Raw genomic sequence first — 121896 nt, 5'->3', positions numbered from 1 at the left:
TATGGTTGTGTGTGGTTGAGTTGCTAGGCCAACAAGCAGCATTTCCTCCCCACTCACTCTCAAAACCGGCCACCGTGATTGAATTATGCCCTCTCCAGCATTTAAACACATAATTCCCAGTGCACAGTTTATGATAAATGACTGTAAACATTTTATCTGTATTAGCAAAATGGTCCATATTAACCCTTTAAAATCTCTAGAACACCCAGGCTCCATGGTGTGCATTATAGTTTATGGCAAGTTTGAACAAATTTCAGGAATAGCGGTTCTTCAAAATGGGTGAAAAGGACAAAGAACAAATAACAATACATTACAAGATAAAAAATGAATCAAATAATTAGATGAAGGTTGGGGATCTTAAGTAAAGTAAGTATTTTAATTATGTTTTAATTAAATCATTTGTTAATTTAGAAAATGTATGATGATGACTCATGTGGGGATGAAAATGCGCTTTTATACAGGGATAGTGTCTGATTTCTTTCTAGTTGTTGATTGTGCTCCTTCCAAACTACATGGCTGTAAGGGGACACTAGTGAAAAACATCGGCCCCCAGAAGCCCATCAGGAGGCTGAGGAGCTTTAATGCTCTGTTTCATAGGTTCAGCTGTCTGCCCAGATGTCTTCTGCTGAACTCTCTCTCTCTCCTCCTTCCCTACTCTGTGTAGGCAGTCATGTTCAGGCTAGAGATTTTGCAAGCTCAGTCCCCCTTCAGCCAGTAGTAAAGTTAATTGATGGCAATGCAGGAAATGGAGTTTGATTTTGGATATAAATAGATATGATGAAGCATGAGGAGAGGCTGGCTAGCTCTGCTCCGCAGTCATTTCCCCACAATGTGGCGTGGAACCAGCGTGACAGCATCTCCCGCCAGCCTTGTGATTGTGTCGTCCTTGTGTTGTACGTGTGAGAGACAGAGAATATGCTTCCCTGTGTGTCTGTGTGTGTGTGTGTGTGTGTGTGTACATCTCTGTTTGCGTTGCGTGTCTGAAAAAATGAGTCTTTGGAAAATGTTTACATCTGTCTGTTTCAGAAGGATCCACAGCTGTGGCGTGGAGGCAAAGTGGAAAGAAATAGAGAAAGCAACAGCTGATCAACATAGAGTTCAGCTAAACTTGGCTTGGTCTGTTTGTGCGTGTACACACACATACACACTCTAGCATTTTCACACTGGAGCGAATATTCGCCCCCAAACTTTAACAACATGTCAGAAATGCTGTCTTATTGTTTTTTGCTGCACCCACTAACACGAGTATATTCATGTAAATTGATGTATATGTGGGTGCATCTGCACACGTGCTGGTGCAAAGTAAAGAGAAGACTCTCTGCACCACGGATGTATTGAAGATTAGAGATGACCCTGACATCATCTGTATAGCAGTACTTATGTAACGTCGGTTGGCGGTGCTGGCACAATCGGAACGCCAGGCTCCAGAGAACCAGAGCGCCTCCCACGGCCCGCCTTCCGACACACGCAGCGATCGAGAGAGAGAGAGAGAGAGAGAGAGAGAGAGAGAGATCCCCACACCATCAGGTGGCAACCATGCCACACACACCTTCACACCAACCGTGAGCAGCCTCTTGTGGCCTGAAAAGTTCTGGCGCGTCACACCACGTCGCGATTTGCCACTTTAAACGTGCCATTTCTCTAGGCCATCTTTTCATGTTTCCAATAGCGCGGGCATGCGCAAATATCCACGCTCTCTCTCTCTCTCTCTCTCTCTCCCTCATTCACTTCAGTGTGACCCACGCAGTGCTCGCACTCCACCAGAGGGGGCTGCTGGATAAATGCTTTTGTGACCAACCCCGAGGCTTCAAACACTGAGCGGACAGATCAGCGGCCAAGGACGAGCCCGAGAGCGCCGGACACCCCGAAACCCGCCCGGTCCCCCCTTTTCTCATCGGTGACAATTATTCTCGGCCGGGCTGGTGTGCAGCATTCGACAGATCGGCGGAGGGGACACGTCAGCAGCCGTTGGGATTTACGGAGAAGACGTCTGAGGACAATTGGTGAAATCCAGTCTTCCTAAAGTGTGGATTTTTAACCAAAACGGACGCTTGGAATTTCTTTAAAGTGGCTCTTCGTGTATTAGAAATTTTAAAAACGTTGAAAACGATGACGGTACTTCAGCTGAGTGTCGCCTGTTGAAAGAACTTGTTTTTACTCACCGGTCTCTGGACCAGCGTGGACGGACCTCGCAAATCTCCCCAGGTATATCTCGCCTTGTTACACGCGGGCTGCGTGGAAATGAGCAGGAACGTGGGGTGAAGGCTGCCTGGAAAAGGTCAAGCTCGGAGTGATGGTCAAAGTCGAGTATACCAAAATATGAATTACTTCTACTTACTCCTTCATATCAGTGATAGGAAATGAGATGAGTTTGGAGGAACTTGCAGAAACAGGGAAGTCCGTGGGCGCTGTCCGTGGTGCTGGGATCCCCGGACTGAGCGCAGTCTGAGGAGCCGCTTTTAGCCGCGGGTCCGTACACTGTCCCACGTTGCGTGTTTATTTCCAGCAGGGACATAAAACCCCACGCGAGCTGTCGGAGGGTCTGACCCAGGGTTATTCTGAAAGGATCCCGATGATCCGTCGATGCCTTCATATTCCCCACACCTGCATTTTATCCTTCACCTTCTTTCACCTTCAGGTTCTCCACATTTTGCCAGTTTCAGTCAGTAATGTGACGTTCTATTGTAAGCTGTTTTTTATAGTTTTTTTTCTCTTCAGAATATTACGATCAGTATATCAGTGGATCAGTATTTGGACAAACTTTACAATGAGAATCCCATCAGAACTGATCTCCAGAACGGGATTATTCCACAGAGAAACAACGCACTGCGCACCCGAGAGTTCGGACAGAGTCCATTCTGGAGCGTTTAACAGTGGGCAAAGATAAGAAGAGAGAGAAACGCCTCTTATATCGTTTTACTGAAGCCCCGACGTTGTCGATATTCCTTTAGAATAATAAAAATGATGATAAGAATAATAATAATAAAGCGACGCGCCTGTCGAATTGAATAGCTGCCTGGGTGGAGGGGGTGTCAAGAGTTCCGAAACGAGTTGAAGTGGGTGGATCCGTGTTTAGACGACAGGGGGCATGTGGGAATACATTTCCGGTGGGGAGGTGGCGGAGGGGGATGCGACACGTTGCGCAACTTGTAGGAACGACCCGCGAAGTGTTAAGTGCATGATGCAGTACAGGTCTTTCTGAGCATATTCATAATTCATTAACATTAGTCACTGTTGACAGGAGCTTTATTAATTAATGCACACATTAAACACAACCACACACATGAACACCCGGTTAGACAGACACACTGGCCATTGATTTACCTTACAAATGCATCGAAAAATGTCTTATTATTTTTTATTTTTTTCTCTTTAAGAGAGTGGCCGTCTTGCAAAAATGACCAAATGTGAATAAGTAAATTCTGTGAATTAGTAAATTACTCAGGATGCATAAGCCCATATGAAAAGGTAGAACTCAGGAAATGTCAGTGGCCATGGGCAGAAGGCCTGCCTTATAATTACAGATTCTGTATTCCTTCTCTCTCTCTTTCTCTCGGTGGGAGAGAAGGCGTATTGGACATAAAAATGGACTGTGAAGTATTCTGACAATGCAGTTTTGAGTCTGGGTTAGTGATGGGATCTGGCACAGAAGGCTTTTGGAACCTGGCCATGCATGTATTCATCCTCCTTTGTTTAGTTCTTCAACATCCTCTCTGAACAGGCTCTAATTCGACATACACACTGAATTTCTGTGAAACTGTTGTTTCATGAGTTAAAGATGCATATGTTGCTAATTTTCCTAGAACAAAGTTTGCATTGTTCAAGTTGTCATCAATGGAGTTTAATATATTTTATTAAAAAAATTGTGGTCTGTTTTGTGCAGTGTGCAGGTTATGGGAGACAAATTATTTATTGGTATTCAGTATTCAATTAATTTTACATTTCCCATGTTGATGCAAAATAGGAACATAATGATACAATATTTTCAATATGTGAAGGTTAATTGGGACCTTTGCAAAAGTAAAAAAAAAGACAGTCATTGATGTATGTGTTTGTGTGTATGTGTGTGTGAATAGCCACTGCATGAGGATTCAGCTGATGACTCAGTTGAACTCCCTGAGCCTCAAACTCTGTTTCACAGCAGGATAACCCATACAAGTGTGCAAGTGTGACTGTGTCTGTGTGTGTGAAGTACATACTCAGAAGGTGTGTTCTCCCTCTAACACCTGCCTGAACAGCTTTTCTTTGCCTTTTCTATTTTTGCAGAGAGCAGTGAGGATCTGTGGGGTGCATGCAGTATCATGTGACAGGAGTTTTCTTACACCTGCTTTAACAACCATCTGCACTGGTGGCTTTATATATTATGCTATTATAAGTAGGCCTTAGGGTTGTTTCCCAAATCTGAATATATTTTTGGAAAAACACAAATAGTGGTAATTTATAGATTTGTTTATCAAATTATCTTACTCAGTCACTCACTTAGTACCCATAATTTTGGTTTGGGTTGCAGCTTCCACACTCCATGCAGGGACATTGGGAATCACAAAATAACCAGAGGCAATGTTTTTAAGCACCTTTTGTTTTTCTTTTGCCATATTTTTTTTTACTATATTCATTAACTTGCTGGCCCTGTGATGTGTGATGTGCAATGAATTTGACCAATTAGATAATTCCCTGATCATTGATCCTTTGAAATAAATAGCAAAAGAGAGCACAGATTATATATTCTGAAACAGCAGTGATGTGCCACTATTCATTTAGACAAACCATGCAGGAATGATTTATGGAATCCATGTAGTAGATTTGCTGTATAGTATATACTGCAAATTGGATGTTGTATATTTTATATAATGTATTGTTGTTCATATTGTATAATTAAAATAAATACAGATAAACACTGTTGGACCTTATGGTTTAGATTACAATGATCATTAGCAAAAAAGGTGGGAACATGTAAATTATATATAAATATGTAAATATTATACATACACACTCACTCTAAAAAGTAATATAAATAATTATAAATAACTATATTTAATTGTTTATCGTTTTAAATAATTTTAGCAGCAATTACTCAAAAAAATGCCACTCTTTAACCAGGAATATTTAGTTACATTTAGTTGTATTAGTATTTTTTAAGTAGTTTTTTTTCTTCTCAAGTTGAACTTTTTTCACACTTGGAAGCAGTCATGCCAGTAAGACTAAACCTTGTTTTTTGTATGAATTAGATGAATTTGGTATTCTGTTCTGCCTCATAATCCATCATTGTTGACCTTTTCAGACTTAGTACTTTTGGGTGCGTGCTTATCATAAAAAAGTGCTTGTATTATTTACTGTAATATCATTAATATATTTTTTATTGTATACTATAGTATCCCTTATACACCTCATTACTGAATATGCATGCAGGCTATGCCACCCAAAACCCTAGGGAATCTGTTAATATCCATAAACTTCTGATGTGTTCAACCATGCAGTATTTTTGTACTAGACAGGATGTCGCCGAATTTATTGATGGACTTACAGCCGACTGGAATTGAAAGACATCCCTATGGGGACATCCCCTGGAATGTCCCTGTAGTCAAGAGGACAAACACAGATGTTAAATTAATATGACTGGTCTGGACCTAGAAGCAGGGAGAGATGGTCCATGATCTGCCAAGAAAAGTGCATCTCAGTCAATTTTAAAAAGGACCACTTCTCCACTATTCTTTGGTCCATCAGGCTTTCATTCTTTCTTTCTCTGTATGGACCTGTAAAGTAAAAGGCTACCTTTTACATACTTATTTGAAATATTTATCAATCACTATATTAGTGCATTTTTTGAACAACTGAATTGATTTAAAATAGGTAATATGATTTTTTTTCAGTGTAATAAGTAATCATGTGTTGTGCTGAATATATGTAACTGCAGTTTCACTTTAAATCAAGGACCTTGAACGTCTTCAGCCTTAAATCATATAGTAATGAAAAAATGAGAGATTAGCACATTGTCGACATTTTAAAACTCCACTCCCCCCTCAGAAGATCATTTACACCTCCCTCTTCCCTTTGACAAATCTGTTGGAGTCAATTTCTGGACATATTCTGCATTTTGCTTTCATTTGTTACAATTAGTATAAATGTTCCTTGACAGCTGGACATTTTTCAAAAGATTACATTTAATTCAAGTTTAATGGAAATTAAATTCAAATTACTGCAAATTTACATGTAAGACCTGATTTAGACGATGTACCTAAAAATGCTATGAACTGCGTCACACGATACTGTCATTCCTGGTTTTCACTCCATGTGCGTCCAGGGCCATGCAGATCGTGAACAGACCACAAGCATGTTGCTCCAGAGTCTGATGCAGTAGCTATAGCTCTCTTGGAACATAAAGTAAATGCAAACACAAAAGATGCATCATTTGAATTGCCGCTGAAACTCTCGCTGCTGAAATCTCTATCTAGTGATCGTCGCTGGCTAATTTGCATCAATGTTAGAATAAATTAACATTTATAAATTAATCATAATGATTAATTGTTACTGCCTTTATTATTTATTTGGTGTACATACTGGAATACTAATTAAAACAGTCATAAGACTGGGGAAAGTCCAAGACATAAGAAGAAGTGTAGAGCACAGTGTGTGGGGAGTGCTTGCTGTTACTTGTTTTTTTTTTTCAGGATTATGCAGAAATAATCAACAGAAATAAGAAAGCACACCTTGCTTGTCCTGCTGCCTCATTCTTGTACACGGGGGCATCAGAGGTGTCATCTTTGCTTTAGACATCACAGGTTTATGCTCCTAATCTAGATCGATACCATACACTGAAAAATCCTTACTCAAACAAATGAGTCTTTAACACACAGATTAAAACCACATGCAGGGGTGGGATCTGTAGAGAAAAATGTCTTATTGATTACTGGTATGTATTGCACAGCAGCCGTTTAAAAGAACTAAACAAAAGAGTGATTCGTAATACATATTTTCATGACATGAACAAGAAAGAAACCAGCTTATGCATAGAAAAACAAGAATAACAATAATCAACCTAAACATGAAAAAGTCTTATTTCACAGTGAGATCAGAGAGACGTGTGTCGATCGTCATCCATGGGATCACATAATGCCTCTTAAAGGTGTTTTCTTGATCAAATGGTCATAATGTTTAAATAACCATACCTTTATCTCACTGGTAACAGAATCTCTTGTATCTCTTGTAACAGAAACAGAGCTGTTTTCATCTTAACAGTTCCTCTATATTTCTCAGCTTCAGTACTATCCAGCAATGTTTTAAATTGCAATGGAACAGCTTCAATGAATGTGTGCTTGGAACATTAACATGTTGATATAGATATTAGTAGATTTGTTTTTAATTGTATTGCATTTTTTTACAGCATTTATCAGACTCCCTTATCCAGAGCAACTTACAATCAGTAGTTACAGGGACAGTCCCCCCCTGGAGCAATTTAGGGTTAAGTGTCTTGCTCAGGGACACAATGGTAGTAAGTGGGATTTGAACCTGGGTCTTCTGGTTCATTATTTGCCCGAATTGCTCAACATTTTAATTGAAAGACAAGGTAGCCTGAGCAATTATCGAGGAAATACCCTCTTTAAAATGACAGTCAGACGAAGACCATATGCAAAATGGAATGGGATGGATTGATGCTGCTATCAAAGGTAATGAAAGAGTTACAAGACAAGGTAAATCAAAGACGTTACACACAACTCATGCATTGCAGACTCATCGCCCAAACACACATTCATCAGGACTAAGGATTGTGTTCTCTGATAGAGCTGATAGTCTCTGTTAAACAGCATTTTAAGTCTAACTATACAGGTATGAAGATCAGATATGGACAAGAGCACTAAATGCCATAAATGTAAATGTGGCTTTCTTCCTTCCTAACTCTTTTACAGTTAATAGGTCACAAGGGAGAAAGTAAGGAAGATTTCCATTCACTGTGTTTCATTATATCTGTTTCCGATGGAACAGGAATGACAGTGGGAATAAATATATGAAAAAAATGGCTAAAATTGATTTGAATTGATTAGGATCCGTTATGTCTGTCTACTCATCAGACAGACACAACACTGCAACCACTGAGTGCACAAGCTGTCATAAAGCAAATCAAATGTTTAATTACATTTAACAAGCATTTATTCTGTCAGTTTAGGTTATATTGTGTTTGCAAAATTTAATCAAAGGGACGTGTAACTGGGAGTGGGTGAATATTTGTCTTTCATTCTCTCTGCACTCCCCAGCTAGAACAAGGATCCCTTTGATCTTGTTGAGCACACAGATAATCCTCAGTATCTGAGATCTGATCCCCTCTCTTCCTATGGGAAAAAGTCTCGAAGGAACCATCTGCATGCCCTTGTCTACTGTGGAGCAGGATGCAGATCAGACACACTCCTCTATCCATCTGTGTGCCTGCTGGGTCTGGATTAATAAAAACCTGACCTGGCTTCTCCTCCCCTGACATAATGGTTCATTCTTTGTGGTTAAAATGCCCCAGAATGATGAGATTGTTTACTCGTAAGATCACAGCTGTGATCTTTATCCTGGAAGATCAAAGCCCAGTGTAACAAGTCGTTTATGCAGCTCCCTCCCTCTGGCTTTTCTAATGTTACTAGATGTCTTAATTGCCAAGGACACTTTCCATTCATCACATCTATAGCTGCAGCACTCAATTCTGATTTACAACTGAAATGAACATAAACATTAATGAAAAATTAAAATAACCCATTGTTTATGTATTAGTGCTGTTAGTGGTAACACATTAGTAATTAATCTGAGAGCTTTGACACGTTATTTTCTTTTTGCAATTCCTGAAAAGGTGATGCAAATTAATAAAAGAGGAGTTTCCCTTGTGTACTTAACTTCCATTAGCGCTGTTATACATTTTGATTATGTAATTAATAGTGTGATTAAAAAGAGAAACATAATTTTCTATATTTAGATTATACACCCTTATGTGCAATTACGCATTTTCCTCCAGGATCAATAAAGTTTTCTCATTCTGAATCTGAGCTAATTTGAATTTGATGCTAATGGTTTAAAAAACAAAAAAGGATAATATCTAGTAACTAATATATGTTAATTGATATCAGGTCACAGAAGGTACAATGACCAAAGGCTCTCCAATTTGTGAAAGAGTGTATAAAAAGATTGTGAAACACTCATTAAAATGTTCATCAATATCTAAAATCCATTTTTGTTTGCAGGAATTCAGGTTTGTTGTCAATTTAGCTTTAATATATACTTTCACAAGATTAATATGTATTAGGATAATCTTCAAATATGGCAGTAGTCTACATTAAAAATGAAGATGTCCAACTGCTTGTGATCAGCTCATTCCATTTAGGAGATTTATTAAAAAGCAAAGCAAATACCTTTAGTATGTATTATGTCTGACCGAGACACAATTTTTGTTCCTCAGAGGGACTAAGAATGTTAAAGCCTCACATTCATGGTTTAGATGTCTGTGCCAGTTAGGGCTTTATCAGTCTATAATTTCAATGTTTAAAAAAATAAAATACAGAAAAATGCATTTTAATATATATTGAATGAAATAAGTATTTGATCTTAATTATTTGCTGTAGTAATGTGTGGCAATTTTTTTTGGCATCACAGAGGTCGTGTTTCAGGGTAGTTGGCCACAAGGTTTGCATGTATCTCAGTAAGGTTTTTTTCTCCCATTCCTATGTGTTCTTGGAGTCATAGTCAGCATTCCTCTTCTTCCAAACATGGCATCTTGATTTGATGCCAAAGAGTTTGATTTGGGTCTCATCTGACCACAACACTTTTAACCATTCCTCTTCTGAACCATTTGAGCCTGTACATGTGCTTTCTTGAGCAAGGGGACCTCACAGGCACACTTCACAGCATTGGTGTTGGTGCCTTGAGATTATTGAGTTCCTCCCAAGTAGTTCTGGGCTGGTTCCGCACTGTTCTCCTTATCATTGAAACCCAAAGAGGTGAGATCTTGCATGGAGCTCCACATCAAGGGAGATTGGTATTTGCAAATAATTTAATCACACTGTTGCTTGGCGATGGTCTTGTAGCTCATTCCAGCCAGATTGTAGATCCACAATCTTGTCCCTGACATACTTTGAAAGCACTTTGGTCTTAGCCATGGTGCAGAGTTTGGAATCTGGATAGACTGATTGCTTCTATGAACAGGTGTCTTTTAAAGGTAGGGAGCTGATAAGCTCCCAATGTCATCTCCTTACCTGTATAAAATACAACTTTATGTTAATCTGTTCCTGTCTGCACTAATATTTGTAATTTTTGAATTAATAATATTGGATTTGGATCCAATCTCAATTCTGCTCTTTAAATTTGAATAGATTGAACTCTAAAAGACTTTCAAATCACATGAGAAAATAGTTCTCAAAATTGTATTTTCCTTTGGCACCTCAGTGGCACCCTGGTGGTTCAGGATTTGAACTTGTAACATTACTATTACGGGTCTGTTTCTTTACGCTAGGCCAACCACTGTCCCATATGGTTTTTGGTTTGCATTAAGAAGGGAAAATAAGGTTACTTCCACAAAATATTAATATCTTTATTGAATTGATATTTTGAGGCTAAGTCAACACTACTTTTACATTTACATTTGTAGCATTTAGTTGATTCCCTTTGACCAGGACAGTCTTAAAGTCAGTAATGAAAGAGACAGTAACTCTGAGACACCCAGGATTATGTTTCTTGCTCAGGGACACAATTGTGGTAAGGGGGGTTTGAACCTGTGAATTTTGTGGTCTTCTGGTTCATAGGCAGGTGTGTTACACACTAGGCCTCTACCACCTTTTTTAGAGTTTGTGCGACTTATTATCTTGCTGGTACTTTATGTAACTATTAACCACTGTTCAGGTATGCCAACAGGCATGCTACTGGGAAGTGTTCTAGAGTGCAAAGACAAGATGTACATGTGATACAGGTCCTTGACTGTGTAGTTCTCTCCTGACCAAAATTCCAACATTCCTGTGTTGTGGAGATTATTTTCTTACACAGTCTAAGGAGTCAGAGATAGACACTTGTGGGCTGTAAAGTGTCAAGAAAATTCCCTTGCAGCATTGGGAGTGTATGTTTAAAGCAGTGATAGGGAGCTAATTGTTGAATAGTTTATGCTGAGTAATTGTGCCCCCTAGGGGTGTCATGTTTTATTCAACTCAGCTATGAACGAACGAGCATTTAGACCCCTAGGCTCTCTGTTAAAGTAGAGAGAAATGAGGAGAAAAAAAGATTTATTTTACTTTAAGTTAATTGTGCATGTCCCCCCATTCACATGCAGAATGGATGTGTAGGAGTCTCAAAGGATAGCAAACATAGAGCCTGTAAATCTCACAATATACTTGAGATTTGGAGGCAAAACTGCACTCATCTACATGAATTTAAAATATGTATTTCTAAAATTAGTCACTAAACAAGTGCTTTGTTGAAGCCAGGGCAGTGACAGCTTTGTAGGTAGTCTCTCACATAACACCAATCTTTGGAGCAAGCAAAATGTAAGACTGGATTATGAGAACATAACATGTTCATAATGAGAACATTAATTAACCTCCAGGCTTAAGTGATCACCTTTAACTTGGTAAATGAACTAACCTAAACAAACAAATAGATAGATAGATAGATTATTCGTTAATAATGTTTTTATTTCTGTTTTTTTATAATTCATGTCATATTGAATTATTTAGTGCTGTTTTCACTTCCAATTTAAATAATTCATGACCTATTTAATTTTTTAATTATTAATGTATTTATCTATGTAGTTTTTGCACTCCTAGCACTTTGTACACTGTTCCACCTAATTATAATTGTGAACAATTTCTGTATGTCATTAAGGCAAATGAATTGCTGGTTAATGGCAAGAATATGAGCAACGTACTAACACAAACTTGGTGGAAAAAATGCACCCTAGAAATAGAAGCCAAAAAATGTCTTATGGTGTATATTTCCTGATTTAATTCATGCCCTGGATATGAAACCTATTGGAAATTGTCTCTATACTATACATTTAATTTAAAGATAAATTCATAGCTATGTTACATGGGGGGGGTGGAAATCAAAACATGTTGAACAAGAACTAAAACAAAATAATATATAGTACTTTACTTTTTTTTGTTTTATTCATGTTCTTACTCCTTATTGATTGTTACTATTTGATACTGGAACCTTTCATTGGAATGCATTCCATAGCATTCCATTCCCTTCCATTGTTTCTTTCTTTATTTCCTTCCTAGTTGGGTTTACATTGTAAATCTGCCTGTGACATTTTAATAGAAGTCACTGCACCGAAGGAAAGCAAATGTTATTAAACTTCGACAGGATTATAAACTGTCACTCACAATCCATTATAGGCCAAACTGGCCTGTGATGTTGTATGTGTGTGTGTGTGTGTGTGTGTGGAGATAGAGGCAGCAGTGAAAAGAGGAAAGACAGGACTCTGTCTGGACTTGTCAGTCGAAGTGTCTTTCTGAAAACGGCTAGTTGTAAATATTTCAGCCGTCATTGCGGAGTGTAGCCAGCTGTTCCCATCAGCATGTAAATGAAGGCAGAAAAAAAGTGTGTGTGCTCAAAGACTCCCTTCAGTCTAAACACACAGACTCCCCCAAAGAAACCATTGTGTGTCCATTGGTTGCTTCAACCACACACACATACACACAAACTTGACATTGCAGTGAACTGCAGAATTCAGAGGTAGCAATGGCGGTGTTTCTTAAACTTAAAGTTTAAACTGAACAAAGAGAAGATAACAAAGCCCCATTCTACTCATAAAAATAGAGAGAGGGGTCAAATTAAGAACAGTTGCCTTGTTACCAAATACACTCATGTGCCATGATCAAGTCCAAATGATCGGGGCAGTGGTGGCCTAGCAGGTAAGGAAGCGGACCCGCAGCGGTTGTCGCCAAAGCTCCGTCCCCACACACTGCTCCTTGGATGCCCCCCACTCACTAAGGGTGATGGGTTAAGTGACAATCACTTCACTTTTTATTATAGAGAAATACATTTCTGCATTAGCATGAAATTCAAAGAGTTTAAAGTAAAGGAAGGTAAATGGAACAAAGATGAAGACAAGGGCAACCGATTATTATGTCTAATTATCTGCTACATTTAAAGGCTGATAATCTGTGACAAACCATTTCATTAACCAGAGCTCAACGGGAAAGCTAATTGAAATGGCTTCCACAATGCAAGAAATGTTTTTTTTAATGTATAGACAACCATACAAGGAGACTGTGTACTGACACATGCACAGACTATATAAAAAGAACTGAAGGGAAATTGAATGTCTATTTTCTAACTGTTTTAGCAATTTACAGATTTGGATACAAGTAACTCTATGGCTCAAATGATGCAAACCTCTAACAAACCCAATAAATGTTTCTGTGCTCTTTAACTGGGCAGCTAGTTAACATGCATGTAGAGTTCTCATGCTAACTTTAGTCCCACATTAGTTTTTGGTTTTTCACACTGTCTCAGAACAAGTCTCATGAGGAGGCCCTGTCTTTTTCCAGCCAGGACAGACAGCACATTAGAATCTGTTAAAGTTCTACATGCTGACAAGATTTTTGGAGATATATTTGGCAAGCCAATATATCAATAGGTGTTTAGTTTAATGATAATTATTTGCATCACGAGCCATTGGGTAACACTTTTGACATTTCGAAGCAGGCATGGGTAGAACAATTTCACCATAAGATAAAGGTCAGTATGACTTTTGGATTGATCTGTACTGACACTGTACTTTATTATATTGATCTGTGAGGACACATGGCTTTCATTTCTCAGTCATTTTCAATTTCTTCCTGGCTTCTTTTCTTCCCAACTCTGACCAGATGCCCGCGTCTGTCAGTCCTTGCTGGCACACTGCAGCAGTGAAGGATTGTGGATGGAACTCAGTCTGGTGATGATGCTAGTAAGGGCGTAGCCCTGAGAAAGCTCAGAGAATATTATACAACATCATTGGGTTTGGAGTCTGTTTCTCAGAATGCAAAATCTCACATTCTATTCCTAGAAAAAAAAATTACACATATTGTAAATGCATGTGTTAACATGACTAACATCTAAACAAGTCTACAGAGAACATCTGTAGAAAAATTAAATGAACTTGTTCAAAAGTGACTAGCTCTGCTTCTCTGTTTTGTGCCATCAACACTGGCTGATTGGTTTATTTGATTCTGTAAATGATAGAGCTCAATTGGATTTAGCTTCCAGTGCCATTTGCCTGTCTCCTTTTTGTGCATGTAACCAATTATGGTGGCACAAAGCTCTCATTATCTGCTGAATTATTCCTGATGATGGAAAGAGGCCATCGTTGCTCCATTTGCATGCCTCACAGTGCATGATGGGAAAATTATGACCGATTAGCCATTTCATCTCCAGTCTCTATATGCTCAATTTTCAGATGTGATGCACACAAACACATGCACACACAGACATTTACACTTATTCAGACAGCCTATTTTCTGTATTTTTTCCTTGCCTTAAATCAGTCCACTTTTCAAAGAGATGTTTTTTGTGTCATTATTATTATTATTGCTGCCGTTGTTGTTATTCTTGTTATGGTAAAAAACTACATTTAATGAATCTGGAGGTATTCAAGGCTTTTTTTAATAATAACATATACACACATAATTTGCTCTGTCACCCAGAGATCTGGAAGGAGAGACAGAGTAGAATGAAAAGGGAGATGGAGAGGGGGCACTACTAACTGTCAAACAGAGCAATACATCTCTTTGTCAGTAATAGACCATGAAAGTGTTTGTAAAGCCATTTCCATAGTTTGCTCATACAACCCAACAATAATCAGAGCCACAAATTCCAGGCTATAAATTCCAGGCCAGCGTGAAACCAATTAGGTTACATTCCAATGTCTGTCTCCCCCTCTAAACCACTGGTCGTGGCCGCAGTTTGAGAGATAATTGTGCTTCTGCATGTAGGAGAGCAAGAGCGACACGAGTGGGTGTGAGGAGGAGCCTTTGACTCCTTCAGTAGATAAGAGCAGACGCAAGAAAACAATATTAACTTCTTGAGCTGTTTTTTTCACACATGTAATCATTCAGTTCCCTTAATAAATTGAATTAGCTGTGTGTTTAATGCTGTTTCAGAAAACAGCCATGTTATCTATCAAATAATCTAAATAAATAATCAAATATAGCCTTGAAATATTAGTGCTCTAGAATGTCAACCATTACAATTACAACTGCAATGAAAACGTATAGTGACAAAACTTACAAACGTGGGAATACTGAATGTAATGAAATTACCAAAGAAGAACCTGTTAGCTTTACCATGAGCAAGAATTATGATCAATGTCCTTAAGATTTTCCACTGAGCAAGACCAGTATCAGGATACACCAGTATTTGTGTTCTTGCTTAACTTTTCTTTTTACATCGTACAGCCTTGCTGTACGAGGTTTTTTCCACCTCTCTCCTCCCTTCTCACACTGGATAAATCTAATCAAACATGGAGATTAATTGATTGACAGAATATTGTGAATGAAACAGCATGACACACAATGCTGAGTTTTAAAATCATTTTATTCTTAGCACACTGTGTCTAGTTGTACACTACACTACATATGTATCACTGCCTGTAAATGTGTACAATCTGCTCTGGTGCATCATTTACATTTACATTTATGGCATTTGGCAGTTCTGGTTCACTAGGACTCAAACCATGAATACAATCATTTTATTCACTCTGTTGTTTTTCTTTGCATAAGTCAGTCTATTAGAAAGTTACAAATTAGTCTCGCCATTTAAAAATACTCAGTGACTGTGCTGTTCTGACCTCAAGGGGAAATTCATTCCACCACCAAGGAGCCAAGACAGAGAAGATTTTAGATTAGTGTCTTCTGCGGTGGAGGGACCAGGCGAGCAGTACTGGAGGGTTGGAGAGTGCAAGGTGCAGTGCGAGGTATAATAAGATCTGTGAGGTAGGATGGTAAAACCCCATGTTTGGCTTTGTAGGCCAGTATCGGTATTTTGAATCTAATGCGAGCAGCTACTGGGAGCCAGTGGAGGGAACGTAGCAGAGGGGTGGTGTGGGAGAATTTGGGAAAGTTAAAAACCAGTAATGCTGCTACATTGTGTATTAGTTGTAGAGGCCGGATGGCAGTCAGAGGTAGACCTGCTAGAAGGGAGTTACACTGTTGACTGGTGATGTGAGTCGAGAAGTAGAGTTGGTTGTCTAGTTGGTTACTCCCAGGTTGTGTGCAGTTGTAGTAGGAGAGATCTGAGAGTTGTTCAGGTAGATAGAAATATCCTGATGTGGTGAAGAATCTGCTGGAATGAATATTAATTTGGTTTTGGTGGGATTGAGTTTTAGATGATGGGCTGCCATTCAAGATGAAATGTCAGTTATACATATTAGATGATGAACAGGACAGGGAAAACATCATGTAACAAGGACCAGACAGACAAACGAGACAAACAGGGCAGCTTTATACAATCATATACAGGTGAGAATAATCAGGAAACTTGACAACACAGGACAAATATGAACCTCCAGTTCAAACTCCTGGCATGCCACCCAAAGCAGTCCACGAAGGCAGGAAAGATGTCCATAAACAGAATCTTTCTGAACATGAATTGAAAATGAAACAAGGCGAGTAGAGACGAGATGAAGATGATAGAAGATGAACAGCTGAGACTAATGAAAAATGACTAATGATATGGCATTCAAGATGGACAAGTGGCGGTAGACCTGCACTGATGACTCCAGGCCTGTGAGGAACCGACACTCTGTCCGCTGTCCACAGGCACCCGCTGCTCCAGTCAGTCTCCGGCACACCCTGCAGAATGGTCGCTTCTCCTCACCTTGAATGCCACCCGACATGGGACCATGATGCAGGCATCCTCGACCATCGGGAAAAACGATTGGGCTTGTCAGGACCCTGCGGAACATGAAGCCAACACTGGCCAGGGACAAGGGGGCTGGCGGCCTCCTCACAGGGAACTACGGCTCCTTGGATCTCAGCAAGGTGGCGTCGGCTGCAAATCTGGTCGGGACATTCTGTCATGACAACAAGTCGGAACAGTGAATGAGTGGGTGTAGGTAGAGATGAAAAACCCCAGTACAGAGAGGCACAAGGAAGTTGGCAAATCTCCACCGCTTTGATCTACGAACATGAACTGGCGAGAGCCGCAACATCCATGAATGTTGACGTTCGTGTGAAAACAACAAGACAAAAACAGGGCAGGACAAGAATGCAGGGAACAAGTAGGTGAGAAATAACTGGAACAGCCTTACTTTGTAGACCAGGATCGGACGAGTTTGTTTGCAGGAAACAGCAATTATGACTGAGCAATGCATGACGACCATCTTGGCTATTTATAGGAGTCATGTCGCCACGTTTCCGTGTTGCTCCCGGTCATGCAGATGTACAGAGAGGAAAGGAGAGGACCAAGTACTGAGCCCTGAGGGACACCAGTTGAGTGTGCATGAAGTAGATATGGATCCTTTCCAAGTCACTTGGTAAGGCTGCTCATCAAGGTAGGAAGCAAACCATTTCAATGCTTACCCCCGAATTACAAGTCTCTTCAAGATGGACAGGAGAGTCTTGTTGTTGTTGTTAACTGTATCAAATGCTGTTGGAGGAGAATAAGAACCGATGAGAGTTTTGCTGATCTGGCCGCATATATGTAGCTTCTCAGAAGTGTAAGTTAAAATGAAAGTGAAGTGATTGTCATTGTGATACACATCACAGCACACGGTGCACACAATGAAATGGGTCCTCTGCATTTAACCCATCACCCTTGGTGAGCAGTGGACAGCCATGTGGGGATTATGCTTTGCTCAGGCACCTTGACAGTTTGATATTTGAACCGGCATCCTTCTGATTATGGGTCCATTTTCTGACCCGCTAGGCCACCACTCCCACTGCAAGGCAGACCACTGAGCCAGAAAAGCCAGAAGGGCTTTCTCTGTAGAATGACCCGCTCTGAAGCCAGACTGGTTGGAATCTAGGAGGTTGTTCTGAGACAGACGAAGTGATAGCTAATTGTAGACACAGCACTCAGACACTGGTCATTACCTGAATCCACCAGGTAATGTAAAAACAAATGGCCTGGTGGATGAAATGTAGAGGACCGATTTATAATTTTTTATAATTTTTTAGAGTTTTTTTGGAAGTCATTCATCATGAGTATTGGATTAATAGTTCAGAGAGAATTCAACTAATCACATTTAAATTTGTGTTTTGGGGGTCCATCTATTAATGTGAAGACTGAACTGACCAGTTAATTCTAGTTAATTTGCTATAGAAAACATGCAAATTTCATATTTTACATATTGACACTTGTCAAGTTGTTGTTTTTTTTTTTGACATGTCTGTCTACATGAGCTGCATGTGAGGTCAGTATATTTTATAGAATTATTCACTTATTCAGCCACTTCGACAAGGATCACATGAAGTGCAGAGAACATTAACTATGCAAAATCCCTCACAATGAAAGCTCATTCCGCTATCTTCAGGATAACACTCCGTCCGGAATTTATTGGCTGCAGCTTTGCTCCTGCATAATGGCTCACGATAATATGCGTGCAGGAGCTATCTCTTCTCTGCTGCGGTGATAAGATTGGAGTGACACAAAAAATCTGAACAATTGTTGAGGTCAGCTCACTGAACTGTCTCACAGTGAGTGAGTGAGTGTGTGTGTCTCTGTATATGTGTGTGTGCACTCTTACCTAATTTTTCTTCTGTTTCATGCTCTTCATAGCTGTTGTGTGTGAATATCTGCTTTAAGGGAATAGTGTATCCCTGTTGATGGAACAAAGGATGGCATTTAGCACAGTAAACACATTCATCATCACAGACAGATAATTATCTCTTTAATTCGAGGGCCTTGTGAGGCCTCCGCTGCATATTGTCATCAGGGAGGGGGAGATGATGGAAGTGAACGCAGATTATCTTGGAGGAGGCAGAGCATTTCACTCACATAACCTTGTTCGCTCCAGGCATCATTGTGGCTTATTAATAAAAAAAAAGAAGAAAACAAGTCATGTAATGGGAGGAAAATAGTCAAGAAAACATATAATCTTAAACAGTTTGTGGGCTCTCTCTCTCTTAAATTGTGAAATCTCTGATACCAAAGGTCAAGGGTAAACATTGAAATGGCTATTTGCAACATGAGATGAAGAAGAACACTGTGGTTAAAGAGAAGAAGGTTAAAAGAATGTAGTGGAAGCAGTGTAGTTGAACAGAGGCATAATTGTATAAATGTGTGATTGTTTTTTCCCACAAGGTGGAATAAAATGCAATTATTCTCTCTTTTTGGTGGGGGTGTAGTGAGCGAAAGAGACAGGTCTCCCCGAGGCCACTCTAATGAGGGTTTAAAGCCAAGTCTGCAACACCTGTCTCTGGTTAGGTCCTGTTCGTGTGAATCGGTGTTTGTGAAGTGATGCACCCATTGTGCATAACGTTTAATATACAAGCCTGTGAAGGCAGTGTTATAATCTGTGTTTGCTTCAGTTCAAAGTCTAAGTTCTGCTACATAATGAATAATAACATTTCAGCTGACTACCTCAATATACTTAATAATCACACTTATCCATCAGTGGATGTTTTCTGGACAGCATGAACTGCCTGAGAACCTTTGAAATATGATAGAGAATAATTTACTTTCCCACCATCATCACAAATTTAAAAACAAAAATCTAGATTATACTGCATTAAGTGTTACTGTAATACAGTGGTCATGTGCTGCCAGACTGAATTATGAGACTGTCACTTTGCATTGCTTACCACACCAAGTTTTAAAATATTTAAGAAGCCCCAGCAAAACAAATCTATTTTCAATCCGAACCCTCTGACCAATCAGTCTCAAACGGCAGCCAATTAAGTAAAGTGGGATCATGAGGGGTGTGCAGTTATGAAATTAACTACTTTTTTTTCACTGAATGCAGCAAGCACTTTGCTGTGCTCTGAAACTCGCTGTATCTTCAGCATGTGCTCAGGTGAGCTTCTCTGTCTGAGGCTACAAGGTGTTTATATATATATATATATATATATATTTTAGTGGTGGGCCATTATCGGCGTTAACGTGCTGCGTTAACGCGAGACATTTATCGGGCGATAAAAAAATATCACCGTTAATCTATTCACAAAGTTGGGTTGGGAGCTGGGTCTACACTACGCAAGATATTGTGCCGGAGTTAAATGGTTACACTAGATTTATAAGTATATTTCCTCTTTCTTGTGTCTTTTAGTTTCTTATTTCCTAAAGACTTTTATTTTTTTGTTTTTTTGAGACCCGGTTCAGGTCTCTTGGACACATGGCGTGAGCTGTGAGAGGTGCGTGAGGTTTGTGTGCAAAAGTTATTTCTTTCATTTTAATTTATGTACACATTAGGAATATTTTGCATGTGTGTTATTTTGTGAATATTTTTTATGTTCTTTTAATACTGTATGTTTAAGAGAAAGGTGCAGAAAGACGTGATGTGTGATGCGATGTTCTGACGCGACCTGGCTTTTTGTACAGAATACACTTTGCACAGAAAATCTCTTGGGTGTCAGCTCATCATTTGTGGTTCAAGAAACGAAATCAAAAAGTTACACAACGCAGAAGAAGAACCGCTACACTATGATGACTTTCACCTTGATATTTTAGCGCGGATGTATACCTAGCCGAATTGCACTGTAGGGGGGAGAACGAGTCGTCGAACTGTGAAATGACCACATCAAACGTGACGTGGTAACATGGATGCAGCTATTTAACTGAATAAACAGTTGGTAAACACAAATACATCTTATTGAACATAATTTATTTTTATCACCAATTATCATAGTAGAACAGCTTTCTCAAGCAGTTTGTGATGCATTTTGGAAACAGGAGATGAGCCCCTGGTCTAATGCGCCACCTGTCTTGAGAAACCCGTTCTCAAAGACTTACTTCTAGTCATTATTTGGGTAGCACACATATTCTGAATGCTTTCGGCAGAATTCAAATGAGCCATTTTAATCTAAATTAATCTAGATTAATGTAGATTCATCTAAAATATAGATTAATCTAGATTAATTTAGATTACAGTGAGATTAATCTAGATTAATTCCACGATTACAGTGAGATTAATCTAGATTAAGACAATTAATCTATGACCACCTCTAATATATATATATATATATATATATATAATAACTAGCTCCGTTCACTATATATATCATGTGATACCTATAGACATACTTTTTGAGCTGAACTTTGAGCAATTTGATTTCACCGCAGTTACTGAGTGCGTTCCTCCTGGTCCTGATTTGTAACTGTCTTTAGGTTCTGACTGCAGTGAATGAGCAGGTTGCTAATTGATGTGTAGTCTTTGTTTCTTCATGATAATGACTTTGATGTCAATCATTAACACAGCATTAAACATTAGTTCTGCATGCCACATGTCACTTGTGCCCTGTCCGTCATCACCAGTGAGGCGCACCATCACATTTTAAGAATCACTGCTTTAATCACAGGTGGTCAAGTCCAATATAAAAATAGACTTTGAAATCTGAGCTTACATTATGACAATGTATAATAAAATTGGAAAATGGTTTTTATTGGTCTAGCATGTTTTTTTCTCCTGTGTTTCTTGTTTTTATGACAAAGAAAAATGAATGCAGTCAAGGAAATGAATGAATCATTTGAGAGTTGCTTAGGTTGAATCTTCTGTGGTTTCTCACACGTCAGACATTTGCAGTGATTAGGGCTATTGATCATTCTGGCATGCAGCAAATGCTCTGGAATAATGAATCACTCCAGGTGTTCATATTTTGATAATTAATTGCTTTATAATTGGACAAATTAGCCGTCCAACTGATGGAGTAAAGAGCTCAAACCTGACATTTACAGAGAGGGATTTGTATCAGTACGCTATTTGACTCAACCCTTATGACACTGGCATTAAAAGACAATTGTGGTCATGTCTTTTCATGATTATTAATGTCAAGAGGTTTGTGTTATGGCAAATGACTGTATGTGCCCTTGCAAAATAACATGGTACAGTGACTAGCAACAATACCTCCAAATCCAATTACATGGTTATGATAGATATAATGGCACAGTAAAGGTCAACTCATTTAAAATGCCAATATTTAGCAAGAAGACTTTAGCATGATTTGTCTATACACTTCAGTTTATGTTGACAGTCAGATGCTTGCTCCAGTAGAAAGGGTACTGAATAATGTGCCATGAAGAGGTGAACTACCCTATGATGTGCTGATGGTTGTGTTCTGAATATGTTGAGCTAAATCAGTTGATAATCCAGCCATGCACGTGACCGTGTATTTCCTGGTCCAGCGTTGCCAGAAGTCCAATAATTATCGTATTTGTACAATCATTTTATAGCCAATAAATGCATGTTGTGGCTTAAAGTGGGGATTTGCTTTGTAAGAGTTTTGGTGGTTAAAACCTGTAGCAAACACTGACAGTAAAACTTTTCTTGAAACATGCTAATTATATTCTGGGCTGTTTAGTGTAGGGACTCATCTGGCACTCCACTCAGAATTTCTCAGAAAACTGCAATACTTCAACATTTAGGATCTGACAACACTGTGTCCCGGTCCCAAGTCAACAATGGTGGCATCAGGAAAGGTTTATGGTGAAAAGCTGTTTGCCATGACAATTTTTAGTTTTCAGCAACAAAATTTATGAAACCTTTATGACATGATGGAAAAGAGACAAGACGCAACTAAAATTATTTAGTTGAATGAAACTTGACTAGACTAAAATGAGTAGGGATATGACAAGACTAATGAGAACTAGAATGACAGCTTGACTCAAAAACTAGACCAAAATTAAAATTAGGACAGACTGCCAAAACAGCTATAGTGGATTGTGCAACTAGATCGTCTGATATGCTGTGGCAACCCCTAATGGGAGTAGCTGAAGAAATCTACTTGAAATATTGTATTTACTATTCCATTCTTCGTGGAATGGATTATTTCAGGTGCAACCATGTGAATTTTATTTTAGGTGAATGTTGTTTTATTTTTGTCATATTTTAAATGGAATATTGATGTCCATGTAAGCCAGTGAAAATGTAACTATTTTACTGGTGGTATTAAGATTGTGTATTAATTTTTCTTTAACTTTATTTGCTTCATGTAACAAGTACGTTCACACCATTTTATCATTGTTTTGCCGACTCAGAGGAAGAATCAGAGGAATATAAGCAACCGATTAATATTAACAGATGTTTTTTTACAGGACACAAGAGGGAATTAGCACCACAGTTGTCAGAACAACAGCAGAACAGTTGTCACCTGTTCTGTCACTTTTTGTCTCAAATAACCTATATATTAACACCCGTACTCTTCATATGGGACCTTGTTAGGGGTTGCCACAGCAGATCAACCAGTCAACAAAACTACAGGATTTATATGGATACACCTTAATAAAATGGGAATGGTTGGTGATATTAACGTCCTGTTTGTGGCACATTAGTATATGTGAGGGGGCAAACTTTTCAAGATGGGTGGTGACCATTGGATCGGCCATTGGATCCAACTTTTTTTTTTTTTCAAAAGGAAGAGGGTCATGTGACACATCAAATTTATTGGTAATTTCACAAGAACAATGGTATGCTTGGTTTTAACGTAACTTTATTCTTTCATTTACAAGTTTCTGACCACTTATAAAATGTGTTCAATGTCACCAACCATTCCCATTTTATTAAGGTTTATCCATATAAATGGCCCACCCTGTACTTTGTATTTCAAATCATAAAGGTAACAAGGAGCCATTGCTTGAAAAAATACTGGAAGAAACTGGTTCATAGGCGAGTGTTTTACCCACTACAACCAGTCTTTATAATGGAAGACAGAATGCCACATAATCAAATGGTTTTGTCAGTGCCATTTTCTACACATTGTTTTCAAACCAAACTCACAGATGAGAAAACCAACGTTTGGCATTACATTTTTGACTTCACTTGCTGTTTACATTTACATTTACGGAATTTATCCGGAATGCTGAGTGCATTGTGTATGTCTGTTACTGTCTTACTGTGTTTTTAGCTTTATGTCAGCACTTGCAGCTGATGTGTTTTTGATGTTTTGGTCACACACCTTTATTAATTTGGCAACTTCCCTCTGATTTAATTTAACAGATTCAGCTGAGGAGTGGAAGAGCATCTGATATTGGCATGGCCTGCTGTCATACTCAATGAACCTGATTGTCTTCTAATCAGACAATCTACAAGACTTCTGTCAACACCCCCCCACCATTCTCCTGAGAAGTTACCATTTTACTGTTACCTCCTCCATGTTCAACATGATGTTCAGAACCCAATGCCTGGTTCTGATGGTTCTCCTCGTTGTTGTACCAGGTCAGTCTGCTCCTTCAGGTCCAGAGTCAGAAATTTGCTCCACGCTGGTGCAGAGTCGCTTCCTTGGGTTCTTCTTGTCATCCTCAGTGTTTCCTAGCATGCCTTGCTCATGGACGCTACAGAACCCAGATCCACGACGCTACACCATTTTTGTCAAAGTGACCAAGCCAGTGGAGAACTGTGTACCAGGACAGGTCCGGACCATGCAGTTTGATTCTTTCCTGGAGAGCACTCGCACCTACCTGGGCACAGTGAGCTTTGATGAGGTGTTGCGACTTTGTGACTCTACATCCAAAATAGCCTTCCTGGAGGCTGGGAAACAATTCCTGCAGATAAGAAAGGTCCTTAACAAAGAAGTGGCCCATCCTGGAGATGGGGAAGGGGATTTTAAGGTGGAATACCTGGTGGCGGGTAAGAGAAACCCAAGCATGGCAGTGTGTCTCATACTGTGCCAGTGGTTGGAGGATTGCTTGGCCTTCAGCACCTCCAAACAGCCCTGTGGAATCATGCAGATGCCATGCCAGTGCTACGACTCCACACCATCAGTCAAGGACATGAATGGATGCTACCATGGGGATGTGTATCTGGAGAATTGCATACCCAGTGAGAAGGATGAACCACACAAACTATACAAAAATGGTGAGTTGATGGTCACATAATCTTCTGAGTCATGTAACAAGCTCATTAGATAATTTGGCTAATTGTTGAAAAGCCGTTGGACTGGGCTGTCATGAAGGTTAACAATCAGATTATAAACTCAGCTCAGCATGTCACAGATTTTCCATTTGTCACAGATTCTCCATTATTCGTTCTCTACTGGAGGGATTGACTTTATTAATTATTATTCTCACATGTTGGTAATGGTGATGCTGTTTAAAAAGGACTACCCCACAAATTACCCTTTCATTTAAAAAATCCTGCTTTTAAAAGATGTTGTATATGATTAAATATCTATGTGCGTGTGTGATAAAGTGTGGTTGAAACATCATCAAAATGGCTGAAACAAAAACTTGGCAAATATATGAAAAAGGGTGGTGTTTTAAATTTCAGCTGATCTTTACAGCCTTTCTGACCTTGACAATGTGGCGCCATGTGAATCGGCCCTCTGTGGGTTGCAAAGATCAGAGGAGGATATGTGAGCTGCTTTCTGAAAGCTTTTTCATTCGGTGACAGAGGATATCATAGCAGCCATTACGACATGGAGAGCTAGGTGCTGTTGGTTTCTGCCCTACAGTTCGTCTCTCTGAGGAGGGATGTGGGTTTGTAACTCAAGCCGTCTCACGTTTTGGGGGGAGGGGATGCTGTTTTTTGTCAAATTAAATAAAATATCTAATTTTGTATATCTCCCGACCTTGTATAAATTACAAATATAAATTACACACGTTTTGAGGTGGCAATATTATTTTATTAAAAACAATAGAACATGTTATACTCAAAGCAGTCTGAGGCCACAATGACAGTATACAGTTCATACTAAACTTAGAGCTCATAAAACTATCCAATGAGCTATGCATAATCGTCGTTATTTAACATGCTTTAATATGAAATGGGTTTCTTAACCTCTTATCAACAAACAAATGTTCTCAAAACACAATACATTTGGCTACCAGAGGTGGAAAGAGTACTGAAAAAAAGTATTTTTATTTATTTTGCTTAAATTCTACTCAAGTAAAAGTAGCCATATAAAAATTACAGAATTTAAAATTTATTTTAAGTAAAAGTTACTTAGTTACTTTCAATTACTTGATGTAAAAAAGGACTAGTTGTGGTGGTAGTAGCCTAGTGGGTAACATATTCGCCTATGAACCCGAAGACATAGGTTACTACCACTGTGTCCCTGAGCAGGACACTTAACCCTAAGTTGCTCCAGGGCAACTGTCCATGTAAGTTGCTCCAGATAAGGGTGTTTGATAAATTATGTAAATGTAAAAGAACTAGTCATAAATCCAATATAGTACTAGTTGTTTGTATTCCACATTTAGGCGGTATAATGTGCAAACTATGTTCAGACCACCCCATAAAACATTTTTAAGCACAGCTGGTCATCAAATTCTGAATTTTATGGTTCAACTCAAATAAATAAATAAATAAAGCAAAACCAACGTATCCAGAACTGTGAAAATGTTCAAGAATTCCCTATTAAAAAACTGTACTTTTTGTTCTTTCTGTAACAAACATAAATTTATCAGTTGTCTTTACTGACAAATGAGCACACTGACTGCTTACATTCTGCCCCACAGAATACTACAGTATTAGACTGTAAAACTCTTGTTCAATTTGCGAGTGGTGGCCTAGTGGTTAAGGAAGCTTTCCCGTAATCTGAAGGTTGCTGGTTCGAATCCCGAGCCACCAAGGTGCCACTGAGCAAAATCACTGTCCCCACATACTGCTCCCCGGGGGTCTGTCATGGCTGCCCACTGCTCACTAAGGGTGATGGGTTAAAAACACAGGACACATTTTGTTGTGTGCAGCATGTGCTGTGCTGCAGTGTTTCACTGCATGACAATCACTTCACTTTCACTTAAAAGCACATACAGTGCATCATGTTTTCTATAGTTTGTTATGTTGCAACCTTATTCCAAAATGGATTAAATTCATTTTTCCTTTAGCATTCTACACAAAACACCCTGAAATGACAAAGTGAAAAAAAGTTTCAGGTTCTGACAAATTTATTAAAAATAAAAAACTGAGAGAGCACATGTACATAACTATTCACAGCCTTTGCCATGAAACTCAACATTTAGCGTAGTTGCATCCTGATTCCCCTGATCATCCTTGAGTTGTTTCTGCCGCTTAGTTGGAGTTGGACAACTATGGACAACTATGTCTGCAGAAATCCTCCAATCAGTCCTGTATGAGATTGGCCAGACGGAAGCCACTCCTCAGTAAAGGGCACGTGGGAGCCTGCCTGGAGTTTCCTGGGGTCTCAGACCATTAGAAACAAAACTCTGTACTTTGGTATGAATGCCAGGTGTCACATTTAGAGGAAACCAGGCAATGCTCATCACCAGGCCAATACCATCCCTACAGTGAAGCATGATTGTGGCAGCATCATGCTGTGGGGATAGATTTCAGCTGCTGGAACTTGAAGACTAGCCAGGGAAAGATGACTGCAGCATTGTACAGAGACATCCTAGATGAAAACCTGCAAAGAGGAATGGGCCAATCTGGCCAAGCATAGGTGTGTGTCATGGCCAACGTACCACCTCCAGCCCACCAGAGGTAGCAAGATCAGCCAGGGAGACAGCAACCCGGAAGCGGACGTGAGAGCGGACAGCGCCCAATGTAAAAGTCAGGTGGCCAGAGACTCTAGCCTTGTTTTTAAATGCCTGATTGATCCTGCCTTTTGACCACGACCTTAGCCTTAGTCCACCTGTACCACCTAAGACGCCCTCCCATCCAACCCACTCTCCCGGACCGTCTTCAAGCCAGCCGTCTTCCTGTTCTCCTTGGCCCTGGTCCACCCCAGCCTCCTCCCCTCGCCTCCTTCCCCGCTACTTCCTACGGAGCCAGAGCTCCCCTACCGCCACGTTGCAGCACGTCCTCTGCTGCACTCCCACTCCCACTCACCTACTGCCTCCCTCTCACAGACCAAGCGCCTCTGGTCATCTTCCCCAGCTCCTCCAGAGTCCACTCCCCGTGACTACTTGTACAGCGCAAAGTATGTCTGCAAGTGCGTCCCTGAATTCGCACGTTGACAGTGTGACAAGCTTGTGGCGGTTTTAAAAGACTTGAGGCTGTAATTGCTGCCAAATGCTGTGAATATATGCGCTTTGTCAGTTTATTTATTTATTTTTTAATACATTTGCCAAAACCTTAGGTAAACTTTTTTTTTTCATGTTATCATTTGTGTGTTGGGTGTTGTGAAGTGAAGTGATTGTCACATGTGATACAGAGCAGCACAGCACACAGTGCACATAGTGAAATTTTTCCTCTGCATTTAACCCATCACCCTGAGTGCGCAGTGGGCAGCCATGACAGGCGCCCGGGGAGCAGTGTGTGGGGACGGTGCTTTGCTCAGTGGCACCTCAGTGGCTCCTTGGTGGATCAGGATTCGAACTGGCAACCTTCTGATTATGGGGCCGCTTCCTTAACCGCTAGGCCACCACTGCCTCAAAACACAAGAGCATCGCCTCCCCATCGGGGAATCGAACCCCGGTCCCCCGCGTGACAGGCGGGGATACTCACCACTATACTAACAAGGAGCTGGCTGTTGTGTGTAGAGTCTGAAGAAAAAAATGCATTTAATCAATTTTTGAATAAAGCTGTAATATAACAAATGTGGAAAACTGATGCACTGGGAATACTTTCCAGATGCACTGTACTACCACATGCGATCAGGCTGCAGTTTAGGCTACAGGTACTCAGCATTAAACATCTAATAATTAACATTCTCTGTGTTGCCTATTGTGTCAAACAAATTGTGAATTTGTTATAACAAATTAAAACAAAAGTGAAATGTGAAAGAAAAGTGAAAGATGACATACTCTGCGCTTGAAGTGATGCATGGAGCTTATTGTTGGGGTCAACAGCGTTTTTGGAAGATTTCATGACAAGTTGCTTATCAGAATAACATGAAGAATTCCCGGATTTTGCATTTTGTCCAGAGACAATACTGCTTTTTTCTGATTGGCTATTGTGTAGTCCTTTTTTTGATTGGCTGTTATTTGACCGGCTGTTTGACCTGTGATTGGCTGGTTATTGACCCTCTGTTTGACCAGTGAGTAAATGTAATTCATTACTTTACACCTCTGCTGGCTACACAAAAGCACAAAATTCTGTCACTTTGTTGTTTTTTACTCTGATTAGAGAAACAATCATTTTTATTGTGCTTTTAGTCTTCACAGTTTTTCACTTGTTTAAAACCATATGTATTTTGTAATCCATTTTTCTGTACCTCAAGACCTGAAGTGCCAAATGCCACTGACAAGTCGGTGGCTGCAGCATGAGAGACAGAGAGAAGGCATGGCAGAGGATTAATGGATCCTGTGGGCCATTGTAGAGGAGACAGGTATAACTTGTAAATCAAAATCTGGACAGTTTGTTGAATGTAAGGTTTTATTACACATTCAAGACACAAAAAAAAATTTATAGTTTGTGTAGTTGGAACATCCAATGCGGCAAAAAAGTCCTACTTAAAAAGATGAAAGAGGTCTGTAATTTTAAAAATAGGTACACTTCAACTGAGAGAGACAGAATGTAAAGAAAATTGTTTGATTTTTAAAAAAGATTTTTTATATGGTGTGGAAAATTAAGCACCTACAAAGAAGCAAGTCCTTCATAGGCTTGTTACTTCTTCTTTAAGAAGCTCTTCTATCCTTCACTTGTTACCTGTATTAATGACACCTGTTTGAACTCATTATTTGTATAAAAGACACCTGCCAACACCAGAGAGCTGTCTAAGGGACCAGGGACTATATTGTACACCTACACAAGCCTGGGACAAGACTTTAGCCAATCTAAAATAGGCAAGCAGCTTGGTGAGAAGAGATCAATGGTTGGAGCATTTATCAGGAAATGGAATAAATATTAAATCACTGACCTGGAGCTCAATGCAAGTTCTCACCTTGTGGGGTACAAATGATTCCTCACTGTTCTCAAGGAGGGAACCATTCTCAAGGAAACTATCCCCCTACATGAAGGGAACTGAAGAGAGCTGTGACCACTTTTTCACCACAAATACTGGCGTCCACAGGGTTGCATCCTCAGCCCCATACTCTACACCCTGGTCATCCACGACTGTTTTGCCTTCCAGGAAGACATCATCATCCTAAACTGCGCAGATGACACTGAAGTGATCGGTTGAATTTCTGGAGAGCACACTGACTACCTCATATCCTGCATATAGGCATGCTTTCATATTCATATTTCCCTAGAAGTGTGTGTGCATATTTGCATATACAGAGTAGTTAATTTGTGTATGCACATGACTGTGTGTCTGAGTGTGTATTAAAATGCTGAAGGGGTGTGTGTTTTGAAAAGCTGACCCACAGCTCTGAGGCAAACTGCATGCAGGAGGAGCGGAGTCATCCCACAGAAGAGAAAAAGAGACTCTGATAGATTAAACACAACATTTCCGAGACAGAGTGAGTGAGAGAGGCAGGGAAAGAGATTAAGGATTGGACCAAGGAAAGAAACTTAAAGAAAGAAGGAGATTAATGAGAACGGAGAATAGGGGGATATGCACATATACATTATATACAACTTTTTCCATTCTCTGGTGTCTCTCATACATCTTGTACTTGCTTTCTTAATTGTGCCTTGTGTGTAGCAATAATGAATGGTGGAATTGAACTGAATGGAGTTGAGTTTGCCTATTCTTCTGGGAGGTTTCTGTGGTGAACTCTGGTTAAGTGAGATAAATGCATCTGCCATCGCTTTGCTTTTGAGGTAGTAAGATTGGAGGCTAGGATGTGACGAGTGCCAAAAGCTCTGAGTATTTCTTACTCTTTCTCTCTTTCAGACAAATACTGATAAGATTAGATTATGTGTGTTGTGTGCTGTGTACATAACAATCTGTACAACATAACTCTATAACTTAAATACTAATAGTTTTTGAAGGGAGTGTATCCTGTATACAGATTTTTATCTAAAATGGATAAAATCAAGTCTGAAAGAGTCAGCCCTTCTGCATGTCCTCGGTCTGTCTCCCTTATTTTCTGGCTCTCTCCCTCCCTCAGTCTCAGCAGCAGGCGTAGGCTGCACTATCTCATGCTCCTGTTTAGGGGCCTGAGGGCAGATTAAAAATTCATGTTTTAATTAAGCAATTTTACCGCCACTACTTTACATGCGATAATAAAAGACAGCCCTGGGTCTACTGAGTGCAAGTGTGTGTGTGTGTGTGTGTGTGTGTGTGTGTGTGTGTGTGTGTGTGTGTCTGCGTAAAAGCATTTAGTGTCCACTTTACAGAACTGTACATTTTTGGATGTGTGGATACTTGATACTTACTAAGAAACATACACAAAAATATACAGACATGTTTAATTACATACAGGGCTGATTGTCATTCACTCAGGTACGTTTATTTTTAATATAGAGTATATTCGTTAAACAAATATTTGTTGAAGAGTACAGAGAGTTAGCTAGTAATGAATTACCTCAGTAATTCTGGCACAGTTCTGTGAATGCAGACAAATGCTCCATTGAAAAAGTATAATATTCTCATAATCATACAATGAATTTGTGAGCAGTTGAAATTTAAGCAATCTTCCTTGTTTGCTGTCAATGCAAATGTATTGAAGAATTCACAGTTACAGTTGCTGAGTCGTTCACATGAGGTCAAAGTAAAAACAATAACCTATTAACCTTTAATAGGCCTGTTATTTTTGAAAAAGCTAAAGTAGCTCAAAGTGATTTAGTCTATATTCTGGACTACTAGGTTACTGTGAATATTTATCATGATGGCAAATTGCTCCCATGGTTCTTTCTTTCTGTCTCGCTCTCTCTCTCTCACTGCTGCTACTTTGATGTGCCTTTCCCACCTTCTGCCAAGGTGTTGGTGTCCCACAGAGACAGGAACATTTGAGAAAGGGCAACAAAAGGTGGCCTGGGATCAGAATCGGAATCTGATGGCCATGCTTATTGACAGTCACAGGTGACAAACTGGGAAACTGTTGTACTTCATTTAAAATTAGATGCCTGCTAAAGGTTCGTAAAAAGTTGCCTCAGGGGCAACCAAATGGCTGTAAAAGCAAGAAAGTTTTAAAAAAATTCAGCTGGGAGAACATCTATCAACTGATTAAGTTAATTGATATCAGGTCTGTAACATGATTAGTTATTAAAGGGATGTCTTAGAGGTGCTGAGTTTCAGAGGTTGCAGAGGTGTTCTTCAAAGTCAAATTGCAAAGGCTTTGCAGATCTCCTCATCTACAGTGCATAACATCAAAAGATTCAGAGAATCTTTTGTAAGATGCCCATGTTCAACACTGCATCTGACATTATTAAATAGGCCCAGGAATACTTCCAGAACACAATCCACCATGCCATCTGTCGATGCCATCTAAAGCTCTATCATGCAGAAAGGAAACCATATTCGAACAAGGTCCAGAAGTGTCACCGTGTCCTGTGAGCCAAGACTCATTTGAAGTGTGAGAAAGTGTTCTATGGTCAGACGAGTCCAAATTTGATATTCCTGTGTACACTATGGTAAACATGTCCCTGTCCCAATTATTTTGACACCTGTAGCAAGCATCAAATATGAAATGAGCTCATTTGTGGCGTTATCTGTGTTCTGTTGCAAATAAAATACTGGCTCTTGCAATTCCAAAGTCTATTAGTGTTAATTTTTATTTAGATTTAAAGAATGTCCTAACTTTTATGGGATTCTGGTTGTAATGAGTAAAACATTTTCCATGCCATTTACTGTCATTGTTCTATCCTTTGTCATCCCATTTGGGGTCATGAGTTTATGTCCTGGTTTTACCTGTTTTAGCATGGACCATGTTTATTTTATAAAACCTGTGATATGATTTATGCATATGCATCCTTCCTTTCCCACCACATCTTCCTGACAGGAATTTCTAACATTCACTATGTGGGACTGAAAGCCAACAACAAAAAAAAAAAATCTGATAGAGGTGACTTTGTGATGATGGCGGTGACCAACTTACTATTACTATTGTTTTCTATTGTTTTCCAGATTTGAATGTGCTGCACAATTCTTAACACAATTGTAATATCCTTAGTATCCAGACAAGTTAAATGAAGCAAGAGGCTGTCTATGTGCAGATTAACACAAGAAAGAGGAGAGCAGAGCAAATATTTGTTTTTGATTCATCTCTTTCTGTGCGAATAACAGAAGACGCATCTAAACCTCTCTGTAAAGGGGCCTTTTGATTCTCACCTTGATTTTAAACCCATCACCCTTAGTGAGAGAAGCATCCATCATCAGAATTGAAATGCCACCTCAGCTGACCCATGCATACTGCAGAAAAACACCCTCTCCTATGCCTGTTGTCTCTCTGCACTCTGGTCAAAACTAGATCTGTGTCTAAGTGTGGCTGTCAGCACGCTATAGTCTTACTTATCTGTAATCTTCTTATAGACACGTATACAGTAACACTAAACCACAGCTGATGTAAATAACAATGATTTTCTAGTTTCTGTGTAAATGTAGATGTCACGCAAAAAGTCTGCTCTTGAAGTTGATGTTTGTAAAGTAGATAGGAAGAATGGACCAGTGTAAATATCTGAACCAGTTTTTGATTGACTGGAAGGTCTTGTGGGGTGTAAATATAAGTACAGAAGTACCCAGTTTATGGCCCCCAATCACATGTCCTTCCTGCATACACACATTAAAATATTAAAATTATCAATTACAAACTTTTATTTTCAAAATCAGCAGTTGTAGGCTTAAAAGGTTAAGCCCGGCCTGAGCCCGACCCGGTTTGCAGAATAATACAAAATAGGCGGTGGTGCATATTTCTACACTTTAGAAAGGAGGGTTATTCTTATTAAATACATTGTTCTTTACATGGTTGAATGTGCTGACAACAAAATCAAATCTTATTGATTTGTAGCACCCCTAGCCCAGCCAGGGATACGCTCCCTGGGTTCCCTCTGAACCTCAGTATTAAGTTAAACTATTGTTAAATTTTGGATATGCTAAATTTCTCCCACCACTTACCAATAAGGAAAACCACTAAATACACAAATTAACACACCACAAGTATTCTAACACACACAAATAATTTACTAAATATATTTACATATTACATTAATGATTAGAACATGAACAATTAGATAAAATAATATTTCACTCAACACATATATAACAACTCAAAAGTAAAAGTCCTCGAACACTCAATAACTCAAAAAGTCAATAGTTAAAATAACCCGGGTACCCCACACTACTCGTTGCAGTCGCTGCTCGGGTGCGTGGTAGCCGAAACAGAAAATGGCTGCTTCACTCGCGTAGAGCAATAAACCAAAAAAATACCAGGTACCTCCTTACTCCGTCATCCGCTGAACGGCATGAAGGAGCCTTCTCAGGATCGGTCCTGGTGTCCAGCAGAGCTCGCTCGGTCCTGGCCTCCGCGTTGGCGACCTGACGTCCGCGTCTTCCCTTCTGTGACCCGCGTACCGCGTCGGATTCACCGCTCGGTTTCGCGATCGTAATCTGTCTATAATATCCGCTATCGTAATGGGTCACTATCCGTCTCCCACTAGCGCAATATGTTCCGGAGGGTATAAATACATGTGCTATGTATCTATTTCCACCGGACTCGCAGGTAACTTTACTGCACCTCGCGTCCGTCCTCCATCCTTCTCCTCTCCCTTCTCTTCCGGTCTCTCCAACCAATCACCCCCCCGCTCACACACAGTAGGCAGGTAGTACACACATTACCGAAAGGAAATACTTTACATATACAAAAAGTTAATTAAATGCAAATACAACAATTGTTCCTCCATACAATAAATAAACAATAAATAAATACCTTATCCAGGCATTTATCAGTTCTATAAAATAAATAAAATAAACAGAATAAAATATCAGCAGGGCTACACTCTCCCCCCTCAAAATGTCAAGATGTCCTCATCAGACATACCATAACCTTACTAGCGTGGCATGAGGTGTGTATAACCTGAGCTGTATCTTACTGACTTGATCCTATATGAATCACTACACCCCGGTGTACTATTGTCAGCGGCTGATCAATACTTTGTCCGGGTTTGTCATAGGTCAATCTAACAACTGGTTTAGTTTTTCGCCTTTCTCTGATTAATGGAGGTATATTCTGAGCTTCGTCCTCAGATTCTCCTGATTTTTCAGATTCCTCTTCTATTGGAATGTCCAGTATTTCAGACACTTCGTCTTCCAGACCAGATGAATCCATTTCAGGTCCATTTTGCATTTCTTGATCCAGAACTTCATGTGATTCTTCACCACCCTGAATCTGTTCTGTTTCTGTTGTTCCTTGAGGCAAAGAATGCAACTCAAATGGTATTGATCTAAGTTCAATGTAAGACTGTCCACCCTCAGATTCTTCGGACGATTCTTCTCCACTTTCCTGATTCTGGATTTCAGTATCTGGACATTGTTTTTTCTGTCGACGTTGTCGATGGGCGGAGTTCTGAGATGCTTCAGTCAACTCTACTGTGGATGGAAGTCTCACTGCCTCTCCAATAGGTAGTAGATGATCACGGTGTAGAACTTTCATCTTACCAGTTCCTGTTTCCGGTTGAACCTGATACACAGGTAAGTTCGGCAATTTCCTCTTCACACGGTATGGCACAGAACCCCAACGGGATTGAAGTTTGTGTTTCCCATGCAATCCAAGATTTTTCACTAGCACTCGGTCTCCAGGATCTAAAGACTGAGGGACCACTCTTTTGTCATATGACCTCTTGTTACGTTGGTTTTATTCGCCACAGCTGTAGCAAGCTGGAATGCTTCTTGCAAACTCATCCTTAACTTGTTCACGTATTGTGAATGAGTAACCATGTCATGGTTGTCCGGTGAAGTACCGAAACAAATGTCCACAGGAAGTCTTGCTTCCCTCCCAAACATCAAACGATAAGGGGAAAATCCTGTTGCGTCATTTCTGGTGCTATTATAAGCATGCACCACATGCCCAAGGTGTTGACTCCACTTTTGCTTCTTGTCAGCACTCAAGGTCCCTAACATGGACAGCAGTGTCCGGTTGAACCTCTCAGGCTGTGGATCACCTTGAGGATGATATGGTGTAGTTCTTGATTTCTTTATACCCATCATGCTTGTCAACTCTCGGATTAGGTGACTCTCAAAGTCTCGTCCTTGATCGGAGTGAATACGAGCAGGAAGCCCGTAATGTACAAAGTACTTGTCCACTAGCACTCTGGCCACCGTGCCCGCTTTCTGATTACGGGTGGCAAAAGCCTGTGCGTAGCGAGTAAAATGATCTGTGATCACTAAAATATTACCCAGACCCTTAGAGTCAGCTTCCAAGGTCAAAAAATCAATACATACTAAATCCATGGGTCCACTGCTCACGATTTGATTCAAGGGAGCAGCCCTTTCACATGGACTTTTCCGTGTCACACAGTATCCACACGACTTAATGTACTGTTCAACATCCTTGGACATTTTCGGCCAGTAAAACCGGTCTCTCAGCTGATCAACCACTCTGTCAGTTCCAAGATGTCCAGCCTCATCGTGTAATGCTTTCAACACGGTGCCTCTAAACCGACGTGGTAGTACCAATTGTACTTTTTCCACTCCTCCTCGATTCACTTTACGAAAGAGCAGTTCATCTTTCAGAATCAACTTGTCAGCTTCTTGCTTGAATAATGCAATCTCTGGGTCAATTCCAGTACCAACTGGCCATGTCCCTTGTAGTTTAGCCTTCAAGACTAACCCCACTACAGGATCTTGTTTCTGTTCTTTGATCAACTCGGCTTGAGTCATCAACTCCAATGAATTCAGGTCCAGTCGGGTAGGAAAAGCATACAGTTCCGGAACGCATTCTGGAGTTGCTCCTAGTTGCTGTACCAGTGGAACCTCGCATCCATGTTCATGACGTACAAGAGACTTATTGCAAATGACTTTGACACCAGTCCTTGATATGTCTTGCCACTCTTGCATCTCTTCTCTCCCTTCATGTTTCCTCGAGAGGAGATCAGCGTCGATGTTCTCTCTTCCAGGTCTGTAACGCACGTCAAAATCGTACGTAGCCAATGCCGCTAGCCATCTATGCCCAGTAGCGTTAAGCTTCGCAGACTTCAGAACATACGTGAGTGGGTTATTGTCTGTTTCCACAGTAAATCGAGCCCCATAAAGGTAATCGTGGAACTTATCCACCACGCTCCACTTTAGTGCCAGAAATTCCAACTGATGAATGTGATATCTCTGTTCAGCACTATTCAATCTTCGACTGGCGAATGCAACAGGTCTCAAACCTTCTGGGTGGTCTTGATTTAAGACTGCGCCCAACCCCTGCAGGCTGGCATCCACATGTAGTACATATGGTTTGCTTGGGTCAGCAAAGGCCAGTACTGGTGCATGGGTAAGTGCATACTTGATCTGATTGAACGAATGAGTACATTCCACAGTCCATCGGTCCCCAAACGGTTCAGACTGCTTGAAGTACTCCCCAGCGGTTTCTTTGCGAGATGTCTTTCCTTTTTGCATTGGAGGGTATCCTTTTGTGAGTTCTGTAAGTGGCTTGGTGATCGCGGAGTAGTTTTGGATAAATCTGCGGTAATAACCACAGAAACTTAAGAAAGATCGGAGTGTCTTCAAATCAATGGGTTGCGGCCAATTAGCAACTGCTGCTACCTTGTCTGGGTCTGTAGCAATGCCATCCTTCGAGACAATGTGTCCCACATATTTGACTTCCGTCTGACAGAACACACACTTGTCTAAGGACACTTTTAACCCAGCACTCTCCAATCGGTCTAGTACCTTGAGTAGGCGTTCTTCATGTTGTTCCAAAGAATCTCCAAAGACAATTAAGTCATCTAGGTAAACTAAAACCTGTAGAAGATTCATATCTCCTACTGTTTTTTCCATAAGTCATTGGAATGTCGCCGGTGCTCCTGAGATACCTTGCGGCATTCTTTCAAACTGGTAGAATCCCAATGGACAGATGAAAGCAGTTTTTTCTTTGTCCTCCTCAGCCATCGCAATTTGATAATAGCCACTTCTCAAGTCAAGAACAGTGAACCATTTGCTCCCTGCCAGACAGTCGAGGGCATCATCAATGCGCGGTGTGGTGTATTGGTCTGGTGTGGTGCGTGTATTTAACGTACGATAATCTACACACATCCTTACACTTCCATTTTTCTTCCTTGCTATCACTATGGGTGACGCATATGGACTATGCGACTCCTTGATAACTCCTGCAGCAAGCAGTTGTCTGAGGTGTTCCCTCACATCCTCTATATCAGCAGGCGCGATACGACGTGAACGTTCCCTGAATGGTTTTGGGTCAGACAATCGGATGGTATGTTCTACCCCTTTAGCTAGACCCACGTCCCACTCCAGGACAGAAAAGACGTTCGATCTCTTTGCGAGTTGTTGACTTAATCTTTGCTTCCACTCAGATGGTATGGGTGAATCTCCAAATTTGAATAAAGCGGGATCCAGTTCGTCTTCTGTCTCCGAGGAGACTAACCCAGGCAAGACAGAATCCACTGGATATAACTGCGCCAGCACCGTTCCTTCTTGAATCACAGTCTCTTTCAAAGACTCATTGTGAACCACTACTGAGAAGCTATCCACGTCAATTTCACTCCTCCTGGTGACCGATGACTGAACTAGTACACCAGCAGGAATGTTTAACTCTGTGGACACATCCAGTAGTAAATCCCCTTCGAGCACACTTGTCAGGAAGTCGACTTTACAGTGGGCATGACTGCTGCCTCCCGGTGGTAAAACCAGTGTTCCAGGACCTGACCAGCTCACACTACCGATGGCCTCGGCCTCGTCGTCCTTCCATTGTCTTTTCAAGTGGTTTTGTCTACTATGGCCTTCCATAGTTATTGGAGCATTAATTCCAAGGCTCCGTATCACTTCAACACCTGCGGTGTCTTCGCACAACTTAGCAAGCCGTTGGAACAGGCTAGCATTTGTCCCAATGATCACTGGAGTTTGATCAGGTCCCCTGGGACCAGGACATACTAACGCTAAAACAGCCAGAGTCTCTGGTTCTCCCAGTAGCGCTTGGGGGAATTCCGGGGGAATTCCATGGTAACCACTATATAACCCTTGTAGGGGTAGCTCGACTCACTTAAGCCCCAAACAGCAAGTCCAATCACTGGGAGAATAGGAACATCTGAGAGATGTTCCCGATGCCAGGACTCAAAGATTATAGTGACCTGTGACCCGCTGTCAAGCAAGGCGTCACAAGCATGACCATTGACCTTCAGTGGTACAATGGTAGAAGGTCCTACAAGTCCATCAGGAATACAAAGGCCATTATTCTGATGAACGGCACTTCGCTTCACTGAACAGTTAAGGTTACCGTTATCACCGTGGACAGTAGATTTTAGCTTGTTCTTTGTGCCTTTTATGGATCTGATCAACTTCTGAATGACCAAACGCTGGTTTTCCTCATTGTGACATTTGTTAGCAATGTGTCCTGCACCCCCACATCTGTAACAAAAATATCCATCACTTTGCTGATGGTCCTTTGGCACAAATCTTGTGGACTGGGGTGACTTTATGCCTGTAGCAAAAGTTGTGACCTCAGTGATCTCTCCACCACTATGGTGTACTTTGTTTTGTAGTCGCTTCAACTGCTTCTTCAGAGCAGTGATTTCCTCGTTCGGACAACTATCAACAACTGTGTCTGGTGGAGAATGAGCCTTTAAGTCAGTGACCCCAACAGTACTGTCGTTCTTCACTATGGAGCTTAATTGTGTCTTAAGATCCTGAAGCTGCCGTTTTAGTTCTTGAATGTCTGTCTGTATAGCTGGCTGTACATTAACACGCTTGTTATGCACCGATGTGCTCAGCTTTGCCCGAGAATCTTCATATTCTTCCTCCGCGCGTATTTCACTAAGCAATTGTAGAAAATTTGGCGGATTGCTTAAATGCTCTCTTAGTCTTAGTTGCAGAAGCTTCAAATCAGCACGTGGATCAGCACCTCGTAGCAGTTGTTCCACTCTGACTCTGTCCTTATCTGCGAGTGAAATTCCTCCTTTCTGTAGTACTTTGCTTAAAGGTTTTTCAAGCCTCCTTACAAAATCGGAGAGTTTCTCACGGGGCAACTGTTGCATGAGTCTAAAAGTGAAATATAGATCTTCACCAGATTCAGCACTTCCAAATGCACGTTCCAGAGCCTTCACATAGTCTCTAGAACTGAGGTCGGGTGTATCATCCCAAGCCGCTTTAATTACTTCCAAAGCAGGTCCTCGAATGCTTTCCATTATGCGACGTTTCTTTTCCTTGTCTGAAAAGTCACACTCGGATATCATCAGATAGGCCTGTTCATTCCAAAGATCAAAAGATTCCTCACCCACAGGTGTAGGAAAAGTCCCAGAAAAAAAAAACGTCGAAAACTTCCACCATCTGAAGATGTCTTCCCTATTCTATCCAGCAGATCTCCCACAGCACGGAGAAGAGAAGTAGGAGCAGGACTCTCAGAGTCAGTGGAGAACATAGCTTGGACATCAGACATAGTCTTACCTTCAGACTGGAGTAATAGTTTCAGTTTGGTAGAGAACTCATCTGCGTCTGGAGCATCATCACATGCTGTAACTACCAGCCAAGGGACAGCATCTGGATGTGGCCAGATCTGAGGTGGCACGAGCTTAGCATCAATAGATTCTTTGCATTCACATAGTACAAAAAAACGCTGGAGGTTACTTTTAAAAGTCTTACCTCGTACTCTTACTCTTCCAAGACATTTAATGGTGTGCAAAGTCTCCTCTATTTCAATTACTTTTACGTCATCAGAGAGTACTAACATCAAGGCATGTGTTTCCGGGAGTTCTTCACCTATGCACCAGTCACTAAATTCCTCTCTGAACTGACTTGTGTGTGCCATCTTAAATGTTCTCTGTGTAAATGTGTTCTAAGAATGTGTGACAGTGTGTATCACAAAAAAACTGTAAAAGAAAGTAAATTAGTAATAATCCTCAAATAAAATATATATTACAACAATTAGCAATCCAATCCCAGCGGTGCCTCCATTTTTATGTAGCGCCCCTAGCCCAGCCAGGGATACGCTCCCTGGGTTCCCTCTGAACCTCAGTATTTAACTAGTTAAACTATTGTTAAATTTTGGATATGCTAAATTTCTCCCACCACTTACCAATAAGGAAAACCACTAAATACACAAATTAACACACCACAAGTATTCTAACACACACAAATAATTTACTAAATATATTTACATATTACATTAATGATTAGAACATGAACAATTAGATAAAATAATATTTCACTCAACACATATATAACAACTCAAAAGTAAAAGTCCTCGAACACTCAATAACTCAAAAAGTCAATAGTTAAAATAACCCGGGTACCCCACACTACTCGTTGCAGTCGCTGCTCGGGTGCGTGGTAGCCGAAACAGAAAATGGCTGCTTCACTCGCGTAGAGCAATAAACCAAAAATATACCAGGTACCTCCTTACTCCGTCATCCGCTGAACGGCATGAAGGAGCCTTCTCAGGATCGGTCCTGGTGTCCAGCAGAGCTCGCTCGGTCCTGGCCTCCGCGTTGGCGACCTGACGTCCGCGTCTTCCCTTCTGTGACCCGCGTACCGCGTCGGATTCACCGCTCGGTTTCGCGATCGTAATCTGTCTATAATATCCGCTATCGTAATGGGTCACTATCCGTCTCCCACTAGCGCAATATGTTCCGGAGGGTATAAATACATGTGCTATGTATCTATTTCCACCGGACTCGCAGGTAACTTTACTGCACCTCGCGTCCGTCCTCCATCCTTCTCCTCTCCCTTCTCTTCCGGTCTCTCCAACCAATCACCCCCCCGCTCACACACAGTAGGCAGGTAGTACACACATTACCGAAAGGAAATACTTTACATATACAAAAAGTTAATTAAATGCAAATACAACAATTGTTCCTCCATACAATAAATAAACAATAAATAAATACCTTATCCAGGCATTTATCAGTTCTATAAAATAAATAAAATAAACAGAATAAAATATCAGCAGGGCTACAGATTGAAATCAAATTTATCAACCCATGGAGGTCTGGATTTGGATTCACACTCAAAATGTTAAAACACATACAGTCTGGTCCAACTTTGATGTAATGTCCTTAAAACAAATACAAATTAGTCTCAGTAGTGTGTGTGGCCTCCATGTGCCTGTATGACCTCCCTACAACACCTGGGCATGCTGCTGATGTGGCGGATGGTCTCCAGAGATATCTCCTCCCTCCTCCTCCCATGGACTCAAGCACCCGCCAACTCCTGGACAGTCTGTATTGCAACATGGTGTTGGTGGATGTTGAGATATGATGTCCTAGATGTGCTCAATTGGATTTAAGTCTGGGGAATGGGTAGGCCAGTCCATATCATCAATGCCTTTGTCTTCCAGGAAATGCTGACACAGTCCACACAGGTCTAGCATTGTCTTGCTGATCAACCCAGGGCCAACCGCACAAACATATGGTATCATGAGGGAACTGAGGCTCTCATCTCGGTAGCTAATGGTAGTCAGACTACAACTGGCAAGCACACTGTGGGCCCCCAAAAGAAATGCCACCCTACACCATTACTGAGCCACTGCCAAACTGGTCATGCTAGAGGATGTTGCAGTAAGCAGAACGTTCTCCACGGTGTCTCCAGACTCTGTCACATGTTCTCAGTGTGCTCAACCTGCTTTTATCTCTGAAGAGCACAGGGAGCCTGTGGCAAATTTGCCAATCTAGGTGTTCTCTAGAAAATGCTAAACGTGCTGCACAGTGTTTGGCTGTAAGCAGAACCCCCATCTGTGGATTACCATCATGGAGTCTGTTTCTGACCATTTGAGCAGACTGGCAGTGCTCCCCCTGTTCCTTCTCACATAAAAGCAGCGGTAGTGGTCCTGTTGCTGGGTCGTTGCCCTCCTATAGCCTCTTCCATGTCGCCTTATGTACTGGCTTGTCTCCTGGTAGTGTCTCCACACTCTGGACACTACGCTGACAGACACAGGGTGGGTGGTAGTAGCCTAGTGGGTAACACACTCGCCTATGAACCAGAAGACCCGGGTTCAAATCCCACTTACTACCATTGTGTCCCTGAGCAAGACACTTAACCCTAAGTTGCTCCAGGGAGACTGTCCCTGTAACTACTGATTGTAAGTCGCTCTGGATAAAGGCGTCTGATAAATGCTGTAAATGTAAATATGTAAATGAATCACACAGCAAACCTTCTTGCCTCAGCTCATATTGAAGTGCCATCCTGGATGAGCTGCATTACCTGAGCCACTTTTGTAGGTTTTATACTCCGTCTCATACTACCACTTGAGTAAAAACACCCCCAGCATTCAAAAGTGACCAAAACATCAGCCAGAAACCACAGAAACTGATAAGTAGTCTGTGGTCACCACCTGCAGAACCACGCCTTTGGTTGGAGATGTCTTGCTGATTGCCTATAATTTCCACCTGATGTCTATTCCATTTGCATAACAGCATGTGAAATTGATTGTCAGTCAGTGTTGCTTCCTAAGTGGATCAAAAGTTCACTGACAACTGGCTGACCACTGAAAGAGCTCAGATAATTGTACAACCACTGCAGAAATGGTGAGGAGGAAAGCTAGAAAGATTCTTGGTGTGAAGTCTGGGCAGAGGAAAGAGGAGAAGGAAACCTGGTGGTTGAATTAGAAAGTACAGAAAAGTATTTAGAAAATAAGGTTGGCGAAGAAGTGGGATTGTCAGAAAAATGGTGAAGGATCTGCACCATTTGGCTGGATGAGGTAAAGATTGTGAACCAGGAGGTATAGAAAATTTGCTCAGAGTCGTTTGGTGATCGACAGGTTGACAGACAGACCGGACTGATGGACTGATGTCTCTGAGATGTAGTGGGAGTAGGGTGCTGATAGAAGAGAACCTGGAAACCTGAATGCATGGTATAGAGAGGAGAGGAATAAAGGTCAGTGGGTCTAAAACAGAATACATGTGTGTGAATAAGAGGAAGGACAGAGGGATAATCAGGTTACAGGGAGTCAGCGTCATGTATATCCTTTTTCTGTTTAGAGGTTAGAGGTTGGGGGTTGCAGCTGAGCGGGTGGGGGGGTGTGTGTGTGGGGAGGTGGAGCAGTTTTCAAAGATCGCACGTGTGCATTGGAGGGCTTTGAATGTGAAAAGCTGCCAGAAAACCTGTTTTATTAAGTAAAAGTGAAGTGATTTGTCATTGTGAAACACTGCAGCACAACACACGGTGGACACAATGAAATGTGTGGAAATGTGTGTCCTCTGCTTTTAACTCATCACCCTTAGTGAGCAGTGGTCAGAAGTGACAGGCGCCCGGGGAGCAGTGTCTGGGGACGGCACTTTGCTCAGTAGAACCTCAGTGGCACCTTGGCGGCTTGGGATTTGAACAGGCAACCTTCTGATTACGGTGCTGCTTGGCCACTGCCCCAGTTAAAGCTTACAGCACCTGGTATTCCCAGACAGTCTCCCATCCAAGTACTAACCAGGCTCAACCCTCCTTAGCTTCCGAGATAAGACGAGATTGGGCGTTCTTCAGCTGGTATGGCCGTAAGCCATAATAGATTGAATATGCACGTAGAAGCCAATGATGTGAATTTTTAATCACCTAGACACGTCCAAAAAACCTGACTGCACATGTTCGGGGAAAAAAAGAGCTCTAGACACTCTAACTTAGCAGCGCTATGCTAATCAACTTAAAGTTAACATATGCCAACCATTAAACACAAAATTTTACAAACACAACACTAATTTAACTAAATGAGAGGTGAAGAAGAGGGTGAAGACAGGGTGGAATGGGTGGAGAAGAGTGGAAGGAGTGACTTGTAACAGGCAGAGGGTAAAAAGGAACAGTAGTAAACAGTAGACTGTAATTAGATTAGCAATGTTATGTGGGTTGGGTACAGTGGCATTGATGAAAAAGGAGGCATAGCTGGAGGTGGTAGAGATGAGATCTTGAGAATTGCTTTGAAGGATGGACAGGGGTGGACAGAAGAAAGGTTGAAGAAGGGACAGTTGTTCTGTCTCTGAGCAATTGAAAGTATTTATTTATTCAGAAAATAACAGAGGGTGGCAATTCTTATATCCGAAAAACATTAGCATTTGGTCACTAAAAGCATGAGCCCAATACAAAAATATCTCATAATAACTATCACATACACCTAACAGAGAATAACCAGAAGACACAAGTACAAGGTGAATTTATTTAGAGACCAGCAGAGATGTTCTGTTTTTCAATATTTACTTGTGACACACATAGGACAATGTGTCTGAGGTCAAAATGGTATTATTGCAACTCATAGATTAACAAATACGTGTGGGAATACTTTAAATTCAGAATGGTTAAAACACACGGGGATAATAGCTCAGTTTGGGTCCCTAGGGAGATCCAAGCTGTGCTTCCTGTCCCCAGAGTTAGATTAATCGATAGGATGCGATAGCACAAGGGCAGCTGTTCAAATATTTATCCTGAATGTGATACTGGCTGCACAACAAGACAGACAGGGAAAGAAGAGCGATAAAGACAAAGAGAGAGAAGGTGAGGGGAGTGGATTAGACCTGAGCACTACCCAGCGTGGAACACAAATTTGGGTGCAATGAGGTAGTCCTTTGTCACTGAACTGTTTGTTTTTCAGATTGTCATGCTATCTTTGTGCAATTAGAGTTGAAACTGACTGTAATTGTATGGGACTGAATAGGACACGTTTGAGGTGTGATTCAGCCAAGAGGAAGCTTACCCATAATGCAACATTCTCCTCTTGATTGTTTTCTTTGTGCCTCTCTCTAGCCAAATTTCTGCCAGTCTAATCTCTCACTTTTTAATTTCTGTTATCTCTATCTATGTAGTTGACTGGTTCTGTCCTCTGGGTGTCAGCACTCACCGTATGATACAGCATCTTTGCATATATGATTCTCTCCTGTTAACCTGATTTACAGTATAGGCCAAAATCTGTCTGCATGTGCAAATGTTATATATTGTTAATATGTTGTTATGTATTATTGGTATTTAAAAAGGCATGTTAGGCAAAAAGTATTTAAAGGCATGTTGCAATGATTAAAGGACACACATATACACCACAGTATGAACACATACTTCATACTGCCTGTCATTTGCTGGTATTTCATACTCACACAGAGGTGACAGGCATCAGATTGCAAGCGTATGTAACTGATCTCTGAGTGGCGACTGTGGTTTGTGGCTATGATGGACTCGTATTGATGAGGTTAGAGACCTCTAATAGGAGATCAGTAACCAGAGATCCACTCTCACCATCACTGCTGGGAAATGATGACTTTCAGTGACCTCTCTCCTACTAGATGAGAACGTTTTTCAAAGTGAATGTGTCCCTAGAATGAGCACAAAACACAGCCAGAGTGAGGCAGAAGGACAATCCACCAACCAGCGGGTAAAGGAAGGGGGTCCACTAAGGAAGATGTGAAATGAAAATAAGGATAAAGTAGTAGAAAAAATCTATAATGAGAGGAGAAAGGCTGAGGACAGCGGAGGATTTTAGTGGATGATAAAGGTCCCTATTCCAACAGCCAGAATATACAGGGGCTCACACAGAACAAAAGAAGCACACTGAATTATTGAGAGCATAATAAAATGTCCTTGGGGTGAAGAGGGAAAACAGTACATTATTCTTCTGCATTTTCACCCGGCTGTGATTATTGCACTGAAAAAGTTCGTACATTTCTGCCGTATTTCACCAGAGAGACAATCTTATCAGCAAATTGAGTTTTTTTTTTTTCCTTTTCTCTCTCCTTTTTACTCTCGAGTGTTGACAGACGTTCTCTGTCACCATCATCTCTCTCTCTCTCTCTCTCTCTCATGCACTCTCTATCTCTCTCGCACACTCTCTTCCAATGCACACTCTTTTCCAACACATGCAAAATTCCAGAAGTTTTCAGGTTACTGCTCCTAAAATTAACAATTTTTTTTCAACATCAGATTCCGGCTGATTGGTTTAGATAGAAACTGTGTATTGCAGGTATTGTTTGCTAGTGTTTCTAGTAGATCAGAGATCAGAGAAGCAAAGACTTCTTCTCATTTATATAAAAAAACTATATTGGGTTAATTATGGGTTAATTTTTAAAGCTGATAAACAAGCTGGACAGAAACTGGACCAATAAAATACCTACATATTAGTGTACATATTGCCTACAGATTCACATTGCTTAAAAAAATCTGTCTAGCACCAAAATATGTTGTTAAATGAAAATTAAACATTTAAATTAAAATGACAATATGTTTACTAATATGCAGGTATTTTATTGGTCCAGTTTAACCCAATATAGTTAGGTAGCGTTGTATAAATTAAATGATGTGTGTGCGCAGATGTGTGGGCTACTTGGATAAAGTCAAAGTTAGAAACATTATAGTGTGTGAAGAGGCAGATTTTAAATGGCTTTACATAGTTGTTCTTCAAATGATAACATAGATGTTCTTTAAATAATAAATAGGTTTACATAACCCAGTAGCCCACCAAACCCACACTTTCTTTTTTCCTGTCACCATGAAACATTGAGGACCATACCTGTCCCCTCACTCTTTGCCACCCGACAGCCCGCCTGCCTGCCACCTCCACAATTGATTTGTGAGTAATTAAAAAGGCCAGCATCTGGACCCCAGCCAAGTTCATGTTCTATTCATGCAGATTAATACATACAGTATTTGTCTGAGCCAATGGAGGCAGACAGGCAAGAGTCTCCTCTATTAAACATTCATGAGTGCTGAGGGCACTGAGGCTCATATTCTGCCTGTATTTATGGGCCCATTTGTCCAGCCCTCGGCCTGGTAATGGATGGCAAAATAGACCTTCATCACTGGAAAGGGATTTTCTAATTATTATGTGGTCGATGTCATGTAATTGTGTTAAGATGTGTTTTTTTTTTACTAATAATTCATTTGTTTTGGGGTGTTCTTTGGTTGGTTTGTGTTTAGGGGGCTGGAGCACTTGGGGCCAATGGACAGAGTGCAGTAGTGAGTGTGGTGGCGGAGTCCAGACTCGAACCCGTACCTGTCTATCATCCAACAAGGAAGCACAGCAGTGTGAAGGTGTGGTGGACGAGGGCCGGCTCTGCAATGCACAACCCTGTACAGGTGAGGGACCTCACACATAAGATCACGCTGAGACATTACAGGTTACATCAATGAAACATATATCTACTCCTCACAGGAAAGGTGAGACACAACTCCCGTAGCCAATCACTGCGTTCCGTGGACAATCGTAAACGAGATGAATCAGAGAAGACTCGTAGTGGCCAGTCCCCTCAAACTGGTAAGTACCAGTACTGACTTCAGTCAAGCGTGGAGATTTGGTGACCACTTCTCTGGACTAATCTAGAATGGCAAGAGAAATCCTGCTGTGTGTGATTCTGTTACACCATTTTGGAGACAAATAAGAACATGATAGATATTATGGGCACTATTTAAAAAAAAAAAAGCACACAAACACATCACTTAGATAGCTGCTTGGCAGTTATATGCTTGATATTTAACCATGTGGTATTTATCTTTACTCAGATAAATACCACATGGTTATACCACATTATCTGATTGTGAGGGACTAAATAGGCAAGCATGATGACATGTGAGGTTTAGGAAAAGGAGTGGGTTTTATTTACCCAAAGATTAATAAGTGTCAAAGTCCATAAAAAGCCCACTTAAACCAAAAACTGACCTCACAGTCAAACACACAGGGGAACATATATAATGTCTTATCAGACCATTACAAGACGACACATTTTACCAACAAACTCGAACACGTACGAATCACACTCAGTTTATCCGTAGTAAATACAGCAACAAATTTAATGAAGCAATATTTTCCCAAATCAAAATTCTAAATAAATAAACCAAAAAATAACAACCATGAGAGATACCCCCCCCCCCCCCCCCCTTTGAGTCGGCCATCTATGGTGCCGTCCATTTCCTGGTTTCCTGGCTCAAAAATGGTTCAACAGGTTCTTCTTTTGGACTAGGGATGTGCGATACCACTGATTTCCTTTTTGATCCGATATCAAGTAAAAAAATTCTGATACTGATACTTTATACTAGTGATGGCCACATGAAGCCTCAAAGCGCATATCAAGTATAACGGAGGTGTGGCAGATGAAGACCTGCTTTGAGGCGTGTATCGTTTAAGTAGAAAACCATGTGACCTATAACAAACAAAGCCTCGGATTGTTACGTTAAATGTCACTTCCTGTATAAATGGGGGGTAAATCCTGCCACTGCTTCTTGAATTGTTTTGTTGGAGAGTGTATGAGTGAGTATCGGACAATCAGACAAGACTCTGGCTGCTACAATTACATGGCCTCAGCAAATCATCATGAAACCTACTGACTGACATATCTGTGGATATGGCATCAGTTTCTCAAGCCTCAAAGCAAGTGCAGACCTGAACCCCACTTCTCCCTTCAATTTGGCAGACACAGCTGTTCCTGCATGCTAATTAGTTTTGGCCCTTTTCCCTCCTCTAATTGTCCCTTCCTCCCTCCCTTCTTGTGCCCCTAACTGTGCTTCCCTCAGTCGACTCATCATCAGGGGAGGAATGGTCGCCTTGGAGTGTATGTTCAGCCACATGTGGTGAAGGCTGGCAGAGTCGCACACGTTTCTGTGTCTCATCCTCCTACAGCACGCAGTGCAGCGGGCCACTACGGGAGCAAAGGCCCTGCAACAACTCTGCTGTGTGCCCAGGTAAGCCCAGGCCATCTCTGAACCTGCTCCACCCCATCCCTACCCTGCCCAGCACCTTCACCACCCTGAACTGCCACCAAACCTGCACCCTTCACTTCCTCTGTCCCTTACCCACTCATGGCTTGCAGTCCCCCCCACTTGAGGTCTCCCTTCTCTGGGCTTGGGGCACTTGACCAGGTTCTGGTGGAAGCCCAATGGAAGAGAGCAGTGCAGCCTTGCTGGGAAAGGGCTTAGCTGTGGCACGCACTGTGGCTGAAACTCACTAGTGCCAAACAGAGAGGAATCTGAGCATCTGCATTCACAGTCAAACACAGAAGCATATCAAAATGTCCTGTAGCAAAAATTTGGCAAATAGATAATCTGCTGAGAAAAACTATAAAATGTGGATAAACTGTAAATGTGTATAAAATAATAATACAAAAATCTGATCATTCCAGTTTGTATTAAGAACAACCATAAACAACTCATTTTGCTGATGGGAAAAGAATGTGAACCCTTAGTATTGAACCTGCCCCCATTGGCAAGAACAACCTCAGCCAGGCACATCCTGTAGCTGTGGATTAGTGTATTCTTCCTGGCTGAACAGCTTTAGCTATGTCATATTTTTTTGATATGTCATGCATGGATCTCTTCAAATCATTCCTTAGCATCTCTATTGGGTTGAAGTCTGCACTCTCGGCCACTGAATTCCTTCTGTTGTGGACTTGCTTTGATGTTTTGGTTCATTGTCCTGTTGCATCACCCAACTTCTACAGCGTTTCAGCTGAGGTACAGACATGCTCACATTCCCAGCACAATTTTTTGATACACTTGGGAATTAATTTCCTCAATGATTGCAAGCTGGCCAAGCTCTGATGCAGCAAGACAGGCCCAAATCATGATGTTTCCTCTACCATACTTCACGAATGGGATGATGTTTTCATGATGATGCAGCGTTCTTTTTATGCTAGATATAGTGCTGAGTTTCCCCAAATCGGTCAGTTTTCATCTAATCAGCCCACAAAACATTTGGCCAGTACCACTGTGGAGCAATGTTCCTTTTAGTAACCTGCCATAGACAGCCTGCTTCTTCAATGTTTCTTGTATTATGGACTCATGAACACAGATGTTAGTCAATGCCAATGATGCCTTTAAATCTTTGGATGCCACTTGAGGAATTAAATATCACATTTTTTAAGCCAAATTATGTGTTATATTCTGATAAAGATCAATTCACATTCCTTTTTTTTCTTGCCACATGAGCAAATGAAATGAGGCTCATAATGTGATGTAGCTATATGAGTCTTAATAAGATCAGGTTGGAGACAATGGAGGGGCAGTGGTGGCCTAGCAGGTAAGGAAGCGGACACATAACAGAAGGTCCGAGCCCTAACCCTAACCCTAGGTGTCACTGAGGTGCCAAAAAGCAAAGTACCGTACCCACAGACTTCTCCCCAGCCACCTGTCATGGCTGCCCACATCTCACTAAGGGTGATGGGTTAAAAGCAGAGGAGACATTTCAATGTTTGCATTGTGTGCTGTGCTGCAGTGTACTGCATCACAATGGCTATTACTTCACGTTCTTTTTCATGTGACGTGGTCCAGTATTCATGAAACATTTAACAATGTGTTAGAAAAAGGGAAATGTAATTATTAAATGTTACAATAACGCAAGTCAATATGTCAATAAAAATGGGGTAAATGGGAAGAATCTGGATGTGTGAGTATACATGGTTTTCATACATTTGTTTGTTGTGTTGGCACTCTGTCTATTACTCTCTATAAATCATTCCCTAGCCGCTCTGATTGCAGTGCATGGCGTGTGGGAGGAGTGGTCACCATGGAGCCTGTGCTCCTCTACGTGTGGACGGGGGGAGCGGGAGCGCACCAGGACCTGCAAGCCACCACAGTTTGGAGGGGAGCCGTGCACCGGACCAGAGAAGCAGCGCAAGTTCTGCAACATCGCCGTTTGCCCAGGTGACCTGCCTTATTACTGCTGAGAGCAGACTCAGGGATGGAGAGGCTGTCATTGCCAAATTAAACAGTCTGTAATGGAGGGTGCTTTTGTCAAGTGGCATGGGGAGTGCTGTGGTGCAGATTCCATGGAACACAACCTTGACAGAATTGCATACATTCGGATCACTGACACAAACACAAACTAATTTAAGCCCCCTGTTTTAATTAATGACCATAAAAAAGGCAATACATTTTTCTGCATTTCCAAAAGAAACAAATATTTAGTTCCATGTTTTTTTTCCAGGATCAATTCATTTACATTTACATTTAGAGCATTTATCAGATGCCCTTATCCAGAGAGACTTACTACCAGGAGTTACAGGGATAGTCCCCCACTGGAGGACACAATGGTAGTAAGTGGGATTTGAACCTGGGTCTTCTGGTTCATAGGCGAGTGTGTTAACCACTAGGCTAGTACCACCCAGATAATGCGCTCTTAGTTGTGATCTACGAAACCACACATTTGTATAGTGATGTTGTGTAAGCTGTAGTAAACTGAATCAGAAAAACAGCCATTTGTTCTCAGCACCAAGGAAACATCAAGGGAGGATTTTCCTTGGCAGGTAGTCCTCTTCATCCCTGTAAATTTACTCCCCTGCCAGACCTCAGGCTAGATCTGCCAAAGTCACTCTGGTGATGTAGTCTCTGAAATGCTGTGACCCTGGAGGAGGAAATGACACAATAGTGCATTATTATGTGATTTTATCCCCGTTTTGCTTTCCCTGGCAGGGCATTTTTCACGCTTGCCAAAGATCCACTTACAAATTTGATGATCAAATTCTTAGATTGCCTCTAGGGTACAGCTTAACCTCTGAAGTGTTTCATGACTTCAGAGAAGGAGAAATGAAAATGATTTGTAAAGTCTGAAAACCCCCATAGTTGAATGTTACAAATCATCAAGATGTCAACAACAGCATTAGCTGTGTGGTCACAGTAAAGACAGCAGTGAAATGTTGAGGTTTTCTGCAAACTCCCCTACGTCCTGACATCATGTTTCATGTGTGTCGTTCACAATGATTCTTCTCATGTGCACATAAATTTCTGTCATTTTGATCAGGTAAGAGGTGTGGTCCGATTGTGCCACCTGACACGGTTGTCTAATGAAGCCAGATTTAGCTATATCACAGCCTAACAAAGTAATTTAATTTCCCCATAATGACTCAGTGAGAAAAGCAAAACATGTACATGAGTATTCAAATCCTTTGCCATGAACCTCAAAAGTCCTCTTAGGTGCATCCACTCATTATCCTTCAGAAATTTCAACAACTTGATTGAGAAAAATATAAAGTAACAAGTTATTAAATTTACCAATATAAATGTTTGCTTTTCACATTCTGAGAAAAGACTATGAGTTCTGTTGCATACTGTTCATCATACTATTAGAGAAAATAAAAGTGAAATCAGTCACGTTTGCCATCTTCCTTTTTTGTGCACCCAGCACTACGCAGAGCCCCATCTTTTTGGGTGAAGCCAAAAGATGCCTTTAACATGCTTCCACCTTAGATGGCAAACCACATTGTGCATTGCAAAGCTAAAATAGTGCTAAGAAATTGCAAACTACAATAATTTAATCTTTCTCATCTCCCTAGTGGATGGGGTATGGAATGAGTGGTCAAGCTGGAGTTCCTGTTCAGCCTCCTGTTCTAACGGGACCATGCAGCGGATCCGGGAATGCAATGGCCCCTCATACGGTGGCTCAGAGTGTCGTGGGGAATGGCTAGAAACCCGTGAATGCAACTTGGGGGAGTGTCCTGTGGATGGCCGCTGGCAGCTCTGGAGCTCATGGTCCAGCTGCACCAAAACATGTGGAGGAGGGAGCCAGCAGAGGCAGAGGGTCTGCTATGGGCCCTTCTTTGGAGGGAAGCAGTGCCCTGGGGACCGCGAGGAGGTGCGAAAGTGCAATGAGAAAAGGTGCCCAGGTGAGTTGAGACCAAGTAGCAAAATGACAACATTTAAACCTTAAGAACCCAATGTTGTTCTGTAAGGGGTGTGGAATATTGAGAGGCCATCTCTATGTTTTTTTTCTGTACTACTGCACAATCGGTAGTGACAGGGACAGTCAGCCTGGAAACACTCAGGGCTATGTGTCTTGGTAGAAAGTGGGGTTTGAACCTGGGTCTTCTTGGTTCATAGGCGAGTGTGTTACCCACTAGGCTACTGCCACCCTGGTAGTCATATCATTGTCATATTACATAGATCAGGGCTTATAGACATAACTTTCTATGATTAAAAAATATTACTGCTTTTGATTCATAATACAAAAAATTACATGACCAGATACATTTTTACTTTTGTAATACTCACTACCTGGACTACCTGATTATAAATATCCTAACAACTGATAGTTTTAACTTCTCAATTTATTCTATGTTTATGTTTTGTCTGAAATGGCCCAATTTCCATGGCACATTAATAAATGTGTATCTTCAGGATTTAGAAATAAATTGATAGTTCCATCTCTCCAAGAAATGATGTTTTAATAATGAAGTTCAATGAATGACCATCACTTCATTACACAGATGAGCCTCGCTCAGTTTTCTATGCTCCTCGTACATATTGTTCATTGGCATCACAAGCATTAAATATACTGTAGTCATTGACAGAAACAAATAACATGCAAATAAATTATCACTTTATCTGATTGACATCTCAGAAATGTCCCTTGCTTAAATGTAATGCATAACATGAACTTATGGATGCTAAAGTATATGATTATTGCAATGAACTGTATGTAGAGTTGCAATTTTGAACATCTTTTATGCAAAAATGCAGATTTTTATGGTACCATTTGACAGAGGAAAACAGTGCCGAAAGAAATTTGGGTTGAACATGGTATTTAATGTGACATTCACAGCATGCATCACAAATGGAGACTTTTCCCATGTGGTATTTTCACTTCCCCATAGGTAGCCTGCTTCCCCAGATTGACAGTGGGGCCAGTCATGTTTTTACTCTACAGAAAGTATTGAACTTTAACACTGAATGCTGAGGCTTATGGCTCATGGCAGGCATGCCACTGGCAAAATGCCAGCATGAAAAGCCATTACCTTTTTCAGGATAATTGCAAGATTTAATTGAGTTGTTGAATGAGAAATTGTCTTCTATGCTTCACTGTGTATTGAGATGTTCATGAAGCAATGGCAGATTCTGTGCTCTGCTGGCTCAGTTGGACGGTCAGGTTAATAGTGATGTGAGTCTTTGTCTTGGTTTTAACAGAACCTCATGAGATTTGTGCAGAAGATCATTTCTCCAATGTTAAGTGGAAAAGAACCCCAGCCGGAGACACTGCAGCCGTTAGCTGCCCCCTCAAAGCTGTCGGTAAGACCTACAATTACATATTAAACATATGGTGCAAAACACCCAGTGTGAAAAGGGCTTGTTAAAAACTGTACAATGTTTAACAGAAACAAATAAAAACAAACCCCTCATCAAGAAATAAAGATTTTTCAACAAAAACTCTTAAAAGTTTATTGTAGCCTGAGGAACATGGCATTCAAAAAGTATTAAAGGTTATAAAACTACCACTCTGTAATAATAATCTGTCCATAAAACATTTTTTGATTGTTTGATAGAGTTTCATTAAATATGTATTTTTATTTGTTGATTGCCTTTCAAATTTTATCTGCACACACAATCACCAAACAGGCTTCATGTTATTTGCAGGCCATTGAAAGCAACAGTATTCCTTCATGTACAATTGGCTAAGATTAATGACAGTGTTGAGAAAAAATGGCCGAACAGATTTGCTTATATACATTCATGTATAATTAAGTGCACATTACATACATAAATACAGTGCGTATGGAAAGTATTCAAACCCCCTTACATTTTTCACTTTTTGTTATATTGCAGCCATTTGCTAAAATCATTTTGAGTTCATTTTTTTCCGCATTTACGTACACACTCCATATTGACAAAAAAAACACAGAATTGTTGACATTTTTGCAGATTTATTAACAAAGAAATCTGAAATATCACACGGTCCTAAGTATTTAGACCCTCAGTATTTAGTAGAAGCGCCCTTTTAATCTAATACAGCCATGAGTCTTTTTGGGGAAAGATGCAACAAGATGGATTTGGGGACCCTCTGCCATTCCTCCTTGCAGATCCTGAAAGTGAAAGTGAAGTTATTGTCATTGTGAAACACAGCACACAGTGCACACAATGAAATGTGTCCTCTGCTTTCAATCATCACCCTTAGTGAACAGTGGGCAGCTTGTGAACCTTCTGATTACGGGTCCTCTTCCTTACTGGCTAGGTCACCACTGCCCCTTTCTAGATCCTCTCCAGTTCTGGCAGGTTGGATGGTTGGATGGCCAGCTCTAGGAAGGGTTCTGGTCATCACAAATGTCTTCCATTTAAAGATTATGGAGACCACTGTGCTCTTTGGAACCTTAAGTGCAGCAGAATTTGTTGTGCCTTGCCACAATTCTGTCTCTGAGCAGTTCAGGCAGTTCCTTTGACCTCATGATTCTCATTTGCTCTGACATGCATTGTGTGGCTTTCCGAATCAAGTTCAATCAGTAAAATCAAGCACAGCTAGACTCAAATGAAGGTGTAGGAAAATGGACAGATATATATGAGGGTCAGAACAAAGAGTCTGAATACTTAGGACCATGTGATATTTCTTTGTTAATAAATCTGCAAAAATGTCAACAATTCTGTGTTTTTCTTTCAATATGTGGTTCTGTGTACATTAATGAGGAACAATTTAACTTAAATGATTTTAGCAAATGGCTGCAATATAACAAAGAGTGAAAAAATTCTCTAAATATTTAGAATGAGCAGAGGACTCATCATATAACTGTAATGATCAGAATCCTCTTCCTTTTTAAACCAAATGTGGCTCCTAATTATCCAGCGGGTTCATCATTCTGACAGATTAAGTGAAGTCTGTCATGTGATTCAGGGCTGATCCTGCGGCGCTGTTCACTGGATGAGGAGGGCAATGCTTTATGGGAGAGTCCCACCTACATGAAGTGCATCTCCAGTGACTACTACAACATCCAGAAACTGGTGAGTACTCACTCAGACTATAAAGGGTATCAAGGGCAGAGATGGCATGAATTTGGTTAATATGACAGTGGTCATTCACCGTAAACCTATAAAGTTGAAACTGAGAAAATTTTAACTTACTTATTTTGTAACTTTATAATAGCAATATAAATTTATATTGTGTGTATATAATTTAGATAACACAATTATATTGTGTTAGTCATAGCTGTAACTGAACATGTGGGGTACATTCATCCTACAACTGGAGAGAGTTATTGTTTTATTGTAGGTTTTTCAAGGCTTTATGAATTTCAGTATTTTGATTATATATATGTTGTGAATAGATTTTAGATATTTAGTTTTATTCTTTGAGTTTAATCTAATTTAATAACATTGATATCAATATGTGAAAGCCAGTAGGGAGTCCTCTCAGCCTTATGTCCTCAGGTCTCAGTTAACGGGGCCCATCAATAGTGTTAAAAGTCAAGGATTTTCCCACCATTTAAACATCTTTCAGCATTTGTCCTGGTGTTAAACTGGCTGTACCAAATGAGTGTCAGAGAGGTCAGCAGACTGTTGAATCAGTAGCTGTGTTTGCTGGGGATAGCTTGGTTCATAACACATATTGACAGGGAAGTCCACTCGCACTACTCCGCTGAGGAGAAATGTGGACGGTGGTCCATAAATGTTTGTCTTTCTCTGACATTTGATTCCACAGACACGTGAGCATTTGTCCAAGGCACAAAGGGGGCTTGTGGGGGATGGCGTATCGGGGATCATGTCCTTGCTAAGGGACACATCCAGTAAGGGCACCACCTACAGTGGAGACCTTCTGGCCATTGTTGATGTGCTGAAGAACATGACTGAGATTTTCAGAAGGTCCTACTATAGTCCTAGCAATGCAGACATTGGGGTATGTTCAATTCAAATAAAGAATGAATAGAAGAAAGAATGCATTCAACCAAATTGTGTTCTTCATTCTCTTCAGAGTTTTGTTCAGTCCATCAGCAACCTTTTGATGGAAGAGAACAGAGACAGATGGGAAGAGGCACAGCTGGTAAGTTTTTGTCATTTTTCAGTGTTCACTGTGTAATTAAGTTTGAGTATGAATGTGTTAGGGTGTTAGTTGTAGAAGATTACATCTGTTGAAGTTTAGTCATTCTGTATGTTAGTGTTTGGTTTGAGATCAGTGAGAAGCAGCACACTCAGGCCAGATCCTTTTCTGTCTCTGGCTGTCACATGAGAACGAAGCAAGGAAGGACTGTGAGAATATTGTGCAAAACTGTCAGATCCTCCTGACTCAAGTCTACAATCAGGGTGAGGGGGCACTGCCAGTATCTACTGTTTTTTCGTCAGTTGGAACTTGTAGTACCCATCATTTTGCATAGTATTTCACATGTTTTAAATTAATTTTATTAAATACAAATTTTTAATGAAATGTTCATTTGATTTGCAATTCTCGGCCACCAGTGTGAGGTGATGCATAATTGTAAGGGAGATGCAAAAATAGATGCTGAGGAGGTGAAACAGAGTGCTGCTGATGGTGATCTCTATTACTCTTGCTCTCTCCCTCTATATGGCAAGCTTGAGTGCCTTGAGGGCGCCAGCATTTTTGCTTACCTCCCAACTGGCGTTGTATTTGTCACATAGCTGTGATGAATTCCACCCGGTCTCAGATTGTCACAAAACTGAAGCATCTTGCTGTGATGAATTAAGGCATTTATCCACTGAAATACCTCTTCAGTCTTTGTTTACCTTTGGGAGATGCTTGTGGTGTCCATGTTTCTATCACTGAAGCAGAGTTGAATCTTGAGCTTCTAACAACAATGTAATGACCAGCAGCATTCAGTCTGAAAAGAAATTCTGTTTCAAACCATAATTCTTCAATCCAGTATGCATTTCTGCCACACACATTCATAATTACTTCAAATTCCCTTATACAGCACAAAAAAATGAATTACAGCCTATATCAAATGTAGATACAGGATGACAGACCAAGACTGGGATCAAAGGGAAGCTGTTATTTGACACAGCTGTTATATTACTGAAAGACAACCGGACATGGAAAAGCAATGTTGAACATTGACCGGTTGAGCTAAGCATTTGAATTGCTTAGAATGTTGTCAAACATTAAAAGGATTTGTAGCATTCAGCAGAGAAGTTAGTCATTTGTTGGTAGATTGGGTGCCAATAGAGTTGTGTATCAATAATAATCGGTTCACATAGTGATTTAAGATTGTTGATTCTGTTATTGCCTGTAATTGGCTAATATACCTATTAGCCAATATTCAAAATATTGGCTAATATACCTATGTAAATATACCTATCATATACCTAAATATACCTATCAACTGGAGAATTAAGACGTAAAACTGAGACATGCAGCATATATAAACAGCATAGAGTGTTTGAGAGTGCTGCAGAAGACCTGGCAGCAACTCTAAAACAGGAAAGTGGGCGAGTGAGAAAGACAGAAGGCAAGTGAAAAATAGAAGTGTGTGTGTGAGTGAAGAAGTGCAGCATTGTGGGCGCTATGCAGAGGGTCACTGTAAACAGAAGTGATAAAATGTTTGTGAGAGACAGCCACAATCCAATCTGCTTACATACAGTGTAGTGAAATAATATACACTGTACATACACTAATATACATATAAACTGTAGGGTAAATTGAGCTCAAATGTGTGGTTATGAATCAATTTGTGATTTTATTCCTAAAAATTGTGATTTTTAGAAAATTATTAAAAATTGCGCTTTTTGCACTTGTCTGCCTGTTACGAGCTGGACTAGGGGCTCCAGAAGAAATACATTCGAAACGAATTACAACAAATAACGGTAAAAAAACAGGAAAACGGAGAAAAACAAACAAACACTGAAGCAGGCCCCTCCTAGGGGAAGTGCAGGGGAAACCGGAAGTGATGTCAAAGGGAAATGGTAGTGAGGCGGGCGGGGTGGATGGCACGGCAAGCGCAGTCACAAAAAAGGAGACTGAGGCTCCTTTTATTCTGCCTGTCCACAGCAGGAACAGGTGGGCTCAATTTACAATCCCCAGGCACCTACAAACACAACACAAAACACACAACAGAAGCAGGACATAACACTGCCAAGGAAATCTCGTGAAAATTTCAATAATAATGTTTTTATAACAAGACATGGACATCCTCAAAGGTCATCCACAATTATTATAAATTAGAAAAAAATAGAGCAAGTCTGATTTATCAGTGTATCCAAGATTTTAATGCAGATATTCAATGTACTCAGGAGAAATGCCTTTTGAGAATTGTATACAAATTCTAAAAACTATTACAAATGTTTCATTTACACTCTATCATATAGCTACCTTGATAAACGTTAAAGTGTCAGATTTTACCTTAATCAGATTAACAGGTACAAATTTAAGGAACAGGCTATGACATTAATAATACAGTTAGGCTTCACGAGTACCACGGAGGCAGACATACTAGTCAATGCTAATATACACGACATGTTCTACGACGTGTTCTCTGTCTGACAGATGATTTGAATGTAAGGCAAAGAAGGCTCCTACTTAATCAGTGATAAGACTGGCTCTTGTTGATCAGTTGTGCTGCTGGTCTCTCGTGTCGACCCATGATGGCAGGGTGTCATTGTAGCTGATGTTTGAAGAAGTTGCAGGAAGATATACCCTTGGTTCTGGTTTTGCTGCTTGGTTATTCTTCTCCCGTTTCTAATAGCTGCTCTCTTGTATCAAATCCTTTTTTGTTGTCAACGGAATGCCAATTTTATCTGCAGTAGGACCACACCCCAGATTGAGGTTTTAGCCAATGGTGTGGTAGGGTGTGATTGCTTCTCCCCATGACCTGACCGAAGATGAGTTCAATTTGATGATCATTATAAGAAAGTGATATAAGTGTTATACACTCTCACATTAAAAATAGTTGGTAACAGAGACATCATACAGTACATGCCTATTCATTTGCATCATGGAGAACCACATTCCTGTCGATAACTAGAAAACCTGAAGTTAACTAGGTATGTCCTTTTGATATGGTAAATGGGAAATGAAAGTCTATTGTCGCACCAAGTGATATTAGTTTCAGATTATCCAGGAGAATTAAAGAAGTTTTAAGATCAATTAAGAAAGTTTTCCTTTGTTCTCCTGGGCTTTTGGAGGGAAGGCTTAATGACCTCCGCTCCATTCTCCTGGTTAAAGGAGCAGATGATTGTCCTTATCTTAGGTCAACAGAGAGGGCTCTCTAAGTTTTTCCTTTTCCTTTGACCTGAAAGGGGCTTGGCATTATTAGAGTGGTCATTTTACCCGGGTCTGGTGTGCCGTTGGAAGGATGTTAATGAAATGTGGTACCATTTCTGTTTGTCCTACAAAACTGCTCATATACAACTTCTGTTTTCTCTCTCAGCTGGGACCAAATATAAAAGAACTCTTCCGTCTGGTGGAAGACTTTGTGGATGTCATCAGCCTCCGAAGGAAGGACTTCCAGGATACCTATGAGGTCACTGAAAACCTAGGTCAGCTTCTGCTTTTATCTAAGTACATACTACAGTCCCTGACAAAAGTGTTGTCCCTTGTGTACAAATTGACCTCAAGTGCTGCTGAAATATATTTCTAAAGATTGTTTTACAAGAAATGACTAATTTTATTCCCAACAGCTTTTGTAATAATGTCTCAATGCAAAACGAAACTCAAAAAGTATTCTAATATTCAAAGCTTGGTAAAGCCCATTGAGTCAATTTTTGCAAAGACATAAGTGTTGTCGCCTTGTCATAAGAGCTTTACCTGTGACTAATAATGGATCAATTAGGTCTCAGGTGTGTAGAAAAAGAACCCCAGACCTCTGCGAACATGCCTAAGATTCACCCCAAGACTAAAGTGAAGTGAAGTGATTGTCACATGTGATACACAGCAGCACTGAAATTTGTCCTCTGCATTTAACCCATCACCCTGAGTGAGTAGTGGGCAGCCATGACAGGCACCCGGGGAGCAGTGTGGGGGTACGGTGCTTTGCTCAGTGGCACCTCAGTGGCACCTTGGCAGATCGGGATTCGAACCGGCAACCTTCTGATTACGGGGCTGCTTCCTTAACCTGCTAGGCCACCACTGCCCCTATAAGCCTCTTGATTATCAAGAGGCTTAGAAGAACAGATCCACTGCTGATGTGGCAGACACCTTCAATGTGTCTCAGCATCAAGTACACAGGATAAAAAAAAGATCTGAAGAGACTGGAGACATTTTTGACAAGCCCGGGTCTGGCAGACCCCGCAAGACAACTGCTTGAGAGGACCGTTTGTTGGCTTGAAAATCCAATGCCAGACCATTTTCCACTGCAGCAGAGCTCCACGAGACCTGGTCACCTGAAGTCCCTGTGTAACCAGAGTAGTTTGTCGTATTCTGTTTTGAAATGGCCTCCATGGTCGAGTCAGTGCCCAGAAGCCAGCACTAAACAAAAGACAATTGAAAAACTTTGTGGCATTTGCCAAGGCCCACAGCCTGCTAAAAGGATGGAAGCTGGAAAAGTGGCAGAAGGTGGATTTTTCAGATGAATCTTCTGTTGAATTACACAACAGTCATCACAAATATGGCAGGAGACCTACTGGAGCCCGCATGGATCCGAGATTCACACAGAAAACAGTTAGGTTTGGTGCCTTTCTGTTTTGATTAAATATATTTTTTTCAGTGAAAGTAATTAATTTCAATGCATTAAACATCATTTGGTAGGGTTTTAGCTTTGCGTGTGAGCTATTTCTAACACCAATTGATTAATTAAAAGTCAGGATAATAGCAGGTGTTTCTACAAAATAGATAAGCGACAAGACTTTTGTCAGGGACTCTATGTAACCTATTATATGCCTGTCATTTATTGTGATTGTACAACAGTTTACATGTTATTTCTGGCTTTCACAGAAGATAATTAAACTTTAGATAGAAGATTTATATTAAGGTTCAGTGATTAAAGATCCACTTGGACATTATTTATTTGTTTTGGGATTCAGTCTAGGGATTGGTTTTATATAGGAACACAAGTAGAGAGCTTGCGAGGAGCAGAGGTGGACCTCTTCCATTTCATCTGATCAGATCAGTCCTATCGGAAGCTGTCCACTGCCATGCTGAGACATTAATTCCAAGACTCCTATGGATGGTCAGTAGAGTCTTGTAATTAACTGTGTCAAATGCTGATGAGAGGTCCAGGAAGATTAGGACTAGTGACAATTTTGCTGCTCTATCAGCATGGAGTTTTTTATTTTAAAAGCCAGAAGAGCAGTCTCTGTGGAAAAATCAGTTTTGAAACCAGACAGGTTTGGATCTTGAAGGTTGTGAATAGAATTTATTAAAAAAGAACACATTTAATGTTTAGCATTTCTGAAGAATTCATTGTTTTGGTGTTGTTGAATGTGGAATTGAATCGTGTTTGCCAAAATGAGGAACATTGATATTCATCAATCGTCATACTCTGATTGACGTATTGCAGGTCAGTTGAATTAAGAGATAATTGAATTTTTTTAACTCCTTTCTCATCCTCCATCTCACTATGTCATGCGAAAGAAGGAAAAGAAGAAAATGCACACACATAATCACAAACATACACAGAGGGTGGGCATCAGGCTAACCTGTGGAGGCGTACAGAGTAAGGAATGGGACATGTTTACTGCTGTCTGGTGGAAAACATCCTTATTTAACTGCTGACCTCCCTGTCTCATATATTATTACAGACGCATGCATACACATACACACTTGTGACCTCTCTCACTCATACACAGAGAAGCAGAAACAGTAGTTTAAAAATGCTAAAAGGTTGCTTTAAATATAAGGAAACCTTCTAGTTAAATGGTAGAAACCTCAGCTTTAAGGTAAAAAAAACTTGAAACCTTTAATCTTTTAGTCCATATTTCCTAAAGATCCACAGAACTCCAGAGACACTGCCCCTGTAACCCCTCATTGTAACCCCTTAAAATAGACTATTCATGATTGAGGAGCTATGTTTAATGTTGGCTGCTAAAAATGTGAGACCCCAGGGCAATATGAAAGAATGGACTCAAGTATATTGAGTCTGTTGAGTCGGATACTCAACATATGTGACTGCAGGCCAATGCAACAGAATATTGGATTATAGTGCAGCACTTACTGCAACAAATGCCAGAAAATGACTGCATTTCATATTGTGTAATATGTGTGAAAAAAAATGTTGGTACATTCTGTATTTGGAAGACTGTAAGAAAATACAACTGTTTGTGCCATATCTGCTTTAATGGAGGTTCTCTGTTTACTACACTGTCCAATTTTGGGATTTTAAATTATTTGGGGAAATGGTTTGCATTTTAACCAATAGGATAAAACATACCAGGTGACAAGGAAAGGATCACAGTCTGCCTAGTCATGATTATCTACTGAAGTTCCACAAAGCTCTGTCCTTGGATGACTACTCTTCTCCTCATGAACTAGATCACTCTGATATCACATTCTACTATCATTGTTAAACAGATGATACTCAGTTCATCTTCTAATTTGCCCTTGACCAACAAGTTTCTACTGTGTATCTCAAACTGCCTGGTTAATGTTTCCTCTTGGGTGACGTCCCACCACGCTGTACATGAAAGGGAATCCATCACCAGGGCAGGGCTTCAACATTCCATTTGAGACCTCTGTTGTTGGCCCTTGTCATTATCCTCTTACCTGGTCATGCAGATACTGCCTTTACAACATCAGACAAATCAAACCATTTATTACCAATGCTACAGTACTCCGTGGTCATTTGTTGAACTTTGTCCGCTGTGCACCGTGACCTATTTTCGCACAACCAATAGAATCAATGCGGGCGAGTGTTCTTTCTGCCACTTCGAAACACACGCACAAAGCAGGAACGGAGTGTCCAGAGACACACAACAAATCCTGCGTCACTCGCAACACGTTCGGTGTCAAGTTTTCTCCAGTGAGCAGAAAAACGGTCTGTGTTCAGTCCACGCTCACCTGATGCTATAGATGTCTGAATCAGGCATTTTTCGATTAAATTAGATTTGTGCAAAAAATGTTATATCAAACTCAAAAACAACGTTGAAATGTAAAATAAGAGTCTGGAATTTTGACAACTTAGCTTATATCTCGCTCTTTTTCATCTTCGATTGTGAGACTTTCAGTTACGGTGCTGGTTTTCAGTTTCACTGCTATTTTTTCTGTTGCTCCGCCTTCTTTTACCCAACTGTGGACCCACCATCTGAAGGAAGAACATGAAGGGTCTGGAGTATTGTGGATAAGGTGCCAGACCAAGGCAGGAGCTTTGGCGGTCTGATCCCCGGACAAGGAAACTGGCTATTGGGACATGGAACGTCACCTCTGGCGGGGAAGGAGCTTTTCAGAGGACCTGCTCTTGTGGCATCCATAACCTCATCTTTTAGCCTTCCTTATGCCTTAATATGAATGATTTGTGTGTGGATAAATCATATTTGCCAAGTAAGGATAAAATATGAGTCACTCTGAAAAGAGCCAAACTTCCCATCACAACTCTGAAACCAATCACTTCAAGTGCACAGCAGTAACAATTTGCATTCATATATGGAATGAGATTTATGCATACGATCAACAGCATGATTAACCAATTGTAAGTACTGATGTGATCCATATGTGATCGCTAATAGCTGTTTCTGCTCTGCGTGTCCTTGAAGCCCATGTATCTCGCAGTGATAAGAGTTTCAAGGAACAGAGCTGTCACTCAAATACCTGCTGGCCAATGAGTCGAAGCCCCGGCTACACGAGAGAATTGTGGCGAAAGTCCAACCGTATTCTCAGGCACGTAAACGTAAAACGCGCTGAGCAACTGAAAAGCAAAATTAAATTGTAAAAACGTGCAGTGAAAATAAAAAGATCTAGATGTAAGCAAAAACATAGTCTGTTCAAATTCCAGCCTCTTATTTTACATTTCAACATCGAATTTTTGTTTGATTTTTCATTTTGTTTGATTTTAGTTTTGTTTAAAAATTTTGACACAAATCTGATTCCATATTTTTGTGGCGTCAGGGGAGTGCGGACTGAACACAGAATCAAGGGTCCACAGAGGTGTACGAGACCTTAAGTTTTGTATTTCAAAACACCATTTGACTAAGTAAACAATTAATGGGCTGCATGATGATGCATCGATATCAAGGCACTGATAATCGTAATCGAACTGAATTGTGATACCAGTGAAGGCTCACACCTCTAGCGCACACTGTACGGTCCTATGGAACCTGATTTCACACACTAAACTAGCAACATGAACATATCATAAGCAGAACATAAAGAACCCACATCAGTAGTGATGCTAAACAAAGCAAAATGTGCTGCTTTCACCATTTGGTGTTTGCTGACCGATCACAAGCTTGACCCGTCCCGTCCCATCCTGACCTGACCCGACCCAAGCCCAACTAAAATGATAAAGGTCAAGCACAAACCAAACCAGGCTTTGGTCAAGAATTACAGCTCTAATAACCTGCATTTATAGAATACCGAATTATATTTCAATAGCTGTGGCGCATAGATTAAAAGTGTAGATTAAGTTAAGAGAACAAATTGTCATTGTGAAGCACAGCAAGCCCAGCACACAACGAAATATGTCTTCTGCATTTAACCATCACCCTTGGTGAGCAGTGGGCAGCCATGAAAGGCGCCCGAGGAGCAGTGTGTGGGGACGATGCTCAGGGGCATCTTGGTGGTTTGGGATTTGAACTGGCAACCTTCCAATTACGGGTCCACTTCCTTGCCCACTTGGCCACTCACGTATTGCTCACCCTCATCATACGCGGTAACATTTTTTCTGCCCCAAATGGTCATGGTTTGTGTAAATATGCGTACATTTTGCTGTCAAGTTTATTTCTATTGATGCATAGGAACAGCTGTATGTATCTTTAAGGTCCCGTGTTGTGCATATGCAACATTATAAAGGAGACCACAGACATTGACTACAAAACAGTGATGATGAAGCACGTCAGGCTGGAAAAATGTAATTTTAATTTATACGTTGGTTCCTTCACAGTATTGAGCATCCACAAACGTCCAATGTCTGGCAGCACCGACATTAGATTTCCAATGGATGGCTGGAGGGGGATGGTTGAATGGGCGCGCACCTCAGTGGACCGGATCAACATTTCAAAATACATCATGTCTACTGGGACACCAGGTAAGAGAGTTCAACTGAAGATATGGCTATCCCCAAAGGACTTGTCTGTGTTAACAGCCCATCGGGATTAATATCTAAACAGATGACTGCCTTCCTTTTGGTGTTCACTTTAGAAAATGTCTTTTGTCATAAAATTATAGAGGTAGTCTAGTGTCTTGGATTTCAAACTATGACACCAGACTGTCTCTAGTGGTCATAACCAGGAGTCTCTGAGATATATTCACAGATATGTGGTTGTTTAACTGCATTGTAGTTACTCTGAGAATATTTGCGCATGCATTAATTAATTGCGGTGTTTGACTGGCCACAAGGAAGCTGTCATTGAACACTTTTATGCTTTGGGGATCAACACAGCAGACAACAATGTGCATTACAAAAAGATTCAGCAGCACCAGCATTATGTTTTTTCTGCAGTTTCTGCTACGCTAGCCTTTCAATTGGATCAAAGGCCAGCCTGAAATGGCCAGTCTGAATCAGAGAGTCTTTTTGGCCTGCCCACAACCCTGTAGCCAGTGCAATGATTTTCCTGCCTTGGACAACTTTCGAAAAGTCCTGACCCAAATGAGCTACAGTTTTGCTATGCCCCATGCTATGACCCAGCCGTCTTTCCATTACAAGTTGATCCATATTCTTTTTTCGGCATCCAACTTTGAATGAATTAAAAGAATACACACATGAACACACCCCAAATACACTAACAACAAGTTACAAAGTTTTGTATGGAAATGTAAAATTACAAAACACATAAGCAACTGATAGAGAAGAAAGTCATGCAGGGGAGGAGCTACATGATGAAAGAATGGACGTCTCTGGCCTCCCCATTAAAAAATCATGCTCAACACCTGGAAGGACATACATTTAAAAGAATCTTTAAAAGATACTTTCTTTCTCTGTCTCTCTCTCTCACACACTCGCACACACACACACATCTGTGCTGTAATGTTCCCATTTGAAGTCCCCTGAGGTCACCCTTCTTTTCCATCTCAGTGGCTTGGTCCATATGTATCGACAGGCTAGCATGCTTCAGAGAGAGTTGACACACAATGAGCCTAAGGAAACACACACACAGTTCCCCCTTGCTGCATACTCAGCTGAAGCCCTGGAGCTGCATATGTGTTCACACTCATGCTATCAGAGTATAGGCCTGGCGTGTGTGTCATGAGCGTGTCTGTAATTGTACAAGCAGATGGGACTGTATCAGTGAGTGTGTAAGTGCGTGAAATTGTTTCTGTGCACTGCCCCTGGCCCTGAATCCTGTCCTCTTCTGTCAGTTCTACGCTTCTCATTTTCAAATTTCGTTTCGCGTCCCCCCAGTTTCTGCAACCTCACATGATGTTCTCTGACCCCTGAGAACTGTACAAGCATGTATGTTTGAGTAGATAAATGTGCATCTACTTTTTTGTCTACTGAGTTTGTACAGCTAGTCAGCTGATTTCTCCTGTACATCTATTCTACATGGCTAGCATTTAAAATATATATAACTTTGTGTGTGTGTCTGTAGATGCAGATGACACTTCGGCATTCGTCACTGGAATTGTTCTTTACAGAAACCTCGGAAGCATCCTGTCTCTGCAGAGGTGTGAGAATTTCAGGTTTCCTTTTCTCTGTTTTCTCTCTCATCATTCACTTCCTGACTTTAATCTGTCCCATCATCCCTCCATCTCCTCACACATCACCAGCTCTTCAGATGCACCACCTCTGGTATTTGGTTTATTTGTCCCTGATGTGTGCTTCAAATTTCTGATTTGATTCTGCACAGTTGTAATGGAAACATGTTATGCCATTTGTCTATTTTCACCATAGTTATGTACATCTTGAATTTTCTGAAAGCAGACAGCAGTGATTTATTGTAAAGCTGGTAGTCACTTATATCGTAGCACACACATATATAACATATGTCGGAGTAGGGGATTGTGCAGCCGGAGTTCATTCCAGCTCTCCCACATAAAACCTGCCTTATGGTTGGCATCGATTATTTTCTTTTTCTTTTTTTATGTTTAAGAAATGAGATGCATTTGAAGAAGTGATTTCCTATGACACATACTTAGTTAGATGGAGAGGGTGTCTGTGGTGGGAGAGAGGGCAGTCTGGTCGCTGATGGCTGTGAAATGGGATCTCGTCCCAGTGCATTGTGGGTGTGTGCTATCCAGTTGTTCTATGTTTGCTTTCAGGAACAGCACAGTCCTCAACTCCAAGGTGATTTCTGTAACAATCAAGCCCACACCAAGTGCAATAATGGGACCGGTGGAGGTAGAGTTCTCCCACCTGTACAATGTGAGTATACTCTACCACTGTCTAACCCCACCCTTAATGCTTATGTAGTGTTTTCTGTTTCTCACTCTGTCTCAGATGAACAATATTCTACAGAACTAAAACTAATTTAACTAATTACTCTACTCTGGGATAGTTTATTAAACCCTGTCTTGCTTCACTTTTGCTTTGTCCTGTCAATGTTAATGGTTAAATGGTGGACAATATTGCAACATACCAACATGTTGTGTAGAGATTTCAGTTGCATCGTTACTGCATGATTTATCACTGTTCCAATACATGTCCTTCTCTGTCTGTCAACGAGCTTTTAAAGAATATCATATACGGTACCCACCACACTGTACGCCTCAATTCAAACCCATCTTCTGTCCTCAGGGCACCACGAATCAAACCTGCATTGCCTGGGATGAAAGTGACAGGTAAGTGGTCACTTTTATCAGTGTCTTTTCCAATTTGTCATGTGTGACAAGTGGTCAGTGGCTCCCAGAGGCCAGAGGAGGGGCAGCTTCAGTAATAGGTTCTCTGACCATGATGAAGCCAGTGTACAAGACAGTGCTGTGTGTGAAAGATAGTAACTTCAGTGGCACTGAGGCTGAAGAGAAACTGTAGTAGAGGGACAGAAGCTGTGTTCAGCACCCATTAATTCCATTAAGTCAATGAATTAAACAGATAATAAAACATTTAACACATAAGTGTTAAATGTTCATATATTAATATTATATTTTACAAAAGGTATCATAGAGGACACTTTGTTAAATTAATTAAACAACATTAGTGTGTAATAAAAAATATTTTTAACATGCCCAGAGTACCCAGTCCATGTCTTTGTTCAATGTTGTAGATGCTGAGTTATAAGGATCTGATGATAATTTTTGTTACTGTGTTACCTCCTATCAAGACCAATGTTTTTTGTGTGTGTTTTAATTTGCTGAATATTAAAAGTAATTTGTTCACCACCTGGCTAATGACTCAGCAGAAGCTTTATACACTGAATCATCTGTCTCTGTAATTCCATAGTCCGGCTCACAATAGCAGCGTTGTAGATGTGACTTTGTGAAATCATCAGTATAAAGGATAGAAGGACACAGTTTGGCACAGAAAACAAAGACTTGACCCCTGAGCCAAGCAGAGAGATTACCTTTGTGGAAACTGATGTCTGCTAATAGATGTTTTTGCATATTTGAGTCAGACCTAGACACAGGCGCACATCAGTCAGTGAGCTGAATCAATCGGTTCCAGATTAATAGTATATGAGGTAGAAAGATGAAAGGGATGTGTCCTCTGCATTTAACCTCTTGTGCTCCTATCTGTTGTCCCCATGAACATGAACATATACTGATTCCTCATGTACCACAATCTGCTTGAACGTGGCTAAGAAGATGTACTTGTCAGATTGTTTCAGCTCACATTTCCCCAGATTCGTCTTGCCTTGTTTGCAGACCTTTCATTTTAATTCCTTCTGTCTGGGTGCATGCTATTTGGGTTACTGGTCTGTGTGTGTGTCTTAGTGTTAGCTTCATGAGCATTCTCACCTCCATTTCCTGGAAGATTATGAAGTCCCAATAATTGATCTGTTAAGAAGATCAACAGTGTGGTTCTGATTGGCCAGAACTTACAAACAAATGTTTGTAAAAGAGTGAGTCACTTCAATAACACTTCCCTTCTCTACTCTTTAATCATAGCCCAACTGACCTTTATCTGACAGACATGTCCAATAGCTCAACTCAGGGACCAAATGTGCACCAAGGCTGATTCACAAGTAGAATCTTCTTCGTTTTTTTATAGCTTGCTACCTTGCTTTTCTAACCTAAATGTATGGTCTAAGAATTTAGACTTTCAATTTCATAACCGATGAAATATTACATAAATACATTCAGAAATTAAATAAAAGTTGTTGTTTGATAGTACTTCTTGAAAGGCATCTGGTCTTGTCATAGTTAAAAAAAGAGAAATGGGTGAGAATGGATGGAGGATAGGAGGACAAAAGACCATTTCTGGAGCTCATTGCAGTATGGGGTTGATATTTGCATTTAGATGGATAAGTACACTTGTGTTAGTGTGAGGGGAAAATACCGACCACATGGGCTGTACCAGATATAGAGGGGAAAAGAAACTGAGAAGACACTCAGAGAGGAGGTGACACAGGACGGCGGAGAGACAATGATTGGAGGAATACAGGAGGGGCAAGTGGAAAGTCAAAAGACACTGGGTGGGGGAAGAAGATAGAGGGAGGACATAAATATAATCTAGACAGAATGGGAGGGGGTGGAAACATGTTGAAGGAAAATTAAAATCTATTTTGGACAGCAGATGTGATTAATGAGTTAATATTTGGGAGAGAAATTGGAATCCAAGGAGGCATCAAAGACGGTTTTGTTGATAACAACTGAGGGATGTGTCTGTGTTTCAAAGTGTGATCTCTTTATACGTTAGTGTGCGTTTTGATGTTGTTTTCCTGCTTATGTGATTCATTTGCTCCCTTTCTGAGAATTCCCTTGGCTCCCTTTCCTGTCCCTAGCGTTCTCGTTTCACTGCTACCCAAATGATCCAATTACACAGCAGTGTGCCTGTCTCTATGATTGTGTGGTGGACAATGCCCTAATCTTATCATCTGCACAGACTACGCTGACTTACAATATATATTGGATTTTGTTCAGGAACATGCAAATGTTAGTGCTGTCAAATTATGAAGGCCTTTGCCCCTGAAGGCATGTGCGTCTCTACCACCTTCCATTTATTTGTTAAGCCCCTTGGTATGCTAGAGCCTAGTGCACTCTGGGTAACCCTGCTGATGATGTTGCAGTATAGAGCCGGTGCACTATGGGTAACTTCAAGTGTTTGTCTTGTGTTGATAGGATGAAAAACATGGACAGAAACGCACCGGTTTCGCAAATTTGCTTCCCTTTCTATTTATTCATTTTATTGTCACATGTGATACACAGCAGCATAGCACACGATGCACACAGTGAAATTTGTCCTCTGCATTTAACCATCACCCTGAGTGAGCAGTGGGCAGCCATGACAGGCGCCCGGGGAGCAGTGTGTGGGGACGGTGCTTTGCTCAGTGGCACCTCAGTGGCACCTTGGCGGATCGGGATTCGAACCGGCAACCTTCTGATTACGGGGCTGCTTCCTTAACCGCTAGGCCACCACTGCCCCTAGTTTTTTATGTATATGTTGTTCTGAGATTTAAAGCATCTTGTTTTATTCTATTTCTGTTGTAAAGTTAGTTATTTACTGGGTGATGTTGTGAAAGTCACCATGAAGTTGCATGTGCACACCAGACTGAAATATTCCATCTCACAGAGCCTATTGTTGATGTTGACCTTTAAGGGAAAATCCATCCCTAATTGTTGGAAAGAGAAACAGTCACACAGTTAATGATTATTGAATTGTGAAGGATGTTCTGTCCTGGTGTACATAAAACACAATAATGAAGCAGTAATGGGGCAGCTAGCATTGCCACGGTTTTAACTGGAGAGTGTGGTGGTGAAAAAGAACACTCACCTCATGCTTTATATGGAGATGCACGTCTGTTAACCTGTAAAACTAAAAGCCAAGTGGCACTTAAACCAGGCAACTCTGGGCAACAATACAGCTAGTACTACGACTGCTACAACTTCTTTAATAATACAAATCATTATAATAATAATATTAATGGACGAATTAATGAATGTCATCGGTCTATGCATACAGAAATTGTTAATAAATCAATCAATAATACGATGTATATGCATACAATGTGTGTATGTATGTATGTATATATATATATATATATATCTCGCCGTCCGCTCGAGCTCCACCATCATCCCCATTTCGTCGGGAGAGAAACGCGGAGCGGAGTGTCGGTGTAACGTCGCATCCTCCTCTCTCTCCCCGCAGCTCCTCGCTGCTGGGCTCCTGGTCTCCGCGCGGATGCAGAGCCGTGCCCCTCGACGCCTTCCGGACCAGATGCCTGTGTGAGCGGCTCTCCACCTTCGCCATCTTAGCGCGGCTCAACACCGACACGGTAAGTGCACGGTTCGCGATCGGAGACGTGGAGGGACGTTTGCGGGTTTTGGGGGGATATGGGGGCATGATTGTCAACAGGCGCGCGCGTCCCCCTCTCTCTCCTCTTCCTCCTCACGCGACATGCCAGCGGGATGCGCGCACGCACACACACACACACGCACACACACGCACACATACGCACACATGTAGTAAATTACAACTAAAGCATTTCAGTTCTCTCTGAGGCTCCTCTTTTGTTTCTTCCGATTTGCATGCACGATGTGTCTTGCACCAGAGGGTTGAATTTAGGAGGAATCTGAGACCCCGGCAGCGCCCAGACTGGCCAGAATCAAAACAATACTCCTTGTAGAATAAAGGGTCGAATTTTCATTCACTTCCATTAATTACTATTAGCCTGGAAACTGCCCCAGAAGCCATTTATTCACCAGTTGCCCTGGTAACTGCATGGACAGTGGAGGCGCTTCTTAAAGTCCTGTAACACCGACTTCGTGCTGCTTGGTGCACATACAAAACAGCAGCCCTCCATACATAGACACACACACACACACACACACACACACACACCAGTCTCCGAGCTGAAATAATGTGATGTGTGTGCATGTTGCAGGTTTCTGGCCTGCATTAGCATGCACCAACACATGTGAGAGTGTGTATTTGTGTGAGAGCCAAGGCCTGGAAGCGCCGCTTCCCTCGCGTCCTGCCCTACCTGGACAGATGGCAGACGATTTGCTGAGTGTCGCAGTGTGTGTCCTATATGCCTTGCGGGAAACATATTGTGGCAATTGGAGGCATTGCACTCACTGCCAGGGAGAGGAGAGGGGACAATGGCGTCTCAGTCTCCTGTTGTCGCAGGGCGAATCGGCAGTGCGTCTGACCCACTGTCTGCATCTACCCTCCTACAGCCACGGAATGACAAAGAGGCCGTGAAAAATTGAGCCCCCTCCCCCCACGCTGACTTCACGCTTTGCTCTCTTTCCATGTCTTCTTCTGTTCTGCTTCTATACATTTCCTGCCTGGGATCAACCTACTACAGTTGCAGCTCAGCACAGAAGCCTAGTTTAGCTGCAGTGAAAAGACGGACGAGGGAGATCTTGCTGCAGTCTTCTCCACCAGACAGTATTAGTCCCCCATTTTTTGCAGCTGAGGTGGAAATTGAATCAGTCTAACAGGATAGGAACACCGAATCCCTGCAGGGACATCGGCAGCATGGTTTTATCCACAGAGGGAATGTTGTGTAACCATAGGTTATAGTGGAACTGCACCTAATTTCACAGGGGTGAAAAAGACCACCATCAGTGTTGCCAGATCCTAAATGTTGAAGTATAGTACCAGCATCTTAAAATGATCGTATTTTGAGAAAAATTATCATACACATGCAATTTCCATTCTGACGTTGCTCAGAAAATCTGCTTCAATAACACATATTATCATAGACTGTGTGTATTATAGTGTATAATGCAACATTTGCCTCTGGGCAGAACAGTGCAGAATGGGTCCCTACTCTGAAGAGCCCAGATTATCATTTACACATTATAAAAAGCGAGAGAAACTCCACCATGCAAATCCCTGCTTAACCACTTTGTTTTTGTGCGTCCCCACGTGTTACATTGTGCATTGAATGGCTGTAACAAGCCAAGGATGTCTTCGCAGCCAGATGAAAACAGAGATCTGTAAAAACAGAAATGAACAAAACTGTCTGATTTATAGTTTATTGAGCTATAATTTGCTCTAGGTAGTGTATTTTCCCATTAGATGAGCTCATCAGTTTTAACATAATTTCATTCTTTATTTCATCATTCTTCAACCAGTTATTATACAAGAGACTTTGGAATGGACGCATGGTACCAGAACCTGGTACCAGTATTCCAGAGAATTTTATCATTTTATGATTGTGTGATTTTTTTTTTTTTTTTTGAAAATGCACCTCACTCTCCACCTCAGCAGCAAGACAGCCCAATCCAAATATAAAATAATTGTCATTTGTTTTGTGGCATCATGCAGGCTTGTGGACTAATATGAAAGTGAAAAAGCAGATGACTATGTTGCATTTATCCTGACATGAATTGTTAATCGGATCAATAAAACACAAGCATCAATGCATACTGTACTGTCATTGGTGTGCTGTGATCTGGTGGTGGAAAGCTCTTGTGCTGATATCTACTAAGACAGCACTTGGAATCAGTTATTTTGACGAAACCACATTGTACCTGTCTGTTATTAACAAAGTGTAATGATAAGCATCCATCTAGAACATCCATCTAGAGATTTCTGCTTGGTTCCTCATTAAGTACAACACATGTGTTGAGGAATAGTGTTTGATAATATGTGATTTGATGAATATGTAATTATGCCACTACTTGTAACCATTTTATGTTGGTACTTGGCTGCTTTTCACTCACAGGGAAAGGTTTTTGAACCTTTGTACCACAGCATGCATTTGCTCCAGTTCAGAGAGCAGTACCACTGCAATCAAGGATTTATCATCAAGGAGTGCAGTGCACAATGCTTGCATAACAGTAGTAACCCCACATCAGATCATAATGAAGTCACCCCCATGTCATGCTGGTTTGGTTTCCAGCTGGGAGACAGTATATTTTTGGTTTAAAATGCTGTCAGTGCAACGTTGCTCTACTTCTGCAGGTGACTCCAGCCGACATTATGAATGTGATTTCAAGGCTTTGGCATACTCACAGCCTGTGATTGGCTTTAGGGCAATAAGAGTTTGCTGTGCTGGTGACCAGCAGCCCTCATTCTGTCTGCTTGTAATCTCAGGACTTGCTGCAGTGCTGATTATTCCCAGCCATTTAATTAACTTTTGCTGGAGCAGACATCCAACCACAAGACAAAGCAGGCTATAAAATCAGCCAATTATCCAGCTGTGTGTGTGTGTCTGTGTCCCCATGAGTGTTATTTTCATGGTATAACCATTGTATGTAAGCAAGCAAGGTGTTAGCATGTGTTAATAGCTGTAAGTCCAGCATATTAATTGCTGCAGAGAATTTTTAATGCACCTTGGCTAAAATATGGACTGTGTTCATTGAAGGTGTGAATAGTCACTGTTTCCTCTCACAATTCGATTCCATTCTGATTATCAATGCACGATTGTTGATGCATCATGATACATCCCATCAAATTTTCTTGTTTACATGGATGTCTAAACCAGGCATTGTTTTGCCGTTTGTGGTGTCAGGTAGGCCTGTAATGATCACAAATTTTGCTGGATGATAAATTGTCCCAGAAATTATTGTGATAAACAATAATATTGTCGTTGAGAGGCCATTTTCAAATGATGTAATGATAACGGCATATTAATTAATACATATTAAGTCATACTAATATTACACCCTTTCAATGATCAAAAAACATAAATTTCTAATTAAGCATTTAACACTGGGACAAGAAGACATTTTTAATATCCAAAGAAAATAAACAAAACCCCATGAACAATTAATAAAATTGACTCTCAGTCTCTGTTAACAAATGCACCTAACAAACATTAAATAAAATGGATGAAGTCTCTGTAAACAAAATCACCCGTAAAATATTAAATATACGGCTCAGACAGGAAAAACAAGCAAAACTGGCAGTTAGGACCTGTGTAGACAAAAAGTTCAAAATACAGGTGCAGCCGATGAATTGTGAAAATGCTAAATAATAATATAATAATAAATAATGAGGCCGCCACAGTCACTACCGGCACTACTTCTTAACGCGTATTTTTTTATGCCACCGGCAGAAAATCACCAAAAAAACGTCATTGTATTATAACTGATTATGTTCTACACTGCATCAATGCAGAACTGTCCACGTCTGCATCACTATGCAGTGGTTATTTCATCCCCAGTGTTTTTATTCTTTTGCACCACAATTTTCTTGGGTCAACCCATTTCAGTTATAGTAAACCAACTGCTTTTATCAGTACTGCTCCATGCATTACAAATGAAGGAGTGGTGAAATGCTGGGATGCATCAGTGCAGTGTTGAGTCAGTAGAAGCCACCAGGCCCCTCCTGCTATGTTGGGGTCGCTGCTTGCATGCTGTCGTGCACCAGTGGTAGGCAGTGTTTTATCTGGGGGATTCATGACAGTCGTCTTGCTGCACACAATTCACTGCTGCAGCATATTAGAAACCTAGGGCTGGTAGTAACCTAGTGGGTAACACACTCGGCTATGAACCAGAAGACCCAGGTTCAAACCCCACTTGCTAACATTCTGTCCCTGAGCAAGACACTTAACCCTGAGTGTCTCCAGGGGGACTGTCTCTGTAGCTACTGATTGTAAGGCGCTCTGGATAATGGCGCCTGATAGATAAAGTAAATGTAAATACAATTGCCTTGTAATTTGTACAAGCATAGTTGTAGACATCATTTAGCACTAGCAGGTACAGTCATGCAATTGGCAAAGCAGTGCCCATCGTCATGCTGTCACCATGGTAACCAAGATAATGGCTCTGCTAAAGAAGAGGCTTAGAATTGGTTTTCTAGGTTTGGGAGCTGTGTGTGAGTGTATGTGCATGTGCATTTCACCTTCAAATAACTTGGTCCTGATGGACAGCAGCTGCAGACACTAAAAATCCCGCATGCATATCTACCTGTAAATTTGCTGACGATAGTTGCATTTGCGTGTGATTTGGTTGTATGGATGTGCTGCTTTACTGGTATGCATGTGTGTGTCATGTGTGTGCTCTTTCAGAACATGGACAAAGCGCAGTTGCCATCAGTTACACTGATTGTGGGCTGTGGGGTCTCCTCCCTCACTCTTCTGCTGCTCATCATCATCTATGTGTCTGTATGGAGGTGAGAAAAACACACACACACACTCCCATTGTCACACTCACATGTTAGTCACACACTGAAGCATTTGTTAGCTTTTGCTCCTGATTCCAGTGTTTGCGCTCTGCTGCTCTGCAGGTACATTCGCTCAGAACGTTCTGTTATCCTCATCAACTTTTGCCTCTCAATCATTTCCTCCAACGCCCTGATACTCATTGGACAGACTCAGACGAGGAACAAGGTAAGTGTCACCCATCACAACATCCCTTACCTCTCAGCTAAAGCTCCCCTCCGGCTATAAAAACCTGGGTCTTGCGGCGGTTAGCCTGCCTCTCAGTTCTTCTGAGTCTTAGGGGAGTCTAGACTGCCAGTCTGTATAGCTCTGCACTGATACTTCACACAACCAATACACCGCAACATCACAGTGTACACGTTGCCTTTTTATTTCTCTTTTCTGTCCGTTTTATGTCTTTCTATTCTCCTCTTCCTCTCTTTCTCTCTCTCAGGTTGTGTGTACTCTGGTTGCAGCCTTCCTACACTTCTTCTTCCTGTCCTCTTTTTGCTGGGTGCTGACTGAGGCTTGGCAGTCTTACATGGCTGTGACTGGGCGGCTCAGGAACCGCATCATCCGTAAACGCTTCCTCTGTCTGGGCTGGGGTGAGGCCTGCCCATATGGCTTTCTGCTCCTCCTTTCTGTCAGTAGTGTAATAATGGATTTAAGTGACCGTAGCTGTTGTCAAATACACTCTCTACCCAACATACACAACACCCACCACGTTTCGGTCACCACTGTCATCCGTTTTACTAAGCAGTGTTGCTTTGTTCTCTGTTGTCTAGGTTTGCCGGCACTGGTTGTGGCCATTTCAGTGGGTTTTACCAAGGCCAAAGGATACGGCACAGTTAACTAGTGAGTGGTTTTCCTGCCTTCCTGGTCACATGACTTGTGTTTTATTTATTTATAATACAATAAGGATTCTGTTAAACTCTACGGGTTTTTGGTTTTAACTGATGCTGATGGTTTTATTGCTTAACTTGAGGCTAGGTGAAGATGACCAATAAATCAAACTTGCCCCATGTTTACGTCAGAACTGGCTGTGGCTGCTCTGCCTGTTTTCAGTTGGTTTTGTAGCAATGTCAATTTTTAAAGATATCTGTATTACCTGATTGTTTCATCTGGCTTCAATTATTCATAATTTCCTAATAATGTCTGTTGATCTCATTCACTGAGCCAGAGGAATATTGATAATTTAGTCAAACACCACAGCACCACCGAGGTCACAAGTGGTTTTAAAGGTCCCATGACATGAAAATTTCACTTTGTGAGATGATTTAACATGAATTCCCCAGCCTGTCTATTGTCCTGCAGTGGCTAGAAAGGCGATAGGTGTGGAGCGTCCTATGGCCATTTTGCTTCGCCATTCAGAGTGTGGCAGCTCAGATGGTCGGATCTAGAATTTGGCCCCTTATGTCGACATAAGTGGAAACCTCCCCTTTCTGATGCTTTTTCCACCCAGACAGGAGAGGACATCATTTTTCACCCCCTCCTTAAAAAACATTGCCTTATTATTTTTATTAATCGATAAATCAGATTAAAAAAGAAAAGCATTCATTTCCAACCCTTTTTTCAAAAACAGAACTAAAATCTTTAGCAAACAGCTCAAGGAGAACATGTTGCTCCTTGAGGGGTTATAATAATAATAATAAAATAAAAATGGACTAACACAAAAAAACACACTTGTATGCTTTGCATCTGCCAAATATATAGACTTTTAAAATAAAGTGCCACCTGAGATGGTCAGAACTTGAACTCTACACTACACTGCAGATGCACACACTCACAGATGAACACACTCACAAACTCTCACACTGAGACACACACACACTCACTACTTTTGCACGGATACATTTCATTGCAAAGCAAAAATGTGAGCTAACATGTGAAATGATTGTCATTGTGAAACACTGCAGCACACGAAATGTGTCCTCTGCTTTTAACCTCACCCCTGGTGAAATACAGTGTGAAAAGGGAGCTCTGACCAGGTGTCACGCGTGGCGTAACAGTCGTATATTTGTGTAGCGCTCCTTTAAATGCACTAGACGGATCTGGCCCGGTTGTGATGCAGCTTTTCTTTTTCATCTCCTGTACATACAAATAGTGTACTGTCCCCCTGTCAAGTAAGAGCGGTTTCAGCCATTTACCCGGGTGTGGCGGACTTGAGGTGCTGTGAGCGTAATAAAGAGAGTGTTATGGAGACCCCAGCGGTGGTGTGAACTCACTCTTCCAGGTGGATCTTCTTTCTCTGTAAGGTTCACTAGAGTTCCCTCCACGACACAGACCAAACACATTACAGTGTGTAAATGCACACGTGATGTAGGGACGTGTTGAGCACGTTCACGGACCAGTTGGCATCAAAGTGAAGTGATTGTCAGGCACCCGGTGTTAGAAATGCCGTTGAAAGCTTTTTTCATAAAAACGTGTGTGTTTAGCCTAAAACCACGCGTTAAATTGCAGCCAAATTATGGCCCATGTGACCTTGTATCTTTCCTCTACCTCCACTCTTTTTTTTTTTAACTCCGCCCTGTCTATGAGCCACAAAACTCTGCAGGCATCAGTGCGTGAGAGAGAAGGAGTGCTCCGCGCTCAACAAAAGTTTTTTTAATAATCAAATGTTTCCATGTCACAAGACACAACAAATCAATTATGACATTTGTTGCCAACTCTTTTAGTAATTGATTTTAATCGCTTTAATCGATGCGTTGTTGCAGCCTTAATTATCTTTACCGACTGTCATGGCTTCCAAATGTGTGAAGCATTGCAGTTGCTCGGTGGTTGGATGTAAAAATGATCACCAATGTTTTTTTTTTTTAGTGCTGTCACGCAAGACTTTTTGAAGAACCAGAGGGTTCGTAGACAAACGTAGACACAACATCCTGTCTGCGCCAAACATTGTGGATTGTGTATGGTGGGACTGGATCAAAGTGGCTGTAATTCTGCACCATGGTTGAATTTCGGAAAGAGACTTATTTAGTATAAGTATATAGTATTAGATATAATTAGGGGATCACTAAGGCCAATATAAAAGCAAAAAAAAATGTCATGGGACTTTTAAAACAAATGAGAATGGAGAGCCAAAAGACTAAGGTGATGTAATAAACACAATCTACAAAATCAGGATATTACAGTTGAATGAGAGAGAAACAAGAGAGCTGTACAGTGAGCTGAATGAGCAGTCTTCTCTCCCTGTGTTCCCAGTTGCTGGCTGTCTCTGGAAGGAGGTCTACTCTATGCCTTTGTTGGTCCTGCTGCTGCCGTGGTCCTGGTACTTTTCTTTGCTCTACCTCTCTGAAAGTGACACCACAACTGCCTGTATCCGCATCTCAACCCACTGGCACTGTAGCCAGGCTGTAGTGTCAGATACCATTCAAATTCCTAAATCCAGATCAAAACACCAACCCGTAATCCACTAAATCTTATCATTGGTCATCATATAGGGAAAATGTGGCCTAAATCGAGCTCAGCTGCCCTTTTTTCCCCCATTTTGCTGCATAATCCAGTGTTTAGAGACAGAAACATGATCTAGTGTCATGCTGCCTGCTCTCATTCTCTATTGGTTAATTCCTTGTTTTCATGTCGCAATGATAGAGAGATTATCCCAACAAAGCTGATTTTAATCGTCCTGAAAGTTGTGTTGTGTTGTTTTTTGTGTGGTTCACCTCTGTTCTTTCTCTCCTGACAGGTTAATATGGTTATCGGGATTCTCGTTTTTAACAAACTGGTCTCCAAAGATGGCATAACTGATATGAAACTGAAGGAGAGGGCGGGGTATGGCTCATACCACACAACCATTTCACAGGTTGACCCATAACCAGCCTCGGGGGAGGAATCTCAGGAAGCTTCTCAGCTTTGTTATTGTGTAATGGATCAATTTAGCAAGAGCATTTCATTTTGCTCATAATACGAAACTGGGAGTGATAAGAATTACATGAGACCTTGGCAACAGTGCTGACATCAGAAAAGCTTATTTTAGAAGGAATGAGGCTAGTATAATCAGAAAGGAACAATGAGACCCTGGGTTACAAGCGGACTGGTTATTGGTCTTTTGAAAGAAAACAAGATGGTGAACCATTGATCATCTCATTACATTTTTTTAATTTATTTTATTCAGCCATGTCTCGCTTATGCATTCTACAGATTCGACTGTTTTAAAGGCTTTGCTGTATACTGTTGATATATCCCTCTGTGTATCCATTTTTCATTTGGAGTTGACTTTTTTTTTTTCTTTGCCGAAGGGAAACAGAAAGATCACAAAAGGATACCTCATAAAACACATGACAAATTCATATATCTGATCAATAACACTTTTTTCCATTTATTTCCATTGACTGGAGCCTTTTCTCCTCTCCGTGGTATAATGTAAAGGCCACCTGAGACTGTAAATGAAAAAGAAGGGCAGCTTTATTTTTACAGGTGCTGCTGTGGCATTTTTTTAGTTGTGTACTGTACACAGTGGCTGTAAAACAGATGAAGTGAGACTCTTGCGGTCCCAAATCACGGCATATAATTTGCTGAAAGACAAAACAGACTGGTGTTGGAGTATCATGCAGGTGTGTGGCACAGGTCTCACAAAACTGTCACATACACGGAAATCATTCTGGCACATGCACATTTCTAAAGTGCAACTGGGAATGGAATGAAAAGACAGAAGACATCCTATTTTACTTGACCTGCTTTGATACAGTGATCCTAGTGTTTATGCTAATGACAGCCTAACTGTATACTTTTGTATAGTTTGTATAGTGTATAGTTTAGTACTATGTATAGGTTTTATTTCATTTGCATATCACATTTTAAAACTATCACTATGAAATGTTTTCTGTTTCATTGCCATCTTTACCTGAGGCCTTGCTGTGTGCATTCCTGTCCTTTTGTGCGACTTTGTGCTTCCCTTCTCATGCAAGCCGGTGTTTGTTCTCACTGGCACCTCATTTTTTTCTGCAGTGAACTCTTTTTCTGTTCGTTTTTCGTCATTCTCAGAATAATTTGTATAGCCTCTGCAATGATCTCTGATCAATTGTGCTTGTTTTGCTGTCTGAAAATGTTGTTTTGGAGCTTCCACAGCATCCCCTTGCTCACACACAGGGCTCTTAAGTCAGGAGTGATAGACCAATTGACAACCAAGTCAATCCTACTCCCTAATCCAGTCAACAGTACAGTGCATACATTACATAACACTTTAGATACAAGAACACATTACCAATCTATGTATGTTTGTGTGTGTGTGTGTGTGTGTGTGTGTGTGTGTGTGTGTGTGTGTACAGTATGCATGTATGGGAAGGAGTATCATGTGTTATAGAGGTTTGCAGGAATGTTGTATTCGTTTATTAAGTCGTTTTCTACATTGTTAATTTTGTATTCACTGATTCCAGGTTCAGTGCCCCTGCAGTCATTTAGGCTCAGAATGATAGTAGTGCCCTTAATCACTGATCCTGAGATGGTAGCACAGGAAACTCCTGTTACGCGGCAGAACCTGAAACCAGAGAGCAGGTCACCGGACCATGAGCATCAGAAACACTTTAACTTGTAAACACTTTAACAAGTGTAACTTGTTCTTGTTTATCACAAAATAAAAGTGCTAAATCATTGTATGAAGTAACAGGGCTTCACTAGTTACTTTTAGCAAACAAACTTGTTTCTTTTTAGCAAGAATTTTAGGTTAACTGAATTAACAAGAAGGCTCAACAGAAAGGCAAGGAATAAATGATGTCATATATTGTGATATTTTCTGTTAAGACTTATCTATTAAATGTATCTTCTAACTAGATGCCAAACCTGCTAGATGCAATCTGCTTTGAGCTTGGCTTCCTACTAGTAATTCAGACTTTGAATTTCATTGTAATCTTTTCTGTGGAGGTTTTATTCAGATCCAGAATACTTTTTTCTATCATTACATCTGTTATTAAAACCTCCATCATCAACATTGTGATTACATTTTTATAATTGAACGTAGCATCTTTAAAGTTTGGGCTCAGTTTCCACTCCTTAAGTAAATCAACTGGTTTCCATTTACCATCGACAAGCTGTAAAGCTTTTTATTGAAGAGATCAGGTTAGGTTAGGTAAGATCAGTAAGGAGAGGTTGTGTGTCTATAAGAGCAATATGCAATACACTATTTTTATTTGATTTCCTGCTCTGCAATAATGTGGTACAGTTGTCTTTCCTGTCTCCTCATAAAGAGATGGGAAATGGCATTGTAATTCAACAAGAGCTGATTGCTTTTTAATATCACTGCCTAGAGTATGGTTTTATTGGTTGTAATGTCTTTTCATCTGGAATTGAATTTCTTGCATTATGTGCTGTTTAATCTGCGTGCAGTGGTCCAGTGAATTGATTCTTTGACCATTTGGAAGGGGAATGTTGAGCTGATGGCTTTAATTGTTATTTTGACCAGTGGCAATTTTGTGTCAAGGCCAGACAATGTTCTCATCTTACAAAAGCTGCATGTCTTTAATTCTCTGAGGAAGGTCCAGCACTGCTTGAATGGTGTTCTGGTAAAGGAAATGAGTTCACACTGGGACAAACATCAGGTTTTCCATAAAGAAAGGAGTAACAGGAGTAAAGGAGAAAAAAGCCACCGGGAGAGACACTGAGATCACTTGAAGAGGGGTGATGATGCAACTATTGAGAGATTCTGACTGAACGGGGAAACTGAAGTAGACTCAAATGGGCATTCTAGGAAATGGTAACTAAGAAAACAGATTAAACCTGACAATCTTGTCCAAATACTAAAGCAAACCATTCAGAAAATGTTAAACACACACCTACGTCAATTTACGTGACAACAGGACCAGGGCAGTGGGGCAGTATATCCAATATTAAATTTGGATTGGCCAATGACTTCAATCATCAGGTTCTAAATGCACAAGAAACAAACAAGGAACATTCTGACTTTCCCTTGATATTTAACCTTCCAGTGCCCAATCAGGCAGACATGCTAGCCTGTCATTGGACGTTAAGCCCCGTTTGCACTATTTACAGCTGTCCCACGAGCCCTGGTGTGGTACGAGCTCAAGGGGATACTGTGACTGGCTTTGTGTGTTTGCGTGTGTATGTGTGTTTCAGTGTCTCAATTTGACTTTGCAGTCAGATGACAATGCCACTGTACAATATGACGCTCAAATGTGCCAAGTGTGGAGTAATCTCGTCGCCTGACCTATCTTCCACCGCCACCAGTAACGCCATGTTAGTCCGGCTAATTATCTATCTTCTCTTTGGTTATTTTTGACTTTCATTCCTCTGCCTATAATTCCTCTATTTTTCTATGTCCCTCCTTTTTTCTTATCTCTCTTTTGCCCCACATCCATCCCGCCTTGCTTCCCCGTTTGCCTGGCTATTCAATGCAGTGTTTTAGGATCGAAATTAAGCGAGGTCTCCCAAGACATCCCACTTTGACACACACTGATAGCTAGCTTGTGAATGTGTCTGGAAAGATAGAACAGCATGAAAAGTGGGCAATTTTGCTTATTTGCAGTAGGAGAGATGAATATAATATATAGCCACAACATTGATTAATAACTCAACTAAATAAAATCTATTTGGTAACTAAGGTTATATGTAGTGTGTTTTTAGGTTTTGTTGCTGCAGATTTGTATTATTTGCATTGGTCCTCATAATTGAGTGAAGACCTATGATTGTGTGTTCTTACTTAAATATTTAGCATTGATTCAAATGTACTGTGTGTGTACATGAGTGCAAGTGTGTATGTAAATATTTGTGAAGGAAGCTTACCAAAGTATTTTTCTGATCTCCACAAGAAGTTCTAAACATTTTTGGAACTGAGATAATGTTTAGGGGTAGGGTGCACTTTAAAATAAGTTGCTAAAAACTTACTAAAAGTTACTAAACTTACCTTTACTAAAAAAGAATGCAAAGATTTTTATACAACTAATAACTTAAAATAACTTAAATCAATCTAAGTATGCTGCAACTACACAATGGAAAAAAATGCTTTAAGAGACCTTATTTTCATTTTCATTACAAGATAAATCTGAGCTGACCTAATGTAAACAAATAATTTAAATCAAACTGTTCTGTCACAATTCTAGTATACCAGTTATACTAGTACTCCATTTACTTATATTGTAACAATAGTAGCAAGTAGCAAATAATCATGACAAATAATCATTTAATGAGTTTCACTCGTACAGAGACAACAATGAATGAGTGGTCACAAAAGCAGAAGATGGTTGCTAACAGGCTTAAACCATTAAAACCATTACAACATCCCCTTAACTTCTAGAACTGAGTAAACAAAAACCTTTAACATCAGAACAACCCCAGTTTTCTATTATTGTATATATGACCAATTTTTAAACACTACATTCAGAAACAACTGAATAATTTATTTATACAATTATTATACTAAATGAAAAAACCAACAGTAAGTGTACATTGTATGAAAAAAAAACTCTTAATTTGTTGTCTTGTGTGGACTATCCTGTCCTCCAATGCCACAGGTTTCATATACTTTAACTTTTACACTTCAAAGTACACATGGCTTACTTGAGACAAGTGTTATTAACAGATTTATAAATTAAACCTTTTTTCAAAGTTCTTGTTTATTAAATTCAGTATTACACTTTACTTTCTTTGCTTGGCAGACTATCTAAAGATAGTTACAAAACTAAGAGCCCTGATAAGGCCTAACTTGTCAAGAATAGAACATGCAGGGGAATTGTTAAGTGCTAGACAATTTTTTTTTGTGTGTTCATGTGTGTGGGTTAGAGTTAGACTTTTGAAATACTTTTTAAACAAGTGGGTTTTCAAATGTTTCTTAAAGGTGGTAGTAGTCACGACTAGTCGAATGGAGCAAGGCAAGTTGTTCTACCAGCCAGGGACAAAGCAGAATAGAGTCGATTGGGATCGTAGATCCTGTGAAGATGGAATTTTTAGTCTCATTTCGTTTGAAGATCTGAGAGGGCGTGCAGGAGTGTAGCTAACTAATAGTGTGTTGATATAAGAGGGTGCACTTCCATTTACAGCCCTATTTATAGTGTGTGTGTGTTATAATGTGTGGGAGAGAATGATTTTACAGGAGGCCGTGTACAACAATGGCTTTAATTGCGTCCAGACGCAACCTATTTTATGTTGTAGAATGTACTATGTCCATGGTGGGTTCTTCATTTGGTGCAACATGGAATAAGGTGCGACATGGGAGGGAAGATGGAGATTCATGTAAATGCGCTAATGAGGGGGAACTGGACATTTAAATGAAGTTCGTTCAAGGCAAAGAAACATTAATTCTGGTCCCTTTGTGCTTACTGCGTTAGACAATGTCTATTCTCCATTACAAACGTTATAGCCATTGATAAGATGAAATTGGAGTAAATAATATTTAAAAATCAGAACAAACTTCAGTTGATCGCTTGTTTGTTTTTTTACTCCATTTAATGTGTCGTGTGTTTTATTAATTGCTCATCTGCATTAATGATGCAGTGCTGAAACAGAGCTGGTCCTGTTTAAACCATGAAAGAATCTAAAACCACATAACACCTTCCTGCCTGCTTCTGTGTCTGGATACCAACAAACTAAATGTATATGATTTGTCCCTTTCTGGCTGCATTAAATTAACAGCTGTGATGTTTGTCACTGTGGGAACATTCCAGTATCCAGAGCTTGAGCGCTCTTGATATTCTGGCCTCTCAGTATAGAGAACCTATGTGGTGATGAAGCTCTGCTGCCATACAGGAGTGTTATCTGAGTGTAAACTGCAGGGTGGAGATGAGTGTCTGTGTTCTCTATCATTATTTTATACTATGCTCTTAAATGTCTTAAATATCTGTTACCATCCAGCCTCAGACCAAAGTTCTTGTGTTATGGCTTTATCATAACACAAACTGGAACAAGAAATTATTTATTTAGTATTTTTTACTCATTCACACTGCAGCAACACAGGGCTGCGTGTATTGTTCAAGAAAAAAGTGATCATGATCAGTTGGTCATGAGTTGACGTTGTCCTAATTATTGAAGATACAGAAAGAATTCCGACCACTTCCAGAAAATGGGCCAAGTGTTACAACCCACAGTGATTCATAAGAGTCATTATTTTCATTTATGTGTGTTTAGTATAAATACAAGTAAGAGTATAAATATGTTGTGAAAGGATGTTTCTCTATATTGTGTAGTCAGTTTCAGGGAAGAATATTGTGTGTTTGTGGTGTGTGTTTGGGCAGCACTAAATTAATTGATATTTGATAAATGTGTTGCGTGTACTGATCAGAAGGGAGTGTTTCCTAGACAAACTAAAAGATCACAATGTGACTTGCCCTCACTACTTTACCCACTTTTTCACTTTTTTGTGATTCATTCACCTTTTTCGTCTTCTTCCAGTTTTGTTTTTTGCACCCTAAAGACACATACATGCATATTGTATATGTGAATTATGTTTTATTTATGTACAAATGTACACAGACTTGCTATTTGGATATTGACTTACAACAGTAAGCAAAAAGGGCAACTTTTATAAGAAAAAAATCTGTATCCTACATTTTATTTAAATGTAATTATACTTTAGTAGTTCATTGAAAAGTTTTTGAATGTTGTCTTGCCCTCTTTGTGTACTGTGCCTACTGTGCTTAAATCTTGACTAATCCCTCCCTAACTGCAATTCCCCTCCCATCCTGCAGGGCATCACTGTGGAGCTCATGTGTGGTGTTGCCGCTGCTGGCCCTCACCTGGATGTCAGCAGTGCTGGCCATCACTGACCGGCGCTCTGCCCTCTTCCAGATCCTTTTTGCAGTGTTTGACTCTTTGGAAGGATTTGTCATTGTGATGGTGCACTGCATACTGCGTCGAGAGGTTTGTTATCAGTTCAAAGAATGGACATCTGACAATAAGAGAATGATACTTATGCCACTTTTAAGACTGTGATGTAGACAAAACAATAGTATCAAAAACTATGTTTGTATTGATATTCAATACACTCAAACAATTAATAAAACCTTTTTTGGTTGCTGCATACTCTGGTCTGCACAATTTCACTTACTCGAAAAATGTATTGTGAAACTGTCAGATGCTAGCAAGATTTTTTTTCTAATTTTATGTAAGCATGCTTTATGTTTTCAATAAACATTAAAAGTCTCCTTTTGAGGTTAGCTGATGGATAATTTATGAATTAAATGGTTGACAGATATTTTTATAATGTCACTGTGAAGGTCCAGGAAGCAGTAAAATGCAGAGTGGTAGACAGACAGGAAGATGGGAATGGAGATTCTGGTGGTTCCTTTCAGAATGGACACGCCCAGCTGATGGTGAGCATGTGGCATGTGATCCCTTCAGCTCAATATGGCCTTGTCTAAACTCCCAATGATAGACCTCTCCTTCTGTTCCTTATTCTTTCTTTTGTTTGCTCTTTCTTCAGACGGATTTTGAAAAGGATGTTGACATGGCATGCCGATCAGGTAAAATACAAAAGGGAACTTGTGTGCAGGTGTGCACATTTTACACACTTCTTAAGCACCATTGACAAATTCGGTCTTTAAGCGTGTTGTGTAGTTGTGCTACTTCCTTTAGAAGTGCATTGATTTGTCAAGTGATAAATGCATCTCCCATAATGCACTGAAAGCATGAACGTGTTTCTGTAGGACAGTCAAACTCGTGGTACATGCAGCTTTCATAATTAGTCACACACTCCCTGATCACAGATCAGATTGACAAAGTTCTGTGGATGCAGAATGAAACATCTCAACATTAAAAAAAGAAAGTCCAGTTGCCATGACTCAACTTTCAGACAAATTCACCTGAGTGACTGAAAATCATCACAGGCTCCCTGATCACAGTTTTATTACATTTACATTTATGGCATTTATCAGATGCCCTTATCCAGAGTGACTTACAATCAGTAGTTACAGGGGACAGTCCCCCTGGAGCAACTTAGGGTTAAGTGTCTTGCTCATGGACACAATGGTAGTAAGTGGGATTTGAACCTGGGTCTTCTGGTTCATAGGCCAGTGTGTTACCCACTAGGCTACTACCACCCTTTATTTGTTTGTGGTTTAATCTAAGCTCATTTACGCTTCTGTAAATCCCCAGAAATATCAAACTGAGAAGGCTGACCAATGCGTAATTTTCTAATGTAATTATGGCTGCAAAAATTATGCCACTACAGGCTGATAATGGCATTGCAAGAAGTTCTTCTATATGAAGGATGAGTAAAAATCTTTGCTTCTGACTTCTGTTACACCTTTGAAGATCAGGATTCAAACCAGTAACCTTCTGATTCCTTAACACCCAGGCCACCACTGCCCCTACCACCGTGATTGCTTGATTAGTGGCTCTTAAAGCAAACAAAGACAATGGTTTTTAGAGTTATAATATTTTGCTTTTTTGAAGACTGAATAAAGAAAGAACTTTAGTTGCATCACATTGCCTACCACATATCTTGGTATCATCATGCCAGATGATTCATACTGATGTCACAGCTGGTATTTGAGTGTTTACTTGTTGAAATTACACCGTGGAGGCAGAAAGGGAGATTTTTTCTGTTCCTGTTATTTTTTAGACTCTGATCTCAAAAAGCTTTTTGAAAGAAATGTATAACTGAGTACAACAATACTCACTGTATAACTGAGTATTGTTGCACAGTATATTTTACACAACTTCCTCCATAAGCCATTGACTTAATAATAACAATTTCCCACCAACATTGAAGGGTTTTTAAACTGCAGCAGTGCTGCAGCTTGATGTGGCAGTTCTATTGTACAGATGTACAGGAATGTAAAACCATCCTGTTTACTCTGACCTTGCATCCTTTTTTTGTAACAGCTATAGTCGTTTTTTGTAGTATTAGCATTGTACAAAGTAGGAATGCCCTGATCCAGATTTCTTAGTTCCGTTACAAAACCAATATCTGGAGTTTGGATATCGACCGATCCGGAGTAGAGGCTGGAACAGCATACGTTTTTGCTCTCTTTCATTTTCGCAGCACGTTTTTACAATTTCAGTTGCTCCGCCCCATACTCCGCCCCTGAGAATACGTTTGGACTTCCGCCACAATTCTCTGGTGTGGGCGGGACTTCGCCTGATTGGCCAGCAGTGAAACTGTATAAGGAGCAGTGTAACTAAAAGTCTCACAAGCAAAAATGAAAAAGAGCGAGATGGAAGCAAAAACTACAATGTCTTATTTTACATTTCAACGTCATATTTGAGTTTAATATTAGGAATTTATGCGCAAATCTGATTTAATAGAAAAACGCCTGGTTCAGACGTCCATGGTGTCTGCTGACTGAACACAGACCATTTTTCTGCTCATTGGAGAAATCTAAAGCCGCTTTGAGACCGAACACGCTGTGTGCACAGTTTTTTGTTGTGTTATAGATCTCTGGACAGCATTTTTTTTCTCCATTCCCGCTTTGTGTGTATTTCGAAGCGGCTGAAAGAACACTCGCTCGCTTTGATTCGCACGCCGCACATCGGACAAAGTTCAAAGGTCAACAAATGATCACTGTGCGAGAACAATGCCGCTAAGTGCCGCGCAGCGTAAAACTCTTAACCCGAGCGGCGCTGTACTCAGATCAGGTCACTACCGGCACTAATTTAACCAAGAATGTTTATGCCGCCGCCAGAAAATCACCAAGCAACGTCATAATGATGTAATTGGTTATGTTCTGCACTGCATCGATGCTATATTGTCCACGTCTTCATCGTGATGCATTGATTACATGATTAATTTTAACACCCCCACAATTATACAAGTATTAAATACGGTTTATGTCAATACAATTTCTCTTTTATACAATTGAATTTGACCTTGGAGAACTTGAATGAACCCTGTCTCTTTCGCTCTCTTTCCATCTCTTGTTATTTTTCTAGGCACTTTGAAACGTTCCTCCCTGCAGGGTGAAGAGAAGCCAGCAGCCCAGCTAACCCTTCAGAAGGGCTCTAACTTCAACACCCTACCGGCCAGCATGGCCAAAGTCCACCTACAAAATGTGGCAGAGTTCAGCAGCCACACTTTGACCCTGCGCCGTGATAAAGGGCCAGCCGTGGCTGCTGTCAGTACAGAGCTTCCTGGCGCCAAGTCCATCTACATCTGTGACGGGGAGCTCTTTAAGCAGCTAGACAGCGACCTGACACGGGCTCCCACAGGGGAGTCTGCAGGTCCAGAAAGTACAGCAGGTCCAGGCTATGTCCTCCTTCCCAATAACAACAACACAGCCACTCTGCGGACCACCAAAAGTGGGAAAGAAGAAACAGGCGCCAAATACAACCTAAATATTGAGAAGCTGCCCCAGACCCGCCTGATCCATCTCACTAACCCCATTAGCACTGATCCCATCCCTGGATTTGGCCTGAAGACCCTGCCAGCTGACCATGTCAGTGTTTCGTGTTCAGAGCGAGACTCACCAGTGCAAAATGTGCAGAATGTGTCCAGCGACTCGCAGATGACTAACAGTGAAACAGTGGATTCTGCAAACTCCGGCATGATGTCAAAGAGTGAGACAGTGTCCACATTGTCCATGAGCTCTCTCGAGGTAGGATGCTACTAACATATCATGTGGAAGGAAGTTGGTTTATGTACAAATGTGGCACTATAAAAATCAATGATGTGTTAATTCGGAATATTGAGTCACAGGTATTATTAGTCTTAGTATTAGCCCATGTGGATTAACCAATTCGATAAGGGAAAACCTGGACTTCTTGCAGAGTTATGGTGAGAATACTAGCATATTGGCTAAAGTGAAGTGATTGTACAGTCAGACAAATTACTTAAATAGCACTAATAAAGAGAACAGGCAATTGCCATTGGCCATATTTAATACTTCAGAGTAATGATTAAAATCATGCAATTGAGCATCATAATAGATGATTGTGTCAGTCAACCTTCTTTATAGTAAACTTTTTTACATTACATTGTACATTAGCGCAAAGCTCCTACCATGAATGATATACAATACTCAAACCCTGAGGGATCAAGCAACGATAGACTATTTCGGGTGGTAGTAGTCTAGTGGGTAACACACTCGCCTATGAACCAGAAGACCCAGGTTCAAATCCCACTTACTACCATTGTGTCCCTGAGCAAGACACTTAACCATAATTTGCTCCAGGGGGGGACTGTCCCTGTAACTACTGATTGTAAGTCGCTTTGGATAAGGTCAGCTGGCAGGCGTTTGATAAATGCTGTAAATGTAGACTCCAGAACCTTTCCTTGTCTGATGATTGCTGATTGATTCTGAGTTTTCAGTATCAACCAGTGAGCATGCAGTTGTCTGCAAATGTGTCGAGCACACTTGATTCACCTGCACGCTGTGCAGGTACAAGAACACATTGTTGCATTTCTAATTGAGAGTCAGCAAGTGGCTTAATTGCCAGCACATATCTGCCAGAATTACCTGTCGCCATGGCAACAGTGTTCTGATTGTGTAGCAAAATAGCAGATTATCTTTCTCATGGATCATTGGCTGATTTCTTCAAATAAAGTCACTTTAGCACTTACCACCTGATCAAGATCCAGTGACTGGCAAGCCAACAACCCAACAGTCATCTGCACTACCTGTAGGAGCCAATATATTGCTCCCTGAATGCCATGCTGATGCCTTTAGTCACCCAGATATGAAGGTCAAGAGGGTGGTGACAGCACAGAGCTAATGGCCACATGGCCACAACTGTTTTGCTCAGACTTGAGCCAAAAGGGGACAAATAAAGCTGCAGCAGGCTCACTTTCTCATGATTCATTATTTCTTTGGCTAGTATTTCTCCTTCTTGCACTTTGCTTGTGTCTGTTTTGCCCTTGACGAATTTTTAATGTGCCAGTTTTTTGCTCAAAAGGTGTTGTTTAATATTCTCATAATATTCCTGTCTATTCCAGCGACGGAAATCCCGCTACGCAGAGCTCGACTTTGAGGTAATTTCATATATATTGTTGACAGCAGTTTTTTTGTTTTGTTTTTTTTAAAAACATTTTGTATAGTAGTTTAAGACTATTTCATTTATTGATTGATTCAGCTGATTACCCCTTGTGTGTAACGTTGAACCTGTAGAAAATCATGCACACACGGAAACGCCATCAAGATATGTTCCAGGATCTTAACAGGAAGTTGCAACATGCAGAGAAGGACTGTGAGTCTCCACCAGTGGACACAAAGGCAGGGAAAAGATGGAGTGTGTCTTCTGGGGGCAGTGACAAGACCAACATGAGTGTAAGTCAGTGATTCTCAAAATCATGACACGTGGGGTACAAATTAACTGGAGAAGGCATGTGGAACTAATAATCCATTTTAAGGTTGAAAATTGGAGTCCAAATTTGAATCCTTTGCCACAAGCAAACATAAAGTGACAGACCCATAATTCAGTTTCTCATTTAACGTGAATGAGAAGCACCTCTGTGGGGTATGAAAATATTTGTAATAGAAAACGTTTGAGAACCACTGCTGTTTTCTCAGTTGTTTTGCTTAGTGGCATGTGGCATAATCTAGAATGTCTCTCCTTCGTAAGAGGAAAGTTTATCACCCATGTCTCATGCTTTGTCTGTCCAGAGAATTTTCCACCCCTCCTCTAAAAAGGGAACTTCACCAACCATGATGGCTTGAAAATGTACAAAGCATTGCAGTTGTTCGGTGACAATGTATAAATGAGCACAAATGTATTTTTTGTTTCATCATGCGAGACTTTCTGGAAAAACCTCAACATGACTTTCTGTTTGCACCAAACCAGAAATGTTGATGGAATTTCTGTGAATGCCCACTTACTTCTATATGCTGCTCTCCTCTCTTCCACCTCTCATTCTCATTTAAAGCTACACGCACCAAAAGGGCGCATCCTGTGGAAATCTCATTGAGGGACTGGATCAAAGAGGCTGTAATTCAGCACCATTTCAGCTGAATTTCAGAAAGAAACTTCAGATACTGTATTAGGGTACCATTAATTCACAATAGGGGACCTTTAACTACTAAACACCTCCCCCTTTCATCCATCGTCTTGGGTTCTCCCAATTCCAGTTTTCTCCCTGCACTCATCCTCATCATCTGTGTGCATTCACATAAATAAAATCATAACAACTGTACCTTGTGTGGCTCTGGCCATCACGATTGTGATCAATGTTTTATGCACATTCTGTATGATCATACCACATGCATTAAAAAAAAAAAAAAAAACATTTAATACTTGTTTGCATTGGCAACAACAAAGCACAATGACATTCAGCGTCTGTGTTCCCACCAGGACAAACAGCAGACACCCAGCAAGCGGGCATGGGAGGGCATAAGGAAGAGCCAATCTCCACCCTCATGGCTGCGCAAAGACCTGGAGCCACTACACACCTCCCCATTGGAGTTGCAGGTGGTCGAATGGGAGAAGACCAGTGCCACCATCCCGCTGGTGGGTCAGGAAATCATGGACTTGCAGACAGAGGTCTGAGAGACCCAATGCTTCTCTCCTCTTCCTCCATCTCCACCTCCTCCAAAGCTGCCCGACGCCCACTGCGACACACTTCACACTGGGTTGGAACACACTTACAACTGGCAGGGATGAGCATTATGACTGAAAGTGTAGAAGAAGGAAATCTGGGATCATTTTATTTGTTGTTATTGTTTAATATGTGCTGGGATTTTCACAGGCCATTGCAGCCTGTAGGAATTCCAATAGAATGTTTTCTCAGTCTAAGGAGGGTGTGGTTCTGACGAGTCTGGCCATGGGGTGTGTTGTATCCATATGTTTCCACTGCCTGACTCCAGCAGCACTTGACCAGTATGCCTGAAAAGCAGACAGATATGTGGCTGTAGCTGCCATGGCCCCAACAACCTATGATGATGCAGAGCGAGACTCCTGTTGAACTTCTAATGAGGGCGATAGACTAAAATCTCCTCAAAGCCTTCAGAGAATAGCCCACCAGCTCAAACCATCAAAATTTAGCAAAAGCAATTTTTTTACAATCCCTCTAAGTACAGTTTTATTGTTGTTATTATTATTCTCTTCGGTCATATGAGTGCTGCTCTCCTTGCCAACCTCTGACCTCTTGGGCTGCCACTATTATACTTGGTAATGATTTGGATAGTTGGTCCATATGGAGCTGGTTCCATAGTGCCCTTGGATTTGTATGCTACCCTACATCTTAACCCTAGTCTGGATATGACTGTTAATAAAAGCCCTGCTTCAACAGCCCAAACACTAGGGGCAGAACAGGTCAGTGCCCACAGAACCCAAGTGCACCAACACAGGACAGATGCCATTTCACTATTCCTGACTCTCTCCTGCCAGCTTCTTCTACCCAGGAGGTAAAAGCTGCCAGTGAGTCAGCAGGATCCCATTCGTGGATATCTCAGTGACTGACTGGTCACAGCCTGCTGGGAACACCAGTCCTGCAGACACCTATTCATCTGGAACTCAATAAGGAACTAAACTGTGGATTTTACTGTTCACTGGATGGCAGGGTCTTCTGTGCTTGTCAGATCTGGGCTCAGCTGGTTTAAAGAGGATGTCATTCACAGTATGCAAAGACAGATGGTGCTAAGAACAATTTGCCCCCATCAGATTTTCTTCAAATATAAGTTCTATATCTAAAAGATCTAATATGTTAAACAGCACTTGGTACCAAGCACTGCAGACAGTGTGAGCCTATGTGAGCTCTTCTACAAGTTATTAGTTCCATAAGCATCAGGACTAAACATCAGCTGTGTTTACAAACTGCTAATTCATGTTTTAATTGGAGTTCACATGGTAGGCAGAAGTTTTTCTTTTTTTTAACAAAGTTGCCTTAAATATACAATGACGTTATGTTGATTGTGAATCTGTACTGAACAGATTCTGGAAATTTTGCCAAAATATAGAGAATCTGACGGGGAGCAAAAATGTTTTTCCCATACTGTATGAAGATAAACAAATGGTGTGTGTTTTGTATAAATATATAAATAAATACAGTATATATTTCAAGCTACAGATGGCGTGACTGTAGTCAGATTATGGTTGCACACACTGAAAGCACAAGACTCCATGCCAGGAGCCCTGTTGTACAGCATTGTAATTATTTCCAAAAGAGTTCTACAGAATGAATTTTAGCCTATAAATATATTTCTAACTGTGATTAAGGAACCATTGCTCACATTATTATAATTACAGTCATGGTTCTGGGTTCCCCTGTCTTGTCGGTTTACTGGACTTTAAGGGCGTTCTGTAACTTTAATGTACCAGTGAGTGTTTTAATATCACAAACCTTCTCAGCACCCCACCACCCAATCTCCTCCACACTGTTTCATTTTTCTTTTCTTTTGGGGGATGTCTTTGTTAATGTACAGTTTTCAGAGCACAAAATGAATGTGTCATATTTCTAATAAAAACTATATCTATTATAACTAACTACACAAGATTTTGTGTGCTGATTTGGTAATTGAATGACAGACTTATGGAGTGAATTAAATATTGTTTCTGCCAGTCATAGTACATAGATCAAGTAAATGTAGTATGAGATGCTCTCAAAAGAGTCATAAAAAAGAGGGATGCATTTTTAGCTACAAATTCACTGTCGCCTTACTCATCCAATACCACCTCTGCTGTGACGTCACACATCTGACTTGTGCTTTAAGAGAGAAGCAAAGTTGTATGAAAGTAAAGTGATTGTCATTGTGTTACACAGCATAGCACACGGTGCACTCTACTTTTAATCCATGACAGTCTGGCGAGCAGTGTGTGGGGACAGTGGCACCTTGGTGGATCAGGATTTGAACCGGCAACCTTTTGATTACGGTGTGACTGAGGTATGGTCTGAAACCCTGTGAAAAGTAATAAACCCCCTGCAATAATAAATACTCTGCAGAGTTGATTTAATTTCAATTTCTGATAAGTGACGTAAATGTAATTAAAAGGACATTTTCTTTCATTATTGCCACAACACATACAACACCTGATCCATCTGACTAGCTGTAGAATTTCATTTGGACTCGATTGGTCGATTTAGTGGAGCACCATGGCAGAACGAGAGAGCCCCCCAAAAATATATATATATATATATATAATATGCATCCCACCTTAGACTATAGCAGTGCTTCTCAGGCAGTGGTTGTTCTAGTAATCGGAAGGTAACACTTGATGGCGTAAAAACGGCGTTTAGGACATTTACAGAGAAAAGCCATATGAAAGTTTGGGAGAGTTACGTATAACTATTATCATTACTACTACTACTACTTAATAGGCTTTGCTATGCAGATAAGTTAATGTAGTGATATGTATAAAGAGTGCTTCGAGCATTTTGCTTTGCCGTTCAGAGAGCAGCAGCTCAGAAAGTAGGATCTGGAATATCTCCCCTAATGTCATCATAAGGGGAAAGGTTACCTCATGCTTTGTGCGCGCAGAGAATTTCCCACCCCACCCCTAAAAAAGTAACTCCACTGACTGTCATGGCTTGAAAACATGCAAAGCATTGCAGTAGCTCAGTGACTGAATGTAAAAAGCTGCACATGCAGAAATTGTGTGACTGGCTGTTGCTGAAATTTTACACCACGGCTGAGGTTCGGAACGATACATCAGATATAGTACAAGGGGACTACTAAGACCCATATAAAAGCAAAAAATAATAATAATAATAGGGGACCTTTAAGACACAGTAACACCAATCATTTTTTTTGTTCCTCCATTTGTGGCACCCCCACTGGATTATTCCATCTGCTAGTTTATTCCTTGCACTTCAAATATCCTGCTCCCTACTCCCTAAGGCAAAAAAAACATATTCCATTGAGTCACATGTACTCCCCCTGTCATCGCCCCCACTATTTGTGAAGTGCTGGACTACAGACTTTTGCAGGTTGGGATGTCTGGGATACTGAGGAGCTGGAATATGGAAGCAATGCATTGTTACATCTCTGGACGTATACTCCCACCTGTTCTGTGTGGCTGGCAGTGTTTTTTTTTGTCCTGTCTCTTTCATGTTGACTTCGTGGGAGGAGTTGAAGCCTACCACCTACCATCTGCTTATTGGTCACCTTCACCTACATAAAGAGACTTTGGATGGTGTTCGGGAGGTCCCCAGGGTCTGCTAGGCCTTTACTCTTTTGGGAGATCCCCAGGGTCCACGGAGATCTGCAAGGATGTCATTTGTGTGTCTTGTTGCTTTGTGTGATAAACCCTGTGTTTGTGTGTTAGCCTGTTAGCTTTATGTTCCCTTTGTGTTAACTCATGTGCGTGTTTGAATTATCCTCGCTGGACCACCCCTTCCTTTAGGCTGTTCTGATGTTGGTTACCTGTGCTGAGTCCGCTGTATTATTGTACCCGTTAGCTCACTGTAAATAGTAGCACTGTTTGTATGCTTTGTTTGGTTGTGTGTGTAACAGGGGACGTCCTCCTCTCCTCACCCTTGTCACGTTCCTAGACGCCTAGACTTAGGAATGTGACATGCACACAGACATGATGTGGTTCACTGTGTAAAGCTACCAAAGAGTGAAATGGCTGAAAACCCAGCTGAGGAGGGAACCGATAGTCATATTTAAAAAAAAAAATAGTAATCTATGTTATCTTTTGTGGCATCATGTGACCCAAGGACTGATGATTGAATTACCATCTGACATAACCATTTCAAACACCATACCTGAGACCCCTTGATCACCAGCTTCACCACCCATTCACAATTAAAGCTCTAATGCACCTGCTCGTGGCTGTCTGAAGTTTGCCATGTAACCATGATTGTCTGATCAGCTGTGTAAGTACTACTCCCTAAACTGCCTTGCTTTCTCAGAACCCCAATATTGTGTAACTATAGGCGACATCATAACCACCATGACACACCTACCAAAGGTCAAGGAGGTGGAAAAAGTTAGGAAAACAACTCATAGGCCTCCTAATTCAGAACTTGGGGCAGGCTGGGACAAACTCAAATATTATTTGTACACAGTCGTACACAGTCATACACAGTATGATATGCAGTGAAATGCTTTTGTGACTGCTATAGACCTCAATGTTACAAATATTGCAAGTATTCAAGTGAATCCATAACCAAATATTACAATTTTATGTTTTTAAACATAAAATATGTGTAACAGGTAGGGTGAAGGTGTGCAAATGTGTAAAGTAAAGTGAAAGTAAAGTGAAAATTTGTGCAAAATTCTGGGGGGATTGAGTCTAGAAGTGATTGAAAGTGCTGAAGTGTATTAGAATTCTGTCCTATGTAGTGTTCTTGTTGAGAGCTCATATAGGCTGTGGGAAGAAGCTCCTCCTCATTCTCTCTGTGTTGGACTTCAGGGAGTGGAACAGCCTCCCAGATTGCAGCAGAGAGGACAATCCATTGCTGGGGTGGGTGAGGTCCTTCACTATCTTCCCTGGTCCAGCACCGCTTGCTGTAGATTTATTGAATGTCAGGGAGCTGCCGGGCCCTTTTCACCATGGTGTTGATGTGACGGGACCATGACAGGTCCTGTGTGATGTAGACACCAAGGTATTGGAAGCTGTCGACTCTCCCCACTGGGTTCCTGTTGATGACAGGGGTCTGGAAGGTCCTCTCCACGCTGGTACTAATGTCCACTATCAACTCCTTTGTTTTGCTGATGTTCAGGTGGAGATATTTTGTCAGTGATCAGGCCCACCATGATGGTGTCGTCAGCAACCTTAATGATGGTGGTGGAGTTTGTAGTTGCTGCACAGTTGTGGGTGTACAGGGAGTACAGCAGGGTGTCTGGGGGGCTCCAGTGCGTAGAGGGTGGAGATCCACTGACAGAGATGAGCTGAGTCCCAGGTGCTTGGTGGTGAGTGTGGAAAAGATTATCGTGTTAAATGCTGAACTGTCATCAATGAAAAGCATTTGAGCATTATTTCTCTTCTGAGTGTCCAGGTGGGTGAGTGCTGTGTGGATGAGATAGGAGATGGCATCCTCTGTGGTACTACTGAGGTTGAGGGAGGCAGGATGGGGTTTCTTTGGGACCGGAACAATGATGGACCGTGATGTAGTCCGTGATCATTCTTAATCCCTGCCACAGGCTCCTAGAGTCACTATGTTTAAGTTGTGACTCTAGTTTCTTCCAGTAGCGCTGCTTCGCCTCCTTTACTGCTCTCCTGACATTGTTTGACGCAGCCTTATACGGTTCCATGTCCCCAGATGCAAGCCCCGCGTTATAGGTAGCGTTGCGAGATCTCAGAGCGTAGCGGATGCTTTTACCCACCCACGGCTTCTAATTGGGAAACATTCTGATCGTTTTCTGCACTGTATCATCCGTTAGTTTCCCAATGAAACTCACAACTGCTTCCGTAAACACGTTGTTGTCTTTGGAGCTGTTTTGGAGCATGTCCCAGTCGGCGTAATCCAGTGCGTCCTGTAGAGTGGCCACCGATTCGTCCGTCCAGCGTGCCACCTCCCTCTGAGCCGGAACTTCCTGTTTGAGGAACTTTACCCTGGCCCTGAGGTCATCGAGCTTGTTCTCCAGTGACTGGACGTTGGCTAGGCAGGATGCTAGGCAGAGGTGTGCGGTGAAGCCGGCTAGTTTTCGCTGGGGCCGCTGCTTCGCATCACGTCCTTTGTTGTTCCTCAGGCTCTCAGTTGGCCAGCTGGGATCAGGAGTAGTCAAAAACTTCAAATTGTCAGAACATTGTATATTAATAGAAACAAGGGTGTCCCTATTATACCTAATGCTCTCAATGGTCTCTATTATACGTAATGCGCTCAACTGGTCTCCTCAATAGACTCCAACAAGCTTTCTCCTGTTGCATGAACCTGTCCCACTGCAGACAAAAGCCTGTAGAAATAAGTTGTTGTTTTTTTTGTCAGTGGTAGAGCCCCATTCACAGAAAGTGTAGGTTAGTGATTGGTCTGAATGTGAAGATTACAGAATTTGAAGAATGCATTCAAACTCTATGCAGTCTGAAGCATTTATATATTTCTCCCTCTGTCTGCTGCGGTCAGTTTAAGCAGTTTGGATGTGTCGCATATTAGCTCACCAAGACCAAGTGGTAATGTATGCAGTTCTGACACTAGGGATGTGCGTATTGATCCTAAATATCGATACTATACTATCATTATTGGATCGATACTAAAACAAAGATATCAATATTTTTGCTCTTCAAATTTGAACCACATTCCAAAAGAAAGCGAACGTGCAGTTAGAAACACTGTTCCTCACAAACTCCGCACCCCAGCAGCTCAGTACCCAAGATAAACACTCACAGAAAAAAATCAAGGACAGAGTGATATTCTGCAAAAAGTACAGGGATTGGACTGCTGATGACTGGGGTAAAGTCATTTTCTCTGATGTAGCCCCTTCCGGCAATATCAGATTTGGGGCATCTGGAAAAAAAGTTTTTCCAGAGAAGAAAAGTTGAGCACTACCATCAGTCCTGTCTCATGCCAACAGTAAAGCATCCTGATAACCTTCATGTATGGGGCTGCTTCTCATCCAAGAAAGTGGGCTCACTCACAATTTTACAGAAGAACACAAATTAATAAAGAATGGTACCAAAACGTCCTACAGCAACCTCTCCCAACCATCCAAGAACAGTTTGGTGAAGAACAATGCCTTTTCTAGCATCATGGACATAAGGCCAAAGTGATAACTAAGTTGCTCTGGGAATAAAACTCCTCGATCCTTAATCCAATTGAAAACTTTTGGTCAATGCTCAAGAGGCGGATGGACAAACAAAACCCCCAAATTCTGACAAATGGCAGGCACTGATTATGAAGGAATGGATGTCAGGATTTGGCCCAGAAGTTGAATGACAGCATGCCAGGGCAAATTGCAGAGGTCTGGGAAAAAAAGGGCCAAACCTGCAAATATTGACTCTTTGCATAAACTTTCTAATTTTCTATAAAACCAACAACAACAACAACATTTATTTCCTATATAGCCCATACAGTATGTCTCAATGGGCCTTGACAGGCCCTACAGTTGACACCCCCCACACTTGACCCTTCTGCACACAAGGAAAAACTCCACAAAACTCTAGGAGAGAGAAAAAAAGAAAGGAAGAAACCTTGGGAAGGAGTGATACAGAGAGGGACCCCCTTCCAGGGTAGAGTGAGCCTGCAAATGGTGTCAGTGCAGGGTTGGGGATGATATTTTACATTTACATTTACAGCATTTATCAGACGCCCTTATCCAGAGCAACTTACAATCAGTAGTTACAGGGACAGTCTCCCTGGAGCAACTTACAATCAGTAGTTACAGAGACAGTCTCCCTGGAGCAACTTAGGTATAAGTGTCTTGCTCAGGGACACAATGGTAGTAAGTGGGATTCGAACCCGGGTCTCCTGGTTCATAGGCGAGTGTGTTACCCACTAGGCTACTACCACCCTGATATAATATTAAGTCCTACAGTTGTAGGGTTGTAGTCAGTGTCATGGTCTAGATTATGTGTCTATAATATAATATTATAAAATGCTGGTTATTAAACTTCAGTACACAACAGAAGCAACTGAAGCAGAAAACGCAGTGGAGGCCTCATAGTCAGAAGGTTGCCGGTTTGAATCCTGTTCCGTCAAGGTGCACTGAGGTGATACAAAGCACCATCCCTACACACTACTCCCCGGGCGCCTGTTATTGCTGCCCACTGCTCATAACGGTGATGGGTTAAATGCAGAGGACACATTTCGTTGTGTGCACCGTGTCCTGTGCTGTGTATCCTAATGACAATCACTTCACTTTCACTTCATATGTCATTCTCAAACATTTGGCAGAATACTTGAAATGAATGGTAAAGGATCTTTTATATGACAGATGGAGCCTCATTTGTTTAGAATTATTAAAGCACATGTTATGTCTATGTGTGATTTGTACAATTTTTTATTTACCGTGTTTTTGTTTTACTTTAAATAAAAGTTTCTCTCCCTGGATGGAGTGGAAATGAAGATTATGTAGATGGTGCAAACTATGGTGATTTTGACACTTTGCTTCTGCCATCCCTACCTAAAAATCTTTGAGTCAGAAAGAAAAACCTGATCATTGTCATGCATTATCAAGCTCCTCACACCAGGCTGCTCACCCATTATCTGGCCAAAGCAGTGTCCTGACCAGCCTGCAGAAAAAGGGATTGCAATGCACATTTAATCTCTATGGTCATTATTGTGTTGAGCACATCTAACAGACTTTAATTTACAGACTAAGGAACATCATCTTCTCCCACTGTTGCCACTGTATGTTTCTAGCTGATATTTGCAGCCCACCACCAAATTCCCTGCAACAGCCACATATTTTCATACAAACTCTGCCTGAGCCATTCCTCCATTCAAAGCAGTGTGGTGGGGGCAAGTTATTATTTTTACCATTGATAAGGCAGCTGGTACTGGGCAAAGAGACAGTCTGCATTTAGCTTTGTCCAGTAATAGCCAGCAGCTTATTGCTGTGCATTCAGAAGATAAGAGCTCTCTGTGTCTGGCCTAACCCTGGGCCCCTCAAACATCCTGTCTTTTGAAAAATTTCCATTTTATTTCTTCCTGCTTAGTAGCTACTACTAAAAAGCTGGTACAACTAATGTCTTCCCTGCAGCAATAGCTTAATAAAGCATCTAATAAATGAAGAAGAGTTATGTAGTCAGTGTAAAGCTCTTAATTCTTAGCCATTTATGACATGTTATTATTGCTGTAATTACACGGTGTAAATGCCTGCCCCCGATAGAAGCTTAACCCATGTAAGAAAGCTGCCTATAGTGTAAAACAGTTAAATTTAGCCTGTAATTTAAACCAGGCTAAATAATTACTTAGCTAAATGAGAATTAATTTATTTCTATGTAAATACTTTTTCTGTAACTTTTTGGCCTCACAGACTTTTGACCACTGAGGTGCCACTGAGCAAAGCACCATCCCCACTAGAGCTGCACAATATATCAAAAATTGATCGCGATAGTTTGGAATGCTACATGTGTATATATGTTATTATGTTCATTTCATGTTAATAAATATTGTTTAATATTGTTCAGTACTATTTCTGTTTCATTTTATTATCGTAGATGTTCTGACCTATCAGCTATGGTGGGAGGGAAAAAACGGGAGGAAGTGAAGCTCGCGGGAAAAAGGAAGGGAGTTCGCGGCAAAACGAGGCAGAACCAAGGAGCAACGAGGGAGTAATACACTGTGGAAAAAAAAGAACTGATAAAGAACCGGAGATTAGCGGTATGTTAGTCTGGAGGAATGTATCAGTTAGACACTCAGAGTTGCACTTTCTCGGTGAGAGGTGCGTTTGTAATAGTCGCTGGTGTCTGAAGTCTCCAGAGATTAGTTTAGCCTCTTAGCTCTGTGCTCGGACACGGGCCTGGCGTACGAATCCGCCGTCCACCGGCAGGGTGAATGGGCGAGCTCACAGGGAGAGGAGAGGACGAGCACACATGTGTCGGCGCACCCAGATAGCAGTCTGCGCTACCGGCAACGCGCAGGCTTCCTCTGGCTACGTTGGAGCACCACATTGTTTCCAGGGTCATCCCATCATCACGAGGAGCATCAAAGCTGACTATTTACCAGGAGGTCAGGAGATACAGTGACTGCAATACCAAAGCACGCCATATTGTGCTGGGAGCCGTAAGTGATTGGACTGAAGCACCACGACATTTTGCTGCACACAGGCCTGCACTGTGGGAGTTATATATATATATTTTACACTAAAAAAAGACATATTTTCTACCTATACTTATCTGTGTGTCTGTCATACCCATTTATATAATTCATTTCGGAATTCCATTAGTTATATTTTACAGATTAAGACATATGAGTGAAGGGTCACATTTAGTGATATGAACCCAGAGCCCAGCTCTCATAGTTGTGGGCTGCTGGGATTGCTAGTGGGTTCCCAGAAGTAATTTTTTTCTTGGATACATTCAGCACACTGCTAAGTAAATTACTGACCAGTATGGCAAGCCACGGTGAGCTACAATTAGAACTTAAAGGCTGGTGCCGAGCTGAGGCGTTAGCGAAAACGCATGCATTTATGGTAGTTATGCCGGAGGAAAATGACATTTCTTTAATTGAAGAGACTCTAGAAACAGTGAAGAGTTTTGGACGTGTATGTGTTCGTGGGTGAACTTTTAACATGCGCCTGAACTGCATTTTGGCTTTGTGCATTTGCATTTACATTTAGGGCATTTATCAGACGCCCTTATCCAGAGCAACTTACAATCAGTATTTACAGGGACAGTCCCCCTGGAGCAAATTAGTGTTAAGTGTCTTGCTCAGGGACACAATGGTAGTAAGCGGGATTTGAACCTGGGTCTTCTGGTTCATAGTGTTACCCACTAGGCTACTACCACCCCATTGCGAATGTAAAGAAGTAGTGAAAGCCGAACACGTTCCTCCAAAAGACTTTCCAGGTGAGAAGGAAGAAGCCTGGTCTATTGTCATTGTGCATCAGGCTAAAGAGAAAGAAGCACAAAGCTCACGGGACTCTTACAAACCAAAGGTAGCACAATGGAAGATTTGCGTACATTGCTCACTGAAGAAGAGGGACTCCCTGGCTCAACAGAATCCATTCTTCAAACTGTGGGTGTTTTGCTGGATAAGGCCTCGAAACCTACCAGTGAATTTGGAAGCTATCGTCGTCTACGGATGCCAACTCCAGCTGGTGAAGAGCAGTTTGACCACTGGCTGGAACAAGCACGGCTAATGGTGGAAGAGTGTGACTGGCCTCGTAAAGAGGAAAGGTGCATATTGATGGAAAGTTTGAGGGGTCCAGCACTGAAAATAGTTAAAGCAGCACGCACAGGTGATCCAGAGATAAGCCCAGAAGACTGCTGGCAAATGTCAAAATGAGAAAACCAGGCTGAAGTAATCAAAAAACTCATTCAAGCATTGAAAATCTACAAGAGTAGTCTTCAGATGTTGCTGCAAGTACTGTTAACAGTGCAGTCAAAGTAAGGCTGCTCTTTCCCATACTGCTGGCCTACCAGATGGCTTGGTGGGACCACCTAGCCTTGTCCCACTAAAAGTGAATGGAAAACCATGCACTGCTCTTTTAGACAGTGGTTTCCAGGTGACTATAATCGTTGAGCCCTGGCACAAAGAACATTTGTCTGATATTCCAATTCAGCCCGTCTCTGGTTTATCCCTATGGGGTCTGAGTGACTCGGTTGCCAGTTACCCTTATTTGGGTTACGTTGTAGTGGACATGGAGTACCCTGCGGAGGTAGTGGGCATCCATCAGCGAGTGACTGTCCTCGCACTCATATGTCTTAGTCCCCAGAATGATGATCAAACATCAGTATTTGTGGGTACTAATGCAAGTCATGTCCGACGGCTGGTGCAGTAGTGCAAAGAAAATGGAATTGATGTTACGCAGACACTGGGCCTTCATGTCAATGTCAATGGTGACACACACCCATTTTGTAAGGCGGATGAGTCTTCGCACAACGAAGTTGGTCAGGTGCGATGGCAAGGTCCGGGACCTTTAGTTTTACCACCAGGTGGCGAGACACCAGTTGCATGCAAGGTCAAGCTGAAGCCCTCCATTGGACAGGAAATCCTAATGATTGACTCATCCCCAGTAACTGGTCTGCCTGCTGGAGTTTTTCTTTACCCAATGGTAGTACCCCGTAAGGCTTTAGGTATCAACAGCTTCATGGTGTTAATCAGGAACGAATGCTCAAGAGAAACCTCTATACCAGTGGGGACAGTGATTGGATGTATGTATTATGTAGATTCAGTGACCAGTATCCCACCAAAGAAACAGTTCCCTCAGAGTTCGATGTAAACATGATTGATTTCAGAGACTCACCAATCTCAGAGCAATAGAAAAATAGACTCCGCACAAAATTGGCTGAGAAATCCCATGTCTGTTCAGTCCATCATTGGGATGTTGGTTTGGCCAGGGGGTTGAACACAAAGTTTGCCTCTCTGGCCCTCGACCTTCCAGAGAGCAATCTTGTCGCCTGGCTCCTGCTGACATTGAGGATGTGAGGCAACACCTTTAAGAACTGCTGCAGGCTGGAATCATTACTAAGTCTCAAAGCCCTTATGCTTCACCAATAGTAGTGGTCAGAAAAAAGAACAGAGCTGTTAGAATGTGCATAGATTACAGACTATTAAATAGCCGGACTATACTGGATCAGTACACCACACCCTGTATTGAAGATGCGCTTAATGCCTTATCAGGGAGTCAGTGGTTTTCGGTGCTCGATTTGCATAGTGACTACTATCAAATTTCTATGTCTGAAGAAGACAAGGAGAAGACAGCCTTCATTTGGGATTCTTACAATTTGAACGGATGCCTCAGGGTATTACCGGAGCTCCATCAACCTTTCAGAGGTTAATGGAGAAAGCTGTTGGAGACATGAACCTCCTGCAGGTCTTGGTTTACTTAGACAATCTGATTGTCTTTGGAAAAACCCTGGAGGAACGTGAAACCAGGCTTCTCAAGGTTCTTGATCGCCTTAGGGAAGTTAGGTTGAAGCTTTCTATGGATAAATGTCAGATCTGCCTAACGAAGGTGAAGTACCTTGGACATATTGTGTCTGCAGACGGTGTCGCTCCAGATCCAGGAAAGATTGAGGTAGTGACTAGATGGCCAAAACCAACCAATCTCAAGACTCTTCAATCTTTCCTTGGATTTTGCAGTTATTATCACAGGTTCATTGCCAATTATGCCACAATTGTGAGACCTCTGACTGAGCTCACGCAAGGTGCAGAGAAAGTCTATTGGAAAGTGGCGGAACCTTTTGGGGAAAGATGGGATCAGTCATGCACAGATACTTTGATCAGATTATTCACTGCCTAACTCATGCCGCTGTTCTGGCCTTTGCAGACCCTGAAAAGCCCTATGTCCTGCATGTAGAGGAGTTAAGACCAGTTGCATTTGCAAGCCGTAAATTGAGCCCTTCTGAACGAAACTACCCTATACAACTGGAGTTCCCGTCTTTTAAATGGGCAGTGGTTGACAAGTTTCATGAATATTTGTATGGTGCAAAATTCACTGTACGTACGGATAACAACCCGCTTACTTACGTGTTGTCTACTGCAACGCTCAGTGCAGTTGGGCATTGGGGGTTGGCTGCCTCATCAACCTATGAGTTCGACATTCAGTATTGGCCTGGCCGTCACAACATTGATGCTGACCTGTTGTCCAGGAACATGACAGAGACAGGAGAATGGGTGACTACCACAGTCTGGGGTGAGGACTATCTGTCAGCAGGTTGGTGTCCCCGAGGCCCCTGACACACCATCCTGTTGGGTGGGCCAATTGGGAGCATCCCCTGAATGTATTCCTGACTTCTATGCCTTCCCAACACACATGGGGATGAGATCATTGGAATTTATGTCCACACAAACTGTCAAAAAGGCTCAGGAAGATGATGAGATTATCAGACCAGCATTACAAGCTATCAAGAATATAGATAAGATTACTATGCAGAGTAACCAAAAAGCCATCCGGAGAAGTGGTCAATCAGCTTGTGCTGCCGAAAGAGTTCTGGGAAATGGTAATGAGAGCAATGCATGATGATCTTGGACATCTGGGACAGGCAAGAACCGTTGACTTGATTAGGAGCTGATTCTTTTGGAAGAATACATAAAGAATTGTGGAGAATGCATCACCCACAAGACTCGTCAACTGAGAGCTGCTCCATTGCATCAAATTGCCAAAAGTCCCATGTTCGTACACTATGGATTGCCAGCGAGGAATCATTCCGATCAAGGAAGAGATTTCGAGAGCAGGCTGATCAAGGATCTTTTGACCTAAATGGGTATTCGCAAGTCACAAACAACCCCACAAGGAGACCCTCAGCCAGAGCGATTTAATCGCACACTACTTTCCATGCTGGGTACCCTTGGTCATGAGAAGAAACGCACTTGGAATCAGCATGTGGGCTATTTAGTTCATGCTTACAACAGTACAAGGTCCGATGCCACAGGGTTTTCACCTTATCAGGTGTTCGGCAGAGAGGCCAGACTTCCTGTTGACTTGTGTTTTGTAACATCTCCAGACGGTGTGAGGGATGCCTGTCATTTGCAGTATGTCTCAAAGCTGAAGGGAGACTTGAAGCAAGCATATAAACTAGCTTCTGACGCAGCTAATAAAAGACATCAAAGAAACAAGAGAGTGATTGATCAGCGAGTTACTTTCCTGTCCATAGAGATCAGGGACCAGGGGTTACTTCGGAACTTAGGACTGAGAGGTAAACACAAACTAGAGAGTAGGTGGAGTCCTGAGGCATATGTTGTGGTGGGAAAGATGCCTAATGTACCAGTGTTTAAGATCAAGCGAGAAGATGGAACATCACAATCCACAGGGATCATCTGCTTCCCATTGTACAGCTGGTGAGAATACCATATACCAACATAGTTGATAATTCACTTTCCAGACCAAGGACCAGAAGAAAGAGTCATAGAAACTGGACAGAAATGAGAACTGAGCCTCAGGAATATCAGGATTTTTCTGACATCTTCTGATTTTGTAACTCGTCATGCCACTCGTGAAGAAAAAAAAATGCCTAGAATCAGGAATGCCGCTGAAACACTGGGAGATATGGAAGATGAAGATGACTTTCCTTTGATTCAAGATACCAGTCAGGTTGATGGGACTACTACATCTGAGAGTGAGATGGAAGATTGCAGAAAGACTGAAGAGGAGACTGGTGTAGTTTTAGAACAGAACATGGATCCTGAATCGGAATCTGAACCAGAACTGATCACTGATCGTGCATATGAGTCCTGCTTCCTTGCCATGTCCAGCCCAACGTGATACCTCTCTATTTTTGGCAATTCCACGCTGCAGGAATTTGGTAATTCCACGCATAACACAGGTGTTCTGTCGAAACATGCTGCCTATCGAGTTGTGCTACCTAATGGATCTGCGCAGTCCCTCAAGTTTGCGCTCTGTTTCAGCGCCCATAAATTCATGCTAGCCCTGAAATTGTAAACAAATATGGTTTAATTCACTAATACACCATGATCCTAATACTCTTACAGTGCACATGGACCTAGTATTGGTGTCATTTAAAGTGATTTGTACCATTATCGGAAATGCATAAATTGAAATGGACCCTGCTCGAGACGGGAGACGGGAAGTGACGACAGAAACAACAAATACTGATTGGTCTGTAGCAACTTCCTGTGAGTCACTTGTGATTTTTGGGGACTTCCATTTTCTTTCTCCATTGGGAACTTTGCCTGCCAGCCCCTGAGTTTTCGCCTTCTTTCTCTGTCTTTCTAGCTTTTTCTCTCTCTTTGACTATCTTTCCTCATTTTTCTTAATTTTGGTTTTCTCTGTAACATTTGTACCTTTTTACGTACAATATTTACATGTAACTGCATAATTTACTGGTGTTAATAAATTGTTCATCCTTTTAACCTCTATTGTGCCATGGTAACATCAGGTTGGAGTGGTTTTTAATAAAGCGCTTTTATGAGAATTTTTTACTCTATTCTCCTAAGTTTTACAATCAGAACACCGAAAACTCAAACAAAACACGCAATAAGAGGCTCTAAATGTAGGAGTTTTTAACGTTGGTGGCGTCAGTTACATAATGTACCTGAAGACAGCAGTGGCCGGGCAGGAATGCATATCTTACTTGGAAATTCCGACACCACTTCACATTTAAATAAGAAAGGGATGGGCGAAATCTGACCATGCAATGCAAACTCTGTTTGCCAGTAACCAAGCTGCTCTCAGCGTCAAAAGACTCCACATCCAACCTAAAAAAGTAAGTAAGTTCTTTAAAAAAATGGTTTGCCTTTTTTGTCCTAATCAAGAAGAGGGTCATTGAAAATTCTGATTTTTTTTTTATTTTAACTAAGTGATGGAATATGTTGGAGACCATAACAGTAAATACTTTTCTATTGGCATATTTTATGTTTGTCTAATACTATTCTGCTTTATAAATAAAGAAATGGTTAAGGAAAAACAAGGAATCTGTGACTGCTACATTCATGTAGTTGCAAAAAGCATGACAATATATTGAGTATTGGATTACATTGAGTAACATAACGAAAGACATTACAAACTACATTTTGGGGCATGTATTCTGTAATCTGTAATGGAATACATTTTAAGAGTAACCTTCCCAACACTGGTCATACCAACATACACTTAGGGATATACCAATATAGGTTCAGGTGCATCGCTGAGGTGCTTCTGTCCCCTTGTGGCCATCTGCACTTGGATACACCTTTTCATTCAATGTGTTTTCTTTATTTTCATGACCATTTACATTGGTAGATTCTCACTGAAGGCATCAAAACTATGAATGAACACATGTGAAGTTACGTACTTAACAACAAGTGGAGACCTGGCCTCCACAGTCACCAGACCTGAACCCAATCGAGATGGTTTAGGGTGAGCTGGACTGCAGAGTGAGGGCAAAGGGGCCAACAAGTACTAAACACTTCTGGGAACTCCTTCAAGAGAAGTACCGGGCAGAGCCCCGTCCCCATCTTGGCCAATCAGACCACATCACTGTTATGCTAATTCCATCATACAGACAGCTTGTCAGATTCACAAAACTGGTTCTGAAGTGGATGAGAACCTGGCCAGCAGGAGTCATTTCTGCTCTTCAAGACTATTCTGAGTGCACAGACTGGCAAATGTTTAAAGAGGCTGCAACCAACAGCAACAACACCATGAACTTGGGGGAGTAAACAACATCAGTGAACAGCTACTACAAATGCAGTCTACGTCCATCACAACAAGACCAAACCAGAAACTGTGGATGACTGCAGAGGTACATGAGCTGTTCAAAGCTTGAGATCTGGTCTTCAGGAAGGGTGACAAGGTGGCCCTAAGATCAGCAAGACCATTAGAGTGGCAAAGCGTGCACAAGAGCAGAAAATTCACAGCCACTTCCGGACAGCGGTGACACGCAGCGCATGTGGCAGGGCATCTAGGCTTTCACAAACTACAGGACTATAACATCTACGTGTGACAGTGATCCCTGCCTACCTGATGCACTTAATGACTTCTACACACTACTCTACACACAGAACAATTGTGAACAACACAGAAGGAAATCCAACCCTCCTTTCAGTGATCAGGTGCTGTGTCTAACCACATAACCATGTACACGCTACAAATCCTTCACATCCACTCTTCACCCTCCTGCCAAAAAAGGTAAAAAGGTACCGAAGAATTCGGGCCCTCACTGCCAGACTCTTCATCCCACAAGCCATTAGATACCTGAACTCTCAGGGACTCACCCCTCTGGACTGACACCCTCACACACACACACACACACACTCTAATATCATCTATTCATGCATCGTTCTATATCTGAAATAGCATCGATTAATGCACTGTTCCACTATTTTACTTCGCACATTTATTTATTTTTCATTTCACCTGTTTAGTGCTGTCTGTCTCATTGTTGTCTACATGTTTTTTTTTGTTAAATGTTACTCTAGCACAGCCTGTGTCCCCCGTTTGCACTTTATGTAGCCCAGTTTGTCTGTGTCGCACACATACACTTTGTCAGTATGTACATTTGTTTAAACGTTCCAATATGTACACGTTATATTACATTACACGTTATTTTGTTTCATTATGTACTGTCAAACATGTATATAGCTGAAATGACATTAAAGCTCAACCTTCAACTGAAGCTACAAAGCACATAGTAGCATGAAAACTATGGCGACCATCCCATGAGCTGGTAGTAGTCTTGTTGCAGTGTTACGAGCCAGTCTAGGGGTACTGGGTTGTTGCCCATAACAAAAGAAAAGACAAAGACAAAAACCTATTAAGATGAAACTGAGAGATTTAACCAGTATTTATTAACAAAAAATAAATAAATGAATAAAGAAGAAACACATACGAAACGAATTACAACAAATAACAACAAACAAAATGGGAAAACAGCAGGATCTCTACACCCCAGTAAGATGCAACAGATTTATGTAAGCATCAAGCTGTGTTTTTCACTGTCAGTCCAGCTATTGCAAAATACTTTTCTCCCTTCCATGTTGGTCATCTCAAGCAGGATCTTCTGAAGAGATTGTGATATGAACAGCTCAAATGTTGTCTTCATGTCTTGGACATGCAACACAAAATACTCAGTAGGTCCCAAAGTCATTTCAATGTATTCCATTGGTGTTCTGGGCACCAAAGGGCTTGAGGAAAATGAAATCTCACATTTTATAGGTTCAGAGACCTCTGTTCCTCCTCCTTAGTTCTGCTTAGCTCTCTCCTCAATATCATTCTCATGAACAAATATAATATCATTCTCTTGCTTATGTTGACTGATGCCTGTACAAAATTAAACTAACAATTAAACTCACCAAAATCCAATTCATAGATATCAATATTTATATTTAGTCTAAATGTATTAATATTCTGCAAGCAAATTTGTATTCCAGTGGGAGAAGTAAGTGTGTGTGTGTGTGAGGTGGGAGAAAATAGGCCACATTTGATCAACAGAGCAACCCATAACTTTTAAGAGGTGTGTGCCTTCATTCTCTGTCAACATGTCACTTTTGTTTGCAGAAACTATTACAAATTACTACAATGGTAAAAAAAAAAGCTCTTTGTAGGGAAACTTAAACATTAAACATTTAACCCAAACATTATATTTAGGTTAAGGTGCTATATAAAGGTCAAGGTATGACAAGAATGCAACTTTCAACTATAATAATTGGTTAAATCAGATGTGTTGACAAATCAGCTTTTCTGTTAATGTACAGATATAAAGCTAAACATTTTCCACTATTGAGAATGGATTCATCTTTATTTTATCTACCTTGTATTCACACAACATCTGCTATTTACATTTACAGCATTTATCAGATGCCCTTATCCAGAGCGACTTAAAATCAGTAGTTACAGGGACAGTCCCCCTGGAGCAACTCGGGGTTAAGTGTCTTGCTCTGGGACACAATGGTAGTAAGTGGGATTTGAACCTGGGTCTTTTGGTTCATAGGCAAGTGTGTTACCCACTAGGCTACTACTTAGGCAACTTAGAAAAGGGGTAGCATTCCTTCTCTTGATTACTGGGTAAGAGAGTACTTATACTGGGTAGGACAAATGTGTCAGACTAACATCAAAGCAGTACAAAAGACATTTTACAACTAAATTGGACATCAGTTGAAAGGGCCAAATAAGCTTGGTCATTCCCATTTAAAATCCCATCACTGTCACCTAGAGTCACCTGTAGCCTGTATAAATGTAAAGCTGTAGCTATATAATCCAGACTTGAACAAATAAAAAAACTGTATGCTTGCCACACATTTTTGAGTGTTCTTTGGGGCATTGTAAAAAGTGTATGCACTTTTTAACTATGTGGTGCATGTTGTAAATGTATTATGTGCTTATGTTATGTTATGTCTATTTTCTGCACAGTTGCGGACTACGCATCACTTATACAGTACTGACTACACATCCCACATGGCAGTCATTAGCTTAGCACACCATCTGTTACCAGTTACATTTATTTATTTATTGTTAACTAATTGGGTTAGTGGTGGCCTAGCTGTTAAGGAAGCAGCCCCCTTATTAGAAAGTTGCCGGTCCGAATCCCGATTAGTCAAGGTGCCACTAAGCAAAGTACCGTCCCCACACTTCACTTTCAAATATCCTAGCAAACCATGAGGTACTCACTGCTTTAGCTCTATTATTCATCCATTGTTTCACACAATTACTCATACACACCATTCACATTTTAACCTTGGTTTTCCGGGTTCAGCAGCATTGGTGTTTCAGTGACTAGTAGCATTAGTGCAACAGCTTGCTGTGACTATCTTTTGTACACACATATGCTATCATGGCCGGTTTTACTGAAAATAAACCTGCACCATTTTTTGTCACTACAATTAGTGTTTGTTTGATCTCTTTGCTTGAAATGCACAGTGTAGACAAGACGTGGACATTCCTGCCTCACAGCCATATTTCAGACGATTATACTTATGACAATAGTTTTGTGGGGACGCTCTCCCTGACTCTGTCCGGTGTAACATTTGTGTGCATTTGTTCTCTAGGTGAAAGTGACAAGTCTCCTCTGAGGGATCTGAACTGTGTTTGTTTAGGGTAATGCACCCCATTTAACAGTCCACATGAAAGAAATGAAAAGTCCCCCAAGTTGTGCACAAAATGCGAAACACAAGGTTTGTTTGCTTAATGAACACTTAATGAACACTAAACAGTTAACAATTTACCTACTTACACTGTGTGTGTTCATTTGCGTGAGCTGATGCAAACATCCAATCAGCAAATCTAAAATACACAGTGAACAGATATTTTTTTCTTTCTGGCTTAATCTCTCTCTTTCTTGCACACACACACACACACACACACACACACACACACACACATACACGCACACACACTCAATAAATGTTAATAAGAACACATCATGGCAGCAAAAGGCTGGGGCTTTAAGAAGCCATTTCATAACCATAACCCTGCCAAGGGTCAGAAGGTTACTGGAACATTTACTTTCAAAAGAATTCAAAAGAAAACCATATACATATTCCTCAAATAAATAATATATATCAAATAATAACTAAACATCAAATTTCTAAGATGGGCTATGTGGGTCTGTGCCATGAGGAAGCATCACTTTTCACAAAGACAAATCAAAGGCCAATCTATCTCACCTAACCAGTAACAAGAGTTCCATCAAACCAAGTTCCATAGAGTATACAAATTTTGCTTACTTTTTAAAAATAAGTTTAAAGTTTAAAGTGAAGTGATTGTTACATGTCCATCACATTCTGCACTTTTGTCTTGCGTAGAGGTTCATCATCTCTGTGTATCTTTGTCAAACGGCCATCCCTGAGCAAGAGGTGTGAAAGGCCAGCCATTTGTTTGGGGTCCCCCGCTTTGTCTTTGTCAGAGTATGACACCCCCCAAACAGGAGACACCAAGGGCATGACAGGGCGGAAACAACTAATTCTGATTGGTCTGTGGCAATTTCCTGGGAATCAAATGTATAAAAGATTTTTTTCTTGTGGACACTGGGCACTTCTTTTTCCTTTCCATCGGGAACTTGGGGATTTTCCCTCCAGTTTCTGGGCTTGTCTTCTCTCCATGTTTCTCCTGGCTTTTTACATAGAATATTTACATGTAACTAAAATGTAATTTACTGGTGTTTATAAATTGTGCCATGCCTCTTTCTGCCAGGTAACATCAGATTAGAGTGTTTTTAATATAGTGCTTTGGGTAGAGAGTTTTATACCTCTTTTTACATGAGTATAACTTTTTTATTTGTTAAAGCAAGCTTCACAAATATTGAATTGATACCAATCTCAATATATGTCATATTGATGAAATGATGAAGATGGTTGTGAATTATAATTTAAGTATTACTGAAATTATTTATATTCTTCACAACAGGTCCTGCTGCTTCTCAATCACACCTTTTCTTATTTAGGTTTCATGTATGAATATTAAACAGGCTCATTCATGATCCAGATGTTAAAAAAAATCTCCATATGTAATTACAAAGTCATAGTTGGCCATACACAAGACACAATTTTATCCTAAAGGATATTATCGCTTGCATAATTGGAAAACCCTTCAAAAGTAAATAGACAATAGTGCTTAGCTCTACAGCCTTAATAGTTGACCTATCAGACCAAGTGACTGTAGTGCAAGTGCACATAAAAAGCCATTGTTCTGTATGCATAAAATGTTCTTCCTTGATAAAACATGCATTGGCCATGCCAATACCTTGCTGCTGTCATAGGGGAACAGATGAGCTGAAAAACAGCTTAATCACTCGGTTTTACTTCAACACTGCAGCCACTCAGACTTGATTGGGCCATTGGATTTTGGTGTTCCTTCCACAAATGCTACCCAATTATTTTATATGATGGCAAGATTCTGGCTGTATATCTCTGCTTATTGCTCTTTGTTTTTTTCTCTGTAGTCACGTCTCTCTCTCTCGCTGTTTCTATGCTTGTCATTATGTGCCTGGGTTAGAGTAGGACAGCAGGCATTCATTCTGTCACTTTATATCTTCAGTGTTTTTGTTGCTGAATATTGATTTCTACACCTCTGAATAATAAGAGAAGAGAGCTTTTCAATTGAACCCACTCAGAGACAACACCCACTGAGTGGTAAGATAGGGAGGGCATTTTTAAATTACCCTGAGCAATATATGAGCTTCCCTATACAAACACACCTTTTTTATTACACCATTACCCGACTCAACCTTTACCTCCGAAAGAGCTTTTATCAAACAGAGAAAAAAGAAAGAGAAGAACATACTGAATGCACACTTGAGTCTTAATAATGACATCAGAGATTTTAGAGATAATGTGACCACCAGAGCGACAAATGGATTCTTTGCTACAGAGTTCTTCTGAGAAAGCCTGCTGCCAGAAAAGCTTTCATGTTAATAGGGAAAAAGCGCAAGCCTGGTGGTAGTAAGTCAGGAGTGGGCCTTAGGAGACAGACTCCAGTGTAATGACAGCTGCTACATCCAAGCTTTTCCTAATGTGTTCCCTTCCTGTCAGAACTCATGTTGCTGCCCAAATAAATGGAAGTCACCTAAAAGAAGACTTCATAAAGGACTGCAGAACACTTCATTACATGTTATCTCTGGTCTACAGAGGACTGGGGATGCGGCAATAATCACATGCATTCATTTGAAAAGAGACCACACTTTTGCAGCATGATTGTGTGTCAGACTTTTTTTGGCATGTTCTTTATTGGTTTCAGAAATGTTTACGTAATATTCATTGAGCAAGGTGGAGGCAGAAATTTCATTTCTGCAGGGATGTGTTTCATCTTGCTATAAAGGTCTTTCATTTCCTGCACAATACAATATCCTGTCCAAGGGCCAAACTTTTCAGAAGATACATTTTGATCTTTATCAGCACATGTGTGGGTGAGTATTTACTGAAGGCAGAAAATGATCACTGGAAAAATCATAGTTTTTATCAACAATGTGATTGACTATGTGTGTATTTTTTGTTACCTGATTGAAACCTTATTCCCAATATGCAAAATCAACAATATGCCACTTACTGAGGCAGTAAGTATTTTGCTGGTCTTCAGGCTTTAACTTGAATGCCTGTAAATAGTAAAACTAGCATTTTTAAAAGGCTGAATGAAATGTCATACAAATGGCAGGGCAATGCAATCCGCAAAAGGCCATTTTTCTCCTAAGGACCATTAATACCTGCAGGCAAAAATTGAATAGAGTTTATAACATGGTTCTTTTTTAGTCGTAAGGATTGTTTATCTGACTCTAACAAACTCAAATTCGTCAAAATCTGGCCAAATGCATAATTAAATGGATGAGCTTTTAATAAATATAGTTGTTAGATTGTTAATATCTATGGACTACAATGAATTGCATCTGAAAATCGCAGAAAGTGGAGGTTGGAAAAATGGCACTTATTCATTTTAATGGAGGGCTAGACTAGAAAGCAAATATCTAATGTGGAAAGATATTTGATTGTACATTGTCATCAAAAAATTTAGTTTTACTAATCCAGCTGTAAATGCAAGGTAGATGTTTTAAATAAATATGAAATATTATAAATAAATATGAAATATTTCATTTTTCTTACATTTTTCTTGCACCAAGAGTTGTAATTCAACAGCATCTGGCCATGTGACCTTGTAACCACTGCTCATGGTTCAACCAACTGCTCAACCTGTGAAGTGAAGTGATTGTCACTTGTGATACACAGCAGAACAGCACACAGTGTACACAGTGAAATTTGTCCTCTGCATTTAACCCATCACCCTGAGTGAGCAGCCTGAGTAAACCTATCAAAATGTCAATCAAAAAATTCTCAAAGCATTTTTTAGTCATTAAATCTCCAAAGCACTCACCCAGCCACTGGAGACATATGACAGTGCTTTTCGTGGTGTCAGTCCCAAGCCCAGGTGAATGGAAAGGGTTGCATCAGATAGGACATCAGGCTGATTCACTTTGGCGACCACTAACAGGACGACCCCAAAGGAAGATGATGAGCTCTCCAAGGCATAGGTATGGCACATTAACTGACAGCTACCTGGATTACAGAAAACAAAGACAATGGCTCTAACGTAGACTGATTTAGACTGTTTAGACTGATGTTTCTTTTTCTGAGCTGTTTGCCTCATGGTTACATTTCAGTATCATTTGTTGACACAGAACTTGTTCTGCTCTGAGACAGCCAGATATTTTTCAGGATGTCTTGGGGCAAAACATTTAATCTAGGCACTTATTTTCCTCCCTCTTCTAGAAAAAGCTGGAATCGTTTTTCTCCCATCTTGTGCTCAGATCTCAGACTCCGTGAGTGTGTGAAATCAACTGGCAAAATCAATGAGTGCTTTTCTTTATGCCCCCCTGAGGCCTGTGTGGTTTTAGTGCTAGTGTCTGCCCAAGGCTCCTGGGAGATTAATTTGTGTTTATTAGCCCCTCTGGCAGCTTGTCTCTCACCCTCTCTCTCTCTCTCTCTCTCTCTCTCACACATGTGTGTGTGTGTGTGTGTGTGTGTTAAAGGGAGAGTTGCCAGCTGATAAAGCTCCTTTCATTCCCCGATGATAAGAGTCCCCCTGTCAGGCAGTGATAACTGCAGCAGGTCGTTTGTGACATGGTGTCTGAGCCACACACATACACACACCTCTCCCAGTCTGCTGTACTCCTTCACCTGTTTTTCTCTGCTTCTCATTTTGTTCTTCTTCTCTCTCTCTCTCTCTCTCTCTCTCTCTCTCTCTCTCTCACACACACACACTTTTTCCCCCATCTCATTTGTTCATTCATTTTCCCTGACCAAATGTCCATAGAGACGGACAGACAGGCAAAGTGGCATGAATAGAATGTATGTGAACACTCATCAATTTTCTCTTCATTTCCCCCAGGAAATAAGGATATCAACGAAGGCAACAATATCAAAGATTGTGACGAGACGGACATACAATTCTTTATTGAGACAAACCCCTTGTCCATGTCTAAAATCATTTAAACCCCTGAATCTTGCCAAAGGTCAAATAGTTTTCTGTGTTGTATGAAATCTATTTTTATACAGTTGTAGTCAAAAAGATTACCATCTCTATTTGATCACCCTTTCCATATTTTTCTGCATGATTAAAATGTATTAATTTCAAAGAGGAGTTATGTGCCACCGATTACTCATTACAGTGAAAACTAAAGTATCCATTCTAAACATGTAAACATTTTAGTGAAAGTAAAGTGATTGTCATTGTGAAACCCAGCACAGCACACGGCGCACACAACAAAATGTGTCCTCTGCTTTTAACCCATCACACTTAGTGAGCAGTGGGCAGCCATGACAGGTGCCTGTTGAGCTGTGTGTGGGGATGGATGCCTGTCATGACTGCCTACTGCTCATTAAGGGTGATTGGTTAAAAGAAGAGGACACATTTTGTTGTGTGCACCGTGTGCTGTGCTGGGCACTTCACTGCCCCTGAACTTGCTAAAAAATGGCAGGCTAGTTAATATTTCTAGTTCCTAGTGATTTTACTTAATTTGCAAATCCATCAATAGGATTAACTCTACTACATAATGTGGACACTGATGGACCAGTCCTTTACAATTTGGCATGTTTGTGAGCAGTCGGAAATGGATTTTATGCATCCATTGTTTGGACCGTTCAAATAAAAAAATTGCCAGTGAAACTGATTAAATTAATGAAAGGTACAGACAAGAATATGGAAAAACTAATCTCAAAACCAGTCCTTGAAGTAAGTGACAGTACAATCCATATAATTTAGAGGACATGAAAGAAAAAAACAATGCTTCATGTTATGTGATTGTGATGACCTTAGGCATGCAAAAGTAAGCATTTTAATATTAAAAGACATTTCATGGACATTTACATTACATTTACATTTACATTACATTTAGCATTTATCAGACGCCCTTATCCAGAGCGACTTACAGTCAGTAGTTACAGGGACAGTGATGCAGTTGATGCAGTTGAAAATAACAACTTTCATTTTCAACTACTCTTTCTGCTCACTTTAGCCACAGCTTTTTAAAAAAATTACTCTTAGTTCTTCACATCTGAAAAGCAGGAAAGTGAGCTTGTCATTGTTTTCCATTAGGATGTAGAAGTGACAGGGCTGGATGTTGTGACAGTTGTTTTGTTCAACTCTTTGGGTGTGGATGATGCATTGGCAAGTGTACATCTTCTGCTTAGAGACTATTACTGCATCAGAAAAATAACCATACAGGGAGTTTCAGATTTGAACTTTTTCAAAGTACATCTCCCACTCAACAGATGGCTACTCCTGTCATCATGTATACAGCACTCTTTAAATATATAAATACAAATCTGTTGGAAGTGTCAGGATTG

At 40.9% G+C, this 121896-nt stretch overlaps 1 protein-coding gene and 1 pseudogene across 7 annotated transcripts; one reads left to right on the top strand and one right to left on the bottom strand.

The window, feature by feature from the left end:
• Positions 1–1571: 1571 nt before the first annotated feature.
• On the top strand, positions 1572–97127 carry adgrb1a (adhesion G protein-coupled receptor B1a). 7 transcript variants are annotated; one of them, XM_028975074.1, is made up of 31 exons: positions 1573–2205; positions 24089–24946; positions 47841–47999; positions 48076–48177; positions 49431–49598; positions 51390–51554; positions 53183–53512; positions 54810–54911; positions 56503–56609; positions 57307–57501; positions 57577–57645; positions 60983–61091; positions 66584–66727; positions 68229–68304; positions 68899–69001; positions 69374–69417; positions 72881–73007; positions 77700–77803; positions 77918–78020; positions 78286–78436; positions 78617–78686; positions 81033–81099; positions 81517–81602; positions 84921–85019; positions 88463–88634; positions 88991–89086; positions 89197–89236; positions 91647–92308; positions 93646–93681; positions 93818–93976; positions 94998–97127. In XM_028975074.1, exons 2-31 carry the CDS (start codon positions 24244–24246, stop codon positions 95190–95192), a joined length of 4743 nt encoding a protein of 1580 aa, XP_028830907.1. In that variant the 5' UTR covers positions 1573–2205; positions 24089–24243; the 3' UTR covers positions 95193–97127. The 7 variants fall into 7 exon arrangements, with proteins under 7 accessions (XP_028830902.1, XP_028830901.1, XP_028830900.1 ...); XM_028975069.1 differs by having other exon boundaries at positions 1572–2205; positions 57298–57501; positions 78286–78686; XM_028975068.1 differs by having other exon boundaries at positions 1572–2205; positions 51375–51554; positions 78286–78686.
• On the bottom strand, positions 44334–44452 carry LOC114789442 (uncharacterized; annotated as a pseudogene).
• Positions 97128–121896: the final 24769 nt, after the last annotated feature.

This window comes from Denticeps clupeoides, chromosome 4 (genome assembly GCF_900700375.1).
Source record: "Denticeps clupeoides chromosome 4, fDenClu1.1, whole genome shotgun sequence".
NCBI classification, from domain to species: Eukaryota; Metazoa; Chordata; class Actinopteri; order Clupeiformes; family Denticipitidae; genus Denticeps; species Denticeps clupeoides.
Note: the sequence above shows the minus strand (reverse complement) of the source record. Positions and strands in the feature narration are given on the sequence as shown.

Coding starts and splice junctions, on each gene's coding strand:
- adgrb1a (XM_028975067.1), top strand. CDS start 24,244: ATGTTCAACATGATGTTCAGAACCCAATGCCTGGTTCTGATGGTTCTC. Junction 48,178..49,430: donor TGGCCAGTCCCCTCAAACTG/GTAAGTACCAGT, acceptor TGCTTCCCTCAG/TCGACTCATCATCAGGGGAG. Junction 57,502..57,576: donor CTAGCAATGCAGACATTGGG/GTATGTTCAATT, acceptor CATTCTCTTCAG/AGTTTTGTTCAGTCCATCAG.